The 107920-nt window shown below is 39.6% G+C and overlaps 3 protein-coding genes across 7 annotated transcripts; 2 read left to right on the plus strand and 1 right to left on the minus strand.

The window, feature by feature from the left end:
• Positions 1-16256: 16256 nt before the first annotated feature.
• OTC (ornithine transcarbamylase) lies at positions 16257-42124 on the minus strand. Its single transcript, XM_069029292.1, has 9 exons — positions 41948-42124; positions 41283-41364; positions 33574-33661; positions 28166-28319; positions 20695-20817; positions 19975-20028; positions 19714-19863; positions 19064-19201; positions 16257-17070 (listed from the first exon to the last, which is right to left on the minus strand). The coding sequence occupies exons 1-9, from the start codon at positions 42122-42124 to the stop codon at positions 17011-17013; spliced, it is 1026 nt and encodes a 341-aa protein (XP_068885393.1). The 3' UTR covers positions 16257-17010.
• Positions 42125-48479: 6355 nt separating this feature from the next.
• On the plus strand, positions 48480-85926 carry RPGR (retinitis pigmentosa GTPase regulator). 3 transcript variants are annotated; one of them, XM_069028850.1, is made up of 14 exons: positions 48480-48549; positions 50754-50879; positions 57868-57960; positions 60499-60561; positions 62122-62280; positions 63788-63937; positions 68916-69074; positions 75929-76084; positions 76597-76721; positions 77874-78053; positions 78943-79108; positions 80419-80525; positions 82264-82329; positions 83373-85926. In XM_069028850.1, exons 1-14 carry the CDS (start codon positions 48510-48512, stop codon positions 85914-85916), a joined length of 4134 nt encoding a protein of 1377 aa, XP_068884951.1. In that variant the 5' UTR covers positions 48480-48509; the 3' UTR covers positions 85917-85926. The 3 variants fall into 3 exon arrangements, 1 of the variants encoding a protein (XP_068884951.1); XR_011155001.1 differs by lacking the exons at positions 48480-48549; positions 57868-57960; positions 60499-60561; ... (8 more) ...; positions 82264-82329; positions 83373-85926 and adding exons at positions 52985-53200; positions 54193-54821 and having other exon boundaries at positions 50790-50879; XR_011155005.1 differs by lacking the exons at positions 48480-48549; positions 57868-57960; positions 60499-60561; ... (8 more) ...; positions 82264-82329; positions 83373-85926 and adding exons at positions 52989-53200; positions 54193-54821 and having other exon boundaries at positions 50791-50879.
• Positions 85927-87484: 1558 nt separating this feature from the next.
• LOC138118162 (myb-like protein X) lies at positions 87485-102544 on the plus strand. 3 transcript variants are annotated; one of them, XM_069029178.1, is made up of 5 exons: positions 87485-87617; positions 96835-97101; positions 97322-97361; positions 98645-98733; positions 99712-102544. In XM_069029178.1, exons 1-5 carry the CDS (start codon positions 87600-87602, stop codon positions 99931-99933), a joined length of 636 nt encoding a protein of 211 aa, XP_068885279.1. In that variant the 5' UTR covers positions 87485-87599; the 3' UTR covers positions 99934-102544. The 3 variants fall into 3 exon arrangements, with proteins under 3 accessions (XP_068885279.1, XP_068885217.1, XP_068885139.1); XM_069029116.1 differs by lacking the exon at positions 87485-87617 and adding an exon at positions 89319-89449; XM_069029038.1 differs by lacking the exon at positions 87485-87617 and having other exon boundaries at positions 95252-97101.
• The last annotated feature ends 5376 nt before the right edge of the window (positions 102545-107920 follow it).

Here is a 107920-nt window from a genome sequence, read left to right on the forward strand (position 1 = left end):
AGTTGACAGTGTCCAGAATAGAAGATGTGTTTATTATAAACTTGGAGATGTTGGAGACATGAGGGACTAAGTGGTCTCTAAGACTGTCCCTTGAGACAGCATTCCTAAAAATCCATTATTCTTTCCAGATCCTTGTAACAGCTAGTGAGCCTTCTGCTCTACCTTAAAAAAAAGCTCAGTGATATTTTTTTTACTTTCCTTCCTAGAGGTAAAAGTGGCAATGGGAGACCCAGGCTGTTTTCAGCACATGCCTAATATGGGAAAAATCAGACAACTCCAGAGGTTTCACCAGAGCAGTTTTCTCTCAGCTCTAATCAGTAAGAATGGGAAAAGAAGATATTTGCCGTTGCCTGCTGGGTCCATCGTTTTTCTTTGTTAGTGAACTACAAGATCTGTGTTCATAGCACAAGAATGCAGCCAACAGATCCTAGACATACCGTATATTTCTGGGGTTTAGCAACCCATAAAAGTGGAGCATAGCATCTGATTTATCTCAGCAAACTGTTCTCAGGAACATATTTTTTTCATCAAAGGAGGTGTTCCCTAGTTTAAGTCCTGATTTGAATCTCCTTGCCCAGGGATATATTTACAGAACTAGCAATAAAATATTATCCACTTCATAAAAGCATTTTGAATGCTTTGTTCATGCAGTGACTCTCCCATAACCATTGTTTCTTCCCAAAGGAAACTAGCAGGATTATTATTAATTGCTGGATTATCAAAAAATGCACAACTTCATTTTCTGGCCTAAGCAAGTTATTAGAGTTTCATAAATGCTCAGTCATATGCATTCTTCTACTCTGCTGACCTGAAGAGACCATTGAGGAGAAGGTAAATGACCCATAGAGGGACAGAAAAATATTTACATTCCTGAATGACCTGGGACTTTACTTGCTTGCTGCCTGTGGTGTTGCTTCTCTCATGTGTGAATGCAAGACATGGCTGTCCCCTATGTCCCACAACATATTGATAAAAGAATGATGACAAGCAATAATGTTATAAATACCTGACCTTTATCTTGGCTTGGTTCTAAGTAGTGGAGTCAACCTTTACTCATCTGCACGGCTGTTTTATGGTCCCTCCCTTCTTCCTCTCCCACCAACTTTCTTTTTTTTGCCTCTGAAGCCTAAATCCTGGTATGACACTGAGATGAAAAATCTTCAGGCTGGTCTCCATCAGAAAAAAATTCTATTGGTCTTCATAGGCCTCCATAAATCACTGGGTGGCCTTCTCCCTTCCAGAAAGGAAATCGGAAGAGGAGCATGACAGATACATATTTTTGATTGTTTAACACTTAGTTTTAACCAATAGGTGAATGTATCAGAAAGACAAGGCAGAGATATTTTAGAGGGATTCTTTTTCTTCAGGTGGAAAATGCTGGTTTGACAAAACTGATTTTTTTTACTGGTACGTATGGCTTTCATTAAAATATTTGCAGAATATGTTGAAATATTATGTTTTTACCTTTTTGCTACAGCTTTTATGTTACACTGTTATTTTACATAAATGCAAAATGAAGTCTAGTTTAATGAGCCCAATGGAAAAAATTTGACTTTAATGTTTGAACATTTGCCCCCACAAAACAAAAAAGAATCTTTGAAAGTCAGTTTTATTTATGATTCAGAATGAAACCAAGTTTTGAAGCCCTACAGCTTTCCTGAGGATGGGATTTCTGGTTTCTGACTGCCCATGGTTTTGGTGCAGCTGTGAGACAGACAGCAGTGCTGATCATGGCACAGAAATGAGACTGAAGAGGTGCAGGACACGACATGGCCTGAGGTCTCTGCTCTGTACCACAGCATCCAAGTGCCAAAAAAGCTCCATTCAGCAGTATCCCTGGAAAACTTCTTTTTAATTCACTCTAGTAGCTTTTTCTTTTCTTATTTACTGTTGGTGGGGGTTATTTCCCTTTGGTTTTTTTCCTCTTTTTTTCTTTCAGGGACGTTTTTCATAGTCTTGTCTTGCTTTTTCTCTTTTCTCTCTTAAATGGTTTGGTGAGCCTGATGCTCTCTGTCGGCAGTCCATATGTGGGCTAAAGAATGAGGAGAGATGTTTTGTCCTTGCCTAGGGGTGGGTAAACTGCCTAAAATTTCTTCCTAGGAGACATATTTGAATCCCTGCAGGAAGGTGGAAACATGGATGATATATGACTAAACTATTTCATGGCTTATGACTTTTATCACCATGTAAATGAAAGACAGTGAGTGGCTCTTTCAAATATTCACAGTGAAAGTGTTCACTTGGCCACATTATCAAAAAATAAGCAATGAGATAGAGATGGGAACACCGGCAGAGAGAGGCAGAGACTGGGATGTGACCAGTGTAGGAATGAGTCATCTGAAGATTCACTGGGGGATGTGGTGCAGACTTACTTCGTGACCCAAGGAAAGCAATTTACACATTTTCAAAGCAGCCATAAAATCCAGGAGCCCAAACTGAAACAGTGTGAGAGGAATTTCTCTCACTGGAGATGTCCATATGTGGGGTGGTCATGAATACCCTACTTACAGCCAGGAGAAAGCAGTAGCTGGGCTTCAGGCATTTACCTCTTGGACTGCTTTGGATGTTCACACCAGGACAAAATGCATCCCTCAGAAACATGCCCAGCTATCAGCAGTTCAGAGGTCTCGAGTTAGGTGAGAGGCTGCAGCACCTGCCCTGCAGCACCTTGTTTGATGCAGCTGCTGAGTGGTTGCAAACCCCCTAACCTCAGGTGACACCTGGACAATGGGTATTTTGGAAGCAAAGTCATTTTCTTGTGATCTAGTACATGGATCTTGCAAAAAAAAAAAAAAAAAAAAAAAAGAATTAAATCTAACAGCCTGGGTTTGTTTTTTTTTTCCTGAGGAAAATATCCTCTCAGGATCATGACATTTCTGCTTCAGGATTCTTGAGTGTCAGGGCCAAATTAAAAATGAACTTAGAAATATGCTATTAGGAAATCACAGATACTGTTAAGGGCCTAAATCATCACAGAACATAATTGCTTAATCAAAAAGTGCCTTGTTTTTAGAATTACAGCAAGGGACAGGTAAGATCAGCATCTAATGGAGGTGTTCAGTCTGGCAGTTTCTGTGTCTCACAGGTTGCTATTTCTTGTATTTATGCTTAGCAAAAAAACTGTTACAGGTCTTAAATAAGGAGCTAGAATCCCTAAAACATTATAAGGTGCCAGAACAGAGAAACAGAGGATAGAGAAAACTCAGACAACACTCCCTACCCATTCTACCTATCTTTTCTGGAGTATAAAAGTCTTGAAAAGATTAAAGAGAAACTTCTTAGTTTTCAAATAGCAATCCAGTGTCCTAATGTGTGTCCCAGGCCAAATTCAGCCCTTATGTAAGTGATTGGAACACTCTTGAAGTCAGGAAATTCATGAAGTCAGGCTTATGCCTAAATTTGGCTTCCTGTATTATATGGTGGAGCTCATACGGGGCTTTTTCCCTTGGAGTAAAAATACCATTTTCAACCAGAATGTGATACATCCCTTCACAAATAATAAACAAATTCCCTGTGACAGAAGCTCAGCCACACCAAACTGAGCTCTGTGCAGCACTCAAAAGGAAAAGAATAAAGAACTGCTACAGTCCTAACACACAAGCTGGGATGAACAGGATGTGTACCTGACTTCTGGTTTGAATTCAGCAGGCTCCTCTCTTCTAACAGAACAAATGGATCTTGCTTCCCCAAGCATATGGTAGCAACACATGCAATTTACATCCCATATGGGATCTTTTTCAGGCAACTGTCCGACTACAAAATGTCACAAGAAGTCACTTTAGATCCCCATTTTTGAGAGCAGACACTTGGCATTCCCCTTTGTAGCACTATCCACAGCTCCAGGAGAGGTGCTTTTACTATAATTTTTATTTGTGCTGCATTGCTACCTGCAAGTTAGAGACCACTGCAACGCCTCTGCCATCATTCTGTGAAAAATGTAGGATTCCTTCAGATACCCACGGACTGATTTAGCCACAGATGAAACCAGTTGGGGTGACACATAATGAGAAAGAATGGGACGGGAAAACAACACTGCATGGTTATTGCATAGCATACTTTATCAACAAATCAAAGCACTTGGAAAACAAGGTAAGCAAATTTATCCCTCTTTCAAAGGTGGGGAAAGAGAGGCATGAGCAGTTGACTTGTCAGAGCATGCCAAAGCAGTGACAGAGCTGCCATCAAAACCCCAGTCACAGGCCAGCCCTCCACTCACTTTCACACTGCCTCCTCCTCACATACTCGGGTCCCATTTAAAGAGATCACGTAATGCCTATGAATAGCTCAGCCACACACATGTAAATGTGGGGGAAAACACCACACAGAATAGGCCTTTTCATTTCCTTGGCCGCCTGCACCATCATGCTTAATTGGCACTGTTGTGTAGGCAGCACAATGAAAATGCCTGCAAAATGCAGATTTTAGAGACCAGTATCAGAAGGGCCTCCCTTCCCGAGGAGGAAAGCATGTGTGCACTCAGTGGGAAGCTGGATATCCAAGAAAATGGGGCTGGGATTTCTGGCATTGCCGAGGATGCAAATCAACAGAATGTTAAAGTAAATAAAGGGACAGAAGTCTGGAACAGGAAAAGAGAATATTTGTGTTTGATGTATTTATAAGGAAGATAGAAGCAGAAAGGGATAGAGCAGGGAAGGAAATTGCTTTATCAGTGCACATGCATTACGTTTAATGGTTTTCATACTAAGAAGGCCAAGAGGGGATGGATTCATAAATTCTCCTCACAGTGGACTATTACAAATACCATGCTGGCCACAGCAAGTAACTCAAAGCTGTGGAAATTCATCTTAGAGTGGACCTGAAAGACAGGAAGAGTGGTCAATGAGAGACCTCCAAGGTCAAGAAGAATGGTGATGACTAAGGGAAGGGAAGTAAGAGGCAAAGGATGTTGATTTTTAGGCTAGAATGATGGCTTCCAGGTTAATGAATAGCTCTTATAAGCTCATAAGGGTATGTGGCTGGAATGCAGAGAGGATGAGCAATGCACTGTGAGATTCTCTGTTCAAAGGAAGCAAGGAAAAGAACAGAGGAAGCCATTGACAAGAAGCATTAAAGGAATAAGAGAAGAAGAAAGAAGTCTTGAGAGGGACAGGATTGCCAAAGCCAAAGAAAGAAAAGGTTTCAGCAACATGATAAAAGTGATGCCACCAAAGCCAGGAAGGAGGCTTAGGACCTAAAGATATGGACTAGCTGAGAAAGAAGTGATGACACACCGTGTATATGCCACCCACCAAAAATGCACAAGCACTGGGCCACTGTTCATCCCCTTTCACCTATCCTTGTGCAAGAGCACATGAGAGAATTCTAGCTGTGTGGCAAAAACCTTGTCTTGAAGGACCTTACCTCTTCTCACAAACCAACCTTACATCATATCCTTCATCCATCCTGACAGTGACACCACTGTTAACACCACTGGCTTGACATGGCAGTGCCATGAAACCCAGATAACTGTACCATGTAAACCCAAGTGTTTCACAGCACATCACATAGCCAGTCTCCAGCCAGTAATTTGTCTGCAGTATTGTCCCCTTAGCAAGAATTATCAAAATCCAGAGAACTTGGTCTGGACAAGGAAATGCTCAGTGCAACCCTTAAATTTCCTGCAGTCATTAATCTGATGTTTTTCTTTTACCTCTTCTAGTTATCCTGGTCCTTTTTATTGCGACTATATTAAGTCTCAAGTATATTAAGTCATTCTGGGCTTTAAGTTTGCATGCAGCAAGATTTTGATGTATGTTTTTAATAAATTTTCTTTGGTTTACTCAGGCAATAACTTCCCCACTGCCAAACACCTACGCCCAGCCTGCTGTCTTTCCATTCAGTCCAGTGAACCAGGTCAAGCCCCAGTCAAAGCCTCGTTCCTGGGAGGCTCACACTGGGCTATACTGATAATGACATGAGGACAGTGAGCCCAGTGCTCAGACACAGTAATTGCTCAACAGTCCATAAGAGAAATAATCACAGTATATAGATAGCAGCCAGCACAGGGAGACCAGAGAGTCCAGAAAAACAAACATATTGTTCTCCAAAGAAGACCTCTAGTTAACCTTCTCTCTGCCTTCATCTAGACTGGAATTAACCTTATGAATTCAGGTAATTATTCTCTGCCCTGACTCTCTTGCGAGTGGCTTCAGATCTGTCTCCCTGCTGTCTCCAGAAACAGCAGTCCACAAGGACATTTCAGATATTAATTGGAAGGGAAATGTTTGCCCAAGGTCAGTTCAAGCGGAAGAAAAGCCCCTTTCATTGTGGCCGGGGGGAGAGCAGAACAAATAAGTATCTCAAGGGAGGCACAGCCAGCCTTTGTGATTTATTTGGTAGAGGGCAGGTGAGAATCAGTGAATCTTCCCCCTCTTTTTTACCAGCTTAACACATTTCTAGCCAGGACATAGGTCACCTCAGCACAGTTCTCATGACTGTCCTTTTTTTTCCTACACCTATGCACACACATGATAAATCACACTGCTTATGACTTCGTGGGGATTAGTGCACAGGAATGTTTAAATAAATGTTTGGAGTGGCTCATATCACCTGCTGATGGCCAGCAACCAGTTTAGTGCAAAATGGCATCCAGAGGCCAGAATGGCATTCCTCTTGGATTTTATGTGAGATCACAATCCCATTGAGGATGCAGAAACTGAAGCTTAAGAAGAAAAAAGATGGGAAATTATGAAGGACACGTTGAAGGCCTCCTGACGATTCAAGGCAGATGCAGGAAATACATCACAAATGATTTTAGCAAGGTCTTCTGCCACACTGGAGATGTATCTCAGCTGTGCAGACATTTCTCTATAGACCCAGACACCTCTGGCAGCCCTCATTCTGTTCCAGAATTTTTTATCTCAGACAAATCTAGGATTACTTTTCTCTTATTTTTGTGGTTACAGACAATATATGACATAAATGGAGCATCATTGCATTCATTATTTAAGGATAGGGATGTTTTTCTTAAAAAATTTTCTCATTTCAGGCCTTTATTCCTCACTGTGTTGCATTCCTGGGTCCTGGGAAGCTGGGAGATGCATTGGGGATTCTAGGACTCAGAGAAGGGAATGGGCAGAAGAATTTGGTAATTCTGGCTGTGCTGAAAGTCTCTGAAGAACAGAATGAAGATCTTGGCTGCAGGACAGTGCTCTGCCATGCACCTCAGTGCCAAACACTAGAGGTGGCTCCAGGGTGATCAGACCATGAGCCCAGGTTTTTAGGCAGCCAAGGACTCAGATGCTTGGGGTAGGAGGATCCCCAAAGCTGGTGGGAACTTGGGTCTCTGTCTCCTCACCAGGTAAACACCTAGGTTAAAGAACACATACTCTCTTCAGTAGCCTACTGAAAAAACTAGAAGACAAGTAAAATTTCCTGAAAAAACCTGAGCTCTACCATGAAAACCTGGCTTGGCAAAGTGTTTTGATACTGCCACAACTGCAGATGGAAAAACTGCCCATGGTTTTTACAGAAGTTTTGCTGCAAAGAGTGTTCTCCTGCTTAAGAATTTGCTTAAGCATGTCCTGTGCTTCCTTCTGCAAACAGCCCCTGTAATACAAGTTCCCTATCTTCATCCTGGTATCAGACAACCAGGCATCTCTGTGAGCAATGGCTCTCCAAACACTGGTTGAAAAAGAGGACTGCTGCAAGGGAAGGCACTCACTACCTCTTTTGGAGACAGTCCAGACATTTAGGATGTAGAGGTTAATCCAGTTAAGCCATGTAAGGCAAATACTCTGCAGATCACCTTTTTCAGCTGCCTAGCTAACAACCTACAAGGACCTCCTTTATTTTTTGTTTATTAGCCTTTGACACCTGTTTCTCACAGGCAGCAGTAATCTGGAGACAGGCAGTATGAGCTTGCTTTCAGAGATACTGAGTGCTTAAGGTCCATGCAATTTCTGTGAATTTATTTCTCCTGAAGGTTAGGTCCCAGGTCTATAAATTAACCTCGCAAGTCAGCAGGGCTCTGATTATTGTTGCTTGCAACATACAGTGTTCAGAATAAACATGCTTGTGATCCTTCTTCTGTCCACCTCAGCAATGGGGAAGAGTAGGAAAACCCACCATGGGCCTGAGCATCAGCAGTGAGCACTGGAAAACAGCTTTGTCCCTTTGCAAAATGGGGCAAATCCTAAAATTTACAGGTGAAGCAACTGCCCTGCCTAATTATGATGATCTCACAGGGCCATGTCTGTGGGAGGGATGCTCTCACAGTCATCCACAGTGAAACAGTGGAGTTCTGTTGAGCTGCAGGGACAAGAACAAGGAACCAGTGACTTTTTCCTGTAGTCAGAGCTAAATCCTTGCAAGTGGCAATAACTGACTGGGTCCACCATTCGGGATCCATCCTGCCTTTAGAAATCTCTAATACAGGTAGGACTTAATGCCTTTTCAGAACATCAGAAAAGCTTTTCCTTGGCAGACCCAGTCATTCCTGCTATATGGACACCTGGAAGCAATTTGTGCATAGTCATTACAATAGTCTTTCAGAGGAATTTATTTAACACTCTTTCCTGAGTCCTTAATTGAAGTTTTGTGAATCCTAGTTACTACCCTGAGCAAATCAACAGTGTTGCTGGGAGAATAACTATAATCTCCTGGTTTCCTTTTCCCAGGAAGAGAACTAGTAAAATAGATAGTTCTGCTGTACTGAAACTTCCTATAGCTGTTTTTGATTGCATTGTCCTCCCCTGTGCTACAATAAGAATTAAATTCTTCTCTCTGGTGCAGTGCTCAGATTTTCTCCTACTGGGAAGATGCTCTGTAATGCCCAGTGATTCACTACTCTGATATTTCATGTCTAATGGAATTATTTCTGGATGGAATTGTTACCTTTCCTGAGAGACATTCATAAAGCCGGTAGGAGACAAATTATATACATCTTCCCCTATCTCCTCCACAGTGCTTCTCAAAATCAAGTTATTTGGCTACACTTTTAAAAGTTCCTTCCATTGCGAGACCGTGTGAGAAATTTAAATAAAAACATGGGGTATTGAAATTACAGAAAACACAGGAAATTCAGGGTTACAAATGGGCTTAAGAAAGACCCAGCTGTGTGACAGCACAGAGAATTAAGATGGGGGATATGAAAGCTCTCTCTTCTTTTTCTGTAGACCATATTCTCAATAGCTCTCCATTATAGAATTATATGCCTATAAGGTATATGTATAGATCACCACATGAGGTGTGTTCTTTAATCGTTGGATTGGGATTAAGACATTTTATTGCTTGAAGTCAGTCTGAGGTTTAAGTGTTTTAGACATCCCTATGGTTCCTGCCTCTGGTCCCTTCAGAGGTGGCTGTGCCCTGTCGCAGGTTGCAGTGCCCCGGAGGAGCCCACAGGGCTGCTCTGCCACAAGGGAAATGCCTTGGAGAGATGTTAGTGCCATTCCCCCTCTAACACCCTGTCTTCAGGAAGCCCCAAAACTGCTCTGGGACTGAAGTCAGAAATCTGAGCTGTGGAGTGGGTCTCGTAAGCCTGCTGGTGAATCATGCAGGGATCCTGTGGTGCTGGCAGACATTTCTTTTCAATTAGTTAAATTCCCAAAGTATGCAGATATATTTCAAGTCGTATCAATTACAAATATTTCAGTCTGCCCCAGGACAAGTGCAATGCACCATCTGTGGGGCCCCATTCTCAGGGTTTGCAGGACAGGGACAAACCTGCCCCACTGAGGCTGCCCTGGGGTGGCGGTTCAGCCCCATGGCACAGGGGGTCCTGGGGCAGCCCTGTCCCCCAGCAGGGCAGGAGGTCGCAGGATGTGATCACCCATCAGTGGGACAGTGCTTTGCAGAAAACCCAAGGGCTCTGCTGTGGCTGAAGCCCATCCATGGGGAGAGCACGCCCCAGGCACACAGGAGAGCCTCCTGCGTGACCAGAGCAGTGCAGATCCCATCCTTACACCAGCAGAGAGCATGGCTGGCTGCTCTGCCATAGGGGACATGTCAGGAGAGCACTCTGACACTCTCATTTCTAACCTAAGCCAAGGTTTCTGTGCAGCTGCCTGTACTTGGACTCATCAGGGCGCTTTTTCCTGTGTGTGCACTACAGGGTTTCTCATTTCAGGCATTTGAGGCTTTCTTTCTTTGTTACCCAAACAAGAACAGCCAGCCACAAGCACTGTGTGTGGCACAGAACCCAGGCAGCAGTGGCTGCAGTCTGGCAGACACAACCCTTTGGCACAGCGACACCCAGGCCACGTTCACCTGGGCACAGCAGAGGGACCAGGATGGGAAAGTAGGCCTCCATTTTGGGCCACAAACAGAATTTGGTTTCTGTCACCCAAAACAGGTGTTTTAACCCCACGTAGTTGGCATTGCTGTGATCAGCCTGGTCTTTACCTTCTGAAACAGGAGTCCCACACTGTGGCTGCAGAGGGGCTGTGGAACACATGGCCCAAACCTGGGGGCATGGAGGGGTTCCCACCTCTCAGGACTGGGACACACCCACCCCACACACCCTGCTTCCCACCAGCAGGGAATTGGCCATGTGAGCAGCAAGGGAGCCATGGAGTGCTTCCCCTCCAAGAATCCAAACTGGCCAGGAGTGGGACCGTGGAGAACATTCACCTCACCTTCAGATAGTGGGTGGGCATATCAGGTGAGGCTGCTGGACAGGACAGAAGTCAGTCAGGTGCAATACCATTGATCTTGTTGACTGTGAGATGGAGAGGAACCTGTGAAGTCCCATAACTTCAGAGGCGGTGGGACAGTGGAACAGGTTGTCCAGGGAACTTGTGGGTGCCCCATCCCTGGAACAGTTCATGGCCAGGTTGGATCAGGCCTTGAGCAGCCTGGCCTAGTGGAAGGTGTCCCTGCCTGAGGCAGGATGGCTGGAACAAGAGGATCTTTAACATCCCTTCCAACACAAACTGTTCTGTGACTCTATGACTCTATGACCTGTGTGGGTAGTTTAGCTTTCTCCCTCCAATTAATATTACTCTGTGCTTAAATCACTAAGAATGACCTGCATTTGCCCTGCCAGCTCTTCAGTAGTCTTCTCCAGCTATCACTGTTGTTCCTTATAGCTGGAATCAAGTTTTGGCTCAACTAAGTAAACTTTGATCAGCAAGGATTGCAGATCTTGGTGCTCATCCCTCTTCCTAGATATATTGTGCTTGTGTTGGAGCCTACTTTGCATGAGTGTCAATCCCCTGAAAATAGGCCCATTAAAGAGCAGCAGCATTCATTAATCCTCTAGCATGTAATGCAGACCAGAAGGAACTTTCCAAGGGATTTGGCAAGGGCAGGCAATGCTTTGACTGTGGCTGTGAAGGATCTGTTATCTGAATGGAGGCACCTCAGATTTCTTGCCCCTAGAGAAAAATTGTCTACACACATGGAAGGGATCATCAGCCTTTACAGAGGCCACAGAGGTTTGGGATTTCTTCAAGAAATTGGTAACAAGATTGTGTAAGAATCAAATAGCCTCACAAATAGCTGTATCCCATTAGTCATGAGAGCAAATGCTGGGCTGAATTAAATGTTGATTGTGGCTTATGAAGTGTCTCTGTACACATAACCTCGGGCAAGACCCAGAAATTCTGGGCAGTGCATTTGAAAGGCAGCTGGCTAAATAACCATGGCAAAATAATCAAAAAAGCACTGTTTATTTGCTCAATAAATTAACCAAGTGATTAGCTGAGAAATGGGAGACCCAGAAGAAAGAAGAAACCTTTCCCTTTGTGTGAAATTTGTTTTTCAGACTTTCCACCAGTATTACACATTCCTGGAAAACAAAACTAAGCTCAATATATCTCAACTCAGCCATGAAAGCTTTCCCCAGACTGAATGATCAGCTCAGTGCATTGCTCAGATCTTCGTGCAGCTCTTGCTCCTTCTCTCACAAAATTTGAAAGGCAGAGAGATAATTAAGCATTACTTACAGCCCTGTCTTATGAGGGGCAAACATTAATTCAGGAGTTCTAGAGGACTTCAGGCAACCAAACCTCGGTGTGCCCTTGCTATTTAGTCATTCCTGTATTTCCCTTTTAGCAGCTCAGACTTTCACAGGTGACTGATTCTGCTACCAGACAATGAGTAAATCTGCTGTACTTGGTGTCATTCCTGATGTAAGCTGGCTCAAATAAAATATTTAATTCTGTTTGAGAATTCTTACTTTGTTCTCTCCTGGTTGTCCAGGCTCCTCACTCAGTCCTTCCTAAGTTGCAGTAATCATTTGCAAATTCTTTCCGCAGGCCTCTTACCTGCTGTAGTTACTGTGTTCTCTCAGCCTTCTAGTACACTGGGAAAAAAATGCTCTTCTTTCTCCTTGAGAAAACTATAGAGAAGCTTTCTGCCCCTCTTTCTCTACTGAATCTCTAATCAGTTTTAGATCACTTTTAGGACATCATGGCACTGATAATCAAAGAATCCTCCCACTGCTGTTCATGTGCTGCAGAACAAGTATTTACAGAGTCTGTAAACTGCTAGTAGGCAACCCTGTGCTTTTCTTTCTAGGCATAGGAGAAATCCTCTGTGGGCCATTAATAGAGTGAGGGAGTGGTTGCCAAAGCGCTGGATTTGGGGCCTTTTGAGTTGCTGTAGAATGCCCTTGCAGGCTACAAGTTTCTGCTCTAAGTGCCCCATCGGTCCTGTGTCACATCTCCTGGGTCTGTGCAGATATCTCCAAGACTCCCAGCTGTCTAAAATGACATTAGAGTACCTCTGGTCTGCTGTGGTCCTCCATGGCCTCATCTGGGATCAGAGCTAGATTTAGTACTAGCTTTGGATCTGCATCTGGACTTTGGGCACCAAAGCTAGTACGAGTATTCTCTCTTGGGACACAGCACAACCTCAGTGCTTGCCTGTGTGTGAGGTCTGGATGTGCCTGCACAAGCAGGAGCACACAACCAGCCCTGCAGGGGGGAGGAACAGGACAGGGGGATCAGTCCACCCCTTGTGCCTCTGAGCAGGAGATGGATTAGGCTGGCAGCAGTCCCCACCAGTGCAGGGTCCTGGAGAGAGGGCCAGAGCACAGCCCTGCAGATGTGTGGGGTAAGATACTGGACCAGGGGATTACTGAATGAGTCAGATGTGGGTAAGACTTGATAGACCTGAACTGACCCTGGGCTGTTCTCTGGGTCAAACCGAAGAGCAGGACTTTTGTGGAAGGAAGGTCTGGGCTATGAGGAGTCAGGCAGGAGCGTCTCTGTAAAAACATGGAGAAAATAACACCCTATCCTTCAAGTACACTCAGCAATGAAAACAGCACTCCTACTGATTAAAGCATAATAAATGTAATGAAAAACACTCTGAGCTATTAGTGACTGCTACCTGTTATACATTTGGTTTAAGTCCTTCGAATGCTGATAAACTGTTTTCCCCTGTAGAAAATCTCCCTAAGTTATTGCTGTTTCCCTTACCACATTTGCAGTCATCACTGGTAAATTCAAGTAATGAATTCATGAGGAGTCTAGATGGCATAATAATGCTGTCTTGCACACTACCACAGCTACCACCCAGCAATCCCAGGATGCTTAACCCACCCAAGTGGATTAATCCTCACTGTGAGGAATGAGACAACTCTTTGTAGAAATTAAAACAATTTATTAAAACAGAAAAATTGAAAAAATGCAAAAACTAACAAAATATAAAAATTTGGGATCCTAATGGCTCAAGAGGTATGCCCCAGGAGCGCAGGGATTCAGGAACTTTAGGCTTAAGGCAGCTCTGAACCTCAGGTAGAGAAAAAAAAAACTTGCAGTCTGAGCTGGTCAAAAAGAAATCTATTTCTAAAAGCCCCTAGAAAGGGGTAGGTTTCTCCAGCACTGCCTTAGCAAGCTGGAGAGGAAGGGAGACTGAGAGGGCGTATCTGTCTTTTGCTCCCTTTTATAGCTTTTGCTCCGCCCACAGTCCGCCCACAGCCCACCCCTTTGGTTCAAGGTGATTGGTGCTCTCCCTTTGACAGACCATCTCCGTCCACCAATGGCTCCTCCTGGTCAGAGGGGTGATATTAGTTGAGATAAGGGTCAGGTGCTTATGGGGGCTGGGCTGTTTGTTGCAACTGGGGTTTTTAAAATCTGCCTTGAAACCAAGATACAAGTAAAACAAAAAAATACATCCAACACATCTTAAAACACTTGTAAAAGTATACAGTAAACACAGGAAGACCATAAAAACTTGATTAGTGTACCTGGACTGATGGGTTGATTTTAACATTCAATTTAAAAATATTAAGCTCAAATTAATTAAAGCACTTAATATGCAAAGACCAAGCACAAATAGGGATTTCATGTATGACACTCACAGTGTTGTTCTGCTGTATGTCAAGGCAGTGAAAGTCCCTACAGGCATAACAGAAACCCTTCAGGGCATCATATTTAAAGGTCCATGGGGCAGAAAGTCTCTTTGGTACCAACCCAATGCCTCTAGGAAGTGTCAGATCTGCTCTGTGTGCATTGTGCAGACAGTCTACATATGGTCCCTAAATCTGCCCTGCTGGGATGTGCTTGGGTCCCCAGCACACAGACTGGGTATTGCACATGCAGGAGGGTGTAGGAGGTTTGGTGATTCCACACAGTGGTCTAGCATTCAGGATATGTAAAGTCCACCCAGTACTCTTTAAAAGCACCAGAGCAGCTCATGGTGTGAGCAGTTTGTGCAAGACAGAGCAGGGACTGTCATCTTTTCCTGTATATCTTTACAGAGAAATAGGATGAGGTGAAATTACCCTCCTGGAGATGTTGGACCCTCTTGCTCACATGCTATGCAGCAGCTCTATGCATGTGTTATAAAAATGTCAAGGGGGTTCAGCTGTCTGGCATCCTGCTCAGATTCCTGGATACAAAAAGAGTCAGCAATACCCAAGATGCACATTAGCTCTAATCAGAGCACTGAGAATCAAAAGAGGAGCAGGATTGTTAAACTGTTCACCAGGAAACATTTAACAGCACAGCTTTGGTATTATAAATGTGCCTGACTTCACTGCTAATACATTGAGCAACACCATAAAACTGGTATTAATGTGGTTTTTATGAAAGGACCAGCAAAGTGAGTTGTCTTACTCTCATACAGAATGAAAATCAGGTCAGTAAGGATATCTTCAATTCTGAGCACGTGAACAGCTCACCACGTCCAAGAGGACCAATCACACTTTTGCATATCTTGCTGAACTGGAATCTAATTCAAAAAGCAGGACTTACTGCAAACCAAAATATACTGTATTCCGTGCATTTTCCTCCACATGCTGAACTGGGAGGTAAAACATTGATTTCCAGCACATACCCTATTCCTGCATCATTGATGCAGTTATATCTCTGCTGAGGTGTAAATGTTCACTGAATTATTGAAACCCTTGTAATGTTGTAAAGGAAAATGTTAATCTTAACAAGACACACACAAATGCCTGCAAAACCAAGAAATCAATTGTAAATAGATAGGAAAAAAAAGTATCTTTATTTTCATTTCCATAGTCTGTGTGGCCCTGCAGTGAACTCCAATTCATAAAGGAGTTGAATAATGTTTTGCAGCTGGTCAAAAAATGCAAATCCATTTGCAGAATTTTTTAGAATATCACAGACACTGTCCCAGTATAACAGTGGGAAAAAAAAATCAATGTATTTTTGAAACTATTTAGAAATGACAAAGAAGGTGTTTTTTAATGCTTAACTCTAAGCTTTGCCTGAAATATTAAATGCACACACCTAGCCATCACAAAAACTACAAATGTCATGAATTTATTACTGAGAAGGATTAGCTGAAATGTGCATTGTGTTACAGTGTACATCAAAATGCAGCAAATTATTTCTGCAAAGGAGCTGTATAAGTTTCATCATGTGGTCTCCCTCATGTTTGCTTAGGAAAAAAAATGGAATATTCACTTCTTTAGCCAAAATTCTGTTTTGGGGAATGACGGTCTAGGGGAGATAGGCACAGAATGAACCAGCTCCTTCTGGCTGTCTCTCTCTGCTGCATCCAACTCCGTGGGAACTGCTCCATTCCAATTCCACAGCAATATCCCCCTGCACCAGCCCACAGGGATGTCATGGAGGAGGATAATGCTCACAAGGTCTCTATATTTTTGGTGTCAAACAGGAGTGGGATTTGGATGTTGGCTGGAGAACAGAAACAGGAGCCAGGGCGCCCGGGAACTGCAGGCAGCCAAGGCAAACTACAGCACTGCTTCTCCACACTCACTTCCTGAGATGAGCAATTAAGGGACAGGTTTAGGGAGAAGTTTATGTCTGTCATATTGCTGTTTGGAATCAAAAGACAAAACTTTTCAAACAATATTGAGAGTGGTAAGAAAAAAAGCAATTCTTTAATGGAAGCTTTCAGGTGCACAAGTATGGCTCTGCACATGCCTGATACGGTATTTCTACAATTTTTATAAGGTTAAATAATTAGTATATCTAGCAGGTACATCCAACTGGAGATCAGCTGCCCCAGTAACCCACCCGGGGGTCTGCCTCTTAGGAGTTGGTCCAGGAGGTTGTTTGCCTTATATGTTGTTATGTCTCTCAAATTCTGGTGAAAAACCAGGCGTCCTCGTTAGAAATTCTCTTCTTGAGACTAAGACTAAAAAGAATTTCAAGAATGTGTTAGAAAGGGTAGGCTTATTGTTCTAAAATGTGAAAGAGGGTAGGAAAAGCACTAGAAACTATACAACTATATGTTAAAAATCTACAAATCTCCAAATATATGAAAAAGCTAAAAATCTTCAGGCATCAATGTCACACAGTGCAAGCCCCACCACACCTGTAGGCTATGCCATGCCTGTGCTGCTGGTAGACCCAACCATCAAGGTGCAACCTTGGAATGTTTTCCGTGATGCTGACCCCTAAAAAGGAGAGCCAGCTTGGAGCATCCAGATGAAAAGCAGCTTCTGCAATGGTTTTTATTGTCTTGAACATTTTCACGAATGTAATGTAATTTTATACAGCTAACTATATGGTTTTATTAAAAAATCACTCATTGCTTTGGTCCTTTCTGAAGAAAATCTATGTGTTTGCAGACCAGAATATTCTGCTGATGAGGAATATTTTTCTCCTGGCAGGAATTCAAGCATCAAAATGTAGGTTTTCGTAGCTGTGGTGAATGATCTGTCAGCAGGGAAACCATGACAGCCTAGAGGAGGAAGAAAAGAAAAAAAATCCAATCACATTGGAAACAGATACTCCATAAAAATAAATAAGGGGGAAATATTTTCCAGCTCTGAAGCGTTGGGTTGAAAATTATTGTCCTGACAAAAATGGCACACTGAGATTTATTCACTAGAATTTCTGATGATGAATCAGGCAAAAGCTGAAAATCAGTTAGGAAGTTCTGTATTGTAGCTGATCGATTTTCTCAGTGTGGACAAAATATATTAATGGACAGCTTAGGAGCAATTCAGACAAGCATTTAGATCAAATACTGAGGCCCTTTTTGGCATGCAGTGATGTATTCTCAGCTACTTCTAGGAGATTCTGTAGGTACCCAGACATCACATGGGCTGACTTGTGGATTTCAGCATTTTCCATTAGCATCAGTGAGAGCCACGCTAGAATATGGGCTCTGAAATTTATACCAGTTTAGCTATACTTTCTGTAGTAAAACATGTAAATCCTCACTGAGGTAAACAGTGTGCCATCTACCCCTCCTGCCCTGCCTGCCCAGCCTTAGGCATGGCTGTGAAATGGGAGTGATGGGACTGTCAGCTTAATAAAATGTGGCGTTGCAGAATCTCTGCTGTCCTTCCCATACCTGTGCATGCAACAAACACCACGCTTGCTTGGCCTTGACAGGGCATTACCTGGTTCACACTGCTGTGATTTCACAGCAAGGTCTGGCTGCACATTGTTATTTTGGCCCAGCACTGGATTTATGAGGGTTCTCCAGGGGCTGTGAGCTTGCTGCCTGTCCTTCCTTTCCCATCACCACTGCCCAGTGTGACAGGTCACCCCAGGCACACAGAGGTGGCTGAATTACAGCTGTGCAGCCCCTCAGTGTTGCACATTCGTGGCTGCACTCAGCACTGCTTGATCTACAGCTGAGCAAATAATCTATTCTTCAGTTTTCTCTCTGTGCTGAGTGGTAAAAAATACTATGTAAACAAGACCCATACATTCATTATTTTTATAGCTTGATAAAATACAAAGATGACATTTTTTCTTCCCCCCCCACCCCCCAAAAAGCTGTGCACCTGGAACCCAAAGTAAAGGGATTCTTTTCTTTTTAAAAAAGCAGCATTTAGGGCAATTAAATTGCAAAATTAAAAGTAAAAACATGAGCATTTTGTTGAATTTTAAGACCAAAACTACAAATTCAACACAAATTTGTTAGTACTTTTCACTGTGTGCAATGTCTGAGATTTTAGTAAACACAACACTCAACCCCTTATTTATTCATTTGGAGCATATCTAGGCTTCCTCTCAGAGCTATGACAATGCCATTTCTGTTTCTCTTTTCACCTCTGAAAGTTTTCACTAGCTTCTGTCAACTTGGTGGTTCTAAAGCCAAAAATAAATAATAGGCTACTGAGATCTGGCAGTAATTTTCTGAAATTCTAGGAATGCTGAGAGGGGAGTTATGGTTTATGTTAAATGCCAAGTGTCCTCTCATGGTTCCCACAGATCACACAGTGTTGCCCACACCATAACTTCTCAGGATCTTTCAAATCTTTGCTCTTTCAGCACTTTCTCAAGGAAAGTTCCCATCAGTGTCAGCAGCAGCTTTTCCTGACAGAAAATAACTAGCTTTAAGTGTTTGGGAAACTGTAGTTTCTAGGACCAGACCCTGAGACCTCAGCTTTTAGCATGTTTTAATTGAGAAGTTGAGTTAATCATTAGAGTAAATCCAGTGACTTAATTACCAAAAAAATAATGGTTCATATTGTAGATTTCACTTAGTGATAAAACCTGGGTCAAGCAACGGCAGATTATCACCAAAATAGATCACATTTGTGCTACAAATATATGTTGCCTATAGTCAAAATTGTGATATGCTCTGGGGCAAATTTGAAACATATGTTTTAACATTTACTATTTATTGTGAAACCAGGCTTAATTCAAGCCTGTAATGTAAGGCAGAACAGAACTGACCCTAATGTCCAACTACACTTATCTTCTATTTTTTTTACCATAATTGTCCATTTTCTGTTTTCAGCCTCCTGGAAAACCAATGACCGTGGAGAATAAAATACCTCATCATCAACTTCTTCAGGTTTTCTGGGTAAACAATGTAAAAAAGTCCAGTTGGAAGCAGCAGATTTTGCAGTCTGTAGATTAAAAAGCATATAAAAATAAAGACATATGTGAGGACATTAGTAAGGTCCTTAACTAGTAAAAATGTTAACAAATTTTATATTAACTCCCACTCTGGTTACTTGGATGATGAACTCAGAAGAATTCCACAGACTGTGAAAGAATTCCTCATCTGTGAATAAGATGGAATATGTCCATGCAAGTCTGTAAGAGTTCAATGCTGACTTCACAAAGTCAAAAAGTCACTCCAGTTTCTCTGACTTTAGAAAGGGAGTGAAAACGCCTCTGCTGAACATGTTCAGGAGCTGGGTCTCATTGGGAAGCTCTGAAAGAGGCCAAGCCATGTGGAGTGTATGAAATAATTCAAACTTTTTTATCTTTGAGAGTTCTTTAAGCTGGAGGAAGGTTTGCATCTGACTTTTCCATGGCCCCACTAAAAAACCCCCCAAATTCATGCTTTGTTGATGGTGAATCTGATAAATGAAAACCGTAAGAATGTAAAAAAAACCTATATCTCAGTTTTTACCTGCATTGTAATCTGATAACCTTGAAAGGCCTTTAGTCTTTCTTTCTTTTCCTCTTCTTGTCCCATGCTTATCCATGTGTCTGTAACTAAGACATTGGCACTGTCTGCAGCTTCCAAAGGGTCTGTTGTGAGAAGTAACTTGGTGCCATACTAATGTGAATCAAATAAGGAAGATCACTAAGACAAGGAACTTCAACTTCATTTATAACGAAAATAAGCTCTATTCGAACAATTCTACTCGGCTGTTCCTTAGGCTCCTACCTCTTTGGAGTTCTGTTCTGCAATTTTAGTTATCCTGAGGTCTGGTTCAAAGCCCTGACAAAGGAAATAATAGGTAACACATCATGGAACATGTATAATATCTCCACTATTTAATAACACTGCTTAAAAAACTACTGACTGAACCATTTGCCATGGAAGAATATGTTTCAGAACTGTAAAACTTGAAGAAATTATGTTGACTTTGTTGAAAGTTTATTTTGCAGATAAAGTGGTGGCAAGTGTTCTAAAAACATAAGAAAAATGTATTTTGACAGTTACAGAATTAAATTCATACACAGTATTTATTTTTTTGGTTCTAAACTGATTTTAAAAAATATTTTATATTGTATTACAATGCAACATTTTAAAATGCTGCCCCACCAATTTAAACAAAATGAGATGCAACACCTCCACCCATCTGAAAAAAGCTTTTTTTTGGTGGGGGACAGTGCATTGGATGACTTTGTAAGGCTTTGTCAAATGGAATTGTGATCCTCCGTGATTTATACTCCTGTCATTAATTCCCATTTCTGATGTTGGACTCAGTAGAATCACTCCCACTTTGCATCAAAATAACTGGATCAGGATTTTGGTTCTGATAACAGGCACTCACAATAGATGTGGGCACCCCCAGCTGGGGCCCTTGAGCAATGCCTGAGTGTTTGAGACAAGCCTGGGGGAAGTTTGCCTTCCTTTCTCCACGAGCATGGCTTTTCTCACCCTGGGAGTGGCAATCCGCAGGTGCATTCCCAGCTTCGCAGCGCTCGTCATGAAGGACTGGAGGACGTTGTTGCCGTCCCCGATCCAGGCGATGGAGAGTCCCTTCAGCCCTCCATAGTGCTCCTGCCAAAGCAATCACAAGCTCTGGGGTTATGCTCTGGAGGAGCTGGGCAGGCTGATGGGCAAGAGGAAATGATCAGACGGCTCGGCACAAAGGCAGCTGGCTACCTTCAATGCTACCTGCAGGGACCACACCTGAAATTACTGCTCCTGCAGGATGGTCATGGAGGGAAAGCCCCCCCATATCATACAAGAAGGCCCAAGTGCAGCTGCTTCCCCTCGAGAAGGACACGTTGGTGCATGAGCCAATGGTGAAGCTCAGGCTGAGGGATTCAGCACCAGACACTAAGTGATTTTAGCATCACTGACGTACAGCTGTTCTTTGGGATTCATCAACATAGAGGAATGTTAGAAACTACTAATTAGAGACTGTCCTAATGCCTGGAATAGAACACCTTTCAGCTTTCCCCCAAAATTGTGAAAATACCCTATTGAGCTTTGCTCTGGGTTGGTTGCCTCTACATGCTGTTCCCTGTGGCTGTGGCCATGCCCTGGGAAGGCATCTTCACCCCACAGCTGCACAGGACACCAAAGGGCAGCACTCTGAAAGCAGCTGTGCCACGCATGGCCTGCAGCATTTGTTCTCCATTGTACAGCCAAAGGGTGTGGTAGCCAGTTAACCCCCTGATTCTGTGATGCCACGTTCCCCCTGTTCCCTGCCCTAGCCATGGCCTCTCCCTCGGTTTCTCCCTGTTGGCTCCTGTACCCCAACCCTGCCCAGGGACCGCCCCTGGGCCCCTGACAAAAACTACACTGTGCCCAGAGCACGAGGTCTCTCTCTCTGCCTCTGAGGGCGCTGGGACAAGATGTGAATAAAGCCATCCCAAACCCTCCTGAGAGACCCCTCTCTGCCTTCTTTACCACCACTGCCCTGTAACCCTGCTGGCTGCCGGAGCCACATCGCGGGGCTGTCCGAAATGGGCTCCGGGATGTGACCAATTGCACGGCCCAGGGAAACGCCCGCTGTGCTCTCAGGGAGCTGCAGCCTGCTGGGCAGAGTCCAGCTGGTACAACAAAAGAGTGCAGGAATTTTTTTTAAAATGTGGATTACCCAAACTTGAAACAGCATTACAGAGTTAACTGTGGCTTTGCCTGATGGCACTTAGAGCCTGGCCATGTGCAGTTACTCTGTCCCTCCATCCCAACAGATAAGGCCTAAGGAGGAGCAAGAGTAAGAGGGGTTACATATTTCCAGAGCAGGATGATTTGAGGCTCCTTAATGAGCCTTGTTTTAAATATGCATGTTTATAGGCACTTAAGCTGATACCAACATTTTTTGAAAGACATAACCAAATATTCCTATAAGCCTGCTCTGTAAAACTCCACCTCATGACTTGAAAAAATTTCTGGAGAGTCTTTTATTCTTAGTTCAAATCTGGGCCATGCTACAATTGCATTGTAGTAGCTGGAAGCCAGACAGCATTTCAACACTTTGTGTGGCATGATTCAATGCTTGTCAGAGAGGATAAGCATCCACATTTTACTGAGTGGCAACCTTGAAGGCAGTTGCAGAAAAGATGCCAAAAGACTGAACAGGAAAAGGGCTGGGACCACCCCCTTCTCTCCTGGCGGCAGTTTCTCCTAAACAAATAGTTTGTGAAGTTGTTCCAGAACAAAGTTACTGGCATTTCTTCCAGAGATCACAATTTTGAGTCAAAAATAGCAGTACTCGAAATATGGAATGACATTAAAGTGCTGTAAAAATCTAAACATAATAGAGTCCTAGACTGCCCAGGCTTAAAGGCTACAACTATGGTATTGCAGAAATATCACTTTTTCAGCCAAAGTTTGTTAGCAGCAAGCTTATTGGCAGAGATTGGATGCAAGGAGAACAAATTTACAGGAAAACAAATCAGGACTTTGTGGACATGGAAGTTATTTCAGTATAACCACTCTGTAGGTATCCAAGGATCTTTCAAAGTCCTTCCACATCTCCTAGCAATGGTGCTCCTAGGAGAAGGCCAAACTGAAGCATTTATTTAAGGTGTTGTTTCCATTTAGGGCTTAGTGGTAGTTGAGACCGGAACCCACAGCCAGAAGCAAACAAGACAGTCCTGAGTTCTTTTCATCTTACTGTTTAAAAATAGACATCTCAGCCTTAATACTTAAAGCGTTGACTAGAGTCACAAATATACTGCTATGTTAAACAACTTCACCTTACTGCCAGCTGCTACTCTGCATTAAAAGAAGCACAGTGCATACTAAGTACTTTCCTCTGTTTTCCCAAGCCACTAGCTGTTACAGATAAAATATGGAGTACTGGACGTTGTCTGTATAACGATCCCTGATATGTGCTGCAAATTGCAAAGCCGCATCTGCAGTGCCTACTGGATAGAGTGGACATAGCTGAACTGATTTTAATGAAGATGTTATGCTAATGGAAGGAGTCACAGCAAGGCAGAATCAAGCTGTGTGTGTGCTAGGGGAACCTGTTTTATATCCTGTTCTAGGCTTTATGCTGCCACTGGTGCACTGCTGCTGTAATTCAAACCTCTTCATCTAAAGCCAAATCACTGTGACTGTGCTGCCTAAAAGCAAGCACACACCCTCAGTTTCCAGCAGAGCTGAGGTGACTCTGTTGGTCAGAACCCAAAAGCTTTGAGGCAAAACAAAAGCTACTGTAAATGAGACAACTTCCCCTCCTGCCCACTCCCTCTTTTACAGTATGTGCTTATGCAACCACACAGATGAAATCGAGCTAAAAGTGTTTTGCTGGGATGGTAACACTCTGGATTAAATGAGAGCCTTTACACTACTTGCTAATTACCAGAGCCTTGGAAGTTATTTCCCCTTTGCATCCCTCCCCAATTTTTCCAAACTTTGTTATATTGATGTAGGCTTTACACCTGCATGGGTGTTGTGCAGTTTCACTCTATATTCAGAACATGACTCCTAGTAAAGGCACACAAAAAAATAACATATTTAGAAAGTCTAGAGCCCCTCTCCCTTATGAAGCCTCTTTGGCACAATAGTACTTGCTGCTGTAGTGCCATAAAACTTGCCTTTGTTATTCTCATGAAAAATCCTGGCTAAATAAGCAATACATACTTTACATTCAACTTTCTCACCCTCATGTTGCTTTTACAATGTTTCATTCTGTTTTTATCCAAGGCTGCAGTGTATCAGCGTATCCAATCCTGGGAAAAAATAAGCATGCCCAGAGATTTGACCCTGCTGTATGTGTGGAGAAGACTGGATTAACTAACTAGGGACATTCGTGTCTGCCTCTGCCTCGACTTGCTTCCAGTGAGACTGAAACTCTGACACCATTATAGATTAATTCTGAAATGTTTGACCACAACTGTCATAACAGCCCTCAATTAAAGCAAGCTTTTGAATAATGAATCAATAATCTGTCAAATTTTAAAATGGAATGCCAACGACGAATCAAAGCTTTAGCCCTTTGGGAGACAGTGCAATCCAGTAAATGAGAAACTGGGCAAACTTGTATCTTCTGGCTCTCAAACTGGGCTTAAGGCAAATGCTGGGCCAGTTATCTTTCTTACTCCCACACTGTTCTTTGTCATGGTTATTGATACAGTATATTCTAGAGGATCAGGACAGAACTTAGCAGGGATTTCTAATTGTTAGAATAATGAAGATGATGATGGTGATGAATTTGAAAATTGTAATAATTTGAGGTCGGGGTCACACATTGAGGAGATCTTGAGAATATATTTCAGCCCCCTTCAAGCTGGGCAACACTCTTTGTTATGCTGTTTAAAAAGAAATCTGTGTATTTCTGATGTATTTCTTATGCTAACCATTGCTTTCTGAAAAAGAAAATTCCCCCCAGACCAGTGACATAAAAAGCAAGTGGCATATGGATCCACTCTAATTACCAGTCTGGCCATCCTGCAGTCAGTTACAAGTGAGCTGATTTGGCCAGTGACATTAATATCAATTGAATCAATGTCAATACCCAGGCTGTCTCTGGAATACAAATTGTGTGATGCTGCCCTCCAGCCAAGCTGAGCAGAGCAGAAGCTGAGCCACAGCTCCTGCCCAGGACACTGAGAGGCACCGGGCGGACTCAGCACGAGGCTGTTACACGGCGGCAGCACAGCAGAGGAGTACAGGGGCTCAGTGTGTGCACACTACCAGCACACAAACTCACAGTCTTTAAAGGCCAAATCCCCAAACCCTCAAAATCAGGTTCTTTACATGTTTGCAACCATTTGGAGTGGGTTATAACTCAGTTCAACACAACTTTTAAGAAAGAAGGTAGTATATAAACATGAAGAAAAACATTTATCTTGGCATAATAGGGGGCATTAACCCTGAGCACAGTATTAAAGGACAGAGCCAGCTTAGACTTCAAACGTGAGGGGATCCAGGTTGAGGAATCTCACCCCAATATTCATAACAGGAACACACTGTAGGATCTGAAAAGAACACCCTGAACATTTACAGGATGAGAATTCGCCCTGAATACAGAATGAGAATTCACATCCCTGAAAATAAACCAGCTGCATTGTTTGGGGGGTGCGATGGACTATACTAAAATAACCATACTAAAATGCACCTGAATAGGGAATCAGAAGGTATAAGCAAGAAAACATTTTGACAAGACAAACCAGGCAATTTTGTAGTTTCAGACCAAAGAGAAAGTACTTGAGGAGGATTCAAGAAGGCACATGACAAAATTAATAGCATATAGAAAATGGAAGAATAAAAATGTGCTGAGCATGAAGAGGGCCAGAGTGCATGTAGAGCTCCACTGGAAAGCACAGAAGAAAAGAGAAGAAAAGAAAAAAAGTACATTTTGGGTATGTACTGACAGCAGGGAGGAACAGATCCAGGCAGAAAAATATTTATGGGGATAGGGAAGAGACATTTTTTAAAGAGAAATAAGCTCTACAAAAACCTGTACATTTAAAAGTTACATTTAAATATTAGGCTAGCAGTCTGTGCCACTATTGTAGTTTGCATATACGTATAAATCAAATAAATTGCCTTTGCATTGTGCAGAAACAGTCTAAATGTTATATATGGACTCTCAACTAATTTAAAGAATCAGTGGCACCATTCTGCATCCCTGTATTAATCTTCTTGCAGGCAGTACTTGGATGATATCTTGCTGAAAATCCCATGAGAAGCTTGATTGTGGTAAGTAGCAACTAGACCTGTGTCTCACACCTCTTCAAGAGTTAATCTCACTTCTGTGACCTGGTAAAGTTCATTATGTGATTAAAACGTTTTTTCCTTACATGCCACTCCAGTCTTCTCCAACCCACTGTACAGTGCAAAGAGGAAAAGGAGCAGAGGAACAGGTCAGAAAGGGAAAGTTCAGGCAGTGCCATCATCCACAGAGAGCTGCTGAGAGCTCTCCCCTGCCTGCACCTCTCTCCTGGGTAAGAAAGCAGGAAAGTGTGTCAGCAACCAGCAGAGCAACATGCCCTTGGCATAGCTGGGTGGCCACCCAGCTGCCCTATAAAGATCTCCTGACAAACTTCTGGCTAAGGAACATGCTGGAAGGAATCAGGGAGAGATGGGTAGATGGAGGAAATTGTGCTCTGCTTATTTGGCTGAGTGTGAAAGTGCTGCAAATTTAAAAAGCCTTCCATGTCTGTGTAAAAGCTAAGCCATTCCTTGTGATGTTAAGTGTTCACTTTGTCATGACACCTCTCCATGTTAAACACTTCTTTTGTTTGAGCACCAACTGTTGTGGACCTATTTCTTCATCAGGTAAAATGGGCAGGGGCACTCTTTCCACAGACATCCTCCCTGGTGTTTGATGCTGCAAAGACACCCCATGGTGTTGGTGCTGCCCTTGGTATTCAAACCAGGGAACAGGGCAGCCTGTGGGCTCATGTTCACCCAGAGTTTCTACCGTGGATGCCCTATATGAGGATGCAAAGGAGGAGGAGCAGAGGGTGCTCTACAGGGCATGTACTCATCCTGCTGTTTCCCATAGGTTTCCCACTAAGATCAGTGGAGAAAGAGGTGCATCTCCAGAAGGTGATTGAGGTGCTCAGTGGTCTCTCTTCATTGACTGGAGGTGGAGTAGAGGGCAACAGCACTCTGAACCTGTCTTCTGGAGTCAGTGGCCTAGGTAAAACCAGATTTAGGGGCAGAGATATCCGTGGTGTGTATATCCATGTGAGTATTATTATTCCTGAAGACTGTTACTCAGAAGTGATAAAATGCCAATTAGCAAGGTCTTTGCAAGACAGAACACCCCACAAAACACAACCAGAAGATTCTTCTGACTTATATTTGCACACAATGTTTATAATGAAATTATGACATTCTCATTACAACTTAGTGTCTTATGCAATTTGAACACTGAGGCTTGCTCAATGTGACCTCACAAATCTCCCTTATCCTGAGGTCTGTGAAGCATCTTAGTCTCAAGTTCACCAATTTTTTCTGGTCTCTTCACTGTGAGTATAAAAAAATTACAAAAAAACACTTAAAATAAAAAAGGAATTTTTGCCAAACACGTGTGTCTTTCAGTATTTAAGGTTTAAAGCATGAATAATTTAATATTACTCTCACTAGATCTTTCCCACATACTGAATGCCCCATAGCAAAGTCTCCAACAGCTGAGAAACACAGCTGAATGAATCAGGAAATTATTCTGCCCTACCATTTTCAAGCAGTGTGGTTTTTATTCATTCAGAAAGTAAACAAGGTCAGAGGAGTTCATCATAGTTGTCAACTAGCCCTGCAGTATAATAATCTTTTTTATAAGCCAGAACCTCAATTGATTGTAAAACCACATAGTCCTTCTGTTCACAGATAAACATCTGGTATTCTGTGTGTAAAATGTTATCCTGCTGTCAGATCCACTGTTACATTAGATAAAAATAAAAAATACAATCTCTTTGAACTGTTCTGTGATGTGAGCAAAGTTTAAACTGGTTAAAGTGCCTGAACACTAAGCATTTGTACTGGTAGCATTAACTGGCTTTTCAAAACAAATGTGTTCAACCAATTTCCTAATATATAAATAGTGATTCCTTTTAAGCTGTCCATAGATTAGGGAGGAATCAAGAGTGAACTACTGAGTGTTTTTAAGTCAGTGGAAAAACTTCTGCTGGCTTTGACTGAGCCAGATTCTCATCTTTGTCTTAATATGTACAGCGCTCTGTACCTTCTTTGAATTGCAGACTAATTCCAATGAAGTACTTCATTTTATGCTTAAGTTCAGTCCTACTACAGCTGATAGGACTACATAATTGTTTTAAATTAAACAGGTCCTTAATTATATTGCTGGATGAAGATCTCTTTAAACAACAAGTGCCATTTAATTGCTCCTTTGAAAAACCTAGGGATAAAAGGTTTTGAAGATGACTTCCCCAAATACTTACTAAGACTTAGCAAAAAAAATAAGTTATATTTTTACCTGAAGAGTTAGGTAATCAGCTAAAATCTGGAGAGGATGGTGTAAATCAGACAATCCATTGATTACTGGGATCGTGGCTTCTTTTGCCATTAGGTCCAGATCATTATGGTTATAAACTCGAGCCAAGATTGCATTTGTCATGCTGGACAGCACCCTAGAGATGGCAGAAAATACTCAAGTCAAACATAATAAATATACCCCTGTTGCACTCTTCAGTGTGCAACACATAAATATTAATGAGAAATGGTAATGAATCAATATTTTTCAGCTATCTGAATAATTTATTACGCCTGCAGAACAGACTCAAATGTAGCCATTTAACAAGCTGCTAATAAGTAAGAAGTTTCACTTCCTAACACTATGACAGTAAGTAAATTAAAACTGCTGCTTATTTTATATTTTTTTCTCTTTAGCATTTCATTGTAGGTGAAACATTGATGTTAAGCTCTCTGAACTAAGAGAAGAGATTGTGTGATACTGTAACATTTGAAGACTTTGATAACCTCAGAAGAGATAAGGTATATGATTTTTTCAGTGTTTTAGCAAAGAACAAATGTAGCATTGACTGAATATTACAGACTCGATATGGTAGCCTGACTTTGTGAGGATCAGCAATACAGACCTGTTTTAGATTACCACAATTAGTTACTGATCTTAATAAACACAGAAACAGAACAGAGTGGGGTAGTTGGCCTGCTTTCTCCTACCTACACATTTGTGTATTGACTCACATGGTATCAGCATTCAAGTAATGCCCAAATTTGAAACTCAGTGTGAGGAAAGGGATTGCAGGAGCCCCTGTACCACTCTGGCATTAACCTCATTTGCTAAAGTGTGAAAGACACAGAGATTAGCACAGTGTTCTCTGAATTTTTTAGATAAATTAAATATGGATTGGAACTCTTAATTTCTCTGCATTTCTGTGTTTTAATCAGGCCCTGAAGCCTGACTTTGAAGTAGCATTTTGTGTGTTTTCATGTTATCTGTAATAGGACCTTAAAACAAAACAAGGGAGCACTGAATTAGAAGTGTATGGAAAAAATCCTTGCCGTATCTGCCTTCCTGATTAACCATAACGAATTCTTGCATTGCCTCTTGTGGAAATAGGGCTGTTAATACCACCATCAGCAAGGTCTCCTAATGAAGTCAGTAACAAGTATTTTCTACTGACACCAAGCATTCCTCACACAAGCAAAACTCTTATGTGACAAGACTGCCTGTAGAGCTCTCTCTGAAGAAAAGACCGTCAATAGTAGCTACAAATGAAAAGGAGGAACTGAACAAGGTTTTTACTGCTTACAAAATACTGGAACAGTTGCTGTTGGTGCCATATTTCTTCTTAGCTCAGCAGATCCTTTCTCTGGGGGAAACCTGTTCTGAACCTGCCATCAGGGCTGTGATGCATGGGCCCTTTTATTAGCCATCTCACAGGTGTCCACCCTAAACAAGACATAGCCAGTCCCTATCAGTCAAGGAAAAGGGGCAATCACACTGGGAAATTGCTCATTTTCCTTAAATTTTTTTCTCCTTTAGGATGTCAGGACAGTTGATTTCTATTTGGCACAGCTGATCAAGAAATTAAAGATTGTTCCTTTATAGGATATGTCATTAGTGGAAACTCAGCCATAACCACCAACTAGTGAAAACTGCTGGACTTTCATCTTTAGTCTGTTGAAAGTAGATATCAGACTTATGAGACAACTGCCAGCAAGGCATCAGACAGTCCTGCCAGCTTTTCTAGATGCCATATTTTACAGTGGAAAATCACCTGTAAACTGGCTTTATTATTTGTGAAATTAAAATAAAACTAAACTTGGGGGGGGAAAAACACAAATAACCCTCACCTGGAGGTCTCTGATTACAGGGGAATGATTAAGTCTCCAGTAATTGAATCAGTTTGAAGAAAAATATGTAAGGCTAGAATTGCGCAGGAAAAAAAGGTCCTGGATAGATAAGAGTCTTGTCAAAGGTGAAGTTTTGTAAGCTGAGAGGCTGTAAGCACAGGCTCATCAGGTGACTACATTCAAGGTTCTTATTTTATCAACCACTAAGTCTTTCTCTCATTTCATTCTTTTGCAAAACTGTGAGACTATGAACTTCAAAATCCCAGAGCCTGGAAATATGTTATATTGGAATACTGGGTACATTAGAACGCAGCATATCTCTCTTTTCAAAGTAATTTTTATTCCTACAGAGAAAACCTGGACTTTTTTCTTCAACTGTATCCTCTGAGGGGTCCAAAATTAAACACAGAGTATGGTATGGCTGATCTCTGAATTTGAAAATGGGGCATTTGCATATATTTTGTATAGAATACTGCTATGCAAGATAGTTTTGCTTTTGTTTTGAAAGTCTATTTCCATTCAAAAGCTTTAAACTTCTGACAAGACTACTTCACTGTTACTCATAGTCTCAGAGGGACATACGGTAGATCTGTTCTCAGCAAAGCAAACCCGTTCCCCATAAATGCAGAGATTAATGCCCTAATAATTCCAGTGGTAAAATCATCCTATGAGTTCTTCAGGGCTGCCACTGAACCTTATGGCCACTGAGCCTTAGTGATGCCCAGTGGAACTGCTCTACAGTGGGAAATACAGACACAGTACTTATATTTCATTTCAGGTAATATATCAGGCATGCTAAACAGCACTGAAAGGCTTAGAGCTCCTTAATGGGCGGTAACTTTTTGCCACTGTGTCAGTGCAAATGTAAATGTCTTGTGAAGCATGGAGGAGCTGATTTATGAGCAGGTAATAAGTCACTAAAAATATGTTCACAGCAGGCTTTCAACCCATACCTGCAGCAGTTCTAATAAAAACTGTGACTTTTATAGATCTGTGCCCCTTTCGCTTTAAGTCTCAATCTCAAGTACTTCTAAGGCTTTCAGAGCCCCAGACACATGGCTGTAAATATTTGAAATACCCTCTGGGTCTACTACAGGCATTCTTTTTTTATTCTTGCATTAACTGAATGAGGTTGGGATGTCATCCTCATTCACAAGAAGCACCAAGGAATTAACACTCCAGTTTTTCTTTTGGGTAAACTGCTCAGCCTTGATTATGCAGTTCAATAGTACTTCTGCTAATGAGAGCAGGAGTGGAGCAGAGCACCTGGGATTCTTTAAGGATTTGGGAAAACCCCCTGTCCACTGTAGCAGATGAGAGCTGTGACTCAGCAGAGGAGCAAAATTCTCAGGTCAGAGTCATAAATAGAGTTTTGTCCCGGAGGAGCAAGCAGTGACAGAGAAAAGGGGGTTGAAGGCTTGCTTGGGAAGTGGGTATTGTAGCAACTTTATTCACAGAATGGGGATGCTTTCAGAATGGCTGGAAGATTTGTTTACTTCTATTTATTTCATTGTTTCTTGTAGTTTATTGTCTGCCCTTTTCCTTTTTGCTTGTGCAAACAAAGAACATTCAGGACACTGTAAACAAAAGATTGAATGTCCCTTTACTGTCCCATTTGGGAAGAAGAAGAAATGAAAACTGGGCTATACAAAGCACATCTGTTTTTGTGTCAGAACACACCTGGATTTGCTGTAGGGTTGGCATCTGAGTGGCAGAGAGCCTCTGGGTGACAGTCCTGCATGGCTGGCGGGACGATGCTTGGAGAGGTTATTGCAGGGAAGCACTTTGGAAGGACCCTGACTGCATCTTCCCCCTTCCTGAACATTTGGCTGCTGGGGCTCACAGCCAGCTTTGCAGTAGGGCAGATGAGGGCTGCAAGGTGATTAGAGGGATGGAGCACCTCTCCTACAGGGAAAGGCTGACAGAACTGGCATTATTCAGCCTGGAAAACAGAAGGCTCTAGACTGACCTAATTGCTGCCTTCCAGCACCTGAACAGAGCCTATGCAAAAGTTGGAGAGGGACTATTTACAAGAGCCTGAAGTGACAGGACAAGTGGGAATGGGTTCAAACTGACAGAGAATAGGTTTAGATTGGATATTAGGAAAAAATTCTTTACTGTGAGGGTGGTGAGGCCCTGGCACAGGTTGCCCAGAGAAACTGTGTCTGCCCCATCCCTGGCAGTGTTCAAAGCCAGGCTGGATGGGACTCTGAACAACCTGGTCCAGTGAAAAGTATTCCTGTCCATTAAAGGGGGGTTGTAATGAGATGATATTTAAAATCTCTTCCAACACAAAACATTCTAAGATTCTATTGTTGCAGCTTTCTCTGATACTGGCAGAGTTATGTGTCCAGCAGAGAGTGAGAGTTAAGTACTTTCAAGCCTCAAGGGGACTGAGATTTTTACTTTCTACCATCAACACCCATATGTCTTCCACTTCAGTAGTTAAAAACAAGAAAGGAAAATTTTAAATGTTCAAATGTTTGCTCTTTTTTCTTAAATTCTCCTTGGATTTCATCACAGAGAACAGCACCATAGTTCTCAAACAATCTCTCCCACTGACTGAGAACTGTGATATTCAGCAGAGGCAATGGAATTCAGCTTCCTGATTGCATATTTTGAATTGAGCCTGATGAGCTTGACACTGCATATCTTTCACCAGAACAATAGGGACCACTCAGACACTGCTAACCTTCCAACAGCTGGGCCTGGCTGAATCGACCTCAGGCTGCACAAGGGCTGCCTAGAAAACAGGATAATGCTAAGGGTGGATGAAGCTTTAATAGTTGGAGTGCTATGGAAAACAGCAGGAGCACCTGCAAAACATTACCTCATGTTTTGCCTGCTTTCAGCAGTATCAGAGGCACTGGAGAAAAGCCCTGACCTCAGGTCCTCCCCACCACAGCATTGGAGATAGGCTGCTCCCCATCCCTTCATCCCTGTGGAACTGGGCATGATTTCGATCTTCCAAGGATGCCAGAAAGAGGAGGGAGCCATAGCCCAGCCTCCACAGCAGTTCTGACAATGGGTACAGCTGGGAAGGAGGGCACGGGAAATCTGAAACTGGCTACAAAGTGCTGGTCCAGTTTCATGCTGCTGAAATGGGGGGATCAGAAAGGCCCTCAGTGCCACCCTGTCACTGCTACTACAGCAGGCTAAGGCCCACCAGCAGCTGGCCTAACTAAATAATGTCTTTGCTTTTTGATTTTGCTCCCAGAGCAGCAGAACCAGAAGGTTTGGGTCTTGTTGGAATATATGTGCTATCATCAGTGGAGTTACACTACTTCTGAGGTTCATAAAATGGTTTCATTTGTAAATGTAAGCCTAATTAACTCTATATGCCAAAATAATTCTCAGTGTGGGAAGTGTTGGATAGCTTGAGTGAATGGAATAAAGGTTTACTGAGATGTGGATTCTGTGAGCTGATCTGTAAATATTTAAGAAATTTGGACTACCTTCTTACATTTTCCAGAAAGAAAATACTAGCTTCCAGAATTCTGCAAGACAGATGTCAGCCCAATCAATTACCAAGTACGATGTTCAATCAAGTGATATTTTACCAACCTTGCTGTATCTGTGAGACTCTCATTAGTGCCCACATGTATGTCTTGTGTTGTAAGGAAGCACGGATGTCCTCCAAGGAGAGCAAATCCTACAGTGAAGAAAAATTAAAAAAAAAAGAGAAAGTAAACACCAGCACCTCATATTTACAGCCAAGATTCAAAATCTTCTTGATATAAAATACATTTACAAAAATAAAAGTAGAACTCAGCAGGACATCCAAATGTTTCAAACATCTAATAATATACATGCTAAAATGCTGAAATAATTAGCATTTGACACACAAAGTTTCAAATAAATACGCTTGGAATAAACCCACTCAAATGTATGCCTTACTGAAATCCTTAGCCATGAGTTCTGATCTGTGATCACAGGGACAGTCATTCAAGCTCCAAGGCTACACATTGCCACAAGCATCACTGTGGCTCTCTGTTAAGAGCCAGGAAATCCATTCATCATGCTGCATTTCTGCTTCAAGGGACTTTGCATCCTTCAAGGGCCATCCGAGTCGCCAGGTGTAATTCCACATCCTTGCAAGTATCTACATTATCTTTCATGTAAAGTCACTCAGGCAGAAAGCCCTAAGCCTCCTCATACACTGTAGCAAACCTGAATTTGGTCTCAAAAGACCAAGTGCCTTAAAAATGATAATGTGAGAGAGAAAAGGAAAGGTCTCAGGCCCTGCCAACATCCCTCTACCCCACAGTAGTTAGGAATTTACAAGGTGGCCCAAGGAACTGGATGGATTCGGTATGAAGAGTAAAATCCACTCCTGAACAGGAAACCATGGAAAGACTCGAGCATCATTTAAGAATATAAAACACTCTGGGGAACTTCAAAGGTGTCTGAATAATGCTTTTGGATGAAGACAAATTACATCTTCCAGGCAACTCTCAGGTTCTCTCCTACCTTATTTTAGTTGCACCACCAGCAGAAAGCTACCACAAGCAGCCATCTGACACTGATACAGAGAAAACAGCTTCTTTTCATTAATATTTGAATCTCCCTGGCTTTGCCTGGTTTAAGTCTGAAGCCTCTTTCTACTGAATCTGAGTGTAAAGTCCTTCATGGCCAGACATTGGGAGGATGGGGCTGTTTTATGAACTGTCACAGATGGTTTAGCATAAGCCTAGCACAGGTAACAGCATCCTACAGTTGGGAATGTACAAAGTATAGGATTTGAACTGGGCTGTAGGTAGCATTTTCTGTGTGCTGGTGAACACTTTCCTCATAACAACTCCCTTCTAGCACAGAAATTGTCTGCAGGGAGACCCGGCTTTGTCACTAGTATTTATGATGGAGGAAATTTCCAGAGAATCTTAGTGTGGACAAACCAGCCTTGTTGAGACAACACTGTGGGGGTGTGAGTCTTTTATTGTGACAAAAATCTAGAAAGAAGCCTGTCTTTATTTACATTGCCAGGAAGAGAAAGGCTGCATACAGCACAGAAGAGCAGAGACCCCCACTTTGTTTACAAAAATGTGATGTCTTGGAGATGCTGATGAATTTCATGCTGTTAAAAAAAAAAAAACTAAAAAGAGAGAAAAAAAAAAAAGAGAAAAGCAAGAAAATACCAGAAGAAAAGGTCAAAAGATGCTCAGGCTTGTTGTATCCATTAGATGGCACTGGTGACAGATTCAGCACTGCAGCTTCAGCACGGTGGTTGTACAGGTCTGCCATAGATCAAAAACTTCATCCCACAGCTACTCTTTAAAAGAGGATTAAATCAGGACTGAACACTGAAACCTTTCACAGATAAAACCAACAGGTACAGGCAGTAGGCCTGTGCCCCACAACTGAGCTGCTTACACAGAGCAACCCTTACTGACTTCCATCTCATTCCAGCAGCAGGGCTGAGGTGAGGTCTTCCACTTCGTGTCAGTTCATCCAGTCTCGAGAGTTTAAAATACAATAGATAAAAAAAATACTGGAAATTAATTGTCTTTGGACTGTCTCAATTTCCTTAAATGTCAGATTAAAAGTAATGATGCTTTGGATCCCATCTGAAGGGCAAATTTCTGCTCCCTCTAGTCACTGTACACTTGCTTTATTGAATGGGCCCTTTTTGATTTCTTGTTTTCATTAAGGATTGTTCCAAATCTCAACAATATTGCAAGTCAGATACAGCCAAGTTTTAAGAATGAACCACCATTTATTTTACTATTACTTTTTTGCTGTTAGAAAGGACTGTCTATACATTTGTTTGTTGCTTTCACCTCCCCTCTGCAGCTCAGACACAAACACTGTATTTACAGGAAAGTGTATGCAAACTATACATTACAGCCAGTTTATTCAGTGCAAGTTTTTAAATCAAGACCTCAAGGAGGACTTGTCGTTGGCAGTAACTTCTCTTTCCCAACTTCTTGTTCATATACAATTATGTCAGTGATTTATTCCTGCAAGTTCCACACAATACAGCAGCTCTACATTTTAGGATTCTAAATGCATACATTTTGGTAGATGATTCACAGTCCAGGCAGGCTCCAATGGACATGTTCTGTTTTCTATAAGTGATGCCCAGGTAAAAAAATGGGAATCTGAATGTTTAGTCAGAGTTGCCAGATGTCAGGCAGCCCAGTCAGAGCTGCCACCTGGACTCTGTGTACATAGAGGAGTCCTGATGTGTTGGGCTTTCTGCTCATGAACTGGCCATCTGTGCAGGGCCTGGGAACATATTTCCATCCAAAACTTTCCGTCTGGAAATACAGGAGCTCTGTGCTCTACCTTTGTATATAGTTGCAGAGACAGAATCCTTTTCAGATTCTTTCATCCAGACTACCAGTAGAAAGCAAAAAAAATTATGACTTTTGAAGGTATGCAGGCACAATTTCAGCAAATAAACACTGGAATGCTGTGTTAAACTGGGGGATCTAATCCTCTTTGTTGTCACAACCTGGTCAAATCCAAAGCCACATGCTAAATATTTACATGAATCATGGTATCTTCAACAAACTACTAAATGTTCATAACCCAAGTCCAGAATAGATTATTACCTCATGTCCACACTTCTCACTACTGTTAGTTTTCAAAATACACAGTTTCATGCCTCATGCTGTGGCACACTATTGACCCCACTTATGCAGACTCTTTCAGACAGGGCACGAGTGAAAACTCCATCCCAGACTGTCCCTGCTGCATAGCACAAGTGGGCCAAAATTAATCCTGTAGTTCACATGTTGGCTACACAGTTGTGGGGCTGTCACCAGGAGACACACACAGTCATCTTCTCAAACTCAAAGGAAGGATCTTTTTCAAAACTTCAAGCCATATGGATTTGCATTTATTAATTTTCTCCTTGCCTGCCAGGACTTACAAAATAGAAAGTATTTTTCTATTTAGACTGGCGACAACTCTCCTAGGCAGCAATTACAGAATATTCCTAAAGCAGAAGCAAAAAACTGATAAGCAGTTTTTAAAAGTTTTTTAATCTACCCTTTGGAGTGGAGAATAAACTAAGTGTGCATTTGGCCCCTCTGTAATGAGACCAAGCTAAATAATACTCAGCCATTCCAACAGAAAACAGACCCTGTATCCCTGCCATGTAATACCATCCCCAGTGCATTAGTTCATATGCTACGATGCAATCATATATGTGACTCTGTGTAGCAGTCTTGAGGCATGGCCATCATGTTCCTCTCACCTCACTGTGTAAGGGCTGTGAGGTGGAAGTGACTCCACCAGAGCCAGTGGCAGTGAACCCCTCCCTGTAAGGCTGCTAAGATCTTGTATATTCCAGTGCACAACAGGAGAAGGTAGGCTGAGCTTTCCTGCCTGCACTTCTTCCTCTCCATTTCTACCCTGTGAAATATTGTCTGCATTCAGCATCTGTGAAATGGTTGGATTTATTTATTGCTTATTCACTAAAACATAACTGCAGCTGTATATTTTAAGAGCAACAGTGACAATCACAATATTTTACACCAAAGTTATAACAAAAACAGGGCATTCACCTTTGTGCCATGCCTGAGGATGTTTATTTTACAAGTAATATATGACCATGTGAATAGTTCTGTTTTCAAAAAGTATGCAAGATTTTATGTAGAATGGGTATGGGATTCTGACTGTGAAGAGGTGACATTTTCCAGTGTAATAGCAGAGATGTCACATTTTCCAATAAAATAGCCAGTGATAGAAATAAATATACTAAGCTCACAGAACTGGATTTACTTTACTACTACTCTATGGAAGTTACTTCTGGTTCTGTGTTAAACTTATAACTTCACTACTTATCTTAGAAATGGTAAAATTATATGAGCTTCAGAAATACACATTAGGACAAGATTAAAGAGGCAATGAATTATACCCCAAGGAGCTGTACATTATTCAGTACAGTTGCAATGTCATTAGAATAAAGCAGTTCAGAGAAACAGAATGTTGGAAAACCTTAAATATCAACTGATCTATTACAGTGTATTATAAATTAATGTTTTTATAATCTTCAATTGAACTGGACACCTGGGAGAAATGCACAAATGTCACCCCTAAGTCAAAGAAGGGCAAGAGGGAGGACCTAGAGAATACAGCCTAAGCTGTCTCACCTCAATCCATGGGAAAGTGATGAAACAGCTAATCCTGGACCCCATTTCTAGGCAGATTAAGAATAAGAAAATAATTAGGAGTAGTCAGCACGATTCACCAAGAGGAAGTCATGCTTAAACAGCTTGATAAACCTCTATGATTCTATGACTGGCCTGGGAGATGAGGGGAAGGCAGCAGGTTTTTCTTCCTGGACTTCATTGTGTCCATTGACAGTGTCTCCCATGAGATCCTCATAGCCAAGCTGTTGATGTCTGGGCTGGGTGAGCAGAGAATGGGGTGGGTTCAGAACTGTCCAAATGGCCAGACCTGAGGATGGTGACCAGCAGCACAAAGCTGAGAAGCTGAGTTGGAGGCCAGTGACCAGTGGTACTCTAGGGGTCAGTTCTGGATCCAGCCCTGTTTAACACCTGCATTAAGGCTCTCAATGATGGAGTGTGGTTTCAGCAAGTTTGCTGATGACACAAAACTGGGAGGAGTGGCTGGTACATCATAGGGTCATGCTGCCATCCAAACAGATGGTGACAGGCTGGAAAAATGGTCTGACAGGAGCCCCATGAAGTTCAGCAAGGAGAGGTGCAAAGTCCTGCACTTGAGGAAGAACAGCCCCATGTACCAGGACATGATGAGGGTCTCCCAGCTGGGAAGCAGCTTGGCAGAAAAGGACTTGGGTGTCCTGGTGGACAGCAAATTGAACATGATCCAGCTGTGTGTGTACCTTTCCAGCAAGGGTGGTGAATGATGTCCTGGACTGCACCAGACAAAGTACTGTCAGGAGGTGGAGGGAGGTGATCCTTCCTTTTTATTCATCACTGGTGAGGCCAAACCTCAAGTTTCTGGATTTGGGGTCTTCAGTATGAGAAACGTGGACATACTGGATACAGTTGGTATGTCCATGTTAACAAAGGGTCATGGAGAGGACTGAGGGACTGAAGCATATTTCATATGAGATGAAAAGCTGAGAGAGCTGGGACTTCACAGCCTAGAGAACAGAAGGCTCAGGGGGAATATTGCTAATGTATATAAACACCTGAAGGGAGGATGCAAAGAAGACAGAGCCAGGTGTTTTTCAGCAGTGCAGTGGGCACAAACTGAAATATGGGAAGATCCCTCTGAACAACAGAAAATTCTATTTACTGAAAGGCTGATTGAGCAATGGCACAGAAAGTTGTGTTGTCTTCATTCTTGGAGATATTCAAAAGTCTTCTGGACATGGTCCTGGACAACTAGATCTAGAAGACCCTGCTTGAGCAGGGGATTGGACCAGATGACCTTCAGAGATTACTTCCAACTTCAACAATTCTGTGATTCTGTTTATTTATTTTTCAGTAGTGGTGTTCTTTATAGGCACAGGGACAGTAGGAATTCTGAAAAGACTTCCATGATGTTAATATGTCCCAGCAAACTCCTAGACACTGCACAGAGGAGATTTTGTAATTAGTGCTTTCCAAGTCTCTACTCTGTAATGAAATCCACTGATTTAGCTGTTCCTGAGAGTTGCAAGGTTTGTTTAGATTAATCTCATCCCCAGGACCTTGGCCTACAAATGAACTCTCTCAAGTTATTGAAAGGCCAACTCTTGGGAAGCACTATTTGAGATGACTCAAGAACTTTATAAATAAACACTTCAATCCACTGCAATTGTCCACTTTAACTAGACATTAGAAAATTGGTATTAAATTATCTTGTTTAGCTAAAAGGAGCACATGTGGCCCCACATTTGTTTTGAGTTAGAAATTCCAAGGAGGGAGTAATTTATGTTAAAAAAGCAACAGAAATATATAGACTATTTGTGGACAGAAAAAACTTGAGTCTGCCTTTGAAGCAAAGTCTTAGGCTTAACAGACTTCAGACCAATTAACTGAAGGTATGAAGTTAATGCACAGAAGCTAAACTGCATTAAACTCCCTCATGGAAGCTCTCACTCAGAAATAAATTTGTTTTATTTCACTGGAGATTAATTCTCCCTTGGATGAGTTTATGCATTAACTCCCATCCTTAAGTTAATTCATTTGAACTTTCCTGAGCTTCCCCCTTCCATAAGCCTTCAAATGCCAAGGACTAAGCAGTGTTTCCCTCAGAATACAGAAGAATGAAGGATAAACAGATCCAGAGAATTCATTACCTGGCCATATACCAGGATGGCAGGCAACAAGAAACTGGACTGAAAACTCAGGAATTAAAAGGTGGTTGGTCTTCACAGAGAGGGAATGCACATTTCTAAGTCCTCATTATCTAGAGAAAACAGAAAGCAGCAACAAGTCTGCTTAAAGAGCAGGATCAGCAGGCAAATGGCTGTGCCAGACAATACAAATTCAGAAATGCTTAGAGTTAACATATCTGCTTCTTCCTTCCATTATTTTTATCTTCTCCCTTACAGCTTGTAAAGAAATGTGAATACTCAGCAGGTTTCCTGTCCCTTCACTAGGGAGAAGCGAGGGATGCTGGGTCAACTTAAATAAAAGAAGGGCGAGTTCTTCCTTTATGCATCACCAGTTCAGAGTTATTCCTTGCTATGATTGATTGATTGATTGATTGGTGAATGATTTATTTCAGCAGTGCCATTGAATTCAGAACCACTGCCACGTAAATAAAGATACCATATGTACATGTTTTAGTGTTTGCAGGACTGTAACCTAAAAGAAAAATGTTCCAGTGCCTGATCTTATTAGGCTAATACCCTTGAGTCTCCATCAAGTTATCTTCCCCTGTAGGTAATCATGTTAATTTCCACCCCCCCCCCCCCAAATTTATATCAAGGCATTACTGTGATTCCCAGCCTAAACACATACTTTGAAATGTAACAATGGTAATGCATAATACATTAGAAAAATATTTGTTAGAGCTTGCACAAAATTAAATTTGTGATGCTTACTGAAATAGATGTTAGGGAATGTGCATCTTGCCTGTACAGCTAGGAGCTTACATCAGGAAAGCTTACTTCTGCCTGTTACTTTATTTCTGATCTACTGTGTTTTGGAAGAATTTGGCAAAATTTCAGTGACCAAAGCCATGTGTTTGTGAAATTAATAGGCAGGGTGAAACACAAATAGCCACTGTCCTTATTTTTGCTTCCAAAGTTTAGGTTTCTCCTGTGTAGAAATTGCTAAATGCAAAATTATGCAGTGTTTTTCAGTACATACTCAAATTCTTACTGTGCTATTGCTCAGACCTACCTGTTTCTGCAGATAATCTTGTTCTTGTGCTTCTCTTCTCAAAAATCATGGCCAAAGATTTGCCTTGCATCAAAGGCAAATACTGAAACATGAAAAATGAAGGTATTTCAATTTTATACTTGTTACACACTTTAAGGTATGAAATACTTCTTGCACATTTTAATTCACCATTAGAAAAGTTGCAAAGGTGTTTTTTTACCTGTAGCTTTGTTTTCCTGCCCTTCAATAAATTTATTAGCGGTGGAAAGGTTAAAGGAAAAGAAATAATTCTAGGGCCAAAAGCAACTGCATTTTGGCACTCAATTTGAGCCAGCATTAAGGAGAGCTCAGATACTAATTTAATCCCATGCAGGGAAGTGTCTTCCATTTCCTACATTTAGTGCTGCATGTACACCATGTGTGGATGGATGGGGTTAGCTGAAAACAGGGAGTTAGCTACACAAACCTGTTTAACGTTTCCACTCACAAAGTCCTCTGAAGTATTTAAAGAATATTTCTGGACACTTTACAGGAAGGCTCTGATTTGTAGCACATGATTTACAGTATTTAAGAGCTCAGGAGATTTTGTTTAGGACAAGACAGCTGAAAGGCTTTTTCACACTACTCTTCAGAACAGTATTTATTTCAACATCTCAGGGACCTAAACGACAGTTAAATCATTTTACCTCTCCTTTGTACTTTATCCTTTGTTTCAAATCTGATGCCATCCACAGCAAATACTTCAGCTCATCTGCTGTGTAGTTCTGTAGAGTAAGGAGGTCTCGACCTTTCAGATGAACATTCATTTGAGCTGCAGTTCCATACCTGCGTGGAAAGAACGAAAAATACATAATTTTTGCCATTCAATGCTAAATTGTACTCGTGCTAAAGCCAGTGAGCAAGCACCTGAAGTCTCTCCCACTCCCCTCACATGAGCCAGCTGGATCATCCTGATAGACTGTGTTAATTAGTTTAAATAACTCCTTCTGTCAGACAGGCACAGCATGCCACTATGCACTATATTGATGGCCACTGTAACAATGTTTCAAATTGTACAATAAAACGTACATTAGATGTATTTTCTTTTGTCTTCTGAGATGCATATGGAAACTGCATGCTGTCTGTCAAATAAAGCCATTCAAAAGCTGGTAAAGTGACTTATGTGTAGACCCCAAAGCTGCCCTTTCAGGGGCAGAAATGGAATCCATTTCCACAGAAATGAATCTTGGTTCCGTTTCTCCCTCCTTTGTGCTTTGCGGATGAGTAGACGCCACGTTCCAACCCCACTGTCACAAAAGGTGGCATTCCTATAAATGTGTATGAAATCTCTTCAGTACACTGGGGAAAAGGGTAAAAAAACCCAACAAAACTGCCTTACTGTACCACACACACACAAGAGACATTCTGGGCATGTGGTGTTTATTCAGTGTATTCTGGTCCCCATCCAGATTTAGGACTTCAGAATCACATGAAATTGGATGTTGATAATCACCCACAGAAGTTACATGATCAAATTTCCTCTAGCTTAGATAAGGCATCTTAATGAAACTCTTGTCCAAACCCATGTTTCACAGGTTAAAGATTAACAAGGCATTTTGGCAGTTCAGCCCTTTCTCTGGCTCTGTAGTTCCAGCCCTCCTTAGCACTACACAGCCTACAATGTACTCTTGCTAGGGTTTTGCTTGGTATTTATTTTGGTTTCTTTTTTTATTTAAAGTTATTTATTTTATTTTTAGACTGATCTAATGAAATGGAGCCCAAAGCAGTGCAAAGAAATGGACTGAGTGCAGCTAATACTTTTCTATTTCCAACTGTATTTGTATTCTAGATTTCCCTTCAGCTCACCATTGAGACAAGGCGAGGATGCAACCTGCTAATTGCTAAGTCCTGAAGTCCTCAGCTAGGGAAATATGCCCAGATATACCCCTGTGAGGCACTGGACATGGTCCCAACATGACAGCCTGAGCCCCACAGGGCAGAGCCTTGGCTTTGGAGGGTGGGCTATTTGGGGCATGACCCATTGGCCAGGTGGATGCAGCCAGGGACTTGGGGGCAGTGGCTCCAGGTGCAGCTGCAAGCCAGGGACGAGGGCTGTCCCTCAGGGCTCTTGCTCCACTTGGGTTTTGGCCCATTCAGAGCTTTGCCTTAAAGGGCAGGAACATCTTTTCCTTGCTGGAAACTGGAATTCCAGACCATTGCACTGTGTGCCACGGATCACAGAGAGGAATTCCCGAGGCTCCCAGGGTGCTGTTTCTGCTGTGCCTCCCAAGGGAGCTGTGCAGGTGCAGGTGCCAAGGTCCCGAAGCCCTGTGGGCTCCCAGAGCAGACAGCACATGTTTGTTTGCTGGACATTTTCAATCACATTCCCAGCTCAAAGCAGAGGGAAGAAGAAAAGGGAAGTGAGTGTATGGGCACTCATGGGTCAGTTAGTTTCTACCACAGCATGAAAAACAGCCCACCAAGATAAGCTACTGAAATCTACTCTTGAATTTCAAGACACTTAGCTGATAATCACAAGATTGGCTCTAATTTTCATTGTATGTATTCTGAAGGAATATGGTTTTATAACTGGGACTTTTTCAATTACTTTCATTTTTCAGAACAGGGATTTGCTTTTTTAACTTATTTGGGGGAAAAATATAAACTTGTCCTGTTTTAAAACCTATGCAATTGCTTACTGCTCCCTACTCTCCTTTGCCTCCTTGTTTCCAGAGCAGCTTTGGGGCTGATACTTGTTTTTCTAATTGCAGCCTGCAGTTCCTTCTAGGGATTTACAGATTATTTTATCTCAATTTGCCAAGCAATAACTTCTGTTCATTGGTCTTGTTTCACCATCTGGCATGATTGAGAAGTGGACTGAGAAATATTCGCCACTAATTTCTCCACTGGAAGATAGTGAAGTACTTAAATTGGTTACCCAGAGGGGATTTGGAGTTACCATCCTTAAGTATTTTCAGGGCGTGGCTAAGCAAAGACATAGCTGCTCTCATATGGTGTTTGACAGGCTACAAGCAGAAAGTTGGACTAGAGATCTGCTCCTGACCTCATGAAGATCCTGTTTTATTGCTATGACCTCCAAGAAATTGGTTCCCTTCCCTGTTGTCCATATCCTCTGAAAGAGAGGCAGAAATGGACAAATAAATTCCAGAGAAGGAGCAAGAGACAACATACCAAAGTTAAAATATAACAGGCAGAATTGCAAGGTCAAGCAGTTTTGGCTTCTTCCTTTCTGGGCAGGGATTGCACAACTTTGGACTATTAGCACAGACTCAGACTTTAGGTTATCCTGCAGTATGAAGCACAGTGTGCTTAGCTGATAATGCTCACAGACAGTGGTGACAACTTATGCCAACATTATGCTATAATGTTTAAAATCCACCAAAAATAACAATGCTATGTGTGAAACTTAACAAACTGGACTACTTCCTTGGATAACCAGCTTTACTACAGTTGTTTTCCAAACTTGCTTTTCCATCACCTCTGTTAACCAGAGAAATTTCCCAACTGGTTGCAGTAAGAAATCCAAAATTCATAAAAAATTAACACCCCACATCTAGGACCACCCTAAAACAGTAGCAAATAAATCATAGAACTCAGAAAACATTTGGTTTTCATATGATGCAATGTAGGAATGATAAATAAAAATTACTTATTGCATATTAGGGTTCCTGTGAATGTGAAATTCCTGCACATTGTTTTTTAGAACAAATCACTTGTTATGTAACAAGTGTTAATTCTATCGTTATTGAAGCTGACCTAAAACCATAGGAAAACATGAAATTAAGTTTCAGCTCTAATATTTTAACCTGATTTTGGAGATGTGCCAAACATGAGAAGCAGCTTAGTGAAACGCTGTCATACAGGTACTTTCCTGAAACTGGGGGGGACAGGCACAGCTATGTGGGTGCAGAAAGAAGCCAAAGCTGGGTCACAGAGGCAGGTCTGCCTGTTTAATTTTGAATCTCCCATCACATCATGCTTTTCCTGCACACCTCCTGAGTATAGAGACACAAAAAAAAGAGGTAGAGATTCACCTTGCAGCTTCAAGGAGAGAATTCCCCACCCATACTGGCCACGATATATATCTAAATGCAGAAACATTACCTGTAGTTTATTCAGATAGTTATTTACTGGTTGCAGTACCTGCAGCACACACTGACCTCAAGAATAAACATTCCTTCCTGACTTTGCAGCTAAATCCCACAGAAAAAAATTAATAGTATTCCACAAACATTAAAAGGGATAATCCTCCAGTTTCCTGAAGTCACAGAGCTTGCAACCTTGTGAGACAAAAGAACACTAAAAATGCAGGGAAAAAACCCCAAGAGCCTTTCTCTAAAACATTCACTCCTTCACAGGATTCTGCTGCTTTTGGCTCCAGGTTTCTGACCAAACGCCACAGAACACCAGATAAAATTAAAGGATAAGCTTACCAAAATTGTTGCAGCAGCTTCTTGCTGGTCCCTGCTAGTTTTGCAATATTGACAAAATTCCTCACATTTAACAGCATCTTCTGTTTGCATTAAGACTTCTCTCATCCCACGAATAAAGTAACAAGAGAGGAGGGTGTATGAACCAGGGAGCCAGCTGTGCTGCTGTGCAAACGAGGGAAAACCAAGAACCAAGGTTCTTACTCTGGCTGTCCAACCTTTCCTTTGGTCAAACCCTACAGATACAAAGATTTCTCTAAGGGCCCATTGCACCACTTGCAGTTTGTGCTTTTCTGTGTGGGCTCATCATGTCATATCATACCTGTGTCAATACCATTTTGCAGCTATTTTGTGTTAAATATTTGTACAGGAGCACGTGATGGTAGAATAAGGCAAAAGAAGACTTGCAGGATCAGCACGAGGAGGGTGGCTGCCCTAGCAATGTGGCTGTGGGGGCTCTAGCACAGCCCAGGCAGGGACTGTTGGCTCTGGGCTGAGCCAAAATGAGGGTTCTGGGCCCATGGGTATGGAACTGGGCAGGGCATAAACACTTACTTGTGCCCTTAGGGCCCTGATGAGAATGAAGTAGTCTACATTTTAAAATGTACATTTTCCTGGGGTTTTATTTGGACCAAGTTTTCAATTATGCTATGGTAGTGTTAAATAGTGTGGGGCCCAGAAAGTGAAATATTGCAGCCTGCCTACCTCCTTAGGCTAAACTGCTTGCTGTATAATCTGAAGTAGGTCAATTGCTAAATACTAAAGTGATTCCATTTAAGTTTCTACCCTCAAATATAATCGTCAGATAAGATGTTATGCCACCTGCACTGTAGGTAGTTTTGAAATATGACCATTACTTTCTCATTTCCTCCTCCCCATAAGGAGAGACGCACTAGTGTAAATCAAGGTGATGGCATATCTGTCAGAGAGTTGAAATTACAATGTGAGGAACTTATAATTAAAACATACAAAAGAAAAGTTGTGAAACGTCATGCAGGGTGATAGCTCCTGGTGGGATTTGTTCAGGACCCTTCATGCTGAACCAACCCTGAGACGCTTGGGAAATGCAGCAATCTCCAGGGGAATTGTCAAACAGAAGTAAAATCCAATAGAAATTAATAGTAAGGGAATGGAAGAGAAGAAAGAAAATAGAAGAGAAGAAAGGGAAGAGAGGGAAGAAAGAGAAGAAAGAGAAGAAAGAGAAGAAAGAGAAGAAAGAGAAGAAAGAGAAGAAAGAGAAGAAAGAGAAGAAAGAGAAGAAAGAGAAGAAAGAGAAGAAAGCCAGGCCGTGGTTTCCCTCTTGGTTGTCCTCTGGCAAATGACTCTCATGACCTTCCAGCCCAGCCCCTGGGGGCTGAGCTTGTGTCATTAGTGACACCCAGGAGAAAGCAAATGTGGTTGAGGTGCCAAGGCCTCCAGTCTCATCCTGCAACCTCACAGGGAGGGGACAGTTCCAATGCCTCTTTGTCAGGTCACACCTTGTACTGGGTCTGGCTGAGCTGGAGTTAATTTTCCTGTAGCAGCCCTTACGGTGCTGGGCTCTGCATTGGTAGCTAGAAGGGTGTTGATAACACACCAAGAGTTTTGGTTACTGCTGAGCAGTGCTGGCACAGCATCAACGCTGTCTCTCCATCTTCCCACTCCCCCATCAGTAGGTTGGGGGTGGACAAGATCCTGGGAGGGGACACAACTAGGACAGCTGACCCAAATTAACCAAATGATATTTTATATCGTATGGTGTCAGCTCAGATATAAAAGCTAAGGAAAGGAGGATGAAGGGGGAGCATTCATTACTTTACAGTATTTGCCTTCTGGAGCAAAGATGAGGTGCTTAAGTCCTGCTTCCTGGTAATTGGCAGGACATCACTTGCTGATGGGAAGTAGAAAGAAAAAAATCTTTGTTTTTTTGCTTTGCCTTTGTGCACACAACCTTTCAATTTTGCTTTAGTAAGCTGCCTTCTCTCTACCTATGCTTCCTGTCTTATTTTCTCTCCTCTGTCCAGCTGAGAAGGGGTAGTGATGAAGCAGCTTGGTGGGCACCTGGTGTCCAGGGAAGGTCAATCCACCACACCCCTGTACAGGGGCTGCCTGATCCCAATTCCCACATGGACCAATTTCATAGTAAGGTCCTGTGAGCAAGTGTCACCTACGAGGAAGGGAGCACCCAAGATTTACAGATACCTGCAGTTGAAAAGGAACCACCAATAGAGGATCCAAAAAAATCTTTAAAAGTTTTATTAGTAAATTATACACGTGGCATGTAAACTGGTATAAGTTAACTCATCTTCTAGTAGCAAGAGAAATAAAAGAACAATGAAGAAAAAATAAAAGTGGGACGAGAGAGACAGAGAGAGAGAAAAGGAGATCATCGGTCCTGGGTGCCCTATCGATCTGGACAACAGGAGATCCGCGGTGCACAGGGGCACCACCTGGACACTGTGGGGGTCCCTTTTTATAGATAAGCTTTCCTCGGGAGCTCAGGGTGCTGTGCCGGGTCCGGGCTCAGGGCGCAGCCGGGTCCGGCCTCAGCCCCACCGTCGGCCGCCCAGGGAGGCGGTGGAGTCACCGTCCCTGGAGGTGTTTAAGGAAAGACTGGATGTGGCACTCGGCACCACGGTGGCGCTGGGACGTGGGTTGGACGCGGTGATCCAGGGGTCCTTTCCAGCGCCGCCGATCCCGCGATCCCGTTCCCACATCCCCCGCACAAGGCCTTTCCCCCGCCCTCACGGCCCGGCCGGGCCCGGTGCCGGCCCCGCCGGCCGCCAGGCGGCGCTGCCCGCGGCCCGGCCCGGCCCGGCGCGGCCTCCTCCCGGCCGCCATGGCCGCGCCCGCCGCGGGGACCGAGCTGCCCGTGCCCGGTGAGTGCGGCCGCTCCTCGAGGGCCCCGCGGGGCAACGCGTCTGCCTGTGCCGGCCCCTGCCCGCTTCACCGCCGCGGGGCTCCCCCGGCTCCCTCCGGCCGCGGGCCCCGGGCCGGGCCGCTGCCTTGCGGCGTCTGGGGAGAGACGCGTCCGCTGCCGTCAGAGCGGGGGCAGGGGGCAGCGCCGGGCACTCGGGGCGGGGGGCGCGGTTAATTCTGAGCATTAATAGTTAGTTTGTGTCGCGTTTTGACCCAAGGTAATGGTCTAACGCTTGCTCGTTGCTGGGACAACAAACGCCTCGTGTGTGTCCTGTGGGATTTAATTTACCGAGTTGGTGGGATTCCGTTTCCAAGCTGATGGCAGCGTTGAATCACAGGATGGGTCCAGGCTGGAAGGTACCTCCATGGGTTATCTGGTCCCACCTCCCTGCTCAAGCAGGGTCATCCCAGAGCACATGGCGCAGGATTGCGTCCAGCCGGTTCTGGGATACGTCCAGTGAGGAAAATGCCACACCAAGCGCATCAAAGAATTTCTTCCTCTTGTTCAGGTGGAACTTCCCGAGCATCAGTTTCTGTCCGTTGTCCATTGCCTCTTGTCCTATTGCTCAGCACCACCGAGCAGAGCCTGGCTACATCTTCTCGGCACCCCCCAGTTTAGATATTTATACACATTAATAAGGTCCCCTATCAGCCATCTCGTCTCGATGCTAAACAGGCCTAAATCGCTCAGCCTTTCCTCATAAGAGAGATGCCCCAGTCCCCCAATCATCCTTGCTGCCCTCCCCTGGACCCCACTTCATGAGCTCCATGTCTCACTTATACTGAGGAGCCCAGAACCAGGCACAGTAGTTGTGTCCAGTTGAGCAATGTTATGGCTTAGTCAAATGAATGAGATACAAAGCACATTGGGAAATGTAGCAGCTTTTTGTATACTCTGAATAAAGAATATACGTATGTTTTCATGATAATCCTTCTGAAGGGAAAATAAAGGAACCAGAGACCTCTATGGCACAAGTGCCAAACAGATCACTAAGCAAGTTCAGAAGTGCGTGGCTGTCCGGCTGGAGATGAAAACTTAAACCAGAGTTTTCAGATGCTGTTTAGCTTGCCTGTAGTTGTAGGTGTGTCTAGGTAAAATAAGGAAAAGCTACCAACTCTTTCTTTAGAAGGCTTGAGTTTGTCTGCACAAAGCTTGTTGAGCAAGTGAAAGTGAAAAACACATCTAGTGAGGTAATAATTTATACATCTCTGCTCCATCTGATGCATAAAATAATGTCTTTTGAAAGAGGGAAAGCTTTTGCATTAAATAATTATTTTAAATGAAGATAAAATATACAGTTTAAGAAAGAATTTTTGGGTTTTGGAGCTGGGGTGCATATTGTTGATGAGATGGTTTTCATTGAAAATAAATGCACTAGGATGTCTCAAAATAGTTTTCAGAAGCAGTCCACTGTTATTGTGTGTATTTCTTAACACTTGTTACATGTTAAAAAAATTTAGAAGGAAAAGATTTGGTTTATTTTTGGTTTTGTTAAAAAAAATTCTATGCTTGTAGCACGGGCTTTGATATTGCAAGGATTTTGACAAATTATTTAACTTGTAAGTTCATTTATTTTTCTGTAGAATTAGTATTTTCTGTGTCAAGCCACATGCCTAAGCAAAAGATGAATGAATAGTTAACATTCTGTGTTTTGAAACAATGTTGCTAACACTTTTAAAAGTGTGAAGAATTGAGAAAACCAGGCAGGCAACAAATGCTGAAGAGCTGCTTGGACTTTATTTTGGGGTGGGTTTGTTTGGATTTTTCAGATCATGGTGTTATCACTGAATCACAGAATGGTTTGGGTTGGAAGGAACCTCTGGAACCATCTAGTTCAAGTCCCTTGCTAAAGCAGGTTCACCCAGAGGAGGTTGCCCAGGATCACCTCCAGGCAGGTTTTGAATATCTCCAGAGATGGAGACTCCACAGCTTCTCTGGGCAGCCTTTTCCAGTGCTCTGCCACTCGCACAGGAGAGAAGGTCTTCTTCTTGTTCAGGCAAAATGGGAGTTTTGCCAACCCACCTTTTGAAGGCTGAGAGAAGAAAGAAGAGAAAGATAAGGAAATAAAGTGTGCCTTTGAATTGATAGAACATGGCTATTTCAAACTGTGTGAGGCAAATTTTGCTTTTGCTAAAAGTTGACATTATCTTTTTTGTGTTTTAGAATCAGGTGCTGTTTTCACATTCGGGAAAAGCAAGTTTGCAGAAGATATTCCTAGCAAGTTCTGGTTCAAAAATGACAAGCCTGTACTTATATCATGTGGAGATGAACATACTGCTGTTATTACAGGTCAGTATTGGAAATGAAGGATATAGAATCAGAATTGTTTAGGTTGGAAGAGACCTTTAAGATCATCAGGTCCACCCATTAACCCAGCACTGCCAAGTCCACCACCAAACCATGTCCCCAGAGGCCACTTCTATACATCTTTTAAACACCTCCAGGGATGGTGATTCAGCCACTTCCCTGGGCATCCTGTTCCATGAGGAAATTTTTCCCAATCTCCAGTCTAAACCTTCCCTGGCACAGCTTGAGGCCGTTTCCTTTCATCCTCTTTCTTGTTACCTGGGACAAAAGGCCACCCCCCACCTGGCTATGACCTCCTTTCAGGAAGTTGTAGAGTGATAAGATCTTCTCTGAGCCTCCTTTCCTCCCACAACTTCCCTCATAGGACTTGTGCTTCAGACCCTTCTGTAGACACATTCCAGCACTTCAATGTCTTTCTTGTAGTGAAGCTGATCTATATGATAAAAGGTGATATATTTGGACACCTTTGAAAGTTAGAAATCTTATTTGCATCCTGAGGTAAAACATTAATTGAGGTTGGGGAGAGGAGAGAGGACTGTTCTGTGGGAGCTGTTGGATGCCTTTGGAGTTAGTGTGAGGTCACTCAAGGTTTTCACAAGATGTGCCCAAGAACTGTCTGGAGGAATTTGTAATAACTGAGTGTATCACAAGATTTACAGTAAGTGTAACTTTGTTCAGGCTGAACGTTTCTCTTGAATCTGACAATGTTTAGTATGTTAGATATATTGTATCATGGAAGTAACAGTATCTGCTGAACACCACAAGCTCACTAGAAATCTGCTAGAAACAATAAATACAATTGTATCTCTTAAATGAAGATTGGAACTACTGTTGACTGTCCGATGAAAATAACCCTTGAAAGAGCAACTCAATAAACCTCGGAATATCCTACAAAAATCAGAAATAAATGGAAAAAGTGTTCAAAGAAAACTCCAGTGTAATAGAGGGAGCATTATTAATGTTTTTTTATTTTCTTTGAAATGATGGAAACAATACTCATTAAAGAATTTATTCATTTTATTTTACATGGAAGGGACTACTCTTCTGTGGATGAGCATGTGCGATGATTGTATTGACAATCAACTGCTGACAGATAATAAGACTTTGTTGTTGAAAAAATTTATATGTGTATTTTCAGGACTTTTAAATTGGACTGTAGTTATTCCTCATCAATATCCAATTGGTCGTTGCTTATTAAATAATTTCCTGAGGCTTCTTGCAACGTTCACAAGCAACATTGAAGGTGCTGGATTTTCAGAAAAAACTATTCCAGGCATGATAAAAAAGACTATTGATTTCATGGACTGCAGAACACCCTGAGGTGAAATTATACCATGAATTTTTCAAGCCTAACTTCACAGAAGATGAATTATACATTAATAGTTTGTTTTGAACAAAGATTGACCCTTTTTCTTGGATTGAACCAGTAATATTAAATTACCTGTTGCATAAAATTAATTCGGATGTAACCTGGGGCACTGTGACATTTTCCTTTGGAATTTTCTTTTTACATATACTTTTATAGGCCCATACCCAGTTGGAAATAACACAGGTGTAGTTCTCTGTTTAAACCAGTCAATTTAAATTGCCTCCCAGCATGTGCCTGGGCCAGCCCTGTTAACCCCAGTCAGCAACAATCCCCTAATTCACACTAGTGACCACTTAGATAAAGCTTTTGAAGTCAGCTTGAGTAGGTTTTCATGCAGCACCATTTCTCTGCTATTTCCCCTTTCTCCATTATTTTAGTATGTGCAGCTTGTTTCAAAAATGTCTCTGTAGCTTGCCTTAGCTGGTGTAGTGGGCAGGTACATCACCAGGGAAGCTTCTGGTGATCAGATCTTTATTTCCTAAAAGCTTTAGTGGAGAAGGAACTGTAGAAGCATGAGAAAAAGACTTCTTTGGTAGCAAAAGGTTTTCTGGGTCATTGTAAAGGCAAAAGTGAGGGTAAAGTATGGATCAACAACAAGCAAAGGTAGAAAAACTGCAAGAGTCATGCAAAAAAATGTGACGAAGGGAAAGAAAAAGCCTTTGTCCCTCATTTGTTCTTCACACCTGTGCATGCCCATGTGCACCTCACATTTCTGCAGTTAGATGGAGATGGATGATACAGTGGAATTAAGCCCTTGGTGAATGATCCTGAACTTCAGTAACACCTGGAATAAATGCTCCAGAAGCACCTGCTGATAATGAGTTTACTGAGAAGGGTACAGACTTTGTAGGAAACCAGGAGCTTCTTCAGCTGAACCTGATCTGGAAGAGATAAAAGACAAACATCACTGAGGAAGGAAAAGTATCTCAAGCAGGTGTGTGTGAATGCATGCTTCATTCTACTTTCAGTCTTTATTTACAGGTCAAAATTCTGCCCCCTTTTTTTTTTCCCACACCCTGAAAGAGGATGTGGGACCTATGTTTGTAGGGAACAGTGGGAATATGAGGTAGATTAAAATAGAGGTAGATTAAAATATAGAAATATATCAATTTTGTACTTAACATGGTTCAACAATGATAAGTAAAACAATCACATGAACTGATACAAATCATTCCTTAATGCTGGATTTGGGCAGGAGAGACAGCTACATCTAGCACTGAATCTTGACTGAATACTGATGAAGAAAACATACAAGAACTAGTATTTGGCATTCAAACAAAATATTCAGAACCTTTCAAATACTTCTTTTATCTAATCCAGCATCAGTATCCCTCTATGACTTTTATAAAGACAAGTGTAAAGTAAATATTAAGCACTTTGCCTTTCTAGGTCAGGAGTTAAGAGTCCAAAATTTTATTTACATGCTGTGTCTGTATGTTGGAACAGAAGGGACCACTGATAGTTACTTGCTGACTTTGAGTTGGCTTGCTGAGCTAGTTGAAGAAATGTTTCCTACTCCAGGAAGGAAGTTTGGGATTGAAATTTGTGTTTCTTTATTCTTTTTCTGTCTACCATTGGCATAACCTTAATTAAAATGTCCAAGCAGGAATTTTTTTAAGCAGTGGTCTCCTTTAGGTCTTCAATGCAGTCATGAGCAGTATATATTCCAGTACCACTTGTAACACGTTTAATTATGGTTCTTGCCTCATTTCTGTATTTTTTGGCCCAAGAATACTGACAGTCCATTCCCTGCATCTTCTATAACTGCAGACTTTGGAAAGCAATTAATTCATCCTCATGGGAGATGGTGTGAAGAAGTATGAATATGCCTACATTTAAGAATCCCAAATGCCTGTCTATTAAATTTTCTTTCCTACAAAGCTCTTAAAGTTAACAGCTGTCTTATTGTTTATTTGCCTTGATTAGAGTATCCTAGGCAGCTTAACCACATTTAATCAAAGAGACCGATCCTGTTCACAAGGGGGAAAGTGCTGATGAATGAAGACACCTTTTCTGAACTCAGTGCTCTGGAGAGAATTGAAGCCCCCAGCATAAGAAGGCAGAAGGAAAGACAGAAGTATCAATTGTAAAAGCAGGAGTGAAAGGAGGTGCATATGGAACCACAAGAAGATAGTATACTCATGATTTCAGGTTTTGTAAGGCATTGAACATTCAACAAAGAGACCTCAGAATCTCCAGGTGTTTTGCCACCAGTTTTCTTCTATTCTTTCTGCTTACCAGCAGGTCATCAGGACATGGCATAGTATCTTTTGCATCAGCTGCAAGGGGAGGATGAGAAAGACTAATACACATTTGTGTTGATGTGTATGAGCAAGCAGCATATTGTGCTGGCTTTGTTTGTGTGATGCCAAATGTCCTAAGCATGACCATTCTTGATGCTCAATAAAGCTTTTGAGAATATCATGACTTGCCAAACAAAACTGATGTCACTCCTATTTTCCTGGGATCTATTTGACTTGTATATGAGCTTTGAATCAACTGTTAACATAGTTTATTCATGAAATTACTCAAATAAAATTAATCATTAAAAATAATCATAGTGCCTGGTGTATGAAACTCTGTATAATATACTGTCTTTTATGTTTTATTCAGATACAGTTTCTCGGTAGGATCTTGTAGTAAGTGCTCAAAGTTTGGACATTGTCTCCCCATCTTATTTCTCTCCCACACTACTATAATTTAGAAAGCAAGGGGAGGAATACATAAAACATACCTTTAAACATAGGTGATTAGATTACTTGGCTGCCTGTTATGACAAAGCATATGAGATTTCAGCTGGTATTTCTCAGCTGCCCAATGAATGCCTTTAAAAGCACTTCATGAACCAGAGGTTCACATGACTGATGGGGTTTCCAGGAATCACAGTTGTGATAGCAACTATTCATGAGAAATGAGGTAGGAGACACTCTCTTACTGAAGTGTCCCACAAAACCTGTGTTGCTAAATGTGGAAATGTCTTCTGGCTTCCCTGATAGCCCTGAATTGCTGTTGATGAAACATCTGCTGGTGTACCTGCCAGTGAACACATACCTGGGAGAAATAACTCCAGTTTTGCATCAGGATAAGGGTGGAAACTGCTGTTGGAAGTATGTTTTCATCACCAAAACAGTCTGAGTAGACCTTTCTATTATATCCTGTTGTTTCCCTTCTGCCCAGAGTCATAGTCTTACCCTGCTGGACCTGTTCTGTGCCAGCTATTCCACCTGGCAGATGGCCACATCTGGATGACAGCACCAAAGTGGAAGCAAAAAAACCCAAGAGCAATTTGAGTTTAAGAAATTTTGAAATTTGATCCTTGCCTATTTGCCTGCTGTTGGATTCAGTGCATTTTTGTGATGGCTGGGATATCTCAGTACACAGTTATGAAAATAGTGCCTTTTGCATGCAAAATTATATCAGATTTCTTGGCTAGCTTAGATTGAATTGTGCCTCTTTCTAAACTTGATTTGGTGTACAGACTGAGAAACGTTGCTTCATTACAAGCATTTGTTTAGGTTCTTCTGTAGTGCCTGTTAATTCTCATTCTCTGTCTGAATTAACTGCTTCCCAGATTTTTTATTTTCTGTTATTCTCCTAGGAAACCTGAAATTATAAAAGGCTGTCACTCAGTTGTAGAGAATGTGAAAAAATTCCTCTCATCTATTAAGCTCCTTGACTTACAAAGCAATGCCTGAGAGTTTAAAGACTGATATAAAACCCAGCAGATTATAGGATGAAAAGCATAACCTTGTTTGAATTTTGCACGGATAAAAGAGAATGTGCTTAAATTGAATTAGGGCAGCTTGGCATCATACTCCCACAGAAGTACTGCTGTCTTAGGAAAGCAGTTAGAAAGTGTAAAGCAAGGATACAAGGAAGCCATACCAATATAGGATAGATGTCATTTGCTGACAAAAATCCTTTCTGTTAAGCTGTGTTTCCTGTCAGGGACAGGTCTGCATGTGTTGGACATGATTGCATTATCAAATTAGGATGGAGATATAAATGCTGTTAGTAGAACACTGTGAGCGTGGACTTGACCACAGTCTTTCTTCCCTTCCAGCTTTCCTGGAAAGACATAATATTGACACATAGCCCCATGTGCCAAGAAATGTAAAATCTACCTATTTGATTGGGATTTTAGATACCAGTTATTGTTAAACATTGGTTCATTTTATTTGGTTTTTGTTTTGTTTTAAACTATTTTGTTATATTCAAGAAAATAAATTGATATTTTTATTGGAATAGGAGTTTTTTTGTTATATTTAAAACATTGCAAGATCGTATTTCAAAGGCTCTGTAAATCACATTCAGAACCCTCACTGGGAATCTACAGCACTGAAGTTACAAACAACAATATTATTTTGGCATTATTATATGGGATTACCGTTATGGACTGTGGTTGTGGTAATTGTAGATGATGAGGGTGACAAATTCTATGACCAAGTTTCTGTTTAGGGTGACAACATTATGGTGGAGTCTAATGCACAAAGCTCTGCAGACCTTCATCAAAAGTAAACAAAGTCCTTTTAACAGTTGTAAAAGGGTGGGGTTTGGGAGGGGCCGAGGTTTTTTTGTTTGTTGGTTTGGGGTTTTTTGTGGTTTTTTTTTTGTTTTCTTTTTTTTTTTTCCCAAATCAGTTTCTATTGTTTTGCAAGGATTTCTGTTGGAACAAGGGTCTTATTTTCCAGTGGGAACCTTACAGCTTTGCAACATGCAATAGTTTAAAAAAAATGACATTAAATGAGTTCATTTTGAGGTACTGTCAGTAGTCAGTTTTGGATATCTAATTTTCATCCCAGATGACAAAGTTTTCAACTGTTCATATACCATCCTCAGAGAAAGCACTGTTTTTTCAGAATTACAACAAGTCATTGTTTGTAATGGTCAAACATGCAAGGCCAATGACACATCATACGAATTTCTGAAAGGTGATTCTAGCATTGCTTGAAGGTTGTTGAAGGTTTGTAATCTAATATTTGCATTTAGGATTACAAAATCTCTGACTGCTTGGTGGATTTATACATTCCATATTTATATGCAGAGTAACAAATTAATACAGTTGTGAAAATTTATCAGAAACTACATTTGATAGAAATGAGTATTTGTAAATCATTTTAAGAGAAGACATTTAGCAGTAAACAATCTCCAAACAATCAAATAAGCCAAATGTTACAAAATTTTACTTGTATTTATCAAATAGCTGCATTATTCATTCATGTTTTTAGGGTAGAAGATGTGTTCAGTTAGATATGCTGTTATTTTATAAGGGGGCCTATAAATACTGTGGTTTCTGAACTGCAGGGTCTGCCCAAGAGTACAACATCTTGTTTTCTGAAGAGCACTTCATCTGTGCTGAAGTTAAAGATGAGGATGTTTCTTCCTCTGGCTGGGGATCTCTTCCTTAAACAATGCAATTACTATTTTTGAACTGAAAAATCACAGGGATATTAATTGTTGTTTACACTTACATATTGAATTGCCTAAACTTGAACCTTACATTAAAAAGGAAGTAATAAATTCATTGTGAGTGGATGACCATCTTGTCTTGAATGAGGTATTCAAACACTTGTATGGATTCTGTCTGTGATTTTTTTTCAGGGAAAGGTAAACTATACATGTTCGGCAGTAACGACTGGGGCCAGTTAGGACTAGGATCAAAGAACACTGTCAGCAAACCAACATGTGTTAAAGGTTTGTGTGATCTTTCTCTTTTTCTTCTTTGTTTGGTTTTTTTTTTGTCTTTTTGAAAGGAGACCCTTACGAAAAGCTACTTCATAGGATGAGATTCCAAAATAACTGATTCTTTATTCATCACATGTACACGTTACTGCACAAGATCATGAAGGTAGCTCAAAGGGATCCCTGACTGATTTTCCATTACTTCAGATTCTGAGTTTTTTTGCATCTGAAGATTACGTCAGATACATAGAATCCTGTCATTTTTGAGGGCTCTGATTTTATGTAGTATTTGCCTTTTGTGACAAACCACATCTTTTTTTACTGCAGACAATAATCAGATGGTTGATCTCTGCATCGTCCATCTGTTAGAAGCCAGTGCTCCAACAGCATGGTGTAATCTCTGTGTCACTATTGTCTTAGCAGCTTTGTAAATGAAAAAAATCTATCAGAAACTTTTCACAAGTACTACTACATTTTTAACAAGTGTAAAAAATGCCCAAGGGGGCATAAATGTTAATACATTTTTGTGAGACAGTAAAATAAATTCCTACGTGTTGAAAAATATGTTTTTATTGCACTGTGATCTTCTTGATTCTTTCCTAGCTGTTTTTATATTGTCAAACAAAGCTGAGTCAATACTTTTCCCTATCCCCTTATTTATGTCAAGTCAGATCTATCCCATTAACACATTTCTTTTCACTATTAAATGTTTATCTTCACTCTTTCTGCCAGCAGATCGATCTGTTAGCTTATTGTTAAAAACAAATTATCCTGCTTGTTCAAACTGTTCTTCTTGATTTAGTTTATTCTACTGTCCTTTATTTGCTCCTGTCTCTATTTCACTTCAGCGGGAGAATGCAGCTACTCTCAGGTGCACATCTTCTGTCAGCCATGTGAGAGGTTGATTCTTACCTTGGCTTTAGTGGATTGGGTTTCAAGTTTTGGGTTTACTGTCAAATTGCAATGGAGAATAAAAGACAAAGAGAAGATGACAGCAATTCAAACCAGACCTGGCATCCATTGGAAAAAGTCACAAGGGGGGTATCTTTTTTCTCTTGGCAGTAGGCAGCAGGAGGAATTCCTGGAGCTTTACTCACTAGCTTTTCGTTTTGTCATCACTTGGCTTTGGGAATGGGGTTGCAAGGACACAGTTTCTGCTTGGAGCCAAATGGTTGTGTTTGCATGTTTTCTGAGAAAATATTTTCTGGGACTTGATTAGAGACTAATGAAATTGGTTATGAAAAGTCACCTGCAGCACTGTAAATATAGCATATCTCATAAAACACAATTGATTAGCCTAAGTGAGAGGAAGGTAGGGAGCACAGGCTTCTGAAGAGCTGATTAAGATCACCTCTGAAGTTGGAGACAGAGTTTTGGGATATAAAGATTGTAGGAAGAAGTCACTGTTGGAACTATTATGATTCCAGCCTGATGGTAGTGGTAGGTGTTGGATAGGAGAGGCAGAAACCTGTATTTGGACAATTTAAATTTGTGTGATAGACCAGAGGCAGTTCATGCGTGAGTAGATAGATTTATTTGGTAACTTGGTAGAAGGAACTTCAATCTGAATGTTCAAGAGCTGATGAAAGTTGATCTGGAAGGACTGAAAAAGGGTTTGTGAAAGGGATGATTGTTGTTGGCTTTGTTATGGAGTAGTGCAGTGGAAAAGCAATTAAAGATTTATTATGTAAAAATAATCCTGGTTTAGAGCATTGTATAAGGTACATGGACATTACTGAGAGAAGATAATTTGTTGACAATGAACAGTAACTGGACCAAGGATGGAAAAGTCAGGGAGACATTTTTCCTCTCTTTTTCTGAAATGGAGTGCACTTGTCATAGGAGGAGCCTCTGTCTTCTCTCTTTCCCACCAAAATAAGTCCTGAGCCCTCCCACATGCATTCCCAGTCTTTCAAAGTGACCAGACTGCAGAGAAGTGCATGCAATGGCACTCATTGGTGGTAACTCAGCTGAAATTGAGACAACATGATACATGCAAAATGTGTGGGCACTAGTCCAGGTAGGGCTGCCCTTTGCAATTGAGTTCAGTGATCAGGAAGAGATCAGAACAGAGCAGAAAAGGGATATGAGCACAATGAAGGGAGGTAGGGATGGTAAGACAAAGGAACAGTATGGTTCCAGAGATTTACAACAGTGGGAAAAGTCTAAGAGTGAAGTAACAATAGTACTGTTAATGAAAACTGCAGACAGCTTAAATCATTAATTTTATCCTGGAACTTAATACATTCTTTTAGGCATATCTCATAATGGTAAGTTCCAGGGACTGTGGCATTGGGATGAAGTAACCATCATCAAGTTAACTTGAATGTTTTAAGTTTTTAAGGTCTGACCTATTTTCTTATCTTGAGGGAATACTGATTTGATAAGTCATGTGCTAGATTCAAATTGGCAATGACTCTTGTAATAATTCTGTTGGTAAAAATGTGAAAAGAAGAAATCAGAGCTCCCTCTAGAGCATAGAGCATTTTGTTGTTGAACCAGCTATAAGCTCATTTGTAACTTTCCCTCCTCTTTGGTTTGAATTCTTAGCTTTAAAACCAGAAAAACCAAAACTTGCTGTTTGTGGAAGAAACCACACTTTGGTTTACACAGGTATGTAACCTCTATTTCATACATATTCAAGATATGTTTCTTCCTTTGCTTTCATGCAAAATTACACTGAGAACCCTAGAAGTGTTGAGGAACGAAAAATAAATGAAAATGGGACTGCTAAAACTTAGGAGTTTGACATCCATTTCTTAGAAATTGGAATTTTTTAGAATTGTTTGATTGTTGTGAGCCAATGCATTTATAAACTAATGTTAGATAGTAGTTTCCTGGTAGCAGACATATGGAAAAATTTCTTGCTGGCATTTGAGGTATGGTTAACAATTATGAATATTTCCTTTAAGCCTTGTGAAAAGATGTTGTTATTTTTATATGCATCTGTACTCAAATTTACCTTAGAAAAATAATCTTTGTTAGTGTGGAGTTATGTATGTGAATAAATGCAGTAGAACTGAATGTTTTCAAGTCTTCCAATTTTGTTGCATTTTTGGTTATACAACATAGTCTGGCATTTCAAAGACAAGTTGCTTTATTAAGCTATAAATAAATAAGCAGTAAATTTAAACTTAAAAATAAATTTGTACAGACACAGTGTACAGAGAATTTATGAAGGTTCTTGTCATGCTTCTATAATTTATGCAATGGAACAGCCATCTTTGTGATTGCAATCCTTTAGCTTTCAGTAATGTTATGAAGAGGATTGTTTGATTATTAGGAGGTTTATATATGTGGAGACCCTGAGCACTGTAAATAAGATTATTAAAATAAACCAGTACATTTTAATAACAATTAAATATGCAAGACTGCACAGGGTAAATATTAGTCACCTTTGGTGTACACACTGGCTAGATAATTTCTGGCCACTTATATAGCAAGGACCATTTATAAATTATATGTCAGTTTATTAACACATTTCTGTCTGGGTTTGTGGTAATAATACGCCATATCTGTTTCATCATAGATGAGCACTTTAGATGTGAAACATACTAAAATTAAAAATATAAATCTTAAAGTTCTCTAAAGTTGAAGATATCTGTCATCAGCGCTAACTTCAAGATTCTTAATGAAAATACCTTGTTAATTAAATTGGAAGTTATTTAAATATTAAAATAAGTAAAATATTTCTAATAAAACCTAAGTAAAAATATATTTCATTTACAGTACTCAAAGCTATCAAGTTATTAATTTCTTTAATTTATGTACTAATACAGCTTCAGTTTTTCTTGTGTGTGACATCATTCACCCTTTTCCTCACAGTTTATCTTGAAATGTACATTATTTGTGGAAGGAGCTGCTTCTTGCTGCCAGGGATACTCGTAGTCATTTTCTCAGAGCTCTTGTAGAACTTCCAATCATATTTATTTTTTAGATCAGTCTCCAGAATACTGGGGAATGCAGTCTAAATACATGTAAGGCCTTCAGGAAGTTCTGATCCAACTGTTTGCAGGAAAACCTTGCTAGCTACAACAGAAACTGCTAATTTCAGCTGGAGGGTATTTCAGGGTAACAGACCCTAATGTTTTTGTGATGTTTTTTCCATTGCAAATTGAATTACTTGCTCTGATTTCTTCATTTTGTGTTTTACCTGTGCTTTTCTGTATGCAGAAAAAGGAAATGTCTATGCTGCTGGAGGTAACAGTGAAGGCCAGTTGGGATTAGGTGACACAGAGGAAAGGACCACGTTTCATTTAATTCGTTTTTTTACCAACCAGCACAAGATCAAGCAACTATCAGCTGGGTCGTACACCTCAGCAGCAGTAACTGGTATGAGCAACTGCTAATAAAATCTATTCATGCATGTCCAGCCTGGTGTTCCAGAAAGACATTTATTCCAGCATCCTGTCTGCATATGTGGGTGCATTTTCTGTCTTCACTGTCTTCTTTCCTTGGCAGCCACAGTCATTTTCTGGCAGGCAGTTGCCTATTTTAACACAGTCTGGCAAGGGGTGTGTGTCTCATGAACTTCTTAGAGGTTTCGTGAAAGTTTAGTAGAAATCCTTACAAAGGAGAAACAGTATGAATACCCTCAAAAGGGAAAAAATCTTCAGTTTATTTCCAGGGAAAGCAGCTACAAAACATGAATCCTATGAAAACTAAGCATGTCTAATTCCACTTCTTACTGCAACTATTGTGGTCCATAGGTCCAGGCTGCACAGCTGTGTCATTCATTCCTTACTAATTCTGAGAGAGGCTGAGCCTCTCACCTATTTCTCAGGTGGCAAAATGATACCATCACAACATGCTGAAATCCACATAGTTACAATACTTCAGTCACTGGATAGGTGCTCCTTTATTACCCTATAATGCAATTTCTCAAGTCTTGCTGTAAAGCAGCTTTTCTGTACCTGTTTAGGGTAAGTTATTGAGGCTGTTAATTTCAGAACTTGAGAGAGATGCTGGCCTGCGTGTTTGGTTTTTGGGGTTTTTTATGCCAGTTGCTGACATTCTCTTAAGATTTTTAGGATGATTTTGAATTATTTTAACTCCTAGCACCATCTCAGTAGCACTGTAGGTGGTATTTTTCTATTCGCAACTTACTTCCCACCAATAAGAAATATGCATAGAGAAGACCTTATCTCTTCTAGAAGAACTTAGAGACTTTTCATGTTGTTCACTGGCTTTTTGTTTGTTTGTTTGTTTGTTTTGTTGTTTTTGGTTTTTTTTACTGCCATTGGTCTTTGTTTCAATAGAAACTGCCATTGGTCTTTTACTGCCATTGCCATTGGTCTTTGTTTCAATAGAAGCTGGTCTTAATCAAGCTCGAACATCTACTGTTGTAGTTTAAAGAAAGCAAAATAAAGCTGGTCAATATAACCATCTGTGAGGAGAACTGAAAGATAAGGCAGGAGTAAGCGGGGTGTCTGCCAAAGTCAGGACAGAGAATTAGTTTGGAAGAACGAGAAAGGGGTGATTTGCACCTAGAAATGAGATGCCTTAAATTCACTGTAATATTTTCATACTGACCTCTGGCAACTGAATTGTCTCACACATTCAGTCTTCCTCTTTCTGAAGGAATGTGCTTTTTCTGTTTCTATTTATGGTCTAACATCAGTTGATGCATAAATGTTCTGTGTCACTTTTGAAAAGCTTTAGGGATACCCTCTTACTTCTCACTCTTTTTTGCATTGTGTTAAATGATCATTTTATATCCCTGAGATCATGACATTCAGTGGTATCGTACACAGAGTTTCTGAAATACTCTTCAATAAATAGATAAACTTTTTATTAGTTTTTGTTTTAAATCTATTAACTATCTGTGTCTTCATTTTAGAGGATGGGCAGCTCTTTGTGTGGGGTGATAATTCAGAAGGTCAGATAGGCCTGGCCAATGAAGCCTTCGTCAGCATCCCCTGTAAAGTGGATATTGGAAAACCTGTTTCCTCTGTATCCTGTGGATATTATCACTCTGCCTTGATAACAGGTAAAAGAATGGGAATAGAGGTTAGTGGAGACAAGACAGTGGTTTTCAGATAGTTGTTTGAAACTTGATACACCATTGTTGTTAAGAACTGCCATGTGACAGAAAGCCACCTGTGTAGTTCGGTATTACATTGGAAGAAGAAACCTGCAATTAATTTTCTGCATTTGCACATTGTTGTGTAAAAGTATATTAGAAATAATGAAATATCACATTTTGTTTTCATAAAGGTTATGATGTATATTGTGAAATAATATTATGGTTTCAAAATCCACCTTTTCTTGAGATTATTCTTTTTTTGTGATGATCAAATAATAATCTTCATCTTCTCTAGAAATATAAATGTTAAATATTGCTATGTTATGAGGAAAAATTAATCTCATTTGCTAGAAGTGCAAACGTGTTGTCCAAGTTTGCTGTTCTATCTTAAAAATTAGGTTTTGAAGTCAGTTAAACAGGCAGTATGTGGTATGAGGAGAAGCAATGCTACAGTGAGCTGTTGTCTGATCTCCAGACTAGACCACCTTCTTATTGCTTTCCACCTCTCTCTTCCCCACTCTCCACTGGTTTCCAAAGTGAAGATTCCACTAATTTTTTAATAATGCCAGTATGGATGAATTATCAGCCAGTACTGATGGCATTATGTATGAGCAGTTATGACTTCCTCTCAGCCATATAGATTTACATTATTAAACTTCACCATTTGGTCCCCTCAGAGTAATTAAAGATTGCAAAGGATCGATAGTTTTGATTGTACAGCTTTTAATGGGTACCCAGGAGCTATTCTATCAGTCACCTTTCCCAGATTACTTGATAAATGTTAATTTTCCACATACAATACCTGTACTGCTCTCTGAGAACATGCTGTTAACAGAATGAGAGCTTGCTATGGTGGACAAATATTAATTAGGTGTTATGCTGGTAGTGGGCAACTTTTATTATGGATGCTTTATTACAGTAAATGAATTAAGTGTCTGGGACTGATCAGGAGCTCAGCAACTGTAAGGAAAAATACAGCCTCCTGAACTCAGAATAAATGGGGGAAAAAAACATGCTTACTTCAAGGATGTAGTAGGAATGTGTATATCTCTGCCTTAGAGCCAAGAGCTGAAGATCCAGGACTGCAGCTGGATGCCACAAAAGCTCTCATTAGTAGAAGGGTTGAGGACAAGCATCTAAGAGTAAAGAGAGAACAGTGTGTGCCAATTATCCTAAGGAAGTGGAAACTTTTAATGGAAGGGGATAAGAAAAAAGGCTTAGGGTTGCACCTGGTTAAGAAAAATGGAGATTCTCAAAATATTAATAGAAAGATGTACTGGTTATCACCTGTGAAAATGAGGAGCTGCTGAACCTGTTACTGCTTAAACAGGCCTGAGTATGAGACGGAAAATCTTAATTTTCAGCCTTAATATTTGCAAGTCCTGCACGTATTGGGTTCAGTCTATGCCACTGAAGCTACTGACACACACATGACCTTCTTTGTGGTGAAAGCATAAATTTTTTTACTGCTTTCCTTTGTCCCCTTGCTGACAGTTTTATTTGATTGATACTTCAGCTACCACAAAAATTTAGTATTGGACATCTAAGTACTTTTGCAGAATTGATTTTCTGTTGCACTGATGTCAGTGTGTATCCACACTGTTTAAAAATTAACTTTATGCATTTATTCTGAGCATACCACAGTCACAGGATGTGTTACTTATCAGTTATTTGAATACTATAGAATTACTACATTTCGATTTTCAGGCATCGAACAATACACTATCTTTAATAATGTAACATAGTTGCAGGATCTAAGACTTGGTAAATGCTGTCAGGCTGAACTGATGAGCATGGCACCATATGGTTCTCTTTCTTAATATGTTTATATTTGACAAAAGTTTTTCACTGACTGAAAAACCTGTTGGGATCACAGGCATATCTGGGTTGAAACTAAACAGTGGCTCATGAGGACACTAGAAAACATAGTGTGGACACAGAGTGCCCTCTCCAGGGCAGGATGTTCATTAATAAGGATTGAATAAAACAGTGGTGAAGTATGGATTCCAGCTTCTTTTTAATTTTTTAGCTGAAGTTCTTATTTCTCTGACATTGCTGAGTTTTAAAAGGTTGTTTTTTTTTTTTTTTTTAGTAAACTTTTATCTTTAAGGTGTTTAATGGCTATAAAGCCAAGAGCAATGCCTCTTATGGCTCCAAAAAGATGATGTTACCATTCTTCCTTCTGCTTTCCAGAAGGCTTTCTTTGCAGACAGTAATTTAACTGCTGAACATGTCAGCCACCTGTGTTCTACATGTGGACCCCATTCTACATGTGGACCCCATTGATGCTAAAGTAGTTGTAGAACAGAAGAACAGAATAAATCCTGAATATTCTCAATAAAAATAAAAAAAAAACATTTCTGAAATTTAGACTAGGCACATGCACAGGCAATGGCTAACTCAGTTCCATATGCAAATTAGGAACTAGTCTGATTACTCAGTTTGTATTTGAAAGATGATTGTTTGCTCCCTTTTCCCCCTTCTTTGCATTCTTCAAAGAGTTCCACTGAAAAGAAGCTTTTAGTCTGTAGCTTCCAGCTCTCTTTAGGACTTCTTCAGTGTGTTTCCTTCCTTTTTACAAGCGTGGGATGTTGGGTCCCAGTATTAGGGCTATGTCTCAAGTGAAGTAACAGAGAAACAAACTGCTGGGAGAGTGTAGCAACAATTTTGAGCCCTTATACAGGTCTTTACTTGACTTGCCTTTGACCACACACTCAGGAGGGGACAATTTCCCAGGAAGCATTAAGCTTGGCAAGCATGTACAGCTCATTTGTCCACTGCAGGAGATGGAGAGCAGGAAAAGCTGATGTATCTCACCACTGCTCTGGATTCTACGGGAGAATGAGATTTGTGGAGCCAGAAAAGAATTGAATATATTAGACCCCTTCTAGTGCTTCCCCTGCCTGAACTGTAACTGTAATCAAGGTCAAGATAGATTCTTATTGATGTCTTTTCATAGAGAGCTTCACAGGTTCCTTGAATTCCTTTTTTTAGTGTATTTTGTCATTCTTTTTAAGGACTGGTTTAAGAATCATTCACCACACATGCCCTGAATTTCAGTGTTTGAGACAGTTTTAACCAATTTGCTCTTGAATAAATATTTATTTTCTTTTTCTTCTTCATTTATTCAAGGAATCATAGAGTTATCTAGTTCTTTTGCCCACTCATTTTTGTCCCTCATTTGCCACCAGCCAGGTCTCTTATCTACTCTCAAAGGCACATTTTCCTTTGAGGGACGTTTTCCATTCACTTGTCCATTGCCTTTACATGTTCCCATGATTTAAAGTTTAGTGATACAGAAAATGTGCCACATTAGGGAAATTTCAACATGTGAGAGTGTGTCTCATATGAGAGGAGAAAATTAAATAACCAAGTTCTGTTTTGAACAGTGTCCTTAAAATGCAGGTGTACTGCACACAGTACATCATGTCCTCAGCATGCAAATGTACTGCACACATACTGCACTCAAAATTTATCTGAGTTTGACTGGGTTCTTTTTATGTTTGACTGCTATTCTTCATAGTTTTTAGACACTATTTGCCTAAAAGGGATGTGTAATATATTCAAAAATTGCTTTGGTAAATGGTTTTATCTTTGTTAGCTGGATTATTAAGTTGAAAAAATGTAATAAACTTGATTAGTTTGGGAGGCTTGGCCATTTGAATCTCTAATCCTCTTAATTAGATAGTGATTGGATTAATTTTTTCAGTGCAATAGTGTTTAAAAAAACTGCTGGTCTCTTCAAAGAGAACTGCATAAGTAGTTATCTCCCAAGTGCTTTTGGGGGTTTTTCAACTTGTTACTAGAAATATATGGCTGATCTAAGAGTATTGAAAGAATACTTACCTTCCCAAAAATACGGGGTTCTTTTGTTGTTGTTTTTTTTTTTTCTTTCTTTCTTTTCAGATAGAATGCCTAATAAAATCTCTTTTTGTCAGCAGAATGTTTTGGTTACAGAAAACCTCACATTGCAGTTGATTTTTATCTTTTTAATTGGGCTACTGTTTTAGAACAGAAAACTGATGCTCATGCAAATAACAGCAAAGTATCAGCCTGTTCAGGGTATTTCTGCACATAGATATAAGAAAAAAAATCAGAATTAAACCAGGAAACCAAACTGAACAGAGAAGCCTAAATATGGTCCATAGATTTGAAATTAAATTAAATACACTTTTTTGCAGCTGAGGTAATTTGCTGGTTCTTAAAAAGCACAGACAGGTTGAAATGACTGCAAAAAACTGTTAGAAAATAAGTGCAGAAGAATGTAACAAAGAGGGCACCACATCCCTGTCTGTCAGTGTCTGCAGGGAGGGGGCAGAGGATGGACCAGGCTCTGTTTGGTGGGGCCCAGCAATGGGACAGGAGGAACAGGCAGGAACTGATGGCCAGGAAGTTCCACCTGGACATGAGGAAGAATTTCCTTCCTGTGCAGTGACCAAGCAGTGGGACAGATTGTCTGTGGAGGTTGTGGAGTCTCCCTCACTGGAGATATTCCAGAACCTGCTGGACACAATCCTGTGCCATGTGCTCTGGGATGACTCTGTTTGACCAGGTTGATTTTCCATCAAATTTCCATGCAAAATTAATTTCTGTTTCAATTCAGATCCTTACAGGCCACCTCAGTTGACTTAAAAACTGATTACAGAGGAAATTACCACCTCTCAGAAGCAGGGTGTATAAGGTTTTGTTTCCCTTGGCTACAGTCCTTGCAGGCTAAATATTGTGATTCTGAACTTGGAAGGGACTAAAATCTAGCACCTTTGTGTCCCATCAAAACAGAGTGCTTTTCACAGCTCTTTGGGCATTATACAAATATGTTAAGCTATCCTGTAATGTTCATACACTTTTCTGTCTTTATAACTTGTGTCTGCAGCAGTCTTGACAACCCATCCTTGCTCCTGAGTCCGTGCTGGAAACCATGTGCTGTTCTGTGTTTTCACAGGAGATGGCGAGCTCTATACTTTTGGAGAACCTGCGAATGGGAAACTGGGATTATTGCCTGAACAGCTGAAGAACAATAGAGTCCCACAGCCTGTACTGGGAATTATAGAAAAAGTTAATAAGGTTGCTTGTGGTGGAGAACACACAGTGGTGCTGACAGGTATGCAATTTAACTGGCTGTTCTTATAGCCCTATAACTGAAACTCAAGAATTTACATTCCACTGAAATGTTGGATGCTGTAGTGATCCTAACTGGAGCATCATCATACATCAAGGAGGTAGAAATCCATGTACCACCCAGCTAAGGCAGGCCTGTGCTGCACTGCCCATGTCCCTTGGCTGCAGGATGAACTTGGCCAGGTGATTTTAACAGAGTGGTTTTCAGGCAGCTCCTGGTTGATACCACTGGTTTTACCACTTGCCTCTCCTTGCCTTTATCTGAAACTTCAGCAGCAAGTTCCCATATGAATATTATTTTTATTCAATATAAAATGATTAATTTATCAGTATAAATGATGTATAGAGTTGTTTTGGTTGTAAGAAAATCCTGTAAAAGCTCAAACTGGGGTAGCCTTCCATGGATGGGATACAGCACAGCGCAGTGTACTGGAGTCCTCTTCAATTCCACACAGCTTGGGATTCCCAGACTCTGAAGGGACAGAAAATTATTGATACCATCTTCTTTTTCTTTATAGTCTTAGCTCAAATAAATAGCATTTTAAGAGAACTTTACATAAAAAAGGCTGGGTGCCTTTCTTGCTGGAATTGTAATAAGCCAGCACTGCCTGGTGTAGCACAGATGATTGATACTTCTTTCCTCTAAGGAGCTTGAAATTGTTATTGCAGTGAGCAGGGAAATTCTAGAGGAAAGCTTCCATTCTGTAGTGAATTTAAATGCTCTTGAATATTTAGGAAGTATGTAGGAAGTCACTTTTCAAGTAGCGTCACTATCTACTGGATGCCCAAATTGATTAAATAATCTCTTATTGTGATACAGAATTCGCTTGTGTCTTTGAGGAGAATCTTTAGCATAAATATGAAACTAGTGCAGGCATATGCATTTGACATATTGTACAGGTTATGAAAATCACCAAATACAACTGTTACATACTGGTTCACAGGGCCACAAGTATAGTACTTGGAAAATTATGTGCATTACTGAACTCCTGAATAGTTGTCTGCCAGTGGTGACTTAGCTTTTCCAAGGCATACGTGCAAAGCACTGCCAGCCATTTCTTCCCACAAGTTCTATCCTGACCTAGAGTGGTGTAGAAGCAGGAAAGGTAAGTTTGACTTTGCCTGAAGATAGTTAAAAAAAATTTCAACTTTAGCTTGTAATGAATATAATATGTGTAAAACTGTATAGCCTGTAATTATTTTCCTGCCAAAATGCAAAAGCTAGAAAACCAAGTTGGATGTATAGATATCAGTCCTTAAATCTGTATTCTGAAGGTTCTCTGTAGTTGTCTCTTGTCTATCTTGTGATGTGCCTTCAAGGTTATGTAGCCAAACTTTCTAAAATATAAACTGAAAATGTAACTGAGGAAGATGGTGAATAATATGATGTGGTGTTGTACGGCAAGCCATTGGAAAGAGTAAAGGTGGAAGTGAAATGCTGGGAAGGATTATGTGTAATGAGTCAAGCTGCAAGATTCTGGGTAGGTTAAAATTCCTTTGGGAAAACTATGAAGAGGAAATAGCAGGAGCCAATCCAGGAAATGCAAACATTTGTCTACATTTCAATGCCTTTATCTCCCTTCTTCCACCAACATACTTACTGCAGTATTCTATGTCACAAAATAAATTTCTTTATGAGAAATCAGATTACCATTATTAGTGAAAAAACTGCCATAAATATGGGGCCAACAAATGTATAAATCATAGCATTATTTTATGAGTTATAAAGGGAAGTTTTGTAGAAAGAATTTGATTATCATTATTGATCATTTTTTAACCATAAATCTGAATTCAAGCAATAGATATTTTGACTTAATGGCACTTCATGTGATGAAAAATCATTATAACCAATGACTTATAGAGATTTAGAAGAAAGATAAAGACCTGGATGCCATCATCATTATAGTGAAATCTGTGCAAGAACTAGAACAAAGAGGGAAATACAAATGCCATAGAAAAAATACAGTGAAGAAAATACCATAGTAAGTATGTATGTATGTAAGATTTACTTGCTTATGGAAATAAATTATTTAGTAGAAGGTAAAGAAGAAATTTGGTGCTGGCTGAGCTAGCAGTTGATGATCAAAGTGTTGAGTGCCAGATGATCTAGTTGAGTCACCAAAAGAGGAAAACTGTATCCTCCAACAAAATACGTTTCCTAAAGTTTAATAGCTGTGATAAGAGTGAAAAGTCAGATAGATGTTTTTGTAATGTGATTCAGCTGTTATTAAATAGGTTACAGCTGTGGACTTCTTACTAAAACACTTCAAGTGAAAGAGTAGATGATAGTGGAAATACTGTCTCAAATGAAAGATACTTAGTCAGAAGTATTGGCATAGAGAAATTTTTCTGACTCAAAGAAAAATTTTTGGAAAAAAGTTGTGAAAAGAGATCGCTATGGATACTAATAATTTTAAGTGAGTGTGATATACATACATTACTGGCTTTGCACCAGAAACTTTACTTGAAATCAGTCCTGAATTGCATCTTGAGGTCAAGTGGTGTGACCAGAAACTGAGAATTCTGATGATATATCTTTAAAAAGGAGCAGAAACACTTACACCTCTTTTGAGCTCATTTTCAAAAAAATTAGGAAAGTAATACAATTCTGAAGAAATTCTGAATTTCATGTGTCATACTCCATGAAAATGTGTGCTGCTTGCCCTTAGTAACACAATATATACTGATGGGGATTTCACCCTTTCAGGGTCTTTCCAGTTTTTAAGGATGTGACATTTCAATGTCAGGAAACAAGAATTGAGTGTGTGACTATTGAATATTCCCCTGCTTCATCTATCTCATTTAACATAGCAATAGCACAGGAGAAAATGTCATATGGAAGAACTGTTTCACATCTTGGCTCATTTCTTGACATCATTTCTACTCAGGGTTTATCAAATTAGAAGAAAGCATAATTCAGTTATCTTACAGAGTACAAGGCAAATTTCTTCCTGACTCTCATGTGTAATTAGTCTATTCCAAAGCACTTCATTTGATTCCTTTTTTATGACTGTTATCTATTCTATTGGCAATTTTGTGTAGTAAGAACCACTGTAATCTGGGTTATTAAATCTAGGTACTGTTCAGAATCTCTACAACAAGTATCAGAGTAAAAGGTAGAAAGTATATATTAAAATAATTCTTTGGGGTTTTTTGCTCTGAAATTCCAAAATGGGAAACTCAATTATTTTTCCCAGAGAAAAAGAATTAAATTGTTGAGAGCAGTGATTTAGAAAAAACCCAGTTTTTTAATCACCAGTTTTAGAAATGTTGAGTATGGTATTGGAAACCATCTTCTTTGCAAGCCTTATTGCTACTTCTGCCTTTGATATTTGCAATTGTTCTAGACAATAAACAGAATTGCATTTAAAAATTCTGTCATGCAAAATCTGGATAGCACAAAGCTATTCATTTCATAGCAGTCAGTCAGCCAGTCCAAGAAGATCCTATCCTCATCCCAGATTCGTTCTCTCAGAGACTGAAAAAAATGCACTGACTACCCCCAACGCTTGCAGATACTTCCTGCTGCAAATGAAAGCTCTTGTCATCACTTTCAAATGAAATATGGGAGAGCAGTATCACAATTTGCATGCTTTTTTCAGTAAGGTGTTTTAAAAGGTAGAAAAACAATAAATGTGAATCTAGAAACTGGAGAAGAAGAAACGGATGGTTTGGAGTGGCCTTAATATCTTGCAGTTTTTTTCAGATGATGACAGATCCTCTGGGAATATTTTTTTCTATAAAAGGATATATTACTTCCTTTCATTCTCTGAAAGGAAGGAAAGCAAAGATAACTCTTCAAAGGAAAAAGTGAAGCAGACCTTTGAGAATAGAACGTTTGACATAAGAACATTAGTGCATTAATATGTAAAATGTTGGATTTTTCATCTTCTGTCTCAAGGTCTTTTAAAAAGAAAAGAAAGCCAAGACACCCTTTTGAAGGAGGACAAAAAGGATGTCAAAGCTCTACCTTTTCCTGACAGAACTCACGATTCAGACCATGTAGGATTATAAGATTTTTCAAACCATTCTTAAGTCTGTATACTATTTATACTGAAATCCCCAAATCCAGTTACTAACTCTGGTAATACTGAACATTGTGTTGACAGCAGATTTTTTACAGTAATAGTTTTCATCATAAGCTGTTTAAAAATAAATCTATTGTGAGTGAATAGTTCATTGGCATAATAGTTATAGTAGTAATAGTAATAATAATAGTAATAATAATGTTCAGGGGAAATGAATTTATGTGGACAGGCCACCAAGATGATTAGAGGGATCCAGCACCTCCCCTGTGAGGAAAGGCTGAGAGAATTGGGGTTGTTCAGCCTGGAAAGAGAAGGTTCTGAGCTGATCTAATTGCAGTCTCCAGTACCTGAAAGGAGCCTACAAGGAAGATGAAGAGACACTATTTACTAGGGCTTGGCATGACAGGACAACAGGGAATGACTTCAGACTGAAAGAGAGTAGCTTTAGATTGGATATCAGGAAAAAATTCTTTACTGTTAGGGTGGTGAGGCCCTGGCACAGATTGCCTGGAGAAGTTGTGGTTGCTGCATCCCCGGAAGTGTTCAAAGCCAGGCTGGATGGGGCTCTGAACAACCTGGTCTAGTGAAAGCTGTCCCTGCCCAAAGCAAGGGGTTGGAACCTGATGACCTTTAAGGCCTCTTCCAACCCAAACCATTCCATGATTCTGTGTTTCTGTGATACAAGCATAACTGTCTGTTTCATTTTTAGGAAAATGGATTTTTTAACTTCATCTGTAGCCTTAGATACATAGCAGGGAATACATGATTCTGAAAAAAATTCTTTGAGCTCACACAATCTTTCAGCAAATGACATGTTTAAAACAAAGATATGAAAGCTATTGTGAGAGTGATTTTTGCCTAGGATTTTTGCCTATGTAGAGTTTTGCCTAGGACTATTTTATTGATAGTGCAAATGGTCACGGAGATTACAAAAGATGCCTGCAAAGGTGGAAGATAACACAGATACAGGGAAGTATCCCTGTTCTTCCAAAAAGGGAAGTGTAGGAAGTAAAGAAGCAGCTCTTCTAGCACTCAGGTGTTGGAGATCACTTGGAACAGCAGACCCACTGTCTTCTGTGTAAGCTCTGAAACCATTTCTCCCCATCCTCCAAGGGCCCTCTCATGGGCTGCTGCTGTGTTCAGAATGATTGGCCTTTTTCCTCATTTTCAGTAGAAACAGAGGAAATAAAAAATTCTCAGCACTTTTAATGTTAACATTTGAGGAAATCTTCCTCTCAACACAAATGCAGATGACATTGCATGTTTCATACTAGCATTAAAGACAAAAACCTCGAAGTTCTCTCAAAGTAATTATGTTAATCAGATAAAGCCATATAGTTACAAGATCTGTCAGTTTCCAAAGAATTGTTAAAACAAATGGAGTACTTCTAAACAGAATTTATGGAATCAGCATCCTGAGAAAACAACTTGCTAAAATAAAGATGATACTTTTGTTTGCCTAAAGAAAACTTCTGTCTTTCAGGTGTAGTTTCTTGATTCTTATGCAGGAAGTCTAAATACTACAGGAAAGTCCATACTACTTCCTTTACTTTATTAAGTTCCGGGCAAGGTGTTGCTTTCTTGCACTAAAATTTCCAGCAGAGGGAGCTTTACTATTACATTTACTAAAAAAACCCGGTTCACTCAATATTTTTCATCTATACTTTAAAAAAAATGTGAGACCATTGGGCTTTTTCTTTTTTTTTTTTTTTCATTTTATGCTGTGAATTCATGACATCTTAGTATGGAACAATTTAAAAGGAACAGAAAGGGCAAAGACCTTCCTAGAAAGAACATTTCCATATGTAGTGTTACTATTTCATCACACTTCCTTTGAAATGGGAAAGTTCTTTTTACTTAAAATGGAATATTCTTTGTTTTTCACGATCTTTCCAATTTTTTAATAATAACTTTTCAAGTTCTTTAAGTAGAATTACTCTCACTTTTCCTTTGTTGCCTACATGCAAAAAAAAAAAAAAAAGGGCAGAAAGTGAAATTCTAGGAAAACTTCTTTTTTCCCAAAAAACTTCTCTGTTCAAGCATGACCTCATCAAGATTTCCAAGCTTCACAATCTTCCCCTGCTGTGATGGACTGCCAGGGATGGACACACCAAGAATCTTTAATGCTTTGGAGAAGCTCTTATTTTTCCTGGCACAGACAGTCCATTAAACAGACAAAATATAAATGTGGAAAGATGATTATTCTGTCACAAGATAACAGAATTATAGTGTTGCCTGTATCTATTGCAGGGCTGATTTGGTAGCTGAACAGAATACTGAAACCTATTCTGTTACTGTTCCAGTTCTCTTCTTACATACAAATTAGTAGTGGTTTAAAGAGGTCTTGTCTATTAACTTTACAGTCATACAATGTAGATGGAGGTAATGAGAAATTAAGATGAGTCTATTGTGAAAATGCATATATATATGTATAAACATTGTGGTCTTGAATTGATTGTAGTATGTAAATTCCCATAAATTTTTTTAACTTTGCTTAGTGTACATATGATCAGTAGACTATCTTGCATTTATTTTAGAAAATATATAGCATGTTGAACCATTTAAAATTCTTTTCTATATATGCTTCAGTGCTTCAATTCCTGTTTTTTTTTAATTTTGTTGTATGTTATTAATTGATAAATGTAATTGATTAGTTGGTACATTTTTTAATTGATTAAACATTGTTTTTTATGTTGTTTATGTCAGTGGCCTTCCATTTGGCTAATAGAACATAGGTTATTACATAAATAAATAAATAAATCTCTACATATCAACATATTTGTTGTTAATTTTGCCTGTATGATTTCAGAGACAGATGTCTATACTTTTGGACTTGGACAATATGGGCAGCTGGGCCATGGAACTTTTGTGTTCGAAAGTTCGGTACCGAAGTCTGTGAAACACCTGAAGAGGCACAAAATATCTAACATTGCATGTGGGGAAAATCACACTGCTGTGATAGCAGGTATGGGAGTGCAAAATTCTGGAAGCACTTCTGGCAACGCTCTGTTATATTGTAAAAGCTTTCCTTGTACAATGAGCAGTAGCAGACATATCCATTGCTGGTTCTAAAGGTGAAATGATCCAGTGAGAAAGCTGGATTTGATAGGAATTTCTGATTCACAGCCATGCCATGCATAACTCTCTATCTCCTGGGGAATTATAACCTCATAATCATGCCTTGCTAACAAATATTCTTGTTTAGAAGCCTTTGTTTTTCTGTACAGTTTAAATATTATTATTTTGTTGGGGTGTTTTTTTATCAATTGTCTAGACCAACCTCTCAGACGGTACTTTGTCTGAAAACATGCATATATTTTAATCATATTCATCTGTTGAAGATCTAAAAATAATTGTTCAGGTTTTGCTTTTGGAAGAGAAATATCCGTTACTTTCATGGCCTGTTACTTTGTAATGGTTCTGTCCTGGTTTTGTATTGAATCTTTGTTTTAACATCCTTTTTATTCCCACATGCAGAGAATGGCCTCATGTTTACTTTTGGAGATGGACGACATGGCAAGTTAGGCTTTGGAGAAGAGAGTTTTACAAATCTGTTTGATCCCACTTTGTGTTACAATTTCTTGAAGTTCACAGTCCTTTCGGTAAAACTTTGGTTCATTCTTCTCAGACACCAAGATATTTTATCTCTTAATGAAATACATTATAAATGAGAGCTGAAATCTCATTATAGAATTTTTTCTTTCTATAACATTTAATTAGTGGACAACACAAGCTGAAGGAAAGAGGGAATTATATATGCTTATCAGTGTTCATTTAGTTTAGAATGTCTTTGACTTGGGCTACACATACAGATTGCTTTTTTAGGGTTTTATTCAGTACTCTTGTGCTATGGTGTTTTGGTCTTCAGAGATGTGGTAGTTTACAAACTTAATTATTTACTGCTCTTAGATGGTTGGAAGTATGGGGAAATTTATATCTTTTCTGCAAACAACAGAGAGTCATCTTTTCAATTTTGACAATTTTTGTACACAGGGATATTTCTAAACCTTAAGAAAATTTGAGGTGTTGGGGTTTTTTAATTTAAACCTGACAAGAAAGCAGGAGTAGTCTTTTCTTTTGAGAATTGTGTAGGGAAGTTTTTTCATCTGCTTCTTGAGGTTTAGGAAAAAAAAAAGTCACAGAATTGTCAGCATCAAAAATCCTACGTGACTCAGGATTGAATAAAATTTGGGACAAAATCTGTTGATCACTTCTGTTTGTTTACTGGAATTAGAAGTGAAAGTAGTTTCATGGGAAGCAGTGAGTGTTTTAAACCTTCTAAAATATGAAACTTCTGATCTTTATGTAATAATATTATGTCCATTATAGTGTGTTAGATTTGCTTTACATTTTGTGGATTTTGTGATAAAACATTTAGGTTTGAGTCCCTGAAACTATCAAAATTGCTCTCATTTTACTTGTATCAAAATAATTAGTTAAAATCTCTTGAAAGTCAGTGGAAATATCTTTGCTATCTCCTGTATCAAAAATTTGATAGACCTGTCTTTTGTTCTGTTCAATACAAATATATTGTATTTAACAAAGAAGAAGTGAACATAGATCACTAATCATTATTAAACATAGTTAAGTACTTTTATCTTGCTGGTGTAATTAGGAAGTAAATTTGAAGCCATTTGGTATGTCTTACTTTTACTACATTTTTTCTTATAATCTAAGCCCATAGAGATGATTGTAAGAAAAGTGCATCCTTGATATATGCAAATGAAGTAATCAGACCTTCTTTTGAGCTGTAGGTTGCTTGTGGTGGTTGTCACATGCTGGTTTTTGCTGCTCCAAGGCCTAAAGGATCTGAAGTAATCTTGGAAGATTTATATGAGCCTCATTTGACTGCTACTATCCCTAAAACAAGCGGGGACTTTGTACTAGCAAACACTTTGCAATTATCAGCAGCACGAATAAGACGTCGAGAGAGGGTGAGTTCAGAGCTGGTTAGAGTTACCATACTTCTTTCAGAAAACAAAATCACTTTTAAAGCAAAAATCACAGCATATACCAAGCAATTAAATATATCTTCTTAAACTGTTTAATTTTAATGTATAATATAAAAAATATGTAGTTACCCTGATCCCAAAAACTGACGCAGGAGAAAAACAGCAGCTATCAGTCAGATTTTGCTTGTTTATTTCTGTGAAAGAGATTCAAATTGAGTTTGTAATTTTTTTTTTTGTTCTAAAATGTAGAACCTGTTCATTTGAATTTTGTAAACTATCTTAGAAATGCTTTTAAAAAAATAGTAAGAACCTGACTCTTTTGCTCTTCTTTCTGAGTCCTTGAATATATTGAACAATTTCATAGTTTATAAAATATCAAAGAAGAATATTAGATGTAGTTACTTAAAATAATACTTTTTGCTCTTTAATCTCTGCTGCACATTCCAGGTGATTTCCTTAAATGTCACATTGAGTTGGAAAATTTCACTTACCTGTCTGAGAACTAACTCTACCAAAACCTGAATTTATTCTGTAAAAATGTATTGATGTTGTAGATTAAATATGTTGATGTTATTTGAGAGACTAGTTTTTAATTTTAAATATTTTTTTTTTAAAAAGTTCTTTTTCTCCTTTGTTTATATTTTAGGCTTGCTTGAAATCATTGCATAGAAATGATCTTAAAAATCCCACTATGTACCTGCCCACTTTTTAGGACTACAAATAATTAAAATACTAAGGATATTTGTTCCTGCTTATTAAGTTGCAACGCTATCATCAGCTAAATGCAAGTTCCACTGCTAAGTATGAGATATTGCTTATGTTTTGTTCTTCTACCCTTTTTCTCAACCTATTGTTTTTTAATCTTCTAAAGGAAAGGTCACCAGAGCAGTTTGTTCGAATGGCACAAACTCTGCCTCCAGTGGGGGAAAGCTTCTTAAAATCTTCATTGCCTGTGACAAGCAACACCAGCCCATTCTGGTTTTTTGCAACAAGTCATCCTAAATCTGAATCTCTGAGGGATGGAGACCATGACAAAGGTGAAGTGTCCCCACATCTTGCTGCTGTTTTCTGTAAGAATGGTTTGACTATCATCATTCGTAAGCAAATGTTCAGTTTGAACATGAAAGAAGGTTCAGGTTCAGTCTCACCTCAGGTGGGTCTGGCAGCATAAAGACATGAAAGCTGAGAAATGCAGACAAAAATTGCCTCACACTGTTCATGTTTGCAAAACAATTTTAAAGATTTAGAGGAGGCTTTAGTGAAAGAAATACAACTTATAAACTGTACCAGTGGCTCCTTAAGCCTTTAGAAATAAGATTCACAAAAATACTGTAAGAACATTAACTGCTTACTTCATTTTCAAGGAAAAAAAAGGAATTACAGAAAAAAAGAGTTAGGAACAGTCTTAAAGACATAGGTAGGCCTACAAGGAACTTGGATAAGAAAAGATAAGAAAAGAGGTCTACTAATTCTTAGAGGACCTTTCTTCTTCACTTGGAAATGCAAAAGTGCTCTTCCCTCTTTGTTATGTACGATGATGAGGATTTATAATAATCAAGCTAATGGAGAAGTCTGGATAACAGTAACACAGCACTGGACCTTTGCACAGATTCTCTAGAGCAGTTCTGGGCTTATCTGGGTTCCTGGGCATGTGTGATTTCCTGGGAAGAACAATGCTGAAGAGTGCAGAATGCAGTGCTTCTGTGTAAGAGTGAGCTCAGATTTACTGGACAGACAAATCTAATCTGAAAATAATTAATTCATAGAATGAAGACGATTATTCTTAAATCTGCCAGCAGGTCCATTAGCATTTCTGGTTCCAGGAAAGCAATACAGTGAAATTTGAATTTCTTTTAGACTCTTCTTAGGCCTAAAAGCTCAGGTTTTGTGCTGTGTGAAATGGTCATAGACCTGATGAGCTTAATGATGTAGGGATATTTTTACGATGCCACATTAAACTCACTATCTCTCCATCCATTACGTAATGTGCAATGGAGATAACATGACTGCAGCTAATTTGGTCTAATTGTTGCACTATTATTGAAGAGATTATCCAGAAGAATCTTTGTCCCATGTAATATTTAGGCTGTGAAAGCCTGCAAAAATGGTCAGAGAATTACAGTGCACTGAGACCAGATTGCTGAGCTACCTCTGCTGTTAATACTGATGAAAGGAGATGGAAGTGTTTCTGCTGTGTTTTAGGCCGAGGGGATGAAGAATCTGAGGACTTCACTTCTATGCCAGTAAAATGGAAATAATCTCTATTTTATAAGAGTGGAGTGTTGTGTTTGCTATACAGTGCTTGTTCCTATGACATTTTTTTATTTCCCCCTCTTTTACCTTGTAGAAAATAATCATCAAAAAGATAAACCTGGTAAAGTCTCTGCAGAACAAGATTCAGATAATGAAAATATTGACAGAAACCTTGGAGATACAACTGACATCCTAAATATGGTAATATATTCCAATAATGAATCTGTAATTCAGTAATTTTTATGCAGGGCTAGACAAAGAAGCTAAATTGTGTTTCAGGTTCTAATGCAGAATTCCTGACTAGCCCAGAACATCATATGTGACAACAAGTACTGACACACTGTTAAATGAGCATGCATTTTATATCATCATTATCCAGTGCTAAAATATGTTTTAATTTTCCAAGTAATATTGTGGTATGAGATTGAAGCAGTCCAAGTAGTGCAGTGCCTCCCCATGCTTTAGGTCTGGAAATCAGAAAGAAAAAGAAAAGGATGCTGGAGGCCACATGAGGATCTCTATCTCTAACCTTGCTTTTCTTGATGACTTCCAACAGAGAATTGCAGGAAATTAAGCAGAAGAGCATCTTTTCCTGTTTTGAGGGGAGGTTTTTTAGTACAGGTGGATCATATCAAAGGGAAAGCCAAAATGCAGACAATTCGATTATTTGGTGATCCCCCCAGCTTGTTCCTACATATTTATTTTATTTAAAACACATGTTCACCTTATCACTTGTACAACTTTCTAGAACATTTTGTTCTCTCGGCACAAAGGACATGTCCTGGCCTTAATGCAGCCACAGTTAGCCTGGAAGGATTGCACGTTTTACAGGAATTATTTTTTGTTTGCATTTCAAAGTATTTAGTAACTAAACAATCTGTTTGTGCATGCCATTTATTTAACATTATAAGACTCTATTTTGATTTACAAGAAAAAAATGTTATCAGATCCAATGCTCAGCATGGCCTTCATTAATTTACTGAAGCATTATTTACATATTGCTCACTTTATGTGCTAGACTTCCTTCTCTGTTTTGGTTTTATACCTATTGCGAATCGACTTTAAAACATTTAAAAAATTTTTAAACATGAATTTGAAAAAAGCCCATCAGGCAAACTTGTCAAAATACAAAATAAATGATTGCTCTTCTTGGATCTGAATGAAAACAATCTGTTACAACATAGTTTTTTCAATTTTTCTAGACTGTGGCAACATATATCTTATTGACACATGTGACAAGAGGAGGAAAAAAATTTAATGTCATATTGATGATGCAAATTATTAGGAGTCTGAAACTGGTCAGCTGTCCATGCTCACTGTGTTGGAAAAGAATATGGGGGTTAAACCATGAGCAGTTAACAATCAACAGCAGAGAATATTTTGTCATTTGGAATATATGGGAAGGGATCAGCAAAATTTCATTATATATTCCCACCTAGTAGTATTCTATGTTGCCTTTTGGTTTTTGCTTTACGTGGAAGACATAAAGGTATTATATTCCAAGGAAAATGTCTCCTGTGTAACGTTTCTTTGAAGTTGTTCTTTCAAGGATGTGGTACCAAGGATGTGAAGTTGTTCTTTCAAGTATGTTGAGTTGAAGGCTGTGATGATAAGGGAGTAAGGTTGTATTTGTAATTTCACAGTGAGTGGAATGTGGATCTCAAAAGTGCCTGTGGACTCTAAGAAAGTGCAAATGTAGCATTCAGTCTCTAGAGACAGTTTATGTGTTGACATCTGTTCACCACTCTCTTTAGAAGCAGTGAATGAAGGAGTGCAAGGGAAGTAGGTGAGCTGAATGATCACACAGGCTTGTCTCAACCTGACTGTGCAGTAATATTAAAATGTTCATAACATAGCTGTGTTTAGTAGAACTGGGCTTTGATGATGCATTCCGTAGTAAATATATTTATTTTTTTAATAGAGATCTTATTTTTTGCAGACACATGCAATGAAGTTGAATCCTGGTGACCGGTCCTTAAAATTATCCCCACTCCAAAAACAGAAGGTACTGTAACTAATTACATATCTATGTACTTATACTGATATTTAAAGAATCTGCAATTCTTGTATTGTCCTAATACTTCATTATTGTGCTTTGAGTTCTTAAAAAGCCAGGAAAATTTTATAGACTTCCTCTTGCTAATTTTCTGAATATCCATGACCTAAAATTCTAAGAAGCTGCATGAAGGCAGAGAGGATTTGGGCAGGCACCTAGAACTCCACATATCCAGTGTAGCTTCAGATGAGTGTATAATATTTCAGTAGTTTAAAGAGCAAACTATCATATACACATTGTTACTTCAGGCAATAACACATTTCTACTGGTTTGTTGATAGGAAAATATTTTGGGGCACAGTGTAAATAAAGATTTTATTTACAGATATTCACAATGAAGTATATTTAAAGTAGCAATAATAATAGTTTTAATTATGAAATTAAAGTACTTTGTAATACCTTCCTATTTCACTCCTAAAGTGATCCCAGCTTTTCAGCATTTTGTTATATTTCTTCATAATTTTATTTTAGATTTTAAAGGTTATTCTGCAGAATTTGTTATGTAAGTATAAAATTTAAAGCAGAAAGACAATAGATTTTGAAACTTCTTAGAAAGGGCATAACAGTGAGTGCATCAGAAGATTTCCAAAGGAAGAAGGTGTAAGAGAACTGCACTGATTTCCTTCTGCTTGCACAGCCTCGTGCATCGCCCTTGTTCTGTTTTATGGGATGTGGTCCTGGCTGGACAATTCTTACTGCATTTCCTTGATGTGCTTGGATAATGAGAAAGGTGTAGCACTACACTGATCATTAGCAGGATGTTACATTCTTCTAATATGTGCACTTCATTTCATGTGAAATGTTTACAATACGTTTAAAATATGTAAATTCATTTCATGTGAAATATTCTACCTTTGATGCTGTCTTTTAATCCCCTCTCACAAATTGTTTCTTTTCTTGTTCAAATGCTTTTGTAATCTTTTTCTTTTGCTGCCATTTGTCTTTAATGCTTTTTTTCTTTCTTTTTAATTTTCTGCTTCTCATGTGGAATAGAAGAACAATAAAAATGTGAAACTGAAAAGAGATGGTAAGGGTGGGCTGAAAAACAAGGATTCTGATTTCACAAAGGAGGGCTCAAAATCGGAGTCTGGCTCTTTACAAAAGCAGTCCTCACTTTCAGAGTCACCTGGACAAGATTTAGAAAAGAGTAGTGCCTTCGTAGGGAAGCCTGTGGCCAAAAAAAGTATAAAGAAAGGTAAATCTGAGCATGCACAAGGTGATAGTACTTTGAAAAGTGGTGCTCAAGAAATTACTGGGGACAAAAGCGTATTAGTGAAAAGGGAAAAAGAATATGTGGAAAATCCTGAATTTTTCAGAGACGATGCAACTTATAATCTTCCCACTGAAAAAATAAATTCTTCCAATAAAAAGCCAAAAGCTGTTAAATCTAAGCAATCCCTTAAAATAGAGGTACTTCCTTCTGCTCCCAGGGATACGCCCCAGACTGATTCATTAATTGTACAAGGATACAGTCCTGCTAAAAACCAAGGGAGTCAAGAAACAACTGAAAGTCAAAACAAAATAAAGGATGGTGTTGAAAAGTCTGACAGGTGTGAAAGAATATACACCAGAGGAGAAGAAAGTAGTGCAGAACAGAGGGAGCTTAAAAAAAAGCATCAGCTTTTGAAACAAATATCTGTAACTTCATCATCGTCTTCAACTGAGGAAAGTACTAATGATCTCCAAAAATATATACTTAAGGAAGAGGTCTACTATGAACACAGAGTTGTCCAGAGAACAGTAGAAAAAGTGAAACATTTGGACTTAGAAAAAGAAGACAGTGAGCTTGAGGAGACGCAAGCTACAAACAATGAGAAAGAATGTGTAGAACAGACTGATTTTAAAAGCCTGAATGAGGCAGAAACAAGCTCTAATGGTAAATCTGATGAAGACAGGCCGTTAGAAATTAAGAACGAGGAGGAATCTGATCAGGAGGAGGAGAGTGAAGGCAGTGAAAAAGGTGAAGACAGGGTGCTGGAAATTAAGAATGAGGAAGAATCTGATCAGGAGCAGGAGAGTGAAGGCAGTGAAAAGGGTGAAAGTGAAAAAGAAAAACTAGATCAAACAATTGATAGTGAGAGTAAACTAGGGGAGGAAGAAGAAAGTGAGGTTAAAAAATACAGAGATGAAGTTTCAGTAGAAAAAGATGAAGAGGAAAAAGATAACGAGGAAGAAAATGAAAGAGAGGAATCACAGGCTGAAAGAGACAGTGAGGATGAGGGGGCAGAGGAGATTGAGGAGGTCAGTCAGCAAGATGGCAAAGATCAAGGAGATGAGCAAGGCAGGTTGATGGAGGAAGAAGAAATGGTGAGTGAGGGAGAAAAGGAGGATATGGAGGAGAAATATGAGAAAGAGGAAGGCACTGAAAAAGAAAAGGAGGAACAGGTTAAAAGTGAGGGAAGAGATGAGAGTGAGGAAGGAGGGGAAGATAGAGAGGGAGAGGAAGAAAAAGAGGTAGAGTCAGAAGAGGAAGGAGAAGATGAAAAGGAAGATGAAAACAAAGAAAGGGAGAATGAAAAAGACAAAGAGGGTGAAGAGGAGGAGTTGGGAGAATCATTGGCAGGGAGGGAAGAAGAGGTATCTGAAGAGGAACAGGATGAGGAAGATGCAAATATGAAAACTAAGGAAGTGGGTGAGGATGGAGCAGAAGAGAAAAGAGAAGATGAGAAAGAGGAAGGAACAGAGGCAGAAGCAGAAGGGCAGGAGGGGGAAGAAGATGAAAAGGAAGAAGAGGAGGGGGAAAATGAAGAAGGAGGGGAAGATAAAGAAGAGGGAGGAGTGGAAGAAGATGAGGGAGTAGGAGAGGAAGAAGAGAGTGTTGGAGAAGATGAGGGAGAAGAGGGAGTGGAAGAAGAAGAGGAAGATGAAGAGGAAGAAGGAGTGGAAGCAGCGGGAATGGAAGAAGAGGGAGATGAAGCAGGAGAGGAAGAAGAAGAGGTAGAGGAGGGAGAAGAGGGAGGGCAGGAAGAAGAAGAAGAAGGAGAAGGGGAAGAGGAGGAAGAAGAAAAAGGGCAAGAGAGTGAGGAGGAAGAAGAAGAGGAAGAGAGGGAAGAAGAAAAAGGGGAAGAGGGTGATGAGGAAGAAGAGGGAGAGGGGGAAGAAGAAGAAGAGGAAGAGAGGGGAGAAGAGGAAGAGAGGGGAGAAGAAGAAGGGGAAGAGGATGAGGAGAAAGAAGGGGAAGAGGAAGAGGGAAGAGAAGGTGAAGAGGGAGAGGGGGAAGAAGGAGAAGAGGAGGAAGGGGATGTAGGAGAGGAGGAAGAGGATGAGGGAGAAGAAGATGAGGATGAGGAGGAAGAAGGAGAGGAAGAGGAGGAAGAAGGAGAGGAAGAGGAAAAACCAAAAGATAAAAGAAAAAATTACAGCAGTAAACTTCCAGAAAAGAAAAACAAACCCAGGAAGCCAGAAAAGACAGAAAGTGCTGCTTTACCAAACATCTCTAGACAAAACATGAAGTCCAAACGTCATGTAGCAAATGGTTTACATAATTCAGAACAATTTTGGAACAATGTGCTACCTCATTATTTAACACTAAAGTAGCATAGACTACTGGAGATGCATTTTAAGCCTATTCAGGAAACTTTGGAACTATGGCAGACTGATTTTTATTACTTAAAAGAAACTCTTCATGGAATCAAAGCATATTATTATGCATAAGTGCCAATTTCTTGAAAAAGACTGAAGAAAATGTTTTGAAACTTTTATGAGAGAAATATCATACTTTCTTGATACAATCATTTTCACAATCATGTTTATTACATATGATATATAAAAATATTAATTGCTGCGGAGGGAAACTGTGTTTGCCTCAATTAAAGTGTAATGTCATGCTGACAGATGAGTTCTACATTGTAACAGTGTAATCTTTGCCTTTGAATCAGCAATACACCAATTTAGTTACAGGACAGTTGATCATGTGCCTTACGTGAAAGGAGTTTCAGTAAATTAGCAGATGTACCTATTTTTAAATTTTGGTTTCACTCCATGATTTATTCCCCCTACTTTTATTCTCTTCATACATTGGTGAAATGTTCAAGTACTTAAATTAAAGAAAGAACAAGTTGCCAAATTTACGTGGCTCAGTGGATGGAAGGTAAGTGGAGATGCAGGCCTGGGTAAGTGTTGGGCTGGGTTTTTCAAGGGCCTTATGGCTGACTTCTAATTTTGGTGTTAGCACACAATTCTGTGCAAAAAGACACACAGAAATCTCAGAATCTGGCCTAGATTACATTAGAGTTCAGGGATAATTTTTTAATATCACACTTGGTGATTAGATAGAATTAAGAATTTGAAATATACACCTGTAAACATTTTTTATTTGTTTATACTGTGCAATACACAAAAGATTCTATTTCTTCCTAGGAAAGACTACATCACATTAATCCTCTAACTCTGAGGTACTCAAGGAGGGGAATATATGTTGTTGCTGTGTAAAACACATATATGTTTTCAGGATCAGATCTAAAGCTTCTCCTCATTGGAGGACATTTATGGTTTTCCCTTCTAAAAAATCCTATCTGTAAGTCCAAAATAGGTAAACCAACAAGCCAGATGAAATACCAAAGAAAGTGGCAAGAAAGTCTTAATTTTTTTGAAAAAAAAAAATTAATACTTTTGAAGTTTCCTTAAAATACACAAACAAATCTTGCAAATTATTTCTGTCAGACAATGCATCACTCTTTCAGCCATTAGGGACTGAACTGGCAACTGAAGAGATAGGGGCTCATCATGCAGCATTGTTACTTGAATATTATGCCAATGGGTGGTCTGAGAAATTTTTGTAAACTGATCTCAGCATTGACATTCTGTAAAAAAATAGTTACTTAAACCCTACTTGAAAATGAGGACAGAAGAAAGGAATCAAAATGAGTAAATGTCATTCAATAAAAATGTGAGTGGAATCAATACTTATGTTGAGATTATGAAACATTTTAATATTGTTTTGTAAGATACTGGCATTAAACAATCTTTGACACGATGTCTCCAGAATTTATTTTCTAAAAAGCCTGTAGTAGATCAGTAGTTTGCCAGTAAATTCTAGTCCAGGTCCATCCCTTCTGCCTCACTCACCCCTTCCATATACATTACATTTGAAGGTAAGATCACTTCAGTCACGTGCCATGACCAACTACTGCAAAAAGTTAGCCCAGTGACTGTATTTTGTCCCTGTGAAATTTGTTTCAAACTTTGGAATTCTCTGGAACACATTGTCTTGACATCAGCATGTGTCTCTGGAACAGGGTAAGTATCCTCATACTCTGTTAGAGAATATTTTCTCAGTTAAATGCCCTTCCCAAAAAATCAGCTCTCCCTAACAACAGAACCATCGGTTTATTTTGCCAGTGTGCTGTGTCAGCACTGAACTCCTCTGAAAACACTTCCTTCTGAAATTAAGTGGAACTATGGTGTTTTATCTTTATTGGGAAAGATTAGGATGTTACTGAGATTAAACTTAGATTAATATTGAAAACTATTTTTATAGGCCTAAAACTGGATTTCTTGGATATGACATCTACTTCTTTGTGGTTCTAGAATTTGTTGTTGGAAGAAAACTGTGCTGTGAAAAAAGAAACAACCCTGTTATTCCTAGTGAAAAATATTTCCTAGAGAGAGAGAGAAAAAAGTGAGAGCATTTTAAAGCAAGTGATTTCCAATGCCATGCAGGAATGACACTTCATTTACTTTACTGCTGCAACATTAGCTGCAGCATTTAACATAAATTCTTAGGCAAATGAGGACCATTTGTTGTTTCTCTCTTAACATTTGCTGATAGCATAAAGCTTTCCAAGAGAGTGAAGAAAGCCAATTTATGGGCATCTCCTCTTCTTTGTTTTGTCTGGATGAAAATTCATTGATTTGAGAACTTATTTTATGTAGTTTTGTGGACCATTCCTGTGGTAGGGGAAAAGCAGAGCTTTACTACAGCACTTCTAAGGGTTTTCCACAGACTCGTTACATAAATTGTGCTCTGTGCCAAAGTTTCTGGGCTTTGAGGGGACTTTGGAACTCCATTAGTGTAACGAGTGGAATTTTATTTAGTTTGACTCATTCTGGTTTATAGAGTTTGCTACTTGTGGTTTTTTGGAAATTCAGTATGTCCTTGGTATTTATTATGGCATACAAAAAGATTTATATGCAGCACTGAAGCAACATGGCAGAAATACTCCTGAACTAGTTTCTAACAGAGAAAAAAATCCTGCAATAGAGAGAGAAAACAACAGACAATAGCCCAGACCAAAGATCTATCCATCTTTTTTCTACCAATGGCTACTGGTGAGTGCCTGGGAGAAAAATTTTAGAATATTAGAGTAGCACAAACATTTAGTGTTACTTCTCCCCTGTAACCATTCAGTATAATGAATATATTCAGCATATTCAATAAGCTGTGGCTCAGCAGATATATGTGTTACATTTAACTTCCATTTTCTTCACATGAATTTCTTTCAATCAGTTTTTAACCTGTGTATCATTCTTTGGGAACTAATTCTTAGATTTCTTTACACATTGTTTGGAGAAGTAACTCCTCTTTTTATTTGCATCTGTCTTTCAATACCATCATTTGATGTCTCTGTATTCTTGCACTAGAAAAAGAGCATTTATTCCCTCTTCATGATTTATTCCCTAATGATTGTCACATGGAAAAACTGTTCAGTTCTGTGGTTTAAGTCAAGAATAATTGGTTTACTGATTTATTAATTACAGTTAACCAGCAATCATGTTTACATGTTTACAGTTAACCACCTACATGTTTAATTCAAGAGCAGCAACAAAGCAGATGACAGCAACACTGGACGTCCATAAAGTGTTAAGCACCTGTGAATGTCTAGGCAACCCGTGCAATTCATCTCAGAAGTTTTTATCCCCTGCCCAATCTCACAGACATGTTCACAGAATTACAGATGCACCTGCTGCCTTTTACAGCAGGCATCCAATACAAGAAGCTCTGGCACTTTCAGAGGGGTGGGGTGCAGGTCTGCTGCTGCCTCAGCTCTGGTTAGAGGTGAGGGTGTTCTGGATGACTCTGGAATATTCTGTAGCACAGCTCTTCTCTTATGCCTGCAAAATTTCAGCAGGTAAGTTTCTCCATTGTAGTTGAACATATCAAGCCATTTGTTCAGATAGTAGATCTCTTTGCATAATTGATGCTGAATAACAAAAATGTCCTTCTCCAAATGACATAAAATTTCACTCATTCTTTTTGTTCCAGTTTCTTATCTGGATCAGTATATGGATATTCTTTAGAACAGGGCCTTTCAGAATCATGCAGAAAAGGACATCCAGTTTTTGTTTTCATTGCTCTTGGGGTTTTTTCCCTCCTAGTTTTTCTTACCTTTAGGTATCTTTTATAATAAATTTTAGCTTACTTTCTCCCAAGATGACACTACCTTCTAGATCTTATCTCTCATAGAACATTAAGGATCTGTAAAAAGGTCAAAAAGGGCAAAGTAAATGTGAAAGGGTTATTTTTCAACTAATTTCTAATTGTAGAAGGGACAGTGTTTTGTACCATGGTATTCTATGAACAACTGAGCAAATTCTTTGCTTGCACAAATGGAAAACCCACAGTATTGTGCTCAGTAAAGTTCTGAGTATGTTTGGGGTCTGAAGTCACTCACTGAGCTGTAATATTCTTATACACTTATTTACGTTTTAATGGAGACAGGAGAGGTTAAATTTTTGCATATTGAAAGGATTTTGGAGAGACAGCTTTGGCACCAGAAAATTGCATTGCAGAGAGCAACAGAGGTTTTATTTCTCTAGTGCCAAAAGAAGAAGCAAGTACACTTAATCGCTGTCTTTTTTAAAGGATTTATGATAGTGCCCAATGCTTTTTCACTTGGCAACCTCATGCTATAATAATTTAAACAAATATTAATGCTGTTATCTCAAAACCCCATGCTTAGTTGTGAAAATAATTCTCATCAGGGCCCTGAAATGTCTAGTGTAAAGATATTTACCATTCTGGTTTTCTTATTTTTCCAGCATTTAAAAATCAGAAATGACTCTTTTTGTCTGTGATGGGTTGCAGGGCCATCAGCTGGTGTGTCCCAGGTTCAGTGGTATGGATCTAGAGCCTTATCATTTGCTATGACTGCCACACCTTTCACACAGAGTCTTGTTTGTAGTTTGTGTGAAATGTAAAGTATTCATGCTGTCATATGGAGAGTGTGAGAGAGAGAAACAATGGCGGCTCTAGAAAGAATTTTATATTAAACAAAGTCTTTATCTGCACCTTTTCTGTAAGGACATAGATCACAGTATTATTGAAGTGTCATATTTCAAATTCCCTGTGTACCAGTGTTAGTACAAGAGCTATGCTGTTCGACTGGAAAGTGAACAATAAATACCAACCTAAAAGGAGCTTGAGCTTGTGAGCCACCCTGGCAGAGCCTGGCTTTCTTACAGGAAGTATAAAATACTTCTCTTTCATTCTATCCAGCATCTATCCAAGGCACAAAACTACTTTCATAATTAGAAACACAGAGCAGCAGAACTGCTGCAAATTTTAACCTCTTTTACTAGGCACTTCATTACCATCCATGAGGAGAAAAAGAACAAAGCAAACCTGGATGTGTCCTGTATCAAGGGTACAGAAATAAGTCAAGCTGTGCTTTAAAGCCAGCCTTGCAGTGGCTGAGGAAGAACTTCCACAGGTGCTGGCATGACATGGAGAACAATTCCATGGGGAAGCTGGTGGCACTTGCATTACTAAGTTGGGTGTGCCTTGAAAAATCTATGAAATGAGAATGGGCTTAAAGATTAGTGATGGTTCTGTAAAAATTACCACTTTTACATGAGATTATTTTGAAATGGGATCTCTCCCCTGAGACCCAGTTTTGCAGGCTCTGGAGGTTTTAGCAGTGATTCGTGGAGCATCCCTTTGAGGAATGTACAGAGTCAGAAAATCTTAAAGAACTTTCCTGCCTGCTCTGGTGCTTTGGTGAAATTTTGCCTTTACCAGTATTTTTATCAAAACACTGAATAAAACCCAGCATGATTAAGGCAGGATTTTAATGAATAGTACAGGATTTGGGAGAGATATACAGTACCCTAAGATATGTGCACAATAAAAGCAGAAAGTAGTGACTGTCCTCATTCACTTGCAAATATGTGGGAGGTGCATGACAAACTCCAGACACTAAATTTTTTTCTATAAGGATTTGGAAAATATGCACAATCTGTATCCAAGTGTGGGCCAATATTCCCAAGTCATTTTTTTTTCTCTGTGCCTGTTAGCATTAAGAATTCATTTTATGCAGCATAATATCTTCCAGAGACACCGTAAGTTTTTCAGATAACACCAACATATTCTGATTTGGAGCTGCTCATTATATTTCTCCTGTTTTGTTTAAGTACCCAGGAGTTTTTTTGGTGTGCTGTTTCTGAGTGACTGAATACTAGAGGGTATTTATATTACTGGGTAAAATACTTCATAAGAGATTACACTTGATGTAAACAATCTCTAACTTGTTTTATGGTTTTCACAAAACACCTTAAAAATTCTTTCTAGTTCTGTAGATTTTTCCCCCTTTTTGCTTGGAAATTTATCTTTTTTATTTGTTCCCCAAAGAAAGAAAACTTCTATGAGAAGGTAACAATTTTGTATATGACAGCTGTAGTACATCTGAGCTATTTCAGATGTTGATTTATCTTGGAGAACAAACAAAAGATACCTCTTCAGAATGTAGTTTTACATCAGAATTTTATACATTGATAAGTAGTTATTTTTATTCAAAGAAGAATATAGAGATATATCTTTCTCCAGGTACACCTGCAGCAGCAAGCTGGCAATGGGCAGAATAATTACACAGAATAATTACACCAATGCCAACTGAAATAATCTTTAAGAGAGTGCCCTCAAAAATAACTGGCTACTCTGTGTGATAAATGTCAGTGTGCAGTCTCAGGATGACACCTAAAGCCTTGGTTAATAAATGTAATCCGATTAATCCTCTTAATGCAAAGTATGTGCACTGCCAGCCTGCGACAAAAGTGCACGGGTCTGTGGAGACTCGTAGGTCGTTGTGTTTGGCTTTTAGTAAATAAAATACGTTCCATGGCAAAGTATGGGCAGAAAAAACACTTAATAAAACAACAGTGGAACATGACTCTGTTCAGTCAGTCTCTACCCAATGTCGTTTTCAGCTGTGTATTCACTATTTTATCCATCCTGTTGGAGGGCACTATTGTGGTAATCAGTCATCACACGTCCAGGGTAATCAGTGTATCACTACATGGCAACTGCTACTTAGATAAGTTTTCTTCCATTATATTTACAAGAAGGCATAACTATCTTTAAAGTTCAGTTTTTGACATTTATCAATGGAAACTCCTGTCTGACATAAGACTGGTTCCCAGTGGTTTCCAGTGTGCACAGTGTGCCTGAAATTGAACGCAGCATTTCCTTAGTGAGGATACTCACACAACAGCAGGGTTAAGGGAGTGTAATAAGTATCAGGTAATCCAGGTTAAGTGCTCTTAACATAAAATTGTGTAATTAGGAAACCAGTATAACCTAGTAGAAGCCTAGATGTCACCTTTTAGACAAGTTATGGTGGCAGGCTCAGCTTTTTACAGGAAATTCTTTTAAGTGTATTCGGCTGAGATTTTCTGTTTGTGTCCATGACAATAAATAAGGAAAGCCTAGTTCGGCTGCCTTATTGCTTGTAAGTGGAAGGATAAGCTGCTAAATCTCTCATTTGAGCACTCATGTCTTCAAATTTTGTCAGTTTTTAAACTGGAAAGCTTTCTTTAATAATTGTTAAGGTGAAGGATATTTCTCTAAGGCTTAGAATAGCTGAGCTAATAACTTCTCTATATTAATAGCTAAAAAATGAAAGCCAGCTCAACTACCTGATGACAAGTGGCTAACACTGTGTGGATTTTAAAGTGTTAAGCTGTCTCTGTAACTGCTTGGTAAGAAACTGCAAGGTATGAATCTTAGCTTTGCTAAGAGTTTTGTCAGGCAGTATTTCCAGTCACTTCAGATCAGATACCTTGACATTATGTTCAATACCAACAAAATGTTACGTGCCTACCTATCCATGTACCTCCAACCCACAGACTAAACTGAGATGTTTGGTTTTGCTTTTTTTCCCCTCTCATCTGTATGTAAGATCATGGTTGGTGTTGTTACTTTCAATGCTGTTTTAGTAAAATGTTAACCCAGTGCATTTTCCCAGCATGGACAGTTCAGGAGTGACATTGATGTGCACTAGGTCTTTGGGGAGTAGAATGACAGCTAGCATAAGATATGATTCCTCCACCTATTCCTCTTCAGTCCTGTATCAAAGCAGGAAGATAGTCTGCAGAATGTGTTTCTTATTTGTCTTTACTAGTGCTCTACAAAGGGAGCACTCTTCAGTCCCATATAAAGCATAATGCCCATTGCCCAACTTCCTTAGGCCTAACACCCATCTACTCAGAGTCTTCTACTTCATAGGGAAACTCCTGCTTGGTATTTATACCATTCATTTGTCCTGTAGACATGTAAGAGAGCCATGGCAATGCTTTTGGGCATGTGAAGCTAATGAGCTGGGCAGGTAATGGGAGAAATCTGTTCCTTAAATGATTAAAATCTCTGCTACGCAATTGCTGGTTTACGGCTGCTTGGCAGAACACCACCCAGGAACAGACATGTAGCTACCTACCTCATTCTCAACTCTCTTTAATAATCTTCTCTGTGGATTTTTAACAGTTTCCAAGGCAACTGGAAACAGAAACACCTCTGTAAACCAGATCTTCCCAGAACTCTCCACTGTGAGTGGTACACATAGCGATTACCGCTTTCTCTTCATCACTGAGTTTTCACCAGATTTTTAAAAGATCTGCAACTGAATTTGTCTCATCAGTGGCTTTGAGATTTTCTTCCCTAGAAACATAAAATGGTGGTGGCTAACATTATTTTGACTTCTTGAGGAGATGTGGAAAGATACCATAAGCCTTTCCTAAATGCTAATTATGAGCAGCCCATCTGCCAGAGCTGTTTCCATAAACTAAGCAGGAGGGGTCCACAATGAAACAGTTACAGAAATATAGAGAAACCTAGTTTGAGCAAGGTCTACCATGAGATATGTCTCAGTCTTTAGTGAGATTTTAGCCAGAGCATGACACCAGGTGAGACAACAATACAGAACAGAATGAAATTTTTTCTCCACTCTCCAGTGGACGTAAGGCCGCATTTTGATACAGTGTTCTGAAAAGAAATGTCTTTATTCTGTATTAATCTATCCAAACAAAAGCCAGTTGCAGCCATTTTAGCAAAAGACAGTTATACTCACTAAGGCAATACTTTTTTCAAAACCAGTGCAAGTAAGGTCATTTGTCCCCTAAAGCTTGGAAACATCAAATTTATGCTAAAGAATGTCTAGTTATGAAGATCTGGATTTACAGGAAAACCAGGATAAATGCATGAAAAAGTTAAGCAAAGAAGACAGCTCTACAGAAATCTTTTTAGTGTTATGTTAAATCTAGAAGGTCATATTTTCTAGACTGCTGTTCTGCTGCACTGATTTATTATACTAGAGGAACAAAATGTTTAAGGCTGTTTCATAGTAACAACCACTTTTTTGTCCTTAAAGAAACTGGAACCTCAAGCCTAAATGAAACTAGTTTGAAATATTTCACTTGTATGCTTCCTACCACTTTAGACTTTCTGTGTGTGACCTTGGCCCAGTCAGCTTCTCTGTGCCTCAACTTTAGAGGTATTGAAGGTATTCTTTCAGCATTATCTTTCTGTGAAAAAGAATTTAGAGTGAAATAAGAAAATAAACCCCCTAAAGCATGATGAAAGAGAATAATGAAGAGATTATATATATATATATATATATATACACAATGCATATATATACACATATATGTGCTTTAATTAGTAGCCTAAATTCTTAGATTGTTAAATTCTTCAGGCATAATTTTTAAGGGTCAGATGAGCCATCTTTTAAAGCAAAAGCATATCTGTGGTATGACATTCTCAGATCATTCCCTACCATTGGTAAAATCTCCAAAACATGCCTATAAGTGGGCAAGCAGAATTAACAGTAATAGAACTGTGCTGTCAGAGTTATGATGCAAAATGTGCTATTTTAGGAGTTGAACAGGTGAGGTGACAGCCAGAGACAGCTGTGAAAAGCTGCAAATGCAATAAATGGAAACGGGGTCAGTCTGGGAAGCTGTTCAGTTAAACAACAGTTGGTGTCTTCCTTGGAGCAAAAGGAGTGTCTCTCTCCTCCTGCTTTATTATTTTGGATGAGGAGCATGGCTCAGCTGCTGAAATAAATTTATCTAGTGTGATTTTAGGTGCTGTAGGCTGTGAGCTGGGGTCCAGAATGATGCAGGTCTCCATAAGTCCCCTGTAAGGATGTCCCAGGATATTCCTGGGATATGTGAGTCATGCTTAGCAAATCCACCAAAGATCCCTCTGATCCAAACTCTAGAAACATTCATTGGTGGTCTCCTTCTGACCAGCAAGCTACCTTCTAATGACCATGAGCACAGTTGTGGAGCCAACAGGCCAAACTCCAAAGAAGTAAGAGGGAGTAAGGAAAACATTAAAAGAAGATAGGACACAACGTTTGGACACAGGTGTAGGAAGGAGTTCAGTGTAAGCCTCATTCTTCTCCCACACTTCCAAAAGAGTGTGCAGGTACTTCCCACCAGTTACCATCGTGACATTGGCTGCAGTGGAACAGAAATGTTCTCCCTCTGGGCAATGATGACACTTCACTTGATTTGACCTTGGAAGTCCTTGCTTTAGGCCCTTATATTTCTGCAATGGGAAGGACACTGTTCCTTACTTAACTGTTGTATTTTATGCTGTTGTAAGTACATAATGGCATAATAATGACAGTCTGATTGAAGTGAGTAAGAAGGATATAATTGGTTCATTTTTCTACACATTTTACAAAAATAACATTTGTGCCTTTATTTTATAATGCCCTTGGCCATTTTATTTTACTATATTGATGTTTTATCTTAGGCTGAAAATAACTTAAATTCAAATTATAATGTTTGTATTGAATCACATGAATCAAAACACTGTATCAGGCATTTCTTCATTAATTTTCTTGGGAAATAGATTTGAATTATTTTTTTCAGTGTTGGAATTACTACTGCTTGCACCAATTATGCTCATTTCAAACATGCAAAAGAAATATTTTCTTTCCAAAAAAAAGTTTGTTTTCATTGTTTTTCCTTTAAGGAGTCACATGTTGGCAAAGCATAAATCAGCTGCACTCCTAATGTTCCCTGGAGGTCAGTTTTTTAAAAATATATTAAAATTAGCAAACCTTGATTGAGGTCTCCTGTGTTTGTCCTTATTCTATCTACTCCTTAGAACCTTTCCTTTTGAGTTTTCTTGATCTTAGTCAAATTCTGATGTGGGATGAACTGGTGTAGGATGAGGATCATGACCATTGTACAGCTTGAGTTTCAAAATTATGTTTTGGCAATTTTGTCCAAGGAACAAAACTTGTCTGGAGATGAAGAAATAGATGATGATGAGGAAGAAGTAGAAGAAGAAGTAGAAGAAGAAGTAGAAGAAGAAGTAGTAGAAGAAGAAGTAGAAGAAGAAATAGAAGAAGTAGAAGGAAAAGAAGAAAGAGAAGGAGATGAAGGAGGAGAAGGAACAGAGAAAGAAGAGGACAAAAAGGAAAAAAATGAAAAAGAAAAGCATAGTAAAACACCTGAGGGAGAGAAAAGCAGTAGTAGCACTGTGGAAACTGGAGAGGTAAAAGCATTTACTTCTATTAAGTTACTGGTCTCTGAAAGGATTTGGTTCTGTAACTAACTTCAGTTTGATACATGTGTAGCTATCCTGTAAATGCAAAGTTGTTGTTTGGGGTGGTTTTGTTAGAGGGAGAAACACATGTAGGTGTTAATAGTTAAACATCTGTTTTTTTAAACAATTTTGAAAGAGGGTTTTTGTTTTTTTTTTTTTTGGTCTATAGACAGAGGAGACTACTCAGGAAGAGACCATCGTTCAGCAGGGTAAGAATACAGTTCCTAAGAACTGGACATCCTGAAGACAAATAAAACTTTTTTAAACAATAGTTTACAAATAGTGGACAGCACAGTTCTTGTTGGTAGTTGGCAAAGCAGTTCTTGAGAGTCGATGAAATTTGAGAGGCAAATCCCCATTATTAATTGTGAATGATTTGAAAGAAATAAATACTTTTCCCAGTCATGTATTGGAGGAAGTCCATGAGAAGGACTTAGCAGGACTGCATCTTCAGGACTGCATCTTACTAAGAGCAGTTCTGGTTGTGCAGTGCCAAAGTCACGGAAATTTTATTATCTCTCAGCCAACTTCTTTAGGTACCCTGTGCCTCACTTCAATCAAGAAGCTTCTCAGAATTCTTCCTCATTTTTTTCAGCTGACATTTCCTCATTCCATTCACAAAGAGATTATTTTAGGTGAAATGTGTGATAATGTGAATGCTGTTCAGGATGCTGAAGGTGTAAACCTAGATGCTCCTTGTAGTTTTGATGGCAGTTTATGAGAACTGTCTATTCCTGTAGAAAAGCTGGGGAACATGAAAATGGGTGCCCTATGTGTGTAGGACTTCTTTTATTTTAGACATTTTGAAGTAATCTAGAATTGTTTTCTTGACAGAAAATAACAAGTGTGGTATAAAACAGACCACTGCCTTTATAATGAAGAAGCTATGCCATTTATTTTCAATATTATAATGGAAATAGCTTGTACAGAAGGATGCTTAAATATTTTTCCATTATCCAGTGATCTGGAAGTTTTGATATTAAGTTCTAAATTTATATGATTCATACAGGGAGTAGAGGAAAATTTAAACACAGGAACATCAACTGAGATGGAAAGTTTTTCCTTTCCCAGAATTGTTTCTATGGAATAAAGTTCATGTTGAACCGTAACTCCTGCCCTAAAGTCAGCTTTCCCAAATTAGAATATACTTTCAAATAAGTGTGCAAGACATTGTCTTCTGTCATCAAGAGGAAACTGTGAGTGTCAAGTGAAAATATTTTATATATTGTCACTGCTGTAAGTGTTCTGTTCTTGAAAATCGAGCATGTGGAGAGTAATATCAGGGCATTATATGGAGGGATTAAAAAATACAAATAGTCTTGTCGGGCTGGGCATCAAGTTACACTGAATATTCTGATTGCTTTTTCAGTTTTATTTAGTGACTTCTACTTCAAAAATAATTTGAAGAACAATTGTTTTCTGTTTTTCTGTGATATTTTTCTGATTTGCACGAATCAGAAGAAAGTTAATATAAACGTTTATATTATTGTAGAGAAGGAAAGCACTGACAATCACACTGTGAGCAATTCTTCGGAGAACACTGATGACCAAAAAACTGGAGGAATTGTGGGGAAAAAAAAGGTTTGTGTCCTGATGTTTCTTTCTAGCTTTTCCAGTGAACAAGAAGGCAGCGGGGAGTTACCAAAGTAAGTCAAGGTATCAACCTACGTGATCTGCATAGATAATTAAACTGCTGAGAAACCTGTTCCTTCTGTTTAAGACTTGATTTTATTTTTGAAAGAATAACTTAAAATTGTCCAAATAAAAGAAATTAGATAATGCCCATTATCACCTCATGATGGCATGTCCATGAAAGAGAGATTGTTTATCACCTCACGTACTGGTGAGGTGAAAACTTAGGACTTGATTCCTTGATTCCTATGGGAAACTATCTAAAAATATTGCCCCCTCCCTCTAAATTATCTCTGAAAGCAGCAGCTGAGCTGGTTGATGTTGCAACTCCTTCTGACATGCACTGATTTTGTGATCATATATATCTCTCTATATAGGTGTATGAGCATGTTGAGAAGTACCTGATATGGAATTTCTTACAGGTTTAGGATCCAGAGGCTCCTGCAGAGGCTGCTGAGTTTCCTGTTGAACAAAGACCCTAAGCTCCAGTTAACTTTGAGCACGTGTGTGGTCTCACTGAGCACAAGCCCTGTCATTAATGGCAGTACACACGTTTATCAGTAAGCACTTACTGCTCTGGGGCTTTATTTTCGGACCTTGCCTCAGGCTCTGATCTGAAAGAAACCCAAATTAAATGCACCACTTGTAGCATTTTGCACAAATTGTACAGTGTCTAATTTGACAAAAATGCAGTCACTTTAACGTTTCTGATTCCCATGTGCTATTTTGCCACATTTCAAATATTGCAAATGTTTCTCATTAATATTTTTAGTCATTTTGTTTAGAAAAAATATATTTATTTTACCAAGGAGAAATTTGCCAACTTCATTGACCTTGGTACATACAAAGGGGTTTGTAGGTTTTTTATCTTGAATTTCACTGCTAACTGTTTCAGTCAATATAATTTACCTGGTTTTTTCACTTCAGTTTTCCCTGTTTAAGCGAAAGCCACTGACAGGCCAGAAGAATGTATGTAGCAGAAAGGAAGACAGCTCTGAAAAGCCATTGCAGAGTGAAGAAAAAGAAAAGGAAGATTTATCTGCTGAAGACAGTAAGGATGAAAATCAGAATAATACACTGGAGAATTCCAGTGAAACTGTGACTATTCAGGACAGAAGGATCAAAGTTAATACATGTATATTGCTCTAACACTGTTATAATATGTGAGAATGTGACAGTCTTAAAGCACATCGTGCAATTTTTACTTGAAAACAGTTATGACTCAAGATGTTGATGGCTGCTTTTTTTGATTGATTCGATTGCTGTAATTTTAAATAGGCAGATGATTTTCTTGGTATTTATTGGTAATTTTAATAGTTCAAAATGATATGCTTAACAGCACCTTTCTGGAGTTCTGTGGCCTTACCTGTTGGTGTTCTAAAGCAAAATATGGGGGTTTTATATGTGAAAAGTTGAACATGGGCATTTAATGGATTTTTGCTAAATAATTTTATTCTGTTTCAGTCTACAGAGTACCACTTTCAGCATGATACTCTTGCAAAATTATAATATTTGATGTAACATTCTATTTGGTTTAACAACCTAGTTAAGAATATTGAGGGTACTCAGTTACTTATAAATATATATGTTTCTTCCTGTTTTGACATAGAAAAAATAGCAGTAAAATTTTCAATTTAACATGTAGGCCATTATGGAAGAGGTTACTTGAGTATGTGCCTAATTTCATGTGTGGCAGCAGTCCCAGTGGAAACAGTGCCTAAGAGCAGTGTAAGTAGAGAAGTATCCTGCCAGACTGGGACAGGGAGAAAGATTTTATTTCTGAGAGGTGCTGAAAACCTTTGCTCCTGCTGAAATTGGCATAAGCTGATGGGCCTCTCTCCTCATTGAATCAGGCCCAGTGAAAACTGGACACCCTCACTGTTGTTTCACTTGGATTCTAATCCTATATTCTCTGAACATCCACGCCTTGATGAGTCTCCAGTGAAGCTTTTCTTACAGGAAAATAATGCAACCAGAGTTACTGTGGCACATGTTGGTATGACAAACTGATTATTATGGGTAAATATTCATGTTCTCTCAGGCAGACTGGCTTTTCTTCACATGGACATGGTGCTGGTTTGGCTAAATTTAGAAATATATCCTCTGAGAGAAGGCAGGTTACAAACCACTGCTCCCCTACCAGGTTCGGGAAAAAAAACCTTTTTCCTCGAAGGAAAGTGAAAGAGATAAAAACTATTTATTTAAAGAACACACAGGAAAAGGATAATAATGCTAAATAATACAATCTCTCACTGTGGTGAAAAAAACCTGGGAGAATGTTAGAGTCCTCCCTTTGGTCCTTCTCCTTCGAGCTGGGATGGGGTGGGCCCCCTCCTCCAGGGGCCAGGGCCCTCGGTGGAGAACAGTCCCGACATGTGTTCTGATATTGAAAACAATCCAGCAGAGAAAGGGAAAAATCCGAAATTCCAGAAAAAAAACAAAGTTCAGCTCTCCAGAGGAGAAAAAAACCTGAAAGCTGGCTGAACAAGCAAGCAGGGTGCTTCTCCACTCCTCTCCCCCAGCAGCAGAATGCAGAAGCCAAAAAATCCACCGAGAACGAGAGTGTGTTATCTCTGTCTGTGTCCTTGAGGTTTTTTTTTTTCTCTCCACTCAGGCTCAGTTTAAAAGCACAGAATGGTATATATACTAATTTCTGTGCATAGTGCAGTGATAGGGAATACAATATCAAGTCACCCCAAGACAGAACTTAGCAGGAGGAGCCAAAAATCAGTACAAATAAAAACTGCTTAACACCACTGTAGCATTAAGAAGTAGGAATTCTTTATTCAGCCGGATGCATGAGGGGATCTCCCCTCCAAAATATCGTGCAGGCTGAGTGCAGAAAAAGCTCCTGTTTTTATACAGTACTTTACACACAGAGTCATTGATTATTTCAGAATAAACATACACATGATAAATAATTTCCCTGAAATCATTAATATATTTTCCCTCCCCTTTGCATGTGTTCTTCTGTCCTGGAGGTCGCTTTGATGTTCCCTGGTGGTCGATGACCCCAAAGGGATCCCTGACCACCCAGTGACCTGGTAAAGGTTGGCACAACTGGGCTGGTTATTTTCCAGTCCTTCCTTCACTTCTTCCGAGTTTCAGAGTTGCTTAAATTTTATGTAATTGGTCAGAAGTGTCCAGAGTTGATTTCATCCTAGGAGTTGGTTCACCTGAATGCTTTGTCCTTGTAGTATGGCAGGTGCCCAGATTGTTTCACAGGGCCTCCTCTGTGCTACCATAATCATCCCTGAAAACCTGGATGCTTGGGTTGTTCTTTGCCAGAGTTGATTAGGATCCTTTCATTTCTTTTATTTTTCTTTGGGCTACTCCTGGGTTTTGCAGTGAACCTGACATGAGGAGGTTTTTTTTCTCCATTATATTTACATATTTTCTTCTTTTTCTGAATGCACATGTGGTTTCTGTTCTACTTGGATACTGTTGAGAAGAGTAAATTGGAAAAGGAGAAATAAAGTAAATGGCGTCCTCATTAATTTAAATAAGCTTTAGTTATTTTTTAAGGGGAGATCAGTCACAGAAATTGTTCCTGTAATTTTTTTAAGGTGAACTAATTTTGTGAGAAATGTTCCTTTAAAATGGGAATTACCCTCCAATCTAATGCTATAGAAATTTTTGTAATGGACTGTAAACTGCTGTATGTCTGAGCAGTTTCAGGGACTGGTACATTTATCTTGTCCACACACTTTGCTCAGCAAGAAGCAGAAACATATTAATCCATTCCAATGTCTTTTTTACATGTCTTCATTTTTAATAAAAAAAGATTAAACAAATAATTTACATGTGCATGTGTATTAATTTATCGTTTTTTTTCACAAGTTCACAATTCTTATGATAAAAATGTGAAGATGTTTTATTACTGAAATGTTTTCATAAACATAAGTAGCAAAAAATTATAGAAGCATTTTTAGTACATCTTTCTCTGTTTTTTTTCTTACTTTCCCAAAGATTAAGTGCATCAACTTAACACTTTATTTCTCATTTTTATAGTCCTGCCATACAACTGAGACTGTGCTTTAGAATTGTTGGTTTTCTAAAGTTTCACCGCTGAACCTATCACTAGGTGGAGTTTGTGCTCTTCAAAGGTGTAACCAGCCTCTGCAGCCAGAAATTCTCCTTCTCATGGCCCCTGAAAGAAGTTAAAGATACTCATTCTGTATCAAATTTTCTGTTTCAAAGTTTTCAGAAAACCTTATGTTTTCTGGCTTTTGGCATTAAAGTGCTCTGATACCTCAGCGTATTTATATAGTGTATTTTGAAAGTTTTAGACTATGTGTATTTCTAAAAATATAAAGATAAAAAAATACAATTACTCATTTATTTCTCAGTGTCTACATAGATGGACAGTGGTCAAATTCTGTTACATAAGTGTAAGTCTAGATATACATGTTCCACCTAAATTGAAGTGCTATTAGTGCATACACAGATACACATGCATGTACACTGATACACATAAGTGTGTATTTATATACAAAGATACATGCTTATATATAGATATATGTGTGTATGTGTGTATGCCTATGGATGATCCAACGTGTGCCTGACCTCCTGAAATTTCCATTTAATCCATATATTTACAAATGCAAGTTTACTGGTTTCCAGAAGTACAGGATTCCTTTATGCAGCTGCTGGTCCTTTGCAAGTTTGTGGTGATTGAAACAGAAAAGGAGAGAACACGCTGTTTAGACACTGCTTTATATGCCCAAAGTTAATAATCGTAATCATAATTATAATTTTATGCCACTTTTTCCTTTTTCTTCCAGGAATTACTTGTCCAGTATGCAAAATACATCCAGTCCTTGTCCCTGAGGAATACTTTAAGTCATGCTGTTGATGTTAGAATAGTGGAAGTAAACTGAATTCATATCATGAGGGTAAAACACTGTAAGTCCTGATAATCAAGAATACAGAAGCTAATCTTGCATGACTATTGATAGACTGAGTACAGGTTTATTTAAAACATACTCATGTACACCAGCTACTTTATCTCTTTAAAATATAAATGTGAATATAAATATACTATCTCTAAATTCCCTCACAGCGCTTTTAGGAGCTATATTATTTATACTCCTCATTACTTAGAGGAGTTTACAACATTTTCACACCCTGTTATGTCTAAATTCCTTTAAGGACCTAAATAGTGTTTTGATTAAGTGTAATGAGACCACCATCAGTGGTGAGAACTGGAGATATTAATGCTTTGGTAGTAAGTCTGCTTTGCTCAGTATCTTATACTGATGAGCTCTCAAAGTTCACACCTATTTGCTTTTTAAGACTGTTTTGGAATTACAATTTATTCATGCTATGTAATTACCACTTTCTTTTTCAGGACCAGATTGTAATGACTCAGCAAAAGCCTTGCAAAATCTAAATCTGGCTAAACTGCAGTTCTTTCATTTGTACACAAAGAAGTCTTTTATTTTCGAGACCATTCTCATTTAATGTCAAAACAGTTTAGACACATTTGTTTCCAATCACAGTCATCAAAAACTGAAGATATTTTAACAGTTAGAATTTTAAGGGATGTTAACAGCACTAAAAAAAACCAAAACAACAGAGATTTTGGTCTTCATTACATCTATTAAACATGAAACCCTGTATCTGCTGTTTTACCACATACTGATGCATCAGTCAGTGTCTAAATGGGAATGCAATATTGTCTTCCCCCCAAAATTCTCTGTTTTGCTGGCTGCCTAAGACACACACAGCCCCTGCCAGATGGAATGGAAAAGGGCAACTGGTGTTCTCCAAGGCTTGCTACATATGTGCACCACGTATGTGCTTCCTGTGTGCCTGACCCAGACTCCCACGTTGAAATTTTCCACTCCAAGGGTTTTAGTAGTGGGAAAATTGAGAGAAAGTTACTCTCAGCACCTCCTTTGTGCCATTGCTGGGAGAAACGGCATGAGACCACCTTTAACTGGGAAGAGCCAAGGCGTAGGGAGCAGGTAAGTGCTCCCTAAGAGGTGGGACACTCAGCCAGAGAGTGCTGCCCTGAAGAACATTTCATTTCCCTAAAATACACTATTTTTACAGTCAGGGCAGTATCTTCTTTTACGTTTTTGACAAGGAGTGTGCCATTGAGGTTTAGGTGTGACCTAGGAAAGAAAGTTATTAGGATATAACTTCAGTTCATTAATTCACACAAGAAACTGTGTGATCATCATCTCTGTTATTTATGCTTCTAGAACAAGAATTTCCATTGGTGTACATCTTCCTGACATTTTTAGCCAACGCTGTCCTCTTGTAGGCTGGCCTCTAGTGTTTCTTTCCCATCTGTCATTTTAGGAAAAGCAGCTTTCAACTAACAAACATGAATATATCACTTAAAAATGCAAAATGAGCCAAGTGCCTTTGACAGGCATGCCATGTGCAAGGGAGATGCCTTTTGAAAACTGCACAGGGTGAAGTATCCACTCTGCATGAAGAGATGGTCTTGGGCTAGTACTGGGGTTTCCTGGCTAGCAGTGGTGTTTCATGGGCTAGTGCTGGGTTTTCATGGGCTAGCACTGGGGTTCCACAGTCATGTGCTGACAGCAGCAGCATGGTGTGTGAGGAATTTTGTCCATCATTCCCCAGAGAGCACCCTACGTGACACTCATTCATCTGTGTCTTTCTGCCCATGCCTTCCTCTGAATATTTCTGCCTTTTTTCCTCTTGATGCCTTCACCACAGCAGCACCTCTGGAAGATCTGTTCTTCCTGCCTGTTAGCTCCACATGTCAACCCCAATCTTTGCTTCCTTTCAGCCTCCCTCTCCCAGACTCTGTCAGAGCTTCTGAAATGTCCCAGCACTGGAGCACGCCCCACAGCCCCACAGCAAGCACCCAGAATGGCCCTGAGTGGGATCCTAAAGGGACCAGTGTCCAAACACAGATCATGTGCAACTGGCTGACATCCAGAGGGAAAAAGTTGGCCACAGGAGCTGGCAGTAACCAGCAGCTGGAAGGAGGGTCTAATAACAGCAAATGTTGAGTTACAGATTAGTATTTCTAAGTGTTGCTGCCACTAAACATCATGAAAAAGTAATAATAAGCTCCAAGAATTCTAGGAATTCTACAGAAGAAATGCATTATTATGATTATTATTTTAAGACTGTCTCTAGTTCTACAGATATTTACAAGAGTAATTCTAAGTATCAGGGCATTTGCATTCAGTCAGGCAATTCACTGGTTTGGATTGGGGCCCTATTTGTCATCCTCGTATGACTAATCAGACCTTAGTTGGGGATTCCAAAACTTCATTACACACAGCTGGGTTGTCTGGGTATTGTTTTTATTTCCTTATCATTCTTTTGCTATTTGGAGAAAAGTTATCAGATTGCTAAACATTATTAAAATTTGATTTTAATTAACTTTTCCTCTCCATCAAAAGCTGTATTTTTATTATCACTGTAACTGCAGTTGTTACAGCTGTTCTGGTACAGAGTAATAAAATTATACTTCTGAACTGCCATTGAAAAAAGCAGGAAATAAAAATTATGTCCTTATATTAACTCTTTGACATAACAAGAATTTTTTTAAGTCTCCAAGAGCTCTTAACTTTGCTTTGGGTCTTATTTTTTTTATTCAACCAAGACATTTCCACACATTTCAGTCCTCTACTGTTGCTTGACTTCAGTCATGAAAATTTTCCTTTATCTCTGAACAGTCAAAACCTGACTTTCCCGTGAAAAGCAGATTGCTTAAATCTTGTGTGATGCCAGGAGTGCCAGAAACTCCAAATAACCATAAGCTTAAATAGTTGGAATTTTTTCTAGGAAAATTGACAGCTGAACTGGGAGGAAAAAAAGGACTGTGCCTTCAAATTCAATATATGTGACATTTGTTTAATTCATTCATAGCTCCACATGCTTCTTCCTATTAAAATGTCCCTTAAGAAAACTACAAAAATCTAACTTGTATTTGGAATTCAAATCTTTTTAAAGTTGCCTTGAATTTGCCTTTCAAGCCCCGGTCTTTTGGGTGATTTCACATTGCTGTCATCCTATCAAACATGAAGAATGAGCGTTACATTGCACAGAGAAACTCCAGACCAAACTGGAGTCTGGATGAATGCACACCTTGGCTCTGCGTTTTTCCAAGGCTCAATTCAAACAGTCCACAAAGGATCGATTCCCACTGCTACTTATGCTTGCACTTGTGTCTAAATTTGAGCTGTAAGTTGCAGACTGTGTTAGCTCTTAAATCTCTTGCTTTTCTCAGGGCAGTTAGGACACTCCAGGAGTTGGATGTCAGATAAAAAGCAGCATCGCAGGCACACCCGCTCACAGCTCCCACAGCAGGAACCCCATGCAGTGGACAGCCAAGACAGAGTAAAAATCCTGCAAACACCAGTGGTTATGTTGTTTGAACAGAGGGAATTGCACATGCACAATCAGGAGCAATGGGAAAGCAGTTTGAGTTCTCACTGATTCCAGGCAATCCAATAGGATTCTTGCCTGTACTAACTCGGACACCACAGATGCAGTCACCGATGGCACCTATTACTGACACCTTCACCTCTCATGCTGACGAGACAATGAAGCAAGGAGGATTTGTCACCACAATCACCAAATTTCCACTGCCCCATGAAGCTTGAAATGGCTCAAAAAGGCTGCCCAGGAGAGAGGCTGTTACCTATGGGCAGGGTGGTGTTGGGACAGCTGATGGAGAAGCTGCAGCTGCATTCACACTTCTGCTGGCAGTGGCCTCTTGTACAATGCTCTCATAGTAGTACAGTCCTTATACTCAAAGAAATACCCAAATGAAGGCCAGTGTTTTGGAAATGGGCAGCTACAAGGACAATACACAAAGGGGAAGCAAGAGATACCTGACCCATTAAGATCTGCTTCAGGTACATTTATTGTTCCAGTACATTGGAATGCTGAACTCTTACCAAAGCCTTGCAGCACAGATAAACTACAGAGATCATCACAATTTATTATGGACTTCTAACATTTTACTTTATCTTTTCTACGCCAATAATATCAGATTAAAGCACTCCTTTTCCTCATGTTCTACTTTAAACAGAGTAATGTCAGTATTTTAATCTCTTCACATGTGGAAATCTAAGAATTCCTTAGGCTGTTAAACTGCAGTTGCTCTGATGAAACTGCCATTGTTTTTCTTATTATC

This window comes from Aphelocoma coerulescens, chromosome 1 (genome assembly GCF_041296385.1).
Source record: "Aphelocoma coerulescens isolate FSJ_1873_10779 chromosome 1, UR_Acoe_1.0, whole genome shotgun sequence".
NCBI lineage: Eukaryota > Metazoa > Chordata > Aves > Passeriformes > Corvidae > Aphelocoma > Aphelocoma coerulescens.

What these genes read in the sequence shown, in the direction of transcription:
- LOC138118162 (XM_069029038.1), top strand. Translation starts at nt 96,757, where the DNA reads ATGAACTGGTGTAGGATGAGGATCATGACCATTGTACAGCTTGAGTTT. An exon ending in GCACTGTGGAAACTGGAGAG is followed by an intron (nt 97,102 to 97,321) that starts GTAAAAGCATTT and finishes TTTGGTCTATAG; the next exon opens with ACAGAGGAGACTACTCAGGA. An exon ending in GAATTGTGGGGAAAAAAAAG is followed by an intron (nt 98,734 to 99,711) that starts GTTTGTGTCCTG and finishes TTTTCACTTCAG; the next exon opens with TTTTCCCTGTTTAAGCGAAA.
- OTC (XM_069029292.1), bottom strand. Translation starts at nt 42,124, where the DNA reads ATGGCAAAAATTATGTATTTTTCGTTCTTTCCACGCAGGTATGGAACT. An exon ending in GGATAAAGTACAAAGGAGAG is followed by an intron (nt 41,365 to 41,947) that starts GTAAAATGATTT and finishes TTCATGTTTCAG; the next exon opens with TATTTGCCTTTGATGCAAGG. An exon ending in TGCGGATTGCCACTCCCAGG is followed by an intron (nt 20,029 to 20,694) that starts GTGAGAAAAGCC and finishes TTCCTTTGTCAG; the next exon opens with GGCTTTGAACCAGACCTCAG.
- RPGR (XM_069028850.1), top strand. Translation starts at nt 48,510, where the DNA reads ATGGCCGCGCCCGCCGCGGGGACCGAGCTGCCCGTGCCCG. An exon ending in GACCGAGCTGCCCGTGCCCG is followed by an intron (nt 48,550 to 50,753) that starts GTGAGTGCGGCC and finishes TTTGTGTTTTAG; the next exon opens with AATCAGGTGCTGTTTTCACA. An exon ending in CAACTGACATCCTAAATATG is followed by an intron (nt 80,526 to 82,263) that starts GTAATATATTCC and finishes TATTTTTTGCAG; the next exon opens with ACACATGCAATGAAGTTGAA.